Source organism: Elaeis guineensis, chromosome 1 (assembly GCF_000442705.2).
Source record: "Elaeis guineensis isolate ETL-2024a chromosome 1, EG11, whole genome shotgun sequence".
Taxonomy (NCBI): domain Eukaryota; kingdom Viridiplantae; phylum Streptophyta; class Magnoliopsida; order Arecales; family Arecaceae; genus Elaeis; species Elaeis guineensis.
In genome coordinates this window covers 145,916,321-146,060,499 of record NC_025993.2, presented here as the reverse complement: position 1 = coordinate 146,060,499, position 144,179 = coordinate 145,916,321, and the positions used below count along the sequence as shown (strand labels likewise).

At 38.9% G+C, this 144,179-nt stretch overlaps 7 protein-coding genes across 7 annotated transcripts; 2 read left to right on the top strand and 5 right to left on the bottom strand.

Moving 5' to 3' along the window:
• Window positions 1-12,954: 12,954 nt before the first annotated feature.
• Window positions 12,955-17,500, bottom strand: LOC105038941 (uncharacterized). Its single transcript, XM_010914873.3, has 4 exons — window positions 17,225-17,500; window positions 15,185-15,266; window positions 13,599-13,757; window positions 12,955-13,143 (listed from the first exon to the last, which is right to left on the bottom strand). Exons 1-4 carry the CDS (start codon window positions 17,480-17,482, stop codon window positions 13,076-13,078), a joined length of 567 nt encoding a protein of 188 aa, XP_010913175.2. The 5' UTR covers window positions 17,483-17,500; the 3' UTR covers window positions 12,955-13,075.
• Window positions 17,501-26,405: 8,905 nt separating this feature from the next.
• On the top strand, window positions 26,406-39,370 carry LOC105038942 (E3 ubiquitin-protein ligase UPL5). The gene is made up of 3 exons (XM_010914874.4): window positions 26,406-28,365; window positions 35,167-35,756; window positions 38,820-39,370. The coding sequence occupies exons 1-3, from the start codon at window positions 26,562-26,564 to the stop codon at window positions 39,081-39,083; spliced, it is 2,658 nt and encodes an 885-aa protein (XP_010913176.2). The 5' UTR covers window positions 26,406-26,561; the 3' UTR covers window positions 39,084-39,370.
• A 1,930-nt stretch (window positions 39,371-41,300) lies between these two features.
• LOC105038943 (glycerophosphodiester phosphodiesterase GDPDL3) lies at window positions 41,301-82,841 on the bottom strand. The gene is given in 11 exon segments (XM_010914875.4): window positions 41,301-41,848; window positions 42,543-42,932; window positions 42,935-43,025; window positions 60,893-61,035; window positions 63,979-64,266; window positions 64,372-64,410; window positions 69,896-70,381; window positions 70,384-70,396; window positions 70,511-70,620; window positions 81,364-81,660; window positions 82,577-82,841. Coding segments are annotated over 11 exon segments (2,274 nt in total). The 5' UTR covers window positions 82,698-82,841; the 3' UTR covers window positions 41,301-41,552.
• On the bottom strand, window positions 64,464-69,885 carry LOC140851446 (uncharacterized). Its single transcript, XM_073242982.1, has 2 exons — window positions 66,309-69,885; window positions 64,464-66,191 (listed from the first exon to the last, which is right to left on the bottom strand). Exons 1-2 carry the CDS (start codon window positions 66,436-66,438, stop codon window positions 65,998-66,000), a joined length of 324 nt encoding a protein of 107 aa, XP_073099083.1. The 5' UTR covers window positions 66,439-69,885; the 3' UTR covers window positions 64,464-65,997.
• Window positions 82,842-111,724: 28,883 nt separating the features above from the next.
• Window positions 111,725-112,958, bottom strand: LOC105038944 (uncharacterized). The gene is made up of 2 exons (XM_010914877.3): window positions 112,790-112,958; window positions 111,725-112,295 (listed from the first exon to the last, which is right to left on the bottom strand). Exons 1-2 carry the CDS (start codon window positions 112,802-112,804, stop codon window positions 111,879-111,881), a joined length of 432 nt encoding a protein of 143 aa, XP_010913179.1. The 5' UTR covers window positions 112,805-112,958; the 3' UTR covers window positions 111,725-111,878.
• A 3,773-nt stretch (window positions 112,959-116,731) lies between these two features.
• Window positions 116,732-118,504, top strand: LOC105039026 (uncharacterized). The gene is made up of 5 exons (XM_073250854.1): window positions 116,732-117,095; window positions 117,729-117,834; window positions 117,918-117,999; window positions 118,107-118,161; window positions 118,299-118,504. The coding sequence occupies exons 1-5, from the start codon at window positions 116,763-116,765 to the stop codon at window positions 118,461-118,463; spliced, it is 741 nt and encodes a 246-aa protein (XP_073106955.1). The 5' UTR covers window positions 116,732-116,762; the 3' UTR covers window positions 118,464-118,504.
• Window positions 118,505-121,895: 3,391 nt separating this feature from the next.
• LOC105038945 (uncharacterized) lies at window positions 121,896-128,277 on the bottom strand. Its single transcript, XM_010914880.4, has 6 exons — window positions 127,709-128,277; window positions 124,821-124,932; window positions 124,518-124,689; window positions 124,242-124,438; window positions 123,982-124,120; window positions 121,896-122,175 (listed from the first exon to the last, which is right to left on the bottom strand). The coding sequence occupies exons 1-5, from the start codon at window positions 128,182-128,184 to the stop codon at window positions 123,998-124,000; spliced, it is 1,080 nt and encodes a 359-aa protein (XP_010913182.1). The 5' UTR covers window positions 128,185-128,277; the 3' UTR covers window positions 121,896-122,175; window positions 123,982-123,997.
• Between the last annotated feature and the right edge of the window lie 15,902 nt (window positions 128,278-144,179).

Sequence of the window (144,179 nt, the reverse complement as noted above, 5' to 3'; positions counted from 1 at the left end):
CTTATTCAATTTATATTTAAAAATCAAAATTTTAAATTAAATATGATAATCAAAAAAAATTATTTTTCAATCAATTAATTTTATCTTTAAAAATATATTTAAATTCTATGCAAGCCAAAACTATTCATTTGCCACATAGAGGGTGCTCGTCGCTACAACATGTTGCTCACATAAATAATCTCTCCTTATGTGAAATAGTAACAAATATAAATATCCAATATATTTTTTTTTAAGATAATTATGGATACAAACAATGACTTAAAAATGATGGCAGCATTACTATATACATGTACAGTATATGATTGTAATAAGCAACGCCACTTTTGTGTTGATGTGGTTTCATGAGTCAAACTATGGGCCAGCCGATAAGCATATAATCATAGCATTTGACAAGTCCTTAGGTTTGCGGTTTATCCATGTATATAGTTTCACATGTGATCTTACTTATCCTGTTTCTTTTTTGGTACTTATTTAATCTTGTCTCATATTTTATCTATTTATTTATTTATTAAAATATATTTAAATTTATGAAAGAGTTTAAGTCAAACTACGGATTACAGTATAATCGATATATCAAGCTGTTCCAATTAAATTGGATGCAATAAAAAGCCAGAATTGTTCCACGGGGGGTGAACTGGGATTAATTGTGGGCACCCGCAAAGGAGGTATCAAGGGCGCAAGTGTGACGCACGGATGACGCAAGACCTGAAAACATGATGATGCCCCAAGAATGATGCGGAGCGTGATCACCCATGTCTGGTACGGAGAACCGTGGAGTGCCATAATTTTGCTACGATAAAAAAAAAATTAAAAAGGACAAAATTATAATTAACCCTGTCAAATTTGCCTGAATATTTATCAAAAAAATATTTGCCTGAATTGCAGAACGCTGAACACCTCTTTCGATTTTAGAATTTTTAATTATATTCCTCAAATTCGGAAGACCCCATGCGTATATGGCTGCGTATGGTTAGATCATTTTTTTTTAAAAAAAAAAATCCATAAGAGAATAACAAATAAAATAAAAAAATCGAAATACAAAGGACAGTAACAAATTTGGAGGATCCAGGATAGTTGAAACCCAAGGAGCTTTTCAAAAAAAAAAAAATCTAAATTTGCACTTCAAATACAATAGAATCCCACCTTCAATCTATATTAAACAAGTGCTAGGAAATTATATTACATGATCGTTACATGGTGACTCAAAGCAGCATTCCAAGTAAAACAATCTTATTTTTTAAGATTAAGGATAGCTCAATGCATCCATCCGGTCCGATTTCATCCTTATTAGTCTATTACAGTCCCATAGGCAATTCGGCCTAGATGGCGGCCACATGGTAGACTTGCCAAGGCCAAAGCCACCATCACCACTAAGCACAACCTCTTCGTTGCTTGGTCACCTAAGTCGGGTGGGAAACGGTGGGGTGATGTGAGTTGGTCTTGTTGGGTAAAACAAAATGATCCCGATTTCGTTTCCAACCCTCTCAGCTTTGGGTAGAAGTCGCCACGGATTCTCATTCCAGCATCAGTGTCTCTTACCAATAGAGACCGCATGGGTTCTACATTGAATGCTTTTATCAATGGTATTCATGGAGGAAACCCAATCCCATGCCTCGTTTAGTATCAAAGGTGCAAAATTTTTGTGAGGGTTATGGGGGAAACTCCAATGGGTTTCACGAAGGCAACTTTTGGACCAAAGGGCAAAAGTCTTCCACATGAATTCAAATATGACTGCTGGTAGGTGAGAATCAGAGGAATCCGGGTGGATTTTGTTAGGAAAGAATATTATCAGAACCGTAATTGGCATCATAGAGGATGTGTTTAAAAACCTTCCCTAGAACCCAAATCCTATTACTTAATGGTTAATTACAACACAGAAGGGTTTGGAAAGCCATTTTGGAATCCCGGTGGGATCTATAGCAAAAGCTAGACTTCAGCCAGTGCCTGATCGGACAAATTTGTCAAAATCCAAAATCTACATAGTGGGAAGAGCTAGAGAGGTGATTTCTCAAATAATACACAGAGGTTATGGAGAAAGAGTTGCAGATATCCGTTGGAGACCAAGAGGATCTTGTTTAGAAAGATCCGTAGATTTTTGTGTAGGGACCAATGCGGTATCAAGCAACGAGTCCAATTAATCTTCAGCAGAATTCTGCTTCTTTTCGTAGTAGAATTGGATATTCTCATCCAACGAGGGGTGCAGAAGCCAGTGATAAGTTATCTACTAGTGAGACTTCAAATATTAGTCAGAGTAGTGGTTGGAAGGGCACTATTGATGGGGTTGATCAATTCTGCAAAGAAGGGACGGTAAAAGCAGCCGTAGAATATGTGGCTGTGGACCTTCATAGATATTTACATTGGACGCAAGCATGTGGAGAGGGAAGGTATCTAAGAGAACCAAGACTTGTCCACCATCATGTGGCATGACCAATGATTAATGTTGAAGCTAGGGTTGATAACAAGATTTTAGATATGTATTCAAAGTGTTGTTTGATGGTTGATGCTCCGTGGTTGTTCGAGCCTCATCCGAACGAAACATCGCAAGATGACATGATTATTTGTCTTGCTAACAATGGTCTTAAGAGGATTCAATGGATCTTTTCACCAAGTTTAAGTAGAAGAGGTTGAGGTCAGAGAGGCAAATATTTGTGATTGTTTTTATTGCTTGTAATGTTCCCGGGGCAATCAATTCGTGCCCACGACATGGAAATGGAGGTGGCTATGTTCCAAAGACATGACTTGTGCTAATGACAACGACCTAGAATCCAAAGAGGAGGTTTTGCTTTATGACAATAAGAGATTAGCTATCACATGACCTTATGACTAGCCCTACAGCTCTTCCTTGGCCACTTCATAGATAGCATTACTGACGACAAGATCATCGATGGTAGCATTGTTGGCAGCTATGAGGGCAACGATGATATCAAGGATCGAGATTGGGGAAGACAAGATACGGGTGAAAGTACATGCATAATCGGAAAAAGATACTAATGAGAGGGAGAGTATTTTGATCATTTGCTGATGGTTGATGGTTGTTGAGGATGCCGTATAAGAGATGGACGGAAGAAAGAATCATATTCCATTCAGAGTGCAACTCACTTTAGGATCTAATGAAAGATTTCAAAATTTGGAGGTATTTAAGCAAAATCAAGGAGGTCAAATTTTAACTTTTTTTGGAAAAATTCATGCCTAATCTAAACAATATTGAGTGCTGCTATATATCCATTGTTGTTTTATATAAAAGAACTTCCACTAACATGATTGCATGCTATTAGCCGTGTGCAGAAAGTGGCAGTGTAGATTACTAATAGGAATGGCAATAGATCAGATCAGCTAATATATGTACTCATTTCATAATTAAAAACTCTATATCTATATCCATCATGTACCCGCATGAAGATGGATCGGATCGAATAAAATAGATGGCATGGGTCGGATCAAGCCGGATAAATAAGACGGATAAGATCGGATGAGATCAAGTTGGATAAAGAATGAATCATGCAAACATTCTAAAATAGTTATAATTTTGAAAAAAGAGATTTAGATTAAATTTATATCTGATCAGATTTGGAGTAGGATATACTATTATCCGTACCCAATCTGAATCTGCTTTGAATATTTTATCTACAATATATACTGACCTTAAGTTTTAATTAGGTCGGATAAATTCTATCTCATTCAGAACAAATCAGATATCTGGCTACAATTTCCGTCCCTAATTACTAATGAAAATGCTTTAGGTCTTAACTCTTGGGGAAATAAATTATATGTGAGCAACAACTTGGCTATATATATATAGAAAATCTAGTACTTTCTTTTTTTAAAAAAAAGAGAAAAAAAAAAACATAACAATATCTAGTAAAACTTGGGTAAGGGCACCAGTCTTACCAAGTAATGTATAACTTCGCTATCGATCATCCTATAGGCATTAGGTATTAGAGCAAAAGACCACTTATAAAGTTACGCATCTAGCGTGCTATCTTTTCTTAGAGCAATTCTGTGGCTGGTTCTGTAATCTTTTCATATGAATTGCTATGTCACACTAGCGTTGTTCTTTTTGATGAAGTATGATGTGTCCTGTATAGCTGATGTATTACATTCCCCCCGCTGGTTTTGTCGATCACGCCAGCTCAGATGAGAGATGACTTGTGTAAAGAGGACAACACACTGGCACCCCACTTAAAGGACTGCCCTCTCATGGTGTTGTGGAGACAGCACCTGGAGGGACCATGGTTGGACAAGGTTGGTCCATTAGCTTTAGATCAAAAGATGCTTGGCTTGTCAGGACCCGCGCTATACAAGCTAACGAATATATGACGCATTAGCTGCTGAAGTTGTTGGTGTTAAACAGCTTTGTACCAATCTTGCAATTGGTTTATTGAATTTCTATTTTTTTTTAATAATTTTTTTTAAAAAATTATGATAATATTATTTTAACTTTAATTCAACCTCACTTATATCCTCTATATTTTAAACAATGTCAAATTAATCGTTCTAATTATCGATATGTTACAATATGTTCCATCCATTTATCTTCATTAATAAAATTTTATCAACTAATAAAAATATTCTTATCTCCATCTCCTTCCTCGCTTTCTCTTTTTCCTCCTCTCTGATGGATCCCCTCATCCTCCGTTGCCAGCATCTCTCTTTCTCCTCCTCCCCTTCCTTCCCATCCATGTTTTCTCCTTCATGGGGCTTCTTCCACCTCTAGTTATTCTTCCGTCATCCACTTCCCCTCCTTATCTTCCTCTTCCTCCAAGCCATCCATAAACATACCCTTCCACCTCCATCCCTTTTTGCCTTTCTCCTTTTCTTGCTTCCCATTCTTTTCTTCTCTTTGTCCTCCTCCAACTAATTCTTTGTCGATGGCCCCTCTCCCCTCCTCCTCTTCCTCTTCATCGACTTCTTCTCCTCATCCTCTTCCTCCTTCAAACCCATCCATTTCTCCATCTTCTTCCCTTTCTCTTCATCCTCCTCCTCGTCCAAACCACCCATAAGCCATCTCTCTTTATGGCAGCCCCTTCCACCTCTGCCTCTTCTCACCGATAACCTATCTTTCTCCCTTCTCTTCCTCCCCACTCTCTTCTCCTTCTTGTTCTCCTTCTCTTCCTCTAAGTTATTCCTTGTCGGTGGCCCTTCTCCCCCCTCTCCTTCCTCATCCACTTCTCTTTCTCATCCTCTTCCTTCTCCAAGTCCTTCATGATCGAGGGGCATTTCTGTTCACTGAGAGAAAAGCTAACACTGTACAAGAAATTATTTCTATCAGGAAGGAGAATCAGTTGGTTGGCCTTACTTTATCCACCAGATTCGCCTATCATCTCCTGTTTTATAAGAGAGATATATTTATTATATCTTATCTCGTTGGGAAGCCAGATCAAATGCTTAGCTTTGACTTATCGGATAAGATATACCTGTTATCTTTTTTCTTATCTGTTCCGTACCAGCTGTCATATTATAGTCATTTAAATTTAAAAAGAGATGCAAAATTCCATATCAGATCAGGTCCGGCAAGGGGACCTCAGATCGACTGACAGAATGGCTGGTAAAGGTGCCTCTCTAGTGCTGGTAATTAGAATCGATAGCTGAAGTCCGGATCGACGATCAAAATCAAGAGACTGATAGTACTATTCAAGATTGTTCGACCGAAAGGTGAGACTGGCAAGATCCAAATTTGTTTGGATCTTTCACTTGCTTGTGTCTTCGGCCAGTACGAAACACTCCCAACAAGTGTCATGAACCATTAGCCTCATTTTTGTGCCATCTTTATATGCTTTCTCAGAAACTAAAATCCATTCTACTCCTTTTTCTCTCAGTGCTAAATGCTTTCATTTCCTTCTCTCACACATAATCACATGCAAATGCAGAGCCAAGGGAGCCACGATGTGGCTGCATTTGTTCAACTGATGTCACGATAAGAGGTGGAAGTGGTTTGGAACTTTAACAGGAATTGCACTGGGTGTTATCCACCCAAGCAATAGCTTGGCGGGAGCTGGCCATGACTCAAACTACAGGTAACTGCTTTGATGGATTACAGGCTAGTTTTTGGTGGGCCAACAAAGAGGAATGGGGCTATCAAATCTCTCCACCCTCAACTTTGAATAGTATGAAAGGCAAGGATCGCCGTCGATGCTCAAAACAAATGGAAAGTTGCAACTGGATGAAAGTTAGGATTACGACTCTGTTTCAGCTTCTATCTCATGAATCAAATGAAGGGTGATTGTTTTATTGTCTTGAAGTTACAACTGATGAAGAGATGCATGAATTATTTGCTTGCCAAGGATGTTATAATCATAGGATTAGCAGCAACTAGATAACTAGTGCATCACTATAAAGCATCACAAATTTTCACTATTATTATGTTTTTTTCAATAATCTTCAAATTTGTATACATTTATACTTAGAGTTTAACATCTCAAGTTAAGATTAGGAAAAGAGGATAAATGATCGTTCAAGTTTTCAAGTAGCATAATAGAATGTTGGCTATAGAAGGCTTGCCTCTACATAAGGGGAAAACATAATGCAGTGGACTACTAATTCATATTATTTACTATATTGATAGCAATTTCAGTCACAATTAGATCTTCTTATAAAACTAACACCAAACTTCTCCTCCATTGCTGTTGTCTATCTCTAGATTGTGTAGGACCAAAGATGGCCTATGGAAGTTTATAAGCTCTTTTGCCCTAGACTTCAGTAATCTTTTCCTTAGTCAATAGGACTCTGCAATCTTGTGTCCACAAGGCTCAAACCTTCATCCAAAACTGAGATCACATAGGGGTGTGACTTGATTATCTTGTTTCAGATAATAATTAGCCTTCTATGATGATGAGACACGCAACCATATGAGTTGGGTTACAAAAAGGAATGTAACGTAATTAAATAGGCCCACTTGACAAGACCTGGGTCTGGATGATAGGAGAACAAGAATCTTAGTTATTGGCTTGGATAAGATATATTAAAAAGAAGGATACAACTTGACCCAATTTTGGTTTCTAACCTTTGGCTGTTAAAAGTAGGAGGCCACCTTTGCAATCATTACCAAGCATCCTCATATGCGCTTGTAAACCCAAAGTAAAAGATAGACATTAAACAGATGTTAAAAGCTGAAATCTCCTGGACCTCCACCAGCTCTACGTGTCGAGGCGTTAGAGAGTAGTGGTGCAAAGTTGGGCTAGCATATTTCTCACTTCACAAAGTAACATAATGCAGGTCACTTGTATGCACATATGTCAAATAGTGAAGTCATTGAGATTTCTATTCCACCTTTACCTATTTTTGGTTAGATTTTTCCAATCTTAATTGCAAAAAAATAAAAACAAATTAAAACATTGTATGCATGCAAACACTTTTTTACATTGATATAGTTGCATTTCTATAAATAATCCTCATACAATTTGTGTTATTGAAATTAGCACGGTCCAAATACGATCATAGCATCTGCAGTCACATTTGCATAAAGGTTAAACATGAGATATTCGAGTCACCATGACAAAGCTTCGAATTTACAGGTCAAATCAATGCTTTCGGCTACTTTTGCTAGTCACATTAAGCTTGAATTGTTGATAAGTTTTGGCTCCATTGGTTTTCATTTTGTTTTCAGCAATCGCACTCGAAAGGTTTTTAGATTTATTTTTGATGGTGACTTCCCATTACATATATTTTTATAAATTATATATTTTTTGTCCTAAAAAAATATAGTTTACACCTCTACAAAACAAGGTGATTTTGAGATTGGCGAAAGGTATTATCTATGTTGCTTCTAAAAATCCACTTGTAGGACAAACAAGTCTGAAGTGGATTCTAATTCTTAGATATTCTAAACCATGTTCATGCTCGAACTGTTGGACATTCAACTCTCACTCTATGATCCAAAATTTACCTATTTGTCAATGCATTGAGATAGATTAGCTTGAAACATCTCCTCTGTTCCATTTCTGTAGAGTAGTCATATTAACCTCCCCTGTAATATTCCAATTTCCTTGGATATCTTCAAAGAGACTCTACCCATCCTTGAAGGTGGCAGAATTTTGCTCTAAAAATACTAGAAAACAACCAATCTTTCAAGCTTCATCACAATAGTCAAGTCTACGTAGCGCGTTTCTTCCAAAATGGAACAAAGAAAAAGGAAAACTTCCACTGAAACGTTGGAAGTGGGTCTCACTTGGTTAGTGCTTGACCAGATTATAATGCCACTTGAGAATTCTGTGAAAAAAGTCCAAGTGGCCATTCAGCGGTGTACTATGATTCAAGTGCTATACATCTTTAATGATATAGGTAATCACTGGTCAGTATTGGAGCTTCATTCCCTCAGCCACATCTACAGTAGATTCTCAAATATTGTCAAATTTGAATCAAGTATTTTAGTATTTTACCTAGGCTCTGTGGCCAGTTTTCTTTTTCTTTTTTTCTTGGATGGGAAGTGAGGCACTTTCTTTTAAATTTACTACAATAATCCATTTACAAGATATGATTACATAAGAAGGAGGAGGCCAGTTTTCTAATGTAATATTCATACTGTTGCGAGATGATGACCTGATCTGGAACTGCAGTTTGATATATAACACATAATTTTAGAATATATCATAATATAACACAATGGTGGGAGAAAGAGAATTAGCAAAAGATAAACTTATAGCAAATGCTTTTGAAATCTGGATTTAACTGGATGTTCCTTTGTTTTGTAGTCTTTCTGAAAAGCTGAAAATTGATGTGCAAAAAAAAAAAAAAAAAAAAAAAAGGAAACCCCCAAGGCAGTGTTCTTGGATGCTCGATTAAATCTAGTCATTGTAGTGGAATTGGTTCTGGAAGATAAAACTTCCACTCTTAAACACTTTCAAGGTTGCAACGAAGGAAAGGAAAGTAAGTGGCTTAAAAGGCAACGAAGGATGCCAAGAAAATGATTTAGGTGAAAGAATATGAGATTTTAATAGCAAGGGAGGCCATAAAACTCCCTTAGCATCAAAATGTCATATCCTTCAAGCAACTAAAAAGAATATGACATTTTGGTCCTTTTTTTTTTACCAATCATGCTGAAGGAATACTTCGAGCAGCCAATTTAGTCTTGTCTCATAAAATTTTCAAATAACATTATAAAAAAGAAAAGCAAAATCCAAGAGCCTGGTGATATTATCTTAACCTTGTAGGAGCCTGCCAACCACCCCTTCTCCACAAGGATGGATTTCTCCGAAAAGATACTGTTTGAACCTAATTTGAAAATTGCCATTCACAGCTGCTCGTTTCTCAAAAACACACATTCACTAGTGAAGCATCCACGAGGTAAACGACACAATCCTTTCCATCGTAGATATGGCAGTAAGGGTGAAGGCCCTTCTTCATAAGTTGTTGCACTTTAGATATTAATTGAGTTCGGAAACAATGTCCTTCTTGATATCTTGGCATCGCATTTGAAAGACGAAAGGAGAATTTCCAACCAGCTTTCTCATGCCAACAAAACAATCCTCAACCACCCTTGGCCATCAAAAATTTAATAATAAAATATTTCTTTTGGGAAAAATTGATAGCCAGTCCTCCCAATACCATATCACATGCAATTTTCTTTTGTTCTCTCTTTCTTTATCTCTCCTTGCCCAGCTCATAAGCCAGTGGCATACAAGTGGAAGCAGTTTTCAAATTTCAAGAACCTCTATTTATATATATATATATATATAAACCAATCACAAGCTAGCACATCAATGTAAAAAATGGGTGTGTAGAATATCCAGATATGCGCACGTGGCATTTTTCTTGTGATCAACAGAACTAGGCAAAATGAAATGCACTGCCTTCATGGACAAGTATGTCGCACATCAGAATCAAGTCTGGCATAAATCTATCCACATCTTTTTTCTGCCTTTGAAGTTGACAGTCGCTCACCATATCCATCTTATCCTGACAGCAATGAGTACTTCCATACATGGAATAATAAAACAAGGAGCTCACTGTTGGCCCTGCCAGCTCCAATCCAATCTAGTTCCGCCATTCCAAACTCCCAATGTCTAACGACCATGATCATCTTTCGAGTTCCCAAATCAACACCTAGGATGGCACAGGAACAAGGTTGTACCTTTTGCAAGAAAGAAGGGTTCACCTTCCTTTGTGGTGCATGACGAGCTTCAGAGTGCTTTGCGATATGCGTGGTGCATGATCCAATGGTGGATTAGTGCGAAAACTAAATCCTTTCGAAAGATACAACCCCCTTACCTGTGCTGCAAATAACAGTATCTTGTGCAGGTGAAATTATTGGTTGGAGTAAGGCACCAGCTCAATGGCCCAACTACGAAAGGACACGTTTGCAAAGTTTCGTTGGACCGGTCCACCGCTAAGCTGGTGGACCTGGTCCAACCAACAATTTCCCCTAGTCCTTAAACAGCCTACGCTTGCAACACAGACCTAAAAGTAGAAAAAGTTTCATGCCAGCGCCCGACCCCTCATCATCCCATCATATATCTATATATCCTCCCCAACATGCGAGAGAGAGAGAGAGAGCTAAAGAGCTTTCGGGCGGTGGAGGAGATGTGGCAGGTACTATCGGCCATGAGGCGAAGGCTGGGGTGGCGGAAGGAGAGAAGCGCGAGGGTAGCGGACGAAGGGACACTCGCGAGCGCAGGGGAGGCGGGGGCGCAGCCGGGGCCGGTATGGGGTTGCGGGCTGTCGGCGATGGTGGCGGTGGCGTCGTGCCTAGTGTGCCAGGCCGAGGAGGAGGAGGAGCCGGCCTGGACGTCCGACCGGCGACCAAGGGACGACGAGATGAACTACCTCATGCTCCGTGACAGCATGCGCTACCGCATCTATGTGTAGGATTTCTTGTTGACTTTGTTCTCCTTCTCAGAAAATGTCGTGTGCTTTGGTTCCAGAGGTGGTCTGTTTTTTATTTGGTTATTACATCGTGTGTGAAACTAAGAACTTGGGATATTTTTATGTATTTTTTATAAAAATAATTAGGTTTGATATATAGATGGTAAATTTTTGAAATAATCACGCTTGAAATCATCAAGAGCAGGACTACAGGAAGTTAGGCAAAGAATTAATCGAGGGTACCAACTGCCTGAGTTTTTTCTTGCCTTCGTTTTTTAAGTAGCTGAGCCCGTGGAGTCCTTTGTATCGATTAGGGGTACAACCAAGCAGAGAGCCAAATCGAGTACGATCATCAAATCGATTAGTTAGAGACTGGGCGTGACCCGATTCAAAATATTTGAATCCGAAATTCGATTCAAAATCGACCAAACCTCGTTTTAAGACCAATCTCAACTCATTAAAAAAAATTAATATTCAAAATTAACTCTACTCGATTCGAATATCAACCAAATTACAATCGAATTTGAGTTCAAACTCAAATTTGAGCCCTAGTCATAATTAAAAACATGATCAAAACAAAACTAACATAGCATTATATTTTAAATTGTTAAATTAATAATATATTATAAATAAATATAATACTATAAAAAAAATGCGACTAGCTAATGAGCTTTTAATTGAATATTTTGCCACTTGAACTCAGTAACAATTGAGTCGAAACAAGCTTGGACTCGAATCCATTTCGAACAACTCGTGAGACTCATTTGTATCTCTACTATTGATATACGATTGGATTTGAACCCTCGTCGCTCTGATTTTCAACAAGATTCCACTTTGGTTCCCAACAAAATCACAAGTTTAGACTTTAGACGAGCCGGTGAAATAGTTTGGAACTTAGTCATAGGCATCTGGACATAATTAATAAAAATAAATAAAACACCAAATTAACTAATTAATAACAAATAAATTAACTAGCCACAAAAAGGGTAAACTTTTATTTAACATTTTGATACTCTCTCTCTCTCCTCTCTCTCCATTCTATGTCATGTTCTGCCCATAACAGTGGAGGAGAGGCAAGGGAAAGGTAGGAATAACAAGTAGCTTTTCCATGTGGAGCTTGTATGGATCACATATTTCAAATCAGAGACTAGACCTGTCATGGTATTAAGTGATAGTGGTGGCGCACACCCGGATGGCTAATGAGGGCGTGGGGCCTTTGGTGGCCCCACATCTCATTCCCCGGCGCAAGTTTTTCATAAGGTGGTTGGTTAGGTGACGATTCAACTAATGACAATTGACAGAAGCCTCATTCATGATAGTTAAGATCAAGTGGCTTAAAGTTGATTGGCAGCTTAGTAAATACAGAGAATGGATTCCATAAATCTCAGAGAATGTGGATCGGCTTTCTTTCCCTCTGTCTAGAAAGCAAGCCGCCGAGCAACGACAAAGAACTATATTACGTTTCAGGACAGGAGAAATATTCTGTACTTGGAAACTTTTAGACCTCAATTATTAGCATAAAAGTACTAATTAATTATTAGATTTGGTCTTCAGATGAACACGATAGTTTAAAGAACTATAATTTCTTGGAATGGTGGTGAAGTTGGTCTGGTTTTCCTGTTTCTTCTTTTTCTTTTCACCACCCAAATTTTATTGCAGCAGATATTTAGAAGGACGCATATTTGTACAGGAGTGAATTACAACATTGGTTGTAATTGGAGATGGGTTTGCAGACCCATCATCATTCTTGCTGCCAACATTTGTGGAGCAATTTTAAATATTATCATTGGGATCTTAGCTTTCTTGACAGCTGGGAGGGAAAGACAATACCAGTACAGCTAACCTGACCAAAATTTACATGAGAGGGCTTATGGATCATGACAATGATTGCTGATAAGAGTGCTTTGACCAATTAAATATGAAATCTACGAAATTGTATGGCTGGATAAGGTAGAACCCCCATCATCATCGTGTCACCAAAATAGCACTATTAACAATCTATGCTAGTATCAAGCTTATATATTCTTTCGAAGAATAATTCCCCATACCATCTTATAAATTTATATTCAAGTCAAAGAAAAAGTGGCAAAGTGCTGCATCATGTTGTGAATAATCTGAATTATATCATAGAATGTAGAGGGATCAAGAAATAAGATATAATTACATGGTAGACAACGCATACCTTTTTTTTATTGAAGAAAGTAGAAATGTGCTCTGTTAGAGGAATTGATTTCAGCACAGCCACAATATGTATATTACAGTCCAGAATGATGGAATTTTAGCCATTGGACAGTGCTCTTAGACACTCTAGGGCACATGGTTCTCCGGTTAGGTGTTCAACCAATCCTTCGATATGGAAAGATAAAAGTTATGTTTACATATTGAGCACGTAAATCATTGCAGTGCTTAAACAGAATGCAATGCTGTGCATTAACTCAACCTCATGCAAGCGAACTATATATTTCAGGGTTTTGACACTCCGTATTGAAACACTCAACTGACTAACCATATGTAAGTTATAGCCATTCATTCATATACAGAAATATAATAACAATTATGACAACAAAAATTAAGGCATATTGGAGAATGATCTAAAGTCCAAATTTTAAATAACCTCAGTTTTTTTTGTTTTATATGCTTGTTGTCTCCGCAATGTATTAGGAAACAAATCTAGCACTGTAGAAAGCAAAACTCCACAAAATTCATTCATTACTTATGCATGATCGCATGAATATTGCTGAAAGCTTCCTTACTCTCTAACTTAAGCCAAAGAATTGCTATGATTCAAAGAGGGGTGTTACCATTGGTGTAATGGCGGCAGTCATGTTTACCAATAATCAGATCAGTTGACCAGACTTCATTGAATTTGTTGGTTGCATCTACACCATCATTTATAGAAAATCCAACAAACCAGCACCTACTTATAGGTATCCTTCTCAATGTCCTCTTGAGGATAACTCCTGGGAAAGAGGACAAAATGTGAAAGTCATATAAAATATAGCACTAGTCTTATGTATTAAACATCTTAATGTCATGACCCACTATTTTTGAGTTTCAATAAATAAATAAATGAAATGCAAGCCTTTTGCTCAATATTGTCAGCCTTTCAGATGATACTAATGATGATCAAGAGACATCAGGAATACTTGCAAACAGGACAAACAAATTATGGGCACTCAGAAAAAGCAGTTGATTCCAAAGTAGGAGCAACCATAATACACTAGCGGGCGATAATAACTAAGGCACTATTAGCTTTCTCTGGAGGCTTCTTCCTAGTGGGGAATATAGTATGGAAGCCACTAAAGACTTGTTTAATAAGAGGAGCTAGACCATCAATATGAAATCATCCTAGAAATCTTGGACTCTACCTAAGATGCAGATAGATGTTCATTGGTAGATCATTAGGGATCTTCTACTGACAAATGTCTTTATGCATGGACTTAGGTTAGGTTCAATATTCTGATAGACTGCTTAGTGTGGGATAGAAATTACAGAATGGCTGACAGTATGCAGGACGGCCTTACATGATTGACTTGGTCTATGTGATGCAGCCATTATTCTGGATACTGCTACCAGATGCAATTGAAACATGTGTATAATGGCCCGTAGGTTGCAGCCTACAGTTCAGGCATTTGGTCCACATTTAATCTCATTCAAACTTTACTTTGAGCCTGGTTTAGGCAAAAACCCTACATGTTCCACTCCTGGGATAAGTTCCAACTATCATTACATTAATATAGAAGTTCTCAGTAGCTTTCCTCAGTAAGAAAGATGTGTTGTAAGCAGCATAATTGAATTATGAATTTGGTAGCTTTATATACAAGGACAGCCATTCCCAAAAATTTAGGAAAAATATATGAAAATCGTAACTCAAAGAAGATGAGTAAATTGAAGGGGGCAATATTGGAGGCCTTTTCTTTCCCTTTCTTTTCTATGACCCCTCACAGTTTTGTCAATTTAGATAAAATGGTGAAAATGTATCAAGTAAACATTAGAATATGGCTGTAATTTGTTAGAAGTCGTGGATGTTAAGGAAAACACATAAAGGGACCTGAGCTAGATTCAGGTTATAATAGGTTCTCTCTCTCTCTCTCTCTAGGATGGAAGCCCAGATGAAAATCAAGGTGAGAGCAGGATCAAAACATGGCCTCTTGTATTCACACAAGAGACTTAACCAACTCGGCTAGTTGGCACCCTCATGATAATGGGAAATCAGCAGTACTGAAATAATTGAGGGCCAAAATATAGAAATCCCAACATGATTTTTGAGAGGAGAAATTCCAGTATGATAAAACCACAAATTGCCAATTCATTATAAGACAGCATGCATGGGACTGGATCTGTGCATGATAATAAGCCAAATTTGGTGCATCAAGTGAGAATTCACCTGGAATTTTCCACCCAGATAGTGCTGCAACTGCTGTAAAAATGTTTTCAGGATCTTGAGGTTGAAAATCAAAAACAAATGCCTGAGGACAAAAGTAGATAGGAGTATGTCTGTCAATAATCTGTAGTTCGCGTTGAAAGAATGGTCAGAACAAAATGCCTACACATTCATTTAAGGTCTTCACATAATTGGTGCCCGGATATTTGTAATATTTAAGATTCACAAAACAAAAATAAAAGGAAGAAAAACTAAACTGCAATCCTTGAAAAGAAATTAGGGCTAACATTCCTAGCATGGCAATTTTCAATGTATTCAGGCAACTGTGATATCACTTCTACATAAAAAACTAAAGTTTTTCCCTTGATATCAGCTAGTTTATTTCCATCTTTTACTCACCTCCACAAAGGTAATCCACATATTACGAAACATTAACATATCCCACGTTCTCAAGCAAAAACTCATTGAATTCTGCTTAAGCACATTATCCACAGATGGCCTCCAATATCACAAAGAAAGTTTTCCCATCTCCAACTGAGACTAAACTCCAACAGAAATAAATCTTGAGAATTGACAGAGTCTTAATTCTACTTGGATGTTTTTTTTAATAGTTTGTTAAGAACATAACATATTTTTCTAGATATCTTTCCATTCTGTACTTCGCAAGTGACGATTATGGAAGAATGAACTAATGAACTCCTTAACTCCTAAAACAGGCATCCTTCCAATGAATCAGTTAATAAATTACCAAAGAATATTAAAAGAGCCCCTTAGAGCTAATTCCCTAGATCAGGAAAATCCTTTAACTACACCTTACTCACCAAGGAATCCTAATGCGCATGCTTGTTTTCCTGATCTGATTATTTACTAAGCGCAGATTTTCCAACAAGTAGTATATGGTTCAACATTACTCCAATCCATTAACACTACACCATCCCCACAAAGAGCACGCCATGGAGTTCCATGTTGAATACAAGTAGTTTGTCTAGACAAGTAATGAAAATTGACTCATGGTTTATGCTATATACCAGGGAAAAAAAGGATCCTAGTCGCACCACGATACTTCTTTAACAAATTATCATTCTCTCTGAATGTCCTTATATGCTGTTAGTGTAATTATCTAGTTTTATCTGCTACAAAACAGTGCCTATTTACCCCTTAAATTCCCAATCACTAATCTCTCCAAGCAAAGACAAATGTGTTGAAAGTTTTAAATCATTAAAAAAATATCAATATTGAAATAGGTATTAATTCGATTTTCACAGTGGCATGAGTATGAAGCAGACCTTGACAACAGATAGGCAAGGACATATGTGGCACAAAATAAGGCAAAGAAACTAAATAACTCCTAAAAAAGGGGAGAAAAAGAATGACGATATCATGGAAAAGTGATGACATTGATCAGCAATGAAAACAAGGTTATGGATATAATCAAGGGCCAATAAGCTACATTTTTTCTTCTGATCAACAAGCTGCGCTTCTTGTTAACATGGCTCAAGCAGGCATATTGGAATCACAAACTAAGCTAGAGTTTGGTACTACATTGTTCTAAATTGGCTTAATTTAGAGGCAAAGTTATCATAAAGTTAGTCTAGATCAATTTTTATCTTTTTTGGTATTATAGCTCTCAGTCGACAACCTTCTTGATTCTTGAACCCTTAACCCTTTTACATCCCTTTCCTCCGATATCAATATTGCATCTCTTTCTCGAGTGGCAACGGCTCTACACACTCAAAGAAGAAAACTCCCAAAAGTGGCAAATGAAGTCACTCATTCTCATTTACACCATTTTACAAACAGTAATCGGACAGAGAACACCATGAAGCACCAGCAATGCCATATACAAAAAGATCAATCATTAAATTTAAAAGAATATAATAATAATCGCAGAACAACAGAAACAACCAAAAGAAAATCCATAGAAGAAGAGGAGACAAGAGGAGAAACAAAAAGATTGAATTTTGAAAGAAACCAGTGTCATCAAATGAACGGAAAAAACAACAACTGATCAAAGGAAACACGAAAGGAGGTGAAGAGAATGACCTGAGGGCGTGAAGGGTCGGGCTTGATGATGACCATGAAGTGCTGCAGGTCCCTGAGACCGAGAGAGTAAGCTGTGGACATGAGCATCTGGGCGGGGCCCTTGGCCGCCCTGAGTGGCACTGCGCTACGTACAGGGCGTCTCTTCTCTTGCCCTGTTGCAGAGAAGGAGAAGGATGAGGAGTGGTTTTCGGCGAAGCCAAGAGCGTAGCAGAAGCCATTAACGAAGCTTTCCGGTTTCCACCGAGATAGCGTGGCCATGCGCCGTTAATCAAGGCACGCGCTGTACACGTGAGATAAAAGCAGGCATAATTAGGCGTGAATTTTTTTGTTTGAGTTAATAAATCATGGCTCAATAGCCAACCAGAATTATAAATAGGGGTAGCATTGGGTCTGGTCGCAAGCATATATGTAAGCCGGATGCATGAAAGATTAAAAATCTACCGGTCCAAAGTAGGCATATTGATTAAATAGATAAAAAATTTAGATTTCAATTTGACTATTTTATTAAAAAAATAACCTAACCTATCCTCGCAAGCATATATGTAAGCCGGATGCATGAAAGATTAAAAATCTACCGGTCCAAAGTAGGCATATTGATTAAATAGATAAAAAATTTAGATTTCAATTTGACTATTTTATTAAAAAAAGTAACCTAATCTATCCCAACCCAACCCATAACATATTGAATCAAGATAGATTGGTTAAGCATTTGAGCCACATGGAGAAGTAGATTGCATCGTATGAGCCTAATAAAAAGGTAAAATAGTTGGTAAAATTATATCATAGCTCTCCAAAAATATATCTCAAAAAATACATGATTACATAAGGATAATATTTTTTAGATTTTTATACAATAATTTCTATTTTATTTTAAAATAATATTATTTTAAAAATATATTATATTATAATATTTTGTATTTATCTGTAAAAAAGAATGTTTTATATATCAAGGATGCATGGATATTATATTTTAATATTTTGCATTCATCTATAAAAAAAAATGTTTTATGTATCAAGGATGTATGGATCTGTCATGTGGTCCAAACAATAAATGGACTAATAAATAGATCTGTTATATGATCCAAGTAATGTATAGTAATATTTTAAATAATTTTTATAATTTAAAAATCTCTAATAAGATATTCAGATTTTTTATGTGTGGTTTCGTATAGTCTTTTCAACTGATTTTGGTCAAATTGCATCGAAAAACTTTACTGATAGCAATATTAGCATACTAATGATGATTTAGCATAGTAGTTAGAATTTTTTTAATTTAAAAAAAAAAATTCTTCTTCTGCGAGAAACTCTTTAGTACACCGTGCAGTAGCAGCCTACGAAGATCCCCAAACTCGATGCAGACTATTTTGGTTATCAATAATAAGGCTAGCTAGGAAAAGTCTAGAAGCATGATCCACCATATTGGGAAGTTATGTCGCAAGCCAAACTTTCAAAAGTCACAACTAGGACTGAGCAAATAATCGAAATCTGAAGAAATTAACCTATCTAATCCAACCCAACAAACATCGGTTACAGTCGGTTGAAAGATATAAATTGGGTGGAATTTGGATTTGGTTCCTACACTTTCAACCCATATGAAACCAAACCTAACTGATGTAGTATTTCACAAACTCACTTTTATTTTTGAGACGACGTCGTCTAGAATTCAATACTTCATTCTAAAAAATATCCCGTCATCTATTTGGATTCATAAAAATATTAATGTTGAATGTTGATGGAAGTACATCAATTTGAGACAATTCTAAAGTGAAAGCTTTCAAATATAGTTATTTTTAGATAAATAATTTTTTTATTTTTATTTTATTTTATACATGTTCAAAAATAAGTCTAAAATTAACTTATAAGATTTAAGCTTTTTTTTATTAAATTAATAAAAAAAGTAAATAAGCTTAAGGAGGCTAACATTCGACTTAAAATCAACATTGGATCAACAATGAAGTCTAAATCTACACAACCCATCCGAATCTGTGACAAACCATTCACTTCGGTTTCAAATAGTTTATATATGATAAACGGTTGGCAGTGGATTGAATTTTCTTCAATCCAATTAGATTCGATTGAATAAATTTTTTTTCTCAATCCGATCGAATCCGACCCATGCTCAGCCCTAGTCATAATTTTATTATACAACATCCAATTGAGATAATCTTTTGACTTTAAAATCTAATAATTTTTCAAGATCCATGATATGATGCCTCGTCCTATAGAGAGCGGTACCACTAGTGATCAGACTCAAATTCTATTATCAATGGCTTATAATGGACTTATCAAACAAAAAATTTTCTTTTTGAATAAAACTTTGGCTGGGCGCATCTCTCAATTTGAGAAAAATCAAGCAAAGAAATGGAAAGCAAAGTTGATATAGAAGTTAAGCTCTTAGGAAAGAGAATCCATGGTGTGATCAAGCTTAGTAGTTCATCATGTGAATCTCCCATAACTCTAGTGCCAAAGAAAGATCATGCTTGGAGGATATACATTGATTATTATGCCTTGAACATGACCACCATAAAAAATAAGTACCTGCTACCTTAAATTGATGATCTATTAGATCGGCTCAAACATGCACACTATCTGGCCAAGTTGGATTTGAAATCCGAATACCATCAAGTTTGGGTTCATGAGGAAGACACTAGAATGATGGCCATCAAGAAGAAGCAAAGTTTGTATGAGTGGCTAGTCATATCATTCGGTTTATGCAATGCCCCTATCATCTTAATGAGATTAATAAATGAGGTTTTGCAGCCCTTTGATGAATACTTCATGATTGTGTACCTCGATGATATTCTAATCTACAGCAATACTTGGAAAGAACATGTCATACATATCATGAAGGTTCTAAAGGTGCTATAGAAAAATTAGATGAAGCTAAACCTCAGGAAATATGAGAACGGAAAGCAATGATGGTGTACTTAAGCTTCATCATTGGAGGTGAGCTAAAAATTGATCCAAAAAAATGAGGGTCTTCAAAAATAGGCCTAGACCCAAGATCATGGTGCCTGAGTTAGGAGATTCATAGATGTATGCTAGTGTGTCAAAAAATTTATCAAGCACTTTTTAATAATTACAATATTTCTATCAGAAATTTGAATGAAAAGAAGCAAAAATATATTGTACCAAAAAAGAAGCATGAATATACCTTTAAGCTTCTAAAGAAGAAAACTTGTAAAGCACCTATTCTAGTATTTCTCTATCTGCAAAGACCCTTTAAAATCGAGGTTGATGCATCGAGGTATGCACTAAGGGTAATTCTCATGCAAAATGGGAAATCGGTAGCATATTACTTAGAAATGTTCCAAGGATCATAGCTGAATTATCCAATATATGACAAAGGTTGTATGCTTTACATCGGGCCATGATGCATTAGCTCATATTTGCTAGGCAAAAAAAAAATTATGCACACAGATCATAACTCACTTTAGTTTCTCCACACCCAATTTAAGTTGCAATAGGCTTGATACAAAAGTGGATGTCTAATCTACAACAATTCAACATGGTGATCTATTGCCCAAGGATGACTACCCAAGACGGAAGGTGAATTGGATATTTAAAATTTAAGCATTAATTATGCTGAATTTACTATAAGATGCTTAGTGGAATAAATGAAAATACAAGTAATGAATGAGAACAATGAAGAAAAGATCATACAATCATAAACACAATGCTTTCATAATGGTTTGGTGCTAAACTCGGCACCCACATCCACTTCCCAAGTAAATCACTTGAAAATTTAACTATAATCATCTCTTGATTACAATATGTTTATTTTTCTAAGCTCACAAACAAATCCAGCTAGTTTTTTCGGGATCACCAACTACAACCTTACACCGATAGTTTTTCGGACTCACTATCAATCCAATTGATTTTAATCTTGACTCACCAATCACAACCATACACTCATCCAGTTATAGGCTTGGACCAGCCTAAACCCCAAGTTTCTTTCTCCCAAAGAAATTTGTAAAAAAATAAAAATACAATAAATAAAATTCAGCATAAAAAAAATAAAAAAATAAAAATTCTTTTGAAGCATGATGAAGAGGAAAAAGGATTGTCCTTTGATGCTTGACTTTCTCTTCTTTGAATGCTGAGAGGATCCTCTAAAAGTTGTGGATGATCACTCTTGAATATCTTCTGAATTTGGTGCTTGATTTCTCTTTTTTTACTCTTTTTTTTGGATATTCAATGAAGCTCTTAATTTGAAATGATTTCTACTTTCAATCTATTTTTTTTTCTTTTATTCTCCACCTTTAAATAGACATGAGAATGATTAGAGAAGAGGTTCTAGCCATTGGAAATGACAAACTAGCCGTTGAAGGACGTTTGGGGCAAAAAGTTGAAGTTTCGAAAAACTAGCCATTGTAGTGACTTAGTCGACTAATTTTTTTCGAAATCGACTAAGTCTCTCATTGATTGACTCAAAATTTTTTAAGTTGGCTAAGTATCAGATAATTGAAAAATTGACTTTTTGTAACTTTTTATCTTCTGAGATTGGATCGACTAACTTTCTGACTGAGTCGACAAGACTTGTCTTGATCGACTAACTTGAATTCTAGATCGATTAACTCTCATGACTTTTAAATTCAACCTTTTTATCTATTTCTTTTATTGAGATTGGGTCGGTCTAATTTTTACTGGATCGACTCAGTTTGCGTGTCAAGCATGTCAAAGGTTCTTTAATAATTTTTTTTCATAAATTTAATTTTTAAGCTAGACTTGCTTTCAAAACTTAATTTATTTTTTATTAAAACTCCTACAATCATCCTTGAAACATATGATTAGTATCATCTATACTCAAAATTTTGAAATCATTAAAATCAATCCTAGGATCAATATGATCAAATATAAAAAAAGGGGCTATGAACAAATTAGTTGGTCTATTACCCCAGCCACTATCAATAGTAGTCTTTAGTATACTAATTGTAATGTAGATTTGACCACTCTATCATGAGGAATACAAGGATCTCTATACAATAGATCTAGATTTTTAAGAAGAGTTGGAGAAATTGATGAAAGTTGTGCTAACATAATTCACTTTGAAAGAGGGACTACTAAATAGTTGAACATATTTATGTATTCGTTAAGTTGCTAATAGAGTGCATTGGATTTGAGAGACTCGCACTTCAAAAATTGTAGGACACTTTGGAGTGGTGAAGACTCTATTGGACTTAAAAAATACATCTATTGGCCAAAGATGCAGCAAGACATGGCTCAACTTTATATCATACATGATATCATAACCCTCTAATAAAAAGTTGAAAATTTATATGCCACTACCAAGACCTAGCAAATCTAGGGAGAGCATTGCGATGGAGGGAGGTTCACCAAGGACAATACATGGCCATAACTATTTATTTGTGGTGATTGATCAATTCAATAAGATGGAAGGCCTAATCCCTTGCAAGAAAATAGTTACTAGAGAAGAAGTAGCTCAGTTGTTCTTTAAGTAGATATGGGAAAGTTTTGGGCTGTCTTCTTCCAATCAAATCAAGATCACTATTTTTTGAGTAATTTTTGGAGATCTTTATGGGGATTGATTGATACTACGTTGAAACATAGCTCTGCGTTCTACCTATAGGTAGATGGATAAGTTGAGGTCATGACTCATACCATAGTGCATCTCCTTTAGGGCTATAATTTCAAGCATTCGAAGACTTGGGATGAGAGCTTGTCATACCCCTAATTCACTTACAATTAAGCTATCCATGGTTCTACTCGAAAAAGACCATTTGAGGTTTGCTTGGATATTTATCTTAAAGTCCCTTCAATTTAGAGTTTACAGTTGGTTCAACACTAAAGAATATTAAGGAGGAGAGAGACCAAGCACAAACTCAAAGGTTTCTTGAGAATAACAGAAAAGTACATCAAAGGTTGAGGTACAGTTGTATAATCGCAACAGTGTTACAAGGATCAGCATGTTAAACATCGCATCAAGTGCAATTTTAGAGGGGGAGCTAGTATGGGTCCAGCTATGGAAAGAAAAGTTGAAAGATGAAGGGAGAAAACTAAAGGCAATTCGATATGGCCCCTTCAACATTCTAAAAAAATAGAAGAAAATGCCTTCCCTCTTGACTTACCACTATGTATGAAGATGCACTCAATAGTCAATACTGAGAATTTGAAGTTGTTTAAGCCTTCCATGTTACATGAAAGCCAAGGCCAAGAATCAAAGCAACCAATTGTGGATGATCTATGAGTGGAGTAAAAAAAACTATTGGAAGAGAATTACATTATCGAGAGAAAGGTCATAGAAATTAGATGTAGAAGAATCAAGTCTATTTGGATTGACCGATAGGAGCAGCTTCAAAGTAAAACCAGATGGCTCAACTATGACATGGGGAAGCATGCATTTCTCCATCTTAAGTTTTGATTTAGCAAGAGCCAAATCTTCTAAATAGGAGGAGGTTTGATCCAGAAGAATCTTCAAACTTGATATGGACCACTTTGACCAATATGAGTAAGACTGAACTGGATCTGGAAGCGATATTTATCGCATTGGAAAGTCGAGTTATAAGCCAAATCTTCAAGGTTATAGTTTGATCATACAACATCTGATTGAGATGATCTTTTTTTTTAAAAAAAATGGATAACTTTTCAAGATTTACGATGTGATGCCTCTCTCTATAGGGATAGTTTTCCTAGCGATAAGATCCAAATTCTATCATTTGGGACCTAAAATGGGCTGATCAAATTAAAATTTTTCTTTATGATATGATTTTAATCAGACGTATCTTCCAATTTGATAAGAATCGGGTAGAGTAATAAAAGGCAGAGTGATGTAAAAGTCGAGATCTAACTTTTAAAGTTTTTTAGCTTTTCGAGTTTATTTCTACTAATCAATCTATTTTAGAAAAAAGAGTCCTATTTTAGAATTAGAAAGATAAATCTAACCTAAATTGTATAAGGGTAGACCTTGCAATTATAAATAAAGAACTAGTCGAAGACCCACGCATTGCATGGGGCCGGATGTATGAAAATAAACTTTCTTCTAGATCTAATCAAATTGAAAAGAAAATAATATCTAAATAATAAAAAAATATTCATTGAAATTCTTAAGATCACTTTATATACTCAACTATCTATATAAATATGCTTTAATTATAAGAATATAATAATACTATATATTAATAAATAATTTAATATAAAGAGATATTCTTTTCAGGTGATACAACAAAACTCATTCGAGAAGCTACATTGGCAATACTCCAATACTCCTTCACAAAATATTGTTATATGTATATACTAGTCGAAGACCCATGCGTTGCACGGGATCGGATGTATAAAAATAAATTTTCTTCTAGATCTGATCAGATTAAAAAAAATTATATATAAATAATAAAATAATATTCATTCAAATTCAGGGTCACTTTATATTCTCAACTATCCATATAAATAGTTTTTAATTGTAAGAATATAATAATACCATACATTAATAACAGAATTTAATGTCAAGAGGTGTTCTTTTCAGGTGGCACAATAAAACTCATTTGAGAAGCTGAGTTGGCAATACTTCAATACTCCTTCACAGAGTATTATTTTATATATATATATGATGTGCACCTTGATTTTAGATCAATAAAAGAAAAGGAGACTTAAATCCCACTTTCGTAATTTTTTTTATTTTTTATTTTATTTTTGTTGAGAGATTTTGAGTTGAACGAGTTGAGAAATTTTTTTCTTTTCTCCAATTTGAGTATGTGAATAAGGTTACTAATAAGAATTATCAAAATCTTCGAATGATGATATGGCATGATCATTGAAACCTCTTAAACTCATGGCAAGATGCTAGTAAATCTTAATTTCTTTCTCTTTAAAAAAATTTTAAATTGTGCACAAGATAGTGAAATCATAGCCATCCTTCCAGATGATCTTTAGTGCCACTCTCTTCTCTATCCCTACAAATGACTTTGACTTTCTCAATGCCGATGACCTAAAAGGTGGACTTGTTGCCAGCAAAGATGGAATCCTCCTTCAACATATAGGAGAAGTAGAGTGGCAAACATTTTATTTTGGGGGCTAGCAGTGATAAGGATCACAATAGTGATGGGCATTGGATTTCTTAATCGGAGAATTTCGACAATCTCACTAGGAGCTTGGTGGAGAGGTCGAAGTCAATGAGCATTAGATGATTGTTTTTTTAATCAAAAATTCTCCGACTTTAGATCTCCATAGATGATCCCAAAATCATAAAAATAATCCAAAGAGAGCACTAAATCCACAATATGGAACTTGAAGAAGATCAAAGGAGCACTAGATTAATATTAAAAGTCAAAAAAAATTTCAGCATAAATTGAATAGATCTAGTAATTTTGGGAGATGGAGAATGGTGAAGCTCACCGGATGATATTGTTGGAGAACATCTACTCTATTTTGCACTAGCAAAGAGTGTTAAGATCATCTTGGAGCAACACTAGATGACAAAGCTGATGTTTTTGTTGGTGGAGATGATGCCATGGAAGGAGGAGAGTAAGGGTTGGTAAACAATGAGGAGATATTGTGCTTTGAACTAGACCCAATGAGTAGGTGTCGACAAAGATGATAGTCTTGTGTTATGTTCAATGGAGTGGGAGATTGCCTTAAAGGAGAAGGCCTTGGGGAAGGAGAGGGCACAATGAGGGGATGATGCCCTTAGTGCCTGGTCAAGGATAGTGATGGCCCTTAGGTCATCGAGCTTTAACAGTGATTTTAATAGTAGATTGACTTTTAGTAATTGTGATGAATATATGAAAGAAGCAAAAATTTTTTATTTTTGATTTTTTTAAAAAAAATTAGTTGTTATGCCATATCATCACTGGATGCTAACACTAATACTAACAAGATTTTTTTAGTGATAGAGTTCATCGGAATCAGCCAAAAGAAATATATTAAACCACTAATGAAAATCTAAGAGTCTAATTAGAGATTTTTTTAACTATAAAAATTATTTCAAAATATTATTTAAATTTGGAGGATAAAAAATATAATTTACTTTTAAAAGCATTTGATCCTCGTTGCATCTACTTATTTCTATAAAAATTTAATTTATTATTTTTGTATAATTTTTTGAAAAATTACTGAAGGATTTAATTGTAAAATTAATGAATCAGATAGGGACAGCCAGAGATAGGACAAGGTTAACATCAATTTACATACAAGCCCCTTCAAAACATTAATATGATTCGTTACGTCACGGTCACTCCTCTCTACCGGACGGCGTTCGCGTCGAGATTCAAAGCCCCTCTCTGCCCTCTTTTCCTCTCTCCCCCGTCCCCTCTTCTCCTCCGCCGCCGTCCGCCGGCCATGCCGACCTAGGGTTCCGCATCCAAGCTCCGCTGCCGCGCCTGCGATGTCCGTTCTCCCGACCGTCTCCCTGTCCGCCGTGATTGCCCGACTCCGCCAGCGCCTCGACCACCACCTCCTCCCCTCCAAGCGCAAGCTTGATGACTATGGCCTCGAATCCGACTCCAACTCCGACTCCGGCGATCCCTCGCGCCACCTCGTGAGCATGCTCACGCCCGATCCTTTCTCCCCCTCCTCCTCGGCCGCCCCCTTCCCCCCTCTCGCCGATGCCGCTTCTAGGGTTTTCCCATCATCCTCCTCCTCCCCCTCCCCCTCCTCCACCCTCCATTTCTTCGTCCGCACCATGTCCAAAACCCGAGTCATCCACGCCAGCCCCTTCGACACCGTCGACTCGGTCATCGACCAGATCCGGACGATCACCGGCATCACGACGTGGGAGCAGCGCCTGATCTACGCCGGCCGGCAGCTCCCCGGCGACTGCACGCTCGCCGAATGCTCGCTTGAGAACGACTGCTGCCTCCATCTCACGGGGCGGCTGCGGAGCACGCGGTTCCCCCGGACCTGGCAGGTGGTCAACGACCTCGTCTCCTCCGTCTCTGCTCTCATCGAGAGCGGCTGCTACGCTGACAGGTTACGTGCTATGAGAGAAAATTCAAATATTGATGAACTTGTCAAGGAGTTCCTCATCATCCTAGCCAAAACGGCTAGCGAGAGCGACGAAGTTACCTGGGGCCACCTCCGGGTCTTTCTCGTGGCCGGCGCCCCGATGGTGCTCATCAAGCTGTACCTTTCCGCAGTCCGTGAGGACCGCACTCTCGCAGAGAGGGCCATTCAGCTCTTCCTGAGGCCGAACTCTGAGCTTCTTCCAAAGTCCGTTCAGGTGCGGTGCGCCCCGATCATGCTGGAGTTCTGTAAATTGCTGGCCGGGACGGTGGGGAAGAAGGACCAGCTTTATTTATCGTGCCGCAGTGCATATGCCATGCTGTTGGAGGCGCTGGACTGGAGGCGTGTCAGCCAGTTGAAGTCGGTGGCGAGTGTGATAGTGGAGCTGTTCCCCTTTGTCAGTGAGATGGCTGGTACACTGATGGAAGGGCTGTCATCGGAGTCAATGATGGTTTCAACCGCTGATCTTAATGAGTTCGCTAAGTTCTCATGTGCCTTAAGAGGGGCAATTCAGGACTGGATGGGTGAGAATTGTCCAATTCCAGAACTGTTATATAATGGCACGCAGCCTCAGCGTGAGGATTGGATCGGGTCTTTACATGATATATATGCAGATCTCCTGAAGAAGGTCGATCAGTGTCTTAAGAAGGTGGAGGGCTTCCTGGAGAAGAAAGGGTCAGTGCAGAGCGAGATCCGTTGGGCCGGGTGGTCTCATATCCTTGCCATTCTAACGGAATTGAATTGTTTTTCTAACATCTATGAAGGCGCAGGGCAGTTGCTTCATTCTGTTCTGCTGGCTCGGCGGTGTCCTCTGAATGCTCTCATCAGACGTGCAAAGAGAAGTGAAAACCTTCGCTGGCTTCTGAAGCATAAGGATGTAACAGATTTTGAGGCGAGGCAGAATTTGGTACTGATGATGTTTCCTGATGGAAAGGATGACTATGATGAGCTGCACGAGATGCTTATAGACAGGTCACAACTGCTGGCCGAGTCTTTTGAGTACATAGGCCAGGCTGATGCAACTGCATTGCATGGTAGACTTTTCATGGAGTTTAAAAATGAGGTAGCCACAGGCCCTGGTGTTCTAAGGGAGTGGTTTTGTCTGGTATGCCAAGCAATCTTCAGTCCGCAAAATGTCCTGTTCTTGTCGTGTGCAAATGACCGCCGGAGAGTCTTTCCGAATCCTGGTATGTTTACATGCTTTTGAATTTTTGCTTTAGTAATGGAGCATTCTTTTCTGTTATTATAGTACTTACCACCTAGGAATTCACTATCCTGCTGAAATGATTATCCATTACAGTGAACAACTGTGCTACAGCTTCACCATTGATCATATATGTACTTTTCGCTTGCGATAATGAAGGACAACATCAAAGACTTCATCTCAATGTGTTAAATAAAAAAATGTATTAGAGGCCTTTTCCAGCCTCATACTGTTTTGACAGCGCTAGTGCCAGTTAGGGTATCCAATGAGAAGGGTATGGAGGAGGTGCTTATAGGACAATATGGTAACAAATACTTGTTTTCTAAAATATGGATATTGAAAAAAAAATGAAAAATTGATGGTTTTACATGTTGCTTAGATGGCTTTTAGAGATTTTGGTGGAAAAGAGGCTAAGAATGTTTCTTTGGTAGAAATGTAAGTATTTGATAGAAATGTAAGTATTTGTATGGTTGAAAATCACTATGTTATCAAGTATTAGGTCTTCTTTTGTGGATTGGTTAACAGGAAATTCATGATTAGGATCAAGTGGTGGAAAGAACTGAAGCATCATTATGATTAGAAAGGAAGGTCTGTATGTAGAAGATTGCATGTCCACGTTGTTACAATTGAATTTCCCATTTAATTGTCCATCAGTTTTGCAAGTGGCTGTTTTAGGTAATGATCAATTTTAAACTGGTTGGGGATGTTCTTGTAAAAGTGGGGCCAGCCAGTTTGGTATCCTCAAATTAAATGGCTTACAGTATTGAAATTGAGGCATCTATAAGATGCTTATTTTATGAGTTCTGTAAGATTACCCAAAGAGTTAGTGATGGAAAGTGGTGGTGGCAGAAGGAAGACATGTTCTTTATTGTTTTTACATGTGCTGTTGATGTGGACTGTTTAATGCACATTTTGCTAGTAGGTGCACTCATAATATATGTCAATGTCATAATTTATTTATCTGAAGATAATTCTTGTACGTTACAAGTTGGAGTAAAGTAATGATTGTATTCCAATAACTCTCCTTTTTCACTGAGGTTGCAAAGGAGTCATTATACCATGTTCTTCTGATGTGCAATACCTTTTTTTTGAGGGGAAGATATATGTAGTTGGGTGGTGATATTTTGGTGTGTTCTTTTATTGACCACTCCTTGGACCTTGGTCAATCTTGCATGCAGCATTACAACACATTGAGCTTTTCTAGTTTCCCTTGGAGGAATCACTAAGCACATCCTTATGATAGGGACATCAATAGCTTATCTTTTTAATATCATGACATGGTTGGCCTTTTTAATGCCCGCCTCTTATTTTAGCTTCATTTTGCTGATCACTTTTTTCAGATGAGATTCTGGGTACTCCCACTATCAATAACAATTATGCAAAGCTGTCTGCAAGAGATTTTATCCGAACCATCTATCATATATTGGGAGTAAAGATTACTATTGCATGCCAAGAGCCTGATAGATGTGTATAAGATTCTACATTGTGATTTGGAGACCTATACCATCCAAAACATTGAACAGTATGGTGGGATAACTACTGCTAAAAGAACAACGAATATCCTATAACTACCACCTAAGATATAATAGAATTTTACCAGGACAAGACAATACATTGAGATAAAAATTGTAGCCTTAATAGGGCGAAGAAATTGCAGCAACCCTGATAAGAACTTGCTTCTATAGTCACCTGAACTACTTTTAGTGTTCTTTGTTAGCATATTTTACAGCACTGGGTGTTCGAAACAAAATGTAGCATAAAATTGTGTCACAATCAGCAGATTTTAAGCCTAAATCAGTCAATAATTAAAAGGATATATATATTTTTTTACATAATTTTGACAAGTGATCATCTTAAGATAATAAACTAAACCAGACAAAATTTGATATCATACTTCATGAATATGCATCATGTATACTGAGAACTGTTGGTGGCATGAAGGTGATGATAGGGTCTGATGATGGAGGATTGCTACTGATTCAATAGGCTTTAAGTGGTTGAAGACACCAATCTTTTTGAAGTCTACAGAAAATTTTAGGGTTTCGAAACCATGCGGAGGGATTAACAAGGGAGGACATGTGTACTAAATGGAGGGTAATGGAAGAACAGGTACATGAGAGAGATGGGTAATGGAAGTCTGCATTCTGCTGTCACCCCTCCTTGTCAAGCCAGGTGAAGAAAGGCAAAGGAAAAGGGTCCTAGATACAGGAGGGAAGGGGACAGAGGGGGGAGAGATAGAGAGAGAGAATAAAGCAAGTGGGAGCCTAACCACCTATGTTTCTTTGTCCAATCAGCGACCAATGGGGGTGAGCAAAAGATGGAAATACTGTATATGAAATGAAATAGAGGAAAAAAGGAACACACTTTTTAAAGGATTTGGTGTTTAGGCATCATCTATACATCTCACATGAACCTAGATCATTTTGTGCCAATTATAAATAATGGATGTGCAACACCCTCCCTCCACCTTCCCCAAGAAAATAGGAAAAATAAACTAATATTTACCTTTCACCAAATGACACATATTCTCGAATGATTGGATATAGAAAGAAGTGTTTACTCACTGGCTGCTAGTATATTATTGGTAGCGGGCATCCTTTTCCTCTCCCTCTCTCTCTCTCTCTCTCTCCATTCCTCCCTCCCCCCTATTTGGGAAGGGGGCTGAAGATAGTCTCTGAGATTGAGGGCTTTCAAGCAAGGTTTGTTGTGCTAGTACCTGAGGCCAAACCGATCAACTGGCAGCATGGTTCAGTATAATGCCCTATGCTGTTCTATGCCATGCTCGCATTAGTACAACAAAGAGGGCGGAGGAGAGGAGAACAGGAGAGAGGAGAGAGGGGGGACGGGGAGGGAGAGAGATGATGAAGGCTGTCAAAGCATGGCTTGACATTGTAGAGAGGGCCAGGGAGAAGAAGAACGTGAGAGGAGAAAAGAGAGAGAGGGAGAGGGAGGGGACGGAGAGCCGCCAGAGGGTTGCGAAGGGTTGGAGGAGGGGCTCCCCCCTCCGAAGGGGTCCGTTGGGGCTCTTTTTTTATTTTGAAAATATTAAGTGAAGTTGGCAAGGGATTTGCCGACTTCACTAAAAATTTTACCCCTTGTTGACCTCACTTAAAATTTTCAAAATAAAAAAGGTGCCCCGACCCCTTGCCAACTTCACTTAATATTTTCAAAATAAAAGAGGAGCCCGACGGACCTATGTTTTGAATGAAATTGGGGTTCAGATCACAGAGCCCCTGCTTCGCCCCTCCATCGTCCTTTGGCGCCTCTAGTAGCCTTCATCTTTCTCCTTCCCTCCCCCCTCTCTCTCTTTGCCTCTCTTTCCTTCTCCCTCTCTCTCCTTCATCGGTTTCTCATTTTGAATGCTAGAACCACTCCACTCTGCCATAGGCACAGCTCAGTACAGCCCGAACCGGGCGGTTGGGGACGATTCTGCATTATTTGGACTTTTGAATGTTTGTTAAGGGTGGTAGCTGTTTTTTAGGATGGGAATTTAGGTGTGCCTAATGGAGTAGCTATACACTTAGGGAAACCCATAAATATTAATAGTGCATACTAGAAACATTGGTGGCTTTAGAGCTTAGGCTAAGCTGTGGACAATGTGACCAAAGGGACTTATTAGAGGATTGCAGTTTTTGGGAGGATAAAAACCTGCTTTCAAGAGGAGTAAGAGGTACTTGTGTTTGGGTACTGGACAATGAGACAAGGGTGCTTTTTATAACACTTCAATGTTCAATCTGCAAGTCAGTGGTTACAAAGATGATTATTTGTTAGCTTATCAGATCCTGGTGTGAGTGGGGGTTATGTAAATCAGATCCAGAAAGTATGGCCATGAGTGTAGAGCAGGAAATTAGTATTGTCATTGCAAATGATTAAGCATGTGTTTTGTGATTTTATGATGGCTTAAGTTTTGCCTCACCTTAAGTCACTGTAGCAACTACTTCTACCCCTTAGTGAGAGTATTCAACTTGTTCATGATGAGCAATTGATTGGTTGAAGTGGCTAGATGGCAATGATATTATCTGTTTCTTCCTTGGGATTAGGCAGGTCCCCATGCCACCACTCCTATATACCTCTTCCTCCTCTTGATCTTCTCTATTTTACATATCTTCCCCCCTTTTCATAATTGTTTCCTTTTTATATGCAATTTACTTCATGCTTGATGATGGGTGAGAAAGACCTGCAAAAAGTAAGCAACTGCTTCTTCTAGAGTGCTGAAAGTACGATGCTTAGGATGTTGACCTCTGTGCACCATCGGCTGTGGACTTTTCCCTAAAATTGCTTTGTTCGCTTGCTTAATGGAAGTAGTTGGAATTAGGATTTAGGTTCATTAATGCTGTCCTGGTCAGCTGTTCTGAAGATACCTGTTGTAGTCACTTGTGTAATGGTAGAGGTATGGATTTTTATAGTATTCATGGGTGCGTGGAGTTGAACTTATTAATTAACACTGGTGCTTTCTGAAACTTCTTGCCCGTGGCTATTAACAGTCACGTGTATGAAAAAACATGTCAAAGGTACTTGGTTTTCATACAAGATGCCTTCTTTGTTAAGAAAGGTTTGGAAAAAAAATGCGAATTTGCTGATGAGGTCATGATTTAGTTTGTGTCTACTAACATAGAATATGAAAATTTTTGGAGAATCAGGGGAAAAGGATGCAGAAAGATCCTTGATAGAAGTTCTTGGTGGCTTATATTATATAATAACAATAAACTAAATGGTCAGAGTATGATTTGTATTTCATCATGGGGAAAGAAAAGGGAGGAAGCAACCAAGGATATCCTACTGCTATGAAAAGTATCTCTTATCTGAATGGATTAGTCTTACTTTATTATATTATGTAGCACTCTTATATTGTTTTGTACCAACATCTATTGGCTTTTATCGTCTTCTGTTCATTTTTTTGATGATGACAAGACTAACTTTTCTGACAAAATTTTAGAGAAGAGTAGTTGTGATTTCAGCATGATACACTTTGCTTTGGAGGATCTTGTGAATTGTGATTGCCCTTGTTAAGTGCTCATGAAATTCTCTGATTGCTTCCTTTTTATGGGAAGGTGGGGGAGGGGTTAAAGTAATACATGCTTAAGTAGTTCAGAACTTGCTGAAGATCCAATGGCAAACCATGTGTTCAGGGATCTAAATAGAACACCTATATTGATGTTATGATTACTACTGTGTTTGTTACTGTGGAATTGTGTTGATTGATCTGCTTACCTATCTCAATTGCTTTTCAAGGGTGTTTTCTGAGCAAATCCATAGTTTTTCATCGTATCTTTGATGGGAATTCTGATCCCACTAGAACGAAGACCTGAGACAGTTTTGAAAATCTTTAAATTCCAAGTGCAAAAATCAATTGTTGCAAGCAGTGAATTTGGTTTTCGATGCAACACAGCAATTTAAAATATTTATTAATTGGAATAAAGACTGTTTTGGAAGGCTTAAGGTCAGCCATGTAGATTTTCTGAGTAGTTTCCTAGGCTGAACATAGAAGAGGGAAAAATTGGCAATTATTATGATATAAACTCTTTGATGTAAACTTTGTGTTTGAACTGCCAATACTCAAATCAACATGAATATGTCTAGTGAAGTATGGGTAAAAATCATCTGACAGAAATCTGAATATGTCTAGTGAAGTATGGGTAAAAATCATCTGACAGAAATCTGGAGTCCAGACCACATTCTTTCATTGTTATAGTAGTAATAGAACAAAAACTGTCTTATTGATGGTCTTTGGACCTAATTGTGTAGGCTGGCATAGAGAATAAAGTCAATAAACTATTACAAATTTTGAACATAAGGACTGAAATAACGTATGCATTGAATGAGAAGTGAAATGCTTTCCTCGAGGGTAAGAATATCCAGATGGTTTAATATGCTCTTTTTACATATGATCAAAGGGTTCCTATAATTTTTTGCAAGTTGGATGACAATAAGGTTTGCAATATGATTGTTACGCCTTTTGAGTTAACTATAACCTTTAGTTTCCTGTTTTGTTGGATTAATTGAATATCTGGATTGATTCCTTGTCATTATGCCTTTACTTCTTGGTGCTTAATAAAGTACCTCCTTTTGGATATTCACCTCCTTCATGAAGCTTATTTCTGAGTAACTCTCTCTCTTGTTTTTTTTACCTTCATGTGTTCTGATTGCAATTCAAGTTTTACCAAGGACCTTACTGCTCGTAGTGGTGGTCCTGCCATCTATCATCTGTGACATGAACAACGGCTTCATTCTCTGTTCAGATGGTCCCAATCAATTTAAACATTTTAAACTTGCCTTCTGTTACATTAAACAAATGTCTAGTACGAAGGTTTTGTATTAAATTCAGTGTGTTTAGCTTAGCTTGAATTTTGCAGCTTTAGCTGTTGATGAAGAGAGTGATGAGCTGGTTGTAGAATAAAGGTAGTTCTCTGTCCAATAGTTGGTTGTGTCTCATTATTGGGGAATATTTCACCAAGTTTAGCTCCAGCTTTTGAGAATATCTCAGTGATGAAGAGTAGACTTTTTAACCCTCTGGTGGCTCTCTCTCATAGATGTAATCAGACCTTTTGGAAGAAGGCCATTAGCATTATGAAGTAATTGCAAGTCCTTGTAGTGGACGTTATAACCCAGAGTAAAGTCTTTAGGGTTGTTATATTAGAATTAACTAATTATGAGTTATCTTTGATGTTTATTAGTACTTCAGATTAGTACTTCAGCAAGTATTATCCATTCATGCTACTCTATCTGTCTTTTCAGTGATTTGTGTGAATTATTATGTCATACATATATATTATGCATGTTGCAGCATCTGCTGTGGATCCTTTGCACCTGAAGTACTTTGGCTTCTGTGGACGAGTGATTGCACTAGCTTTAATGCATAGAGTGCAAGTAGGCGTTGTTTTTGATCGTGTGTTCTTCTTGCAACTAGCTGGGAAAGGTCTTACATTAGAAGATATTCAGAATGCAGATCCATGCTTATATATGAGCTGCAAAAAAATTTTGGAGATGGATGCTGAGCTTTTGGATTCAGATGTATTAGGGCTAACTTTTTTCAGAGAATATGAAGAATTAGGGACTCATAGGGTTGTTGAACTCTGTCCGGGAGGAAAGGAAATTGCTGTAAATAGCCAGAATAAAGAGGAATACATCAACCTTCTAATTGAGCATTGCTTTGTTACATCCATTTCTGAACAAATATCTCATTTTGCTCAGGGATTTAGCGATATACTTGCTAATTCAAACGAACAGAAGTTTATCTTTCAAAGTCTGGACCTCGAAGATTTTGATCGAATGCTAGGTGGAAGTGATAGTGTCATTAACGTGAGGGAATGGAAGGCGCATACTGAGTACAATGGCTACAAGGCAAGAGATCGTCAAATATGTTGGTTTTGGAAGGTATTGGTTTATTTAAAATTAATAAATTAACTTGTTACTTGGCTATATGTTCCCTCTTTTAAATCTATAAGTGGTTCAGCCATTTTTTTCAAATGGCTTTTTTTTTGAAAAATGAACTTTAACCTTCTTTTTTTTTCTAGCATAGTTGAATCCCCCCAAAGGCACAGTGTGTAAGGTTTTTCCAATTTAAACTTCTACAGATAAACACTTGATCTGACAATTTGTTTCCATTTTCAGTATAAAATATGCAATATATAGGCAAGTTTTCCAAGAATAAGTGATTATCCTATTATTATAAGCTTCCAATAGAGCCCTTTCAGCTGCCGGTGATTAATTTTTCTGTGCTTTTCTTGTTTCTTCTTGTGATGGTATTATATTGCCCTGCATGTGATAATGGAGATTTCTCCTAACACACTACATGTTTCTGTATAGCTCATTTTTGTAGGCACCTTTATATCATGTGTTCCTTGGTTTATTAATCTTGACTTAGATCAGAGCATGTCAAGCAGTTTCTTTGATGCTATAGGAGATAAACAGCAGCTCTCTTATTTTACCTTTGTTGCATGATTCTTGTTCATGGTCTATGCTTATGCTGTAATCTTAACATTGTGCATAAAACTAGTCGGTTATGTTGCATCACATGTGGATGAATGCTCAAACTGTGCATGTAAGAACTGGTTAAAATGCTCTGCTTGTAATGTGATCTAGGATTTGAAAGTCTTTGAGGAACAATTTCATCATTATTTAGGTGGTATATCTTTGATATTTCCCGGAGAGATTTAACAGAAATGTCAAATCAGCTAAGCAATTTGAAGCACTAGTTTAACATTTTAAAAAAAATTCTGCATCATTCAATTTCTAAATCATTTGACAGACGCAGAAGAGCCTTCCTCTGCCATGACTGAAAACAGGAATAAGAGAAAATGAGTCCCAACATAGTCATGCAAAGAAATAATTAGCGCTGAGTTCTGCAATTATAGGAATCTGAGCAGCAATCAACAATGTGAATGTGTGAGGATAGAAAAACAGAAGAACAATAGGTGTGGAGAAGAGGTGGAGGGCTGAAATGAGAGATAGAAGAAGAAATAGTATTTGGAATCTTCTTGTGAGGGAGTGCGAACACAATTTTCAATTCTTGGTTGTGGCCTTCATGATAGGGAAGCCTTAGTGCTAATGCGCTTGAAAGCAGAGGAGAGTGGAACCAGACAAGAAGTAGAGATAGAGAAAGGGGGGAGGACAAGAAAGAGGGATGGAAACATAGAGCTGTCCAGGGCCCCAGGCTTTTTACTATTTAGTATCATGCAAGTATCTGTATTCTTGCCATGGGGGTTTGCCTTATAAATGAAAGGAAAGGGGGGGCCAGCATGAAAAAGATGAGGTTTTAAGTCCCTTTTGCTTCTTATTTTAGCCTTTGGTGCCCTTAGATGGGCTTGAATGTTCATCAAGTTTTGCTTCCACACCTTAGCCTTTGGGTGCCCTTAGATGGGTTTGAATGTTCATCAAGTTTTGCTTCCACCCTTCCTTTAACCGTCTGACTTCTGTGAGTGTATATCATACATTACACCAATCTCGCAAACCATACTTAGGTATGTGAATGACTGCCACCCGACTCATCTTCTGAAGATTGTAGACTCTCTGAACATCATAGGCTTGTGCTCACACCACTGTTAAATGAACCAATATGATCTTGGTTCTTTTTATTAGAGAAGGGGGTTGGTGTGTGTTGGGGGTGGGGGGGGAGGGTGGGGGTTGGTCACAGGTCATACATCATAACATGGAGATGCCAATAAAACAATGGCACTGCAAAATGGAAAGTGGTTCAAATGTGTATCTAAATTCTACAAGCATGATATGAATCAATTATTATGTGGGATAGCTTGGAGTGCCTTCAGCCTGCACCGATTATCATGATGGGAGCTCTGGCTTTAAAAAGTTTTAGTAGCAATTTTTTTTGGGTTGCAAACTGGTCTGGTCTCTTAACCATTTAGGCAATGATTCCAAGTTTCGTATCTTATCAAGCTGGAGGTAACCTGAATTGAGTGAAGTTTTGTTAATCTAAATTTTGGGTTGGGTTGGATTGGGGCTCGTGTGGTTGTTTTTGATCTGCATACTTTTAAATAGCAAGGCCATGTCCTAAATCAGATACAATACTTCTTGATTGGTTGGATCCTTTTTTTCCTTTTTATTGTATTCATGCCTAACAGATCTATGAGATCAAATGAGATAACATTCTCAACATACGCCAGAACTGCATACTTCATTCTGGTTTGGATTGTATGATTTGCATGTCAGTTTTGGTTTGGTATGGATAAACCTAATCCATTTGCATCTCAACTTTGGTTGCTTTGTCTTTATTCTATTGATCCAATGTCCCTGAGGGTTCTTTGGCAGTTAATCTGAATCTCTATTATCTTTAGAGCATTCCATGTGCTGAATGACTTGGAAGCTCGTGTAAAAAGTTGTTTGGTACTTTGGCATGATTGTAGACGGCCTTGTGATGTTGTATGCTTAGAAATTTATTGAATTTCTTGTAGCATGCAGCCAAAGCTTGCCAAGCTTCATTATTTCTGTTGGCTTCTCAGTAACTCAAAAGTTTTTATTTGAGAAATACTACAAAATAAAGAAACACAAAAGCTGGAGTCCAATAAGCTGACTTTATATTAAATATATTTATGAACAGACAAACTATTCATTTATCAAGAGCCAAACAAACAATTTTACTGGTTTCTTATCCTAATCTTACCGTTATGCAATTTTTATGCTCTTTACAATATGGTATTTGTGATATAATTTATTCTGTCCAATATTTTGGGAAATTCTAATCTTGAATAGTATATTGCTTTGTTTTTGACAGCATGTTTTGAAGTAAAATTTCAGATAATGGATTTATGAAAATATCTATTGGATTAAATTAGGTGCTTTATTTCATGGTATTTCTCGGTAACAATTGTTATGCAGAATCACAATGAGTAATATTAATGAAGTGTTTAGAGAATTTTGAACAAGCACAGTGCCCACTGAAGTTACAGCTACTAATCATTGGATTTTTTTTTTTTTCCACAGATTGTTGAGGGTATGCCTGCTGAGCAGCAGAGGGTGCTTCTTTTCTTCTGGACATCTGTGAAATACTTGCCTGTTGATGGTTTTGGTGGTCTGGGTTCCAAACTGTACATATATAAGGCTTCTGAGTCTCAAGACCGCCTACCTGCGTCTCATACATGCTTCTACCGCCTGTGCCTCCCCGTTTACAACTCCATATCCATCATGCGTAGTCGGCTACATATGATCACTCAAGAGCATATTAGTTGCACATTTGGTATATGGTAGCTATCAATGGACAGAGAATGGCCATGTCTGTATAGTTGCAAGCATATCAATATCTATCCTAGGGTTGCAGAGCAGCCATATATAAGGTGTCCAGCTCAACTTGTTAATATGTGTAGTAAATAGAAGGGTTGGGTTCTCTTCAGGAGGTCTATCTAATGTGAAAATATAAAGGATTAAAATTTCATTTTTCCTTTCGGAACTCTCTTTAATAATCTCAATGTGCTGCAAATACCAACAGGGGGAAAAAAGAAGGTACTTTGGGTTTGCATTCTTTTCATGATCTATAATTTTGTTCAGATTTTCTGCTTGGTTGCAGTTGAGAATTTATGTTGCCATGGTCTTGATCTAGTCTTGTTATTTTAAAAAATAAATATCCATTACTGAAATGGAAGCACGGATGGTTGTGAGGAAGCATGACGCATAAAAAAAAAAGCGCGTAGAAGTGCATGATGATGCGTAATGATCATTTTTTTAAATTTTCATATGCAACCTTCGGCTTGAGTTAAGGTTGACAAACACAGAAGTCAAGCTATCAAGTAAAAGGCGATTATTACTGGTTAAATATGCTGCTGTGATGGTGGTTAATTATGGACTCAATTTCTGGGAGAAGTATTAACCTACCGACTTTCCTGCTGGCCTGAGTTCATGAATGCCAAATCAAGTTTTTCCCAGGAGATGGATCAATATATGAATATAAAAGGGGTTAAGCTTTGCCCAAGTATTCCTATCCCTCCAAGTGGGATTTGATTGAGGTCATTTAATATATCATTAACCAGTTCCGATAAATTGGCACGTTTAATGCTTATCAATCAATTCTTTTCAGTTATAAAGGGAAAGAAAAATGCATTCTCAAAGATCATTTGGTACAACCACAAAAGACCAGCTTGGTAAATTGGTACCTGGAGAGCTTATCAGTCAAAGTTTCTCTGCAGAAGGGAATGAAATGAAGTATCCGCAAACGGAACGGATTCTACACTTGTCCCATTTTACTTTTTAAAAAGCAACGCAGTACCATACTTGCCATGCCTGACAACAGTCTAACCTCCTTAAATTTCTTAAGATACGAGCTAGGGCGGGTGGGACAAAGTTAGGGCTAAAATTGGATCAGATGCTAATTGAATGATGGTACCTCCATATTTATGTCCACCTTTTTTCAATGAATATGAATAACGGTGCAGATATTAAACAAATACCAAAAATAATATCCATATTTTCTCTATATAGATACGCATACGAGTCGGATATTTAATCTATGCATAGTTGTTCTAGAGTATGGACACAAATGAAACATTAGTTATGTTTATATTTTTTAAGCAAAAGGATATAAGTTAACTATTATTTGGATATAAATTGAATATTTAGCAAAACTCAAAGATAAAAAACTAACATTAATTATACAGCCATAAAGGATGAAAATAAAAAATTTACGATGTAGAACGTGTATAAGACACAAATAAGTAAGGATCTAAAAAATAGTTAATGAACCATTCAAAGATTGACCTAATCAATGTTCAGATCACTAGGTTGACAGGATTTGTATAAATATTTGAAATAAAAAGTATAATATAAAATATCAATATTTTTTTGCCCCCAGTGCCATCATCACTTTTTAATTTTAGCATAATCATGAATATCTACTTTTAGAGAGCTTCTAAAAAAAATTATATAGAAATGCAGGAAGATAGAAGTTATTTACATTTTCAAATGTTTTGACAATAAAATTTTGCAAATATTATAAATAATAAAATATAATATATTTATTTTAACAATAAAATTATTATTTCCATATAAATAATGATTAAAATATAAAATATCATAATATACATCAAATGATCATTTAATAACTGAAATATATGAACAAATAGAATAAAATTTATCCATAAAATAGAAATACACGTCATAGCTCACTGGTCTAGCACCCATCTAAAAAAATATGGATCCAGTAAGATTTGCCCATAGAAATCCGAGTTCAGATAAATTTGATCCGAATTGGATAAGGAATGGGATGTGATCAGATTCTGGCCAACTCATTTTCACCTCTAGACAAAGCAACACCGCATCATCTTCGAGTATGTTTCAAGAAACCAACCTTCTTAAATTTCTCCCGACATTAGCCAGCCAGCCAAGTGGCACTTTTGTTCTTAACAACCATGCTGCTGTGCTAACCATTGTATGAAACCAGAACAATTTGATCACCAGTCAGGCGGTACCATCTAATTTTTGTGAAGAGCTAGTGCAAATGATCTATTTCCATTGTATGTGTGAAATGCTTACAGGATGACCAGATGCTTACCACACCATAGAAAATGATTAAGGATAGAATCCCATACAGAAAAAAAAAAAAAAAATGATGATGATAATACAAAAGGAATGATAATGAACAAAAATAAAGTGGATCAGCGGGTGGGCCATCGATAGTTGAAGATTCAGGTCAGTCAGTCCAAAGATAAGATCATGCATGCAGTTGACTCATATGAATAGAAAGGATGCACAGAGCATTGCTAGTGAGATGAAGAATGATGCAGTGCATCGTGGCCCATCAGATGGCTGCCGAGAAGGTGATGGTGTAGTTCCTCCGGTGGGAGGGGGTGTCTTTGATGCAACAGGAGGCAGAGGCGGCTCCACCACATCAGAGACATTGAGAACTGGCATAGGAGCTAAGGCCGGAGGCTGTGACGCTGCAGGGATGAGTTGCAGCAAAGCTCCAGGTTCAACGGGCTCCATAAAGACGGGCATCCGAGATCCCAAATTCCTACAAGAATTTCCTGCATGATCCAAAGCACCAGCTGGTTTCAGTTACAAATGAAGATAGACAACTAATTTCGGATTGAATCAAAAGCAATACTGTACACCTGCATTTGTCTTGACATGCATATAACTACAGCATGCTTTTGTTTCTAATGACCAGGTATACAGAAGCATTAGATGCAAGGTATGCCGCATAACGGCCCGTATAATCCTGTGCTGACCGTACCAGAAAGGTACCAACAAAGCACCAACGTATGGTATATAAGTTGAACCGCTCCATACTAGTCTGAACTAAGTGAAACTACCCCATACTGCCCCATGGCAGTATCATGGTTAGGAGTAAGAAAAAATGCTAGGAGACTATCCCGGTACAAAATGTGTACCATACCATACCATACAGAGTGAATAACATACTGATACAACTCTCGATACTGATTTTGCGGACCTCAATTACGAGGCATAACTCCATCTATCATAGGAGTTTGCATCATGGTATTTAGGATTGTCATACTTAAAAGCAAGAGCTAAGGATAACATCATGGGTCTGATTATGTGCTTTACATTCAAAGTAACATTGCTTCAACCGGTTAACTGCAGTGCTACTATTATTATTTTTGCATCTGCAATGATGACCATAGCCTCCATCACCTTAGTTCTTACAAGTATGGATAAGAATAAGAGCATCACGTGAAATTAGTCAAGGATACATACTTTTGTATGTTCTAGCTGTCCCTGGAAAATCAGTGATGATTCCATCCACCTCAGCTCCCTTGAAAAATGAATTAATCTGGACAGTTGCATCTGAGAAAAAGTCCCATGGTTGAGATACAAATTCATTCTGAAGAAGATATACATACACAGAAAGGTTATGTTTGTGCAACTTATTCACGATATCAGTTTGTGTGGCAATGAACAATTGAGTTTCGGGATAGATGGAATCTGTGTCAATGGCCACAGAATCAGCAAATTCTTTAATATCTTCAATCGAGGAATTGACAGCATCGCGAACCGTTTCATCTATCTTGTAAACAAGTTTGTACTTGGTCTGCTGCTTGAACTTCTTCAGAACAGAACTATTGGTTGACTGAATCATAACGCTGGTGTTATCTGGTTGTTATAACCGGCAGAACTTGTGGCATTGATGACAGCATCTGTTACACTAAATTGTAATTTCTCTGCCATGAATGCTGCATGCTGTAACCATATAAAGCAATTAACTATAACAGAAGCCTTGCGACTGGAGATGATGAAGACTGATTTTAACAACTGTCAGAAGAAGTCCTAAATATTTCTGACTAGGGTGATTCTGTGAATATAGAATATTAAGGCCTAACGAAGCAGGATTCATAAAGATGACAGTAAACAAACATATTGGAACAGCTGGTCAAGTATGGCAGACAATACTGTTCCTAAAAGATGCCTTTGAGATTCCAAATTTATAGAGTTTCTAAACTTCAAATGGAGCAACTAATTGCAGTTTTTCCTGTCTTTTACTTCATGAATACTATCCTATGTGACAGTTCTAGGGGAAAGATTTATTTCTTTTTCACAAAAAGTGTACTATAACAAGAGCACGATCATTGCTAATGTCTGTCAGATAATTAAGATACCTCTTTCATGTGATGTTCGATCCCTACTTGTAAAACCTCAACATGTTTCTTAAGATGTTTTTATGAACAGAATTACATGGAAGGATGGTTGTAAGCGCCTCTCATGTAGCTTTGCTTTTCCTACAGAACTAGGAACAATGCAACCCAAAACTAGTAAAGCTAGTAAAACTAACTTTAATCACATAAATTCATAAAAGGATGGAAGCTTGAACCACTGTGTGGCCCACCACATCATTTTTCAACTATTGATGGTCCACCTGTTCATCTTTAACCTCACACACTCTTCAACCACACTCTTAAAGATTTGTACCCGAAAAAACAGAAACCATACTTAAGACTATGAGCAATTCTTTGTCCGCTGGGTTCACACTCATATTTCTAGATGATTATTCATTTCCTATTGCTCCTAATATTCTCTTAAGCTGTCAATATGATATCCTCTCCATCTTCCAACATCGATTGCCATTACATACTTTCATCTGATTTTACTATTTTGTGTAAGATCACTTGGGAAGCTAATATGAACTGCTGTAAACTTGGTGGAATCTACAACATTGGTTGTATTCACTTCTTTACGGGACTGTCCTACATTTGATATATATCTGAAACTGGTGGATCAAAAACCTTCAACCAAAGTACTTGAAAGAAGTTTCACCAGCAACAATTGACTCCTGCTTTCACTACAAGGGTGATTTCTCCGAACTTTGGCTGGTAACTCAAAGAACTTTTTCACCTCCATTGTTTGCAGGTTTTGGTGATTGTACTTCACAAGTAGGGTCTAATAGGAAGGTGCCATCTTAACAAGTTGATATAATCTCTACCAAGACTCTTGAGAGAGTCCAACGGTCACAAGAGAGCTCCTCTAAAAAGTCTGAATTACCAAAAACTTAATGCCTTTTTGGTATTGCTTTTATTTTTTGTAAAAGAATGCTATATACAACATTGATCTCCATATGGAGTCACTAATTTGTAGAAAGACAAAAACACAAACAAAACCAATGCCAAACAGGAAGTTTTCAACATTAGGGGCCTATTTGGATAATCCTATTGGATCTTCAGGACTGGCAACAGCATTTCTAGGATTACATAATATAAGACCTGGCGCAGCCCATGTACTAGATCTTTCCCAGCCAATTCCTACAAGGAGAAAAAAAAAAAAAAAGACCTGAGGTCTTTTCTTCTCCTTATGGGATTCAGGCCGGCCCACTCCAAATATATTCATGGGAATTTTATGAATATAAGCCTAGATCAGCCTGTAGTCCTATGATCCTGCTGATTGTACTGGCCTAATCTACGAATGCTACAAGATTTTCAGCCCAATCTTAATAGGATAATCCCAACAGGCCCTCCCCAATGCATCAATCCTAGTGAATACCAATTCGCTTACCCATTTCTAATGAGCCTTTATATACATATATAGTATCCCAAAAAATATACAAATTTTGATACCTTTCATCAACCTCATGGAACCCTTCAAAGCACCTCTCTACAAATAAAATAGCTCCTTATATTCTTAGGTGTACAGGCAACAGTCAATCAAAGGCTTTTATCTTACATGCTACCATGTTTATGATAGAATTAATGATGAGATTGGTTACATGTCACAAAGTTACAATAATAAAGATTTTCAGCCCAATCTTAATAGGACAATCCCAACAGGCCCTACCCAGTGCATCAATCCTAGCGAGTACCAACTCCCTTTCCCATTTCTAATGAGCCTTTATATACATATATAGTATCCCAAAAAATATACAAATTTTGATACCTTTCATCAACCTCATGGAACCCTTCAAAGCACCTCTCTACAAATAAAATAGCTCCTTATATTCTTAAGTGTACAGGCAACAGTCAATCAAAGGTTTTTATCTTACATGCTACCATGTTTATGATAGAATTAATGATGAGATTGGTTACAGTGTCATAAAGTTACAATAATAACAAGTCCAATCCACTAAGCTAATGAAAGACCTTTATTTTATAAGTTGCCATGCTTTTAATACAATTAAAAATGCGATCAGTTATGCAGTTGTAACAGTAAAAAGTCTAGCTCCAATAAGCTTCTTCAATATTGTTGTATCCAATATCCTAGAATTTCATATAAATGAGTACATACCCCTTCACTAGAACAATTTTGGCATATATTAAATGCTTTTATGAAGTCATTTTCCAAGGTAAAAAGTTGTTATATTTGAAGAAATAGATAGATTCTTTTTCTTTTCTTGCATTTTTCTCAAATGAGTACATACCCCCTCAAGTAAAATGGCCTTGGCATATATTAGATGCTATTATGAAGTCATTTTCCAAGGTAAAAACTTGTTATGTTTGAAGAAACAGAAGGATCTTTTTTTTCTTTTCTTGCACTTTTCTCAAATGAAGTGATTATGGAGTTGCAGATCTTATTTCTCTCTCTTTTTCCCTTTCAGGTAAAGATGAGGAATAATCCTGTTTTTCATCAAACACCAGCTTATAAACAATATGAGCTTCTACAGCAACACCAAGCCTCAGATTATGTATCACTGCATTTAATTCTCCTGGGCTGCCAATTTAAAATAAAAAATAAATTAGTTTCTCTTTCTCCTATAAAGAGCACATCTTTCCTTAACTGGCCACTAAGAAAGCATAACATGATAACATATAATCAATAATGGGAACAACCGTTAAACCTTTCCTAAACTGATAATGTATAGGTCAAAATCATTGTTCTATGAGTTCTATAAGTAGAATCATACGTAGAAATAAACCTGTGTAGCTCATCAATGCATTTGAATAACAACAAATATTTAGACTGGATGACCGAAAGCCTACTTTAGAATCATTAGTCATCTATTCTTGCAAGTTTGCAAGAGTATATTATCACAAAAGAAGAAAGATGCAACATAAATCCCCAAACTTGAATCTGCCACGTTTCCCTAATTGAATGCACAATGATAAAACTATGAAAAGCAATGAAATGATGATTGCTCTAAAACTCGAAGTAACCTTATAAGTGCTGAATGTTGGTTGAGGCAATTGAATAGTTCAACTGTTAAACGGTTAAAAGTTTAACCATATACAAGGTTGTAGGATCCTTCACTTGCACTTGTATTGGTCATCCTAGTCAAATCAGATGAATACTGACCGATACTGATACTGGCATTTATTTGTACGAGGGTGTCCTAACCAGCACGGTTTGTGATTCATTTTTCAAGGGCGCAGCTGGGTAACCAACCGGGTAGGATAACCGCCACAGCAGGTCATCTATAGGGTGGCACTTCCATAATAGTCATTTTGATCATTCCCTCCAAAGGAAGGCTCCGAGGAGGTTTTTCTTTCGAATAGGTTTGCATCAAGGTATGTTTTTTCAAATAAATGTTTATGGCTTGGAATCCCCTCTTCCTTCATTCAGAGAGGGTGTGGTATGTCCGAGGTCGATTTCTCAAAGTATCGAAATGTTCCGAAGCTAGAAGTTGATGATTATCCTTTTTTTTTCAGTGAGAAGTCAATTCCGCTAAGCTTTAGCCAGGCTGGCTGTGAAAATTAGGTCGGCTTGCCTAGGACTCGATCTTGGTACCAGTCCATAACGATCAAAGTGGAATCGCGAGCCAAAGTTTTGAAGTCTTTGAGGACTCCCACTCGCTCGCATAGATCAACATAGACTTGAACTGGAACTATTACAGGCAGGGGTAGGACAACAACCGCAACTCGAACCTTCAAAGATGCTTTTGGGCATCTCATGAGGCCCTTGAACCCATAATGTGAGAAAGAGGTGGGGAGAGAGAGAGGAGAGGAGACAAAGAAGGGGAATGGGAGATGGTTTTTTCCCTCATCACCAAGGAGGTGTCACTAGCACCGCAGCAAGTGAGGGCACTCCACTTGGGTGAGGCCTTCTAGACTCCCCTTTTTTGGGCCAAAGTTGGCAAAAATCGGAAAAAAAAGAAAACCCATCACTTTTTTTATTTGAACTTTGGATTTGCTATAGGATAGATGGCTGCTTACAACATGGTAACTTTTATTTTTTAACCAATGGCTTATTTTTAGAAAATACATAGTGCTGTATTTAAAAATTAATAAAAAATAAATAAATGGAAATTTAGTTCTGAAAAATTTAGCATGCTTGCGTTTATACAAATGCTATAACTTCTATGAAATACCTTCTTGAAAATAGTTACAACCATGTAACTAATATTTTAATCAAGAAAATAATTAAAAATATCACAAGTTCCTTAAAATCTAAAAAATTATCAGCAGATATCCTAAGGTACAAATGTAATTCTTGAATTTTATTGTCATGTATTTCAGCATTTGATGGATTTTTCATGATTTTTAATTATTTTTTGTGAAAAATTAAATAGAAATTTTAAAAATATTAATTAAATGTAATAAACATGGAACATGCATTAATAAGATGAGTTTTAAAATTACCATCTTGTATTTTATTGATTAACATATACGTTTCTAATTTTCGAGCTATTGTTAAAAATTACTAAAAAATTATAAAAAATGATTAAATTGTTAAAAACAAAGAACATGTGTTTGATAATTATTGAGAACAATTCTAGACTAATTATCTAGAAGTTTTTCATCGAGGAGACTAGCATGATTTTTAAACTATTTTAAAAAAATTATTAATGATTCATGAATAATATTACAAAATTCCAGCAATCTGAGATACGCATCAAAAAAATATCCTTAACGATTCTTGTTTTGAGTGGATGATACATGGAGACCATGGATTTTTTGGTTGGCACATCAAAGGATGGCCTTAAAGAGACATTACTAGGTATGCAATTATTCTGCCATGGACAACAAGGAGTTGGAATCACCTAATTGAAGCAAGCATCAAGTAGGTTACTATAGTGATGTGAAGAAGTGTACCAAGAGTCCTGGTGAGGTGAGAAGAGTAAGCAGAGACCATATGTGAAGTCTAAAGTGAAGGAGGTGGCTAGACAAATAAGCTCAGTGAGACAAGATAGTGGAGATCGATGATCATCATGGCAGTGCCGACGAAGGCAATGGGAATAAGCAATCTGATCCAGATGATACAGAGGCTGCTAGATGCAAGAGGCCATCCGAACCTTTAAGCAAGCATTGTGGGAGTATGAGGCCACGAGGTATCATACATTATTTAGTCTTCACATTATAAGAGGGGTGGAGGGTCCGATGCATCCATGTGTAGAGGGGGCAATTTATGACCCCACCCATCAATCCAATCTGCAAATGGCCTGCTTTAAGCAGGCTCAGATTTGACATAAATAGATTTGGATCATAAATGGATCAATCTATCTAAACTTATTTATTAAATGGATTGGGTTCAAGTCTAGACCTTTGACCCTTTAATAATCGAGTCAGGTTATGACTTGACCCATTTAATCCATCTAAGATCTATTGGACCTATTTAAAACCTACTTAACCTACTTCTATCCTGTTAAACCCAACCAACTTAACCTATTTAACCCATTTAAATCTATTTAATCAATTAAAAATCCACTTAACCTGTTCAACCCATTTAAATCTATTTAATCCATTAAAAACCCACTTAACCTGTTTGACCCATTTAACTTGACTTGCCCTATATATTAAATAAGTTATGCAAGTCGGAACAGATTACCTATTTAATGAACAGGTTAGATTCAAATCTGAAATTTTGGCCTGTATAATAAACATGTCGGGTTTGAGTTGATGAAGTTTTGATCCAACCTACATCCAACCTGACCTAATTGCCACCCCTATCCATGCAAGGGCACATGACCAGGGACGACCTTGAGCTATGCAAGACCTAGATGACCAAAGGTGGTGATAGCAGATCAAATCCTTAGCATATTTCAGAAAAGAAAAGGAACAACCAGGTTGGATCCCACTAGTTATGACATTGATCTAGCAGCATATTCAGACCTACAGTTAAGTAGCCCCAAATAAATGACTACATCAAGAAGGATAAGAAGCAAGTGATAGGGCTGCCCTAGCTAAGTGGTTCCATTATAGTCAAATACGGTTTAGGCTACGATGAACAATTTCTTCTGAAACATGATTACTGAAGTGTAGAAGTAGGTTCCAGATATTGTGCCTTCCACTCCATATGGGATACAGAGGTTATATTTGAAGGCAAAAGTCAAGGGTCTAAAGAAGTGGATCGACGGATATAAATAGCATTATTAGTAATACACCATTGCATTGATATGTGATGGATGGTCCAAGTCGACTTAGAGGAGCATCAACTTCCTAGTCCACCGTGACAAGCTTACCGTCAAAACTCAACGGATGCATCTAATGGATCAATGATTCTAACTACATCCTGGGTTCAATGATGGTGATTGAGGATGTTGGGCTACAGTATATCATACAAGTGGTGACAAATAATGGTCCCCAAAACAAGCAAGCTGGTAAGGATCTCGTGGAGGACATGCAGCATATTTACCGGACAACATGTGCATTGTGCAGCCTATTGATGAAAGATAATAAGGACCTACAACAGATGAAGGCAGCTGTTCAGCAAAGGAAGGCTATCTCAAGGCATATATACGATCATGCATGGGTCCTTATACTGATGTGGCAACATCTAGGTTGGAGCTACTGAGGCTAGGCATAACTCAGTTTGCCATGGTCGCACAGATTTGAAGAGCCTCCTTGATAGATGGCCTAAGAACTATGTTAACATGCAATAAGTGGATCACAAGTATAGCAAGTCAGTCGAAGGCATGAGAATCAAGGGGATTGTTTTGAAGAATGCATTGTTTGGATTGATGCTTAGATATGGTAAATGCAGTGGAGGACTTCTATATGGTCCGTGAATGGTTGACCACAAGAAGTTTCCACAATGGGTTTACTTTACCCAAACATGCAGCAGTAGATTATTGATAAGGTGAGAGGAAGACATACTCACACCTTTGGATCATTAAGGTTATATGGGACCTACAGATAGGTAGGGAGTTGCACCTGATAGGTATGACAACCAAGTGGTACATTGGTGAAATATTAACCAAGTGCTACTTGAATCCATGGTAGTATGAAGAAGATATAGGCCTAAATAGGAGTTAATACAAGCAAGAAGTCGAAGCAAATCGTAAAGTTTTGTTGTCCCCAAGACTTATGTCACCCTAAACTATTTGGCCGCAAGGTAGTAGGTCCAGTGGGGAAACGATGCACCCAATCTGAGAAAGATTGCCATTTGAGTCCTCTTGCTGACCATCCCTTGCAGGTACAAACTAGAAGCCTTTTCACTAGCTGCTTTTCGCTTGACCTATATTGTCTCTTACTAGGAAGCAATTCCAAAGTCTACACTTACACCCACAGTTCGCTGAACCGGACAAAACAGCCCGATTTGGGGCATGCAAAACCATACTACTGGCAGATCGGGACGGTTCTACTGTTCAAAACAAGACACCAGCAAGGAGAAAAGGATGGAGAAGGAAAGAGGAAAAAATAGAGAGAAAGAGGGAGGAAAAGAGAGGAAAAGGCCGGGGAGGCTGTCGGAGGACTGCTGAGGCTGCCAAAAGGACTGGGAGGCTCCCGGATGATCGAAGGAGCAAGGAAGAGGGAGAACTAGAAAGAGGAAGAGAGAGAGAGGGAAGGAGAGAGAGAGGCCGATGGTGGTCGTCAGTGGCTGCCAAATGGCTGCAAAGGCCTCAAGAAGTCCTCTTTTGGATTGCAACAGGGATGATTCACCCGTATTTCGATCAAATTATATTCTTTGTGCCGACTCACAATGAAGCTGGCAAACCCCTCCTGTTTCGATCTGGAGGAGGGTGGAGCCACTCCTCCGGTCATCCGGGGGCCTCTGCGCCCCTTCGACAACCATCGCCAGCATCTCTACCATCTCCCTCTCCTTCTCTCCTCCCTCTTGTTGGGTGGTGGAGCCTAATCCGTCCAAATTGGATACAATCAAGACCCAAGAAGCCCAGAAAGAAGCCCAAAAGGAAGGAGCCCACATGAAAAAGAAAAAAAAAAGAAGGCCCGCAGAAGGGCTGGCCAACAGTAGGCCAGGCCTAGGCAAGCGTGGCCCAGCGCGAGCGCGCATGGGCCAGCGCATGCAGAGCTGCCCACTTCACGCGGTCCATGCACAAGGCGTGGACCGATAGGCGTTTCCCTCGGTTTCTCGAGGTCCATTGTGGACTGAAGAGCATTTTCCGCCGTTTCTCGCGGCTTACAGCTATTTTTGTGGACTGGCTGCACAATCCGACAGTCATCAGAGCTCTCGATCATGATCGGACGGTCCAGAGCTAATCAGGAGTGTTTGGGCACGTGGATGAGCAAGATCTGGTACGATCCAACAACCAGGACTTGATCTGCTGCTTGATCGGATGGTCAGGAGTTATTTAGAGTTGTAATCGGAGTCTTAACTCTGATCTGAAGCGGATTTTGGCCTTTAAAAGGCCTATGGGCATTGATTTTCTATGAAACGTGATACAGAGATAACAGAGAGTCCATGAGATTTTGAGGGATTTTCTTGAGATTTTTGAGAGCTGTTGTAAGGGATCTTCTTCAAAGAGAGAAGAGAGGTGTCTACAAAAGAAAGAGAAGAATGGTTTCTTCCAAGAGAGAAGAAGAGGAGACATGCGAGGCTAGAGAAAGGTTTTCTTCTAGGAGGCGCCACCTGCAGAGAGGGAGAGATTTTTTCTCTTATTTTTTTCTCTTGTTTTACTTCTGTAAATCTCCTGCTGTTACATAAAGGAAAAACATATATTCTGTGCAGCCATGGATGTAGGAACAAAAGACACCGAACCACGTAAAATCTCTCGTATTTTGTTTTGTGCTTGTGTATTTTTTCAGTTTTTCTTTTCTTTCTCTTGCAACTACTGTAATCCGCTGCGCCTTGCCCCCTAACAACTGGTATCAAAGCCCGATTTGAGGAAAAGAATGGGAGCGACGGCAGGAGATGAAGAAAAGATCAAGATCGACAAGTTCGATGGAAAAGACTTTGATTTCTAGAAGATGCAAATTGAGGATTATTTGTATTAGAAGAGGCTTCATCTACCTCTTGAAGGAAAGAAATCCGAAGACATGTCATAAGCAAATTGGGATTTACTAGACCGCTGGGCTCTGGGAAGCATCCATTTGACATTGGCCAGGAACATCGCGTTCAACATCTTGGAGGAAAAGACGACGATTGATTTGATGCAGGCTCTATCTAACATGTATGAGAAGCCTTCGGCCTCCAACAAGGTATACCTTATGCGTCATCTATTCAATTTGAAGATGCTTGAAGGTGCGTCTGTTAATGATCACATCAATGAATTCAATTTGATTACTAGTCAATTAAGTTCTCTTGATATTAGTTTTGAGGATGAAGATTGTGCTTTAATTTTACTGTCTTCTTTGTCTAAGAGTTGGGGTACTACTGTGACACGGTGAGTAGTTCTTATGACTCAAGCAAGCTAAAATTTGAAGAGATCCGGAACCTAATTCTCAGTGAAGATATCAGAAGAAAAGAATCCAAAGAGAACTCTGGTTCTGCCTTGGTTACTCAAGCAGAGGAAGGACTACACAACGCAACAAAGACCATAGGAGATCCAAATCTAAACAAAGGAGCCAATCAAGACCAAAAGATAATGGCTGTTGGCACTGCGATAAGAAAGGGCACACCAGAAAGAACTGCTGGACAAGAAAGGATAAAGGATAGAATGACGAATCCGTCAATGCAGCAACAGAGACAACTACTAGTGCTCTGATCCTCAGCATGGACAGTCTGATGGAGTCATGGATCCTAGACTCCGAAGCTTCGTTTCACTCCACCTCACAAAAGGAGTATATGCTGAATTACACTGCCGGAGATTTCGAAAAGATTTGTCTTACTGATGATAAGCCATTGAATGTTGTGGGGAAAGGTGATGTGCACATAAGGATGCCGAACCAGTTGGTATGGAAGCTTAAGAATGTAAGACATGTCCCAGATTTAAAGAGAAATCTGATTTCAGTTGGACAGTTGGATGCTGAGGGGTACATTACGACTTTTGTTAGTGGCTCTTGGAAGATCACCAAAGGTGTTATGATGGTAGCACGAGGAAGCAAGATGGATACCTTCTACATGACGAGTAATGTCAGGGATTCAGTGGCACTGGCACAGGCAGACTCAGAGTTATGGCATTGCAGACTGGATCACATGGGCGAGAAAGGAATGCAAGTATTGTTGAAGAAGGGCAAGCTGATAGGTGTAAAATCTCTTGATGTTGGTTTCTACGAGAATTGTATTCTTGAGAAGCAGAAGAAGGTCAGTTTCTCCAAAATTGGCGGAACACCAAAAGCAAGAAAGTTGGAGCTTGTACACATAGACGTATAGGATCCCTCTCCGGTTCCATCCCTTGGAGGCTCACAATACTATGTGACGTTCATCGATGATTCCACTAGAAAGGTATGGATTTATTTTCTGAAGAATAAATCTAACGTATTTTCTACTTTCAGGAATTGGAAGAGTCTGGTGGAGAACGAGTCTGGTGGAAAATCAAGTGCCTAAGATCAGATAAATGAGGCGAATATGACAGCACCGAGTTCAAGGAGTTCTGCACAGCAAGTGAAATCAAGATGAAGAAGACCATCTCGAGCATGCCACAACAGAACGGGGTAGCTAAGCGTATGAACAGAACCTTGAACGAGAGAGCCAGGAGCATGAGGATTCATGCTAGTTTGCCCAAGATATTCTGGACTGAGACAGTTAGCACTGCTGCCTACTTGTTAAACAGAGGTTACTCAATTCCTATTGATAACAAGCTACTAGAAGAAGAGTGGACAGGAAAGTCAGTAAATTTATCTCATCTGAACGTCTTCGACTATGTCTCTTATATGCTCGTCAATGCCGAAAGAAGAGACAAGCTCGATGCGAAATCATAGAAGTGCTTCTTCATTGGGTATGGTACTGATGAGTTCGACTACAAGTTCTGAAGCGAGCAAGACAGAAAATTTATCAGAAGCAAGGACATGATCTTCAATGAAAGAAGCCTCTACAAGAACAAGGATGTTCCTGACAGTGCAGGATAGTCAATTGAAGAGAAAGAATAGATCGAGTTGGAAGGTATTACAGAGGATGATATTGCCAAAGGAGCTAATGAAGATCCTGAACCAGAGCCAAAGACACCTTAGTTAAAGAGATCCACGAGAATCTCAAGACCACCAGAAAGGTACTCACCTTCTCTTCATTATTTATTGTTGATAGATGGCGGTGAACCCGAATGCTATGAATAAGCTGTAGAAAGTAAAGATTCGGTCAAGTGAGAGCTGGCAATGAAGGACGAGATGCAGTCCTTGAAGAAGAATCAGACTTGAGAGCTCAATATACTACCGGAAGGAAAGAAGGCTCTACACAACAAGTGGGTTTACAAGATCAAAGAAGAGCATGATGGTAGCAAGAGGCACAAAATTAGGTTAGTTGTTAAAGACTTACAACAGAAAGAAGGTATCAACTACACTGAAATTTTTTTTCTTATTGTCAAGCTCCCTACTATTAGAGTGATTCTAAGTATAGTAGCAACTGAAAATTTATACTTAGAATAGTTAGATGTTACTACTGCTTTCCTGCATGGTGAGATAGATGAGGACATATATATACAGTAGTCTGTTGGCTTTGTAGTTCCTGATAAAGAAGATCTTATATGTAAGTTGAGGAAAGCTTGTATGGTTTGAAACAGGCCCCTAGATTAGGGTACAAGAAATTTGATGGATTCATGACTAACAATGATTTTGCAAGGTGTCAGGAGGATCACTACTGTTATTACAGGATACTCGATGATAGTTTTATTATCTTTCTCTTGTATGTTGATGATATGCTGATGGTCGGACCGAACATGCGAGAGATTGGAAGATAAAAAAAGCTGTCAAGAGAGTTTGCAATGAAGAATATGAGCACAGCAAAGCAGATACTTGGATTGAGAATTGAAAGAGAGTGACAGGCATGCTGAAGCTGATTCAAGATAGCTACATCGAAAAGATGTCGGACAGGTTTAATATGACAGATGCAAAGCCTATGAAGACACCTTTGGCCAGTCATTTCAAGCTTTTAAAGGAACAATCACCCAAGAACGATGATGAGCTGAAGAGAATGACAAAAATTCCTTATGCTTCAGCGGTTGGCAACTTGATGTATACGATGTTTGCATGAGATCTGACATTGCACATCTAATGGGAGCTGTGAGCAGGTACATGATCAATCCAGATGAGCAATATTGGTAAGCTGTCAAGTGGATCCTGAGATACTTGAAAGGTACCAAAGATATCAGCTTATGCTACAGGAGGGGCAGTCAAACACTACAGGGATTCGTGGATGCAGACTTAGGTGGTGATGCAGACACCAGGAGGAGCACGACAGGATATGTTTTTACCATTGGCAAGACAACAATAAGCTGGGCGTCACAGCTGCAAAAGATCGTGGCTTTTTCTATCATGAGACAGGTATGTCGCAATCACAAAAGCTAGCAAAGAGATGATTTGACTGTAGAATTTACTGAAAGGACTGGATAGAGAGTAGAGTTGCGGTGTACTATTCAATGACAGTCAGAGTGCTATTTATCTTGCGAAGAATCCCATATTACATGCAAGAACAAAGCACATACAGCTGAGATATCACTTCATCAAAGTATTGCTTGAAGATGGAAGCTTGTCACTAAAAAAGATTCAAAGCTCAAAGAATTCAGCTGATATGCTAACCAAGATAGTCACTGCAGAGAAATTGGAGCCATGTATAGCCTCAATTGGCCTCCAAAGCTAGTTGAATGGAGGCGTCGCACAGAATACTAATTTATATTTTGGAAGTTTGTTTTTCCTATTTCAGGTGGATGCACATTTGGATGTCTTAGTCTCCAAATGGAGAGTTGTTGGGTGGTCGAGTCTAATCCACCCAAACTAGATACAATCAAGACCCAAGAAGCCTAGAAAGAAGCCCAAAAGCAAGGAGCCCACGTGAAAAAGAAAAAAAAAAGAGGAAGACCCGCAGAAGGGCTGGCGCTGGCCAGTAGCAGGCCCGACCCAGCGGCCAACCACGTAAAATCCTTTGTGTTTCATTTTGTGCTTGTGTATTTTTTTAGTTTTTCTTTCCTTTCTCCCGCGGCTACCATAATTTGCTGTGCATTGCCCCCTAACACCTCTCTTTCTTTTCCTCTCCCTTTCTCTCTCTCGCCTTCTCTTTTTGCTATGTCAATTCAAGCCCGATACAGAATGATATGAGAGCATACTGAGCCATACCGCTAGCCGATCGATCCAGCGTCTCATACTGGCACAACAAACCTTGCTTACACCCTTCAACCACCCTAAATCCATCTACTTCTACAATGGTATACCCTCTCATAGATGGGGAAAAGCCTCGTCCTCCTATTCCTTCAAGTCCAAACATTAACAACAAATTGGCCTTTCTCAACCTATGAATATTGTTGTTTTGTCAACATAATCCAACAAAGGTTGGTATGGGGCCCCTCTTTATTTTCCTATGACAAGAGAATGCCAAAAGATGTATTAGTTACGAGCTGAGGCTCTAAAAGCTTTTCAACTTGCGTTAATTAGGGAATAGCTTGGCTAATCAATTAAGCATTCTACAACATCCTTCTACCCAATTCATTTTCTTTACCACATGGGAAGATGAGAATAACGAAGGCCTTCCTACCATGCACAATTCAAAATATCATCATTGAGACAAGCGAATTGAAAACCGGCCAATCATCTACTAGCAAGCCAAGATGAAAGTGGCCTGCCTTGTGAGACCAGAGTGAGCATAGCGATCAGCTCCTAACTTTAGGGGCGCCATTGCCCTTGCTAGATCTACAGAGATATTACCAATCTTTCATCCCAAATACCCTCGCGCTGCCACCTGGTTCAACATTACTACCCAAAAGCATCATGCTTATGTTATTGTGACTGTTATCTCAGACCATGAAGGCCCCAGCTATGCTTTTCATTTCCATTCCCATTATCAATTGAAAGAATCTAATCCTCCATGAAAAGTCGAGAATTGCATGTATGTTGACCAATTCAAGGCAAAAAAGGGTTGCTTCCTTGGAAAAACCGGTCTTTCATTACACTGAAATAGTATGTCTTCGAAAGATAAGGCTTGAAATTGATCAGTCCACCACTAAGGATGTATGGCAGGTCAAAGATCAAAGATAAAATTGCCCAATTTGTCCTTGTACATACTATAAGATATAGGCTTTCTATGAATGCCCATAGGACCAATTGACATAATAGAAAGGGATTCAGACTTGCCTAGTTCATGTTCATCAAAGAGGGATCTCAATGCATGATATACAAAACCTCTTTGGATCAGTTTCCTGTCTTGGTCATCATCCCATGGCAAGCCGGATCTTACACTAGTCTTTCTCTCAGTTGTCAGCCCATTACCAACTTTAATCCACTAAATTGGATGTCTTAGAAAGGATTTATAATTCTTTTCACCTACCGACAATAAATAAAAATCCAGCTGGAATGTAAGGGCGTTTTGGAGTAACAAGACAAGTTTCCATCCAATTCCCCTCAAGCCAAGAAGGAATGCTCTGCTCGTGATCATGAGCATCAAAGAAGGAAAGCTAGTCGGTACCCAAATTGAATGGAACAGGTTTACATTTGCCCTAATCCATAGCAAGATGTGAAACCAGTTAACGAGCAAGCAACTACATGACTTAGTTTTCGCACACTATGGTATGAGATTGGGATAGAAGTATTTGAATTAGTACAAGGACAGAAAGACCTATTAGCAGATAACTTTGTTTGTGACAAGATCCTAAACTTGGATGGATGGCGGATCAGCAGACTTGAGAAATACGAGTGCTAGATTGACAAGGAGACCTTCCAAAGCATGATAGAACCATAAGTGAAAGAGATGGGGGGTGTGTGATGTAGATATATGGGCAGCGAAGCATATCTTACCCACCCGATAGGAGACTTGATAGGAACCTGAGGATTCTAATCAACAATTTGATGACCAGATGTTCAAGTCTGGCATGGTGCATGGCCTTCAGGGCTAGTTAGTGAACTAAGAAGAGCAAGTACAAGGGAGAAGTAGAAACTGATCAAGTTGAGGTAGCCAATGATAGGAGTCAAGGAAGATCATAATGAGACTTTGGAAGTATTGGATCCTAGCTTGTCTAGACTATCTTGTGATAACAAACAATGATGATAGTGTCATTTCAAGTGATAGCTCTGAAGGCCAAAGAAGGCAAGGTGGGAGTTGGGTGATGACAATGGTGACTATTCTTAGAAGCTTCATCCATTCACCAATGAGGCAGAGTTTACGCATGCCATGTCGGGTAGATCAAGGGGCCTGAACTCAAACTAGATTTGGGAGGGAGACATTGTCTTGTAGGAGAGGATTCAAGGGTGGTACAGCTGGGGCAGACAGAATCAGGGCTATGGGGATGGGTATGTAGAGATATTGGAAGCTCTATTGCGAGAAACAATGTTCAGAGATAGGAGGGCCATATGCACACCTAATATATTAGAAGCTGAGCTGATGAAAAAGATCAGATAAGTGACAAGAAGACTCGGGAGCTGTAACATAGACTCGGAGTTAATATTAGTGACACATCAACCAATGCATTAGAAAGCTATAGTGGATAGCAGTTATCATAATATGCCAAAGACGGATCTCCTAGTGCATCAGATAGTTATAGTGGACATTATGCTGCATCCAAGAATGACCTATTTGGTTTCTTCCACTCATATCCAGCGAGATCTGATTTTGCATATTATCCCTCCCAAGATCCACTATCTCAATACCAAGTACCATTTCAGCACCTTACTGGTTCGATAGGATACGGCCTATATGGTACAGTACATATAGTATACCAAAATAGCTCCCAAACTATTTTTCTCAATTTTTATCTCAGTACGCTTGATTCAAATCAGTACGCTTCGGTACAGATTGGTATGTACCTCAATACGACCCAATATGGGTTGGTACGCCTCAAAATGGATTGGTATGCCACGGTATGGACGGTACATGACTTATACTGACTTGAAGTGGGGTTCCTTACCGGTTTCCTCTCGGTACGAAATGATATGCCCCATACCGTATGGGGCAGTACGACAAACCATGGTCCCTCAATATGACTATAGCCAAGGATCTAAATACAACGTTGCTTCCTAATATCCTAAGCAGGGATGGGGCTTCGATGAGTACCAAATGTGTACATGTTTGCAACATCAGGACCCACAATCAGTTCATTATTCAACATCTTATGTCCAATAGGGATGGAGACAATATCCAAGCTAGTACAATGTTCCAATTATGAACTACCAGCAAAACTCAATGTATATAGGAGGCATCAACATTCTATATGGGATTAGACAATTAAAATGAGTTATTATGATTTTCCTTTTCCAATACTATATTACGTTTGCCATCCTTCACTCATAAATATTGAGTTGATTGATAATTGAGTATCCATACTGATATTGACACTCAATTATCACATAGACCTTTAAGAACATCCTTTAAATATTACAAGAATACAAAACAAGCTGTGTTATCATCTTCATGATGCATAAAAATCCAAAAAGTAATGAAAAATTTTTTTAAAAAATGATTTCTAGTCATCCTGGAATACTGCCAGTACAAAGCCCCATATCATTTGTTGGTATGAGACAACCCAGTATCATACTGACCCAGCCAAAACCCGGTAACAGGCACAATACCTGTTTTTAAAACCTTGATACATTTGCAATTTCTATTCAAATTCTTCACAGACCTTTGTCGAATTATTGTGATTTCTGTTTGGAGTTCTTGAAATATTTGGGCTTAGCTGCATTGTTCTCAAATGTCAAACTTGTGACTAAAACCTAATCTGAGGCACTTTAGTTATTAATCATGCACATTAAATTTACTATATCTATGCTGGTTGAGATAAAAACATTACAAAAGGCTCACCTATCACAGTATTTCCTTAACAGAACTCAACCACTCTTGAATTTCATTCCAGTTATCTTACTGAAATAAGCAAAAAAAGATTGCTATCAAGTAACAGATCCAGTGAGAATCAACAATGACAAAGTATCAAGCTGACTAGGCAAAGCACTTACTTTCATATTATCAATAAAAATAAGCATTTACTTTTGAAGCTTCAGTGTTTACCTTAAGCAATTAAGTTAAAAATAGAAAACTATAGCTTAAAAGTAGTGTTGTACGAACAAATTGCTATGTTGTCCAGTGCAGTAATAGACACTAACATGCAGCAGGTCAAAATGTAGCGGTCTCCAGTTTTATCTCATAGACTAAGAGATGTTTTAAGGTCCATTTACATTACTGACCTTTTCCCAACAGCTTGTTTTTGTTGTCTAGTGATTAGTTAACATGGATCATAGCCAAAGGTCATGGTTCAAATCCCATTCAGCTAATTTAACTAATTTATTTTCGAGTCTTCTCTTATATTGACTTGTTTCTAGTCGTTTTCTTGATTCTTGAATCATTCTTGACTCATTTATGCCTTCACATGGTCCGCTTCCCTAACAGCTTAAGTTTTTGGGGTCTAGTGGTTAGCAAAAAAGATGTACCATTAAAACTCTTACCTCTATGGTGATCAAGATTCCGGATAGATCCTTGTCTTTTGCAAAGGCTAAAAAATCATTTAATGTGGTGAAGTTCCCTTTATTCTTGTACCGTGGATTTCGCACCAAGTTATAACCTCCTAACTCAGGAGCTGATATGGTGGCTGCAACATGTAGAAAAAGAGACATATTTAATTTCAGTGTTTGAAAAAAGAAAAAGTGCTAATGCTCCTCTTTAATTTTGGCATGTGCAGAAAAGGACTCTCCTATTGGATTGTATGTATGATGGTGTTCAAACTAATGATAAGAAATCATATGAAAGATACAGGCATCAATGGTTATCAAAGACAAACGAAAGCTGCCGTGGATTTCGCACCAAGTTATAACCTCCTAACTCGGGAGCTGATATGGTGGCTGCAACATGTAGAAAAAGAGAGAAATATTTAATTTCAGTGTTTGAAAAAAGAAAAAGTGCTAATGCTCCTCTTTAATTTTGGCATGTGCAGAAAAGGACTCTCCTATTGGATTGTATGTATGATGGTGTTCGAACTAATGATAAGAAATCATATGAAAGATACAAGCATCAATGGTTGTCAAAGACAAACTAAAGCTGCAAGAACGTCCAGTGACAAATCAGAACTATAACATTTTAAAATATCACTAGTAGCTGAAAGACTTGAAAGGTTCATCCGATCATACATAGGTAGTCTATAGAAGTAGTATTCAACTCTTCACCAGAAGAAGAAAACAAAACATGAGAGCAACAACTTCAATGTGTTAGCTGAGTTTGCTAATTCTGTTTTCAGGGCAGCAGTTGCTTGAGACATGGTGGTCTGTGCTGGACCCTGTGACAATCCTCCATTCATAATGAGTTTTTAGGAAACTGCTTGCTCACACAATGGGCAGTCCAAAAATGTTTTAGCCATCATGGATCCTATTTGAGAACATTCTGGGGAATATGGTATTTGAAGTCCTAAGAAGATTAAACACAGTGACATTGATTTAATCTTTATTTGGAATGGGACAGTGGTGATCTCTCTCGGATCAGCTTCACCAGCGTTACTGTGCAATAATTTACGTGCTTTTGTGCTCTATTCATTTTGTTGACTTAGTTTCCAAATGCATGAATTTCTAAAACAATCAAGCTTTTGGCCACAGATTAATGTCATGAGCAATTGTTTGATAGACATTGGTTCTGATATCGTGGCAAATGTCAACTATAAATTTCCAGGTGCAAACTGATGGAGTATTACCTACACCACATAAGGTTCCGGATATTTTTGATTCAGCAGGGCTTACACAAGGTGTAGCGAAGAGGGAAAAGAAGCTGATGGCCATATCTCATGAAGATTTAGGTACATTATCATGGTGCCAGGAGGACCGTGCTTCCGTCTTGTAGAGAAGTACTATTCTCAAGGAGGAATTGGTGGCCCAGTGAAAAGTCAATAGCCATTACATGATAGAATCACTTGAGGCACTTCAAAGCATCAATGTAAGCTTGAATATGCAGATCAAAACATGATTCTAATGTCATTGCTTTCCCCACAGTATGTGGCAACCATGTGAACAGGTAATAGTATTGCTTGCTGGGAAAAATAAGGAAACCTGATGTTTGAGATTTGTAGAACAAACTTGAAAACGGTGACAGAGGTAATGGAATGTTTGGTTGTGGAGTTTACTTGGCAATGGAGGCAGATGGCTGAGTATCACCACGTTGACTATGAGGACTTGTCTCCATATAATTATGGGGTCAACACTTAGGAAGGTAGCTAACAGAATTTGCTTTCACCATCAAGCATTTATTTAGACTTGGGAGAATCTTGCAGATATGAGGAAAAAATTTAGTTCTTGCATAAATATACACGATATATTGGGACTTATAGCATTTGCATGGTTGGCTTGGGACAACTTACAGGTGGTGCATCAAGGAAGGCATGCAAAGAAAACGTGGAGAAGTTAAACAGAGTTCAGAGAAGAATGAAGATTACGAACTTGTCTGTTATTGATTTCAAGGAATCAACAACTCTATATAATGCTTGCATGTTATAAAACTTAGTGACAGCTGATACTTCATTAAACGTAAGGTACTGAGATAGATAGTCCTTACAAGTTTCTAAGATTTAGAAGTTTGATATACAGGTCTTTTTTAAGGCTTCGTAACACATGCCCAGACTGATGATACTTGGAATGTTATACTGTAGATTTGGAAAGTCCTGTCCAATTGCAGTCTGGTTCTAATCTAGAAATTGAAGGGCATCCTCACTTGCATTGCCCTCTTCTACAGTTGGCAACCCTACTAGGGGTGAAAAACATATAACGTGCAGGTTTTATTTCTCTTTCTTATTTAATTTTGTCTTTTGTCTCCTAGTTTTGCATGCGTGAGTGAACTGTTTCTGTAAAGATCTTATTTCATAATGTATTGTTTCCTGGCTTCCTCCATATTTTAATCATTTTAACAAAGCTCTCCACATCAACCAAGCAGAAGGTTACAAAAAACTTGCATTTTTATCTCTATAGTTGATAAACAGAAGTCTCCTAGCTTTGCCAATCATATTGAGCCTTGTGATTCCAGCAGTAATCTTAGTGTTCAAGGCTGTGGCTACTATTGGAGCTTGTGCTGTTAAAACTTAAAACTAGTCTTCTTTTTCTTTGTCTGTGCTGCAATGGCAATTCTCCTTCCCAAAGGAGAATGGCCATTTTCTATCATACTGACAAACCATAGAATCTACATGAGACCGTGATGCTAAACAATAAGCACGCTTCGCAACAATACTCGCAACAATTGTTAAGCTGAACAATGTATGAGCTATGGCCAGTGCTTATCATTGTGATTAATTATGAAGAACCTCCTCTTCACAGGTCAATCAACTACCTCTAGCAATACATGATAAAAATCTAGAAGATTTTTCCAAAAATCTGTCCAAGATAAAAATAACACTGGTCATCTACATCTAAAGCTCATCTTAAAATAGAAAAATCTGACAAATTGAGTTTTTTTATCACATATTCCTTTGTTTAAAGAAAAATCATGCAACTGATTTCTTTAATAATTCTGAACTTTAAAATCAAAGGTAGTTTGCAGAGAAATGGTACATATATCAACTTACGTAGCAAGTACTTTTGAATCTCATCCAATGTGAGATTAAAAGTATAAATTCCAGGAGTCCCCTTAATATCCGGGATAATAGAAGTACGGGAACTGAAAGGTGATCTTGTTACCGTAGTATCACTCAGAAGGTCAATCGAGCTCATGCATATGAGAATTCCATCTTTTGTTACTTGAACAGGGCAATCAATTACATCTGCACCATCTTTAACCGCTTTCTGATAAGCCAGATCAGTGCAGTCGGGGTAGTCTCCACTAGCTCCATTATGCGAGATAATGAGAGGCCTTACTGCAGCACGTAGGAATGAAAAGATTAAAAGTTGAGCTTTAATTGGTAACACAAGCGTCACGACAAATAAAGGCAAGTCAAAGAACAATATTAAAGGCCAAATACCATGATCCATGCTGCTCTTGTTTATATGAGAAAAGCAACCTGCAATAATATAGAGATACATGTCAATGTTTTCTTTCCATTCAAACAACATATAGAAATTATACTTCTGGTCTATCAGAATATAATTAGTAAAATGAAAAATTGATATAAACTGAATACAAATGAAGGTAAAATCTTGCAAGAAGTTCATAGCAGTCACCTGTTTGTTTCCTGATATGCATATCATACTAGGGCTAAGTTGCCAGAAAATAAGTTCAAGTCAAATTTTACAGAAGAAGAAAGTACTCAACCATGAATTGGCTACAAAGAGAATAAATGAATAATTTTTTCAAGCACCAGAACAATTCAATGATAATGATGTAAAAAGCTTTCACAAATTATGGTTTGGTGAGAAACCATGCTCACACAAGGTGTCTAAAAACAGTACTTTAAGGCCCATGTCTACTTGTGACATTACTTTTTGCCAAGCAGAGCCAATAGCTAGAAACATGAACATTCAAGTGCTGAGATTTAGTGACCAAATAAGTGTGCTTGGAATTCATAATGGAATAGGAAAACATTTCTTTTAATGATCTATCCTTGGGTGAAGACAATGATGTTCTTTGCTGACAACAATGATAAAGCAAATCTGCATATGTTCTCTTACATAATAAGTGGGGTTAAGTTCTTTAGTTCGTGCTATGTTACTAAACACAAGTATGCACACATACACATGTCTATTTTGATGGTAGAAATATAATCCCCTACAAGATCTCTGTCAATGGAAATGACCTCAGGGAAAGGACAAGAGATAAAATTATGAATGAAACAACGATATGCGCAGATGAACAGCTCCTGACTCCATGAACAATGCATCAGCAAATGGATGTGATGGTTTTGCAACAAAAAACATAGACTAATATTAAAGGACTTTATATTCTAGATAAAAGGAACTGCATGTGAAGAGAAATCTGGTGATATTTCCGAATTCCCCAGAGAAGAGAAGGGGTAATTTAAAAAAAAAAAAAAAATCCAGTTCAGATATTTTAATTATTCTCCTATGTTGCTCTCAATTGGCCAACCTACTTGATATCAAGGTGGACCGAATCATCCTAGTTTGCTCACTTCATCATAACATGGTCTGCACACATCCAGAGTTTCTGGTAATGCTGGAGTTATTTAGCTATTAACCAATATTAATTGTTGAAATGAGCTTTAGATCCCTCTAATTGAAAATGTAATCTTCCTGATTAGAGGGAAATATGGTTTCTCTAATTGGGAATGTAATCTTCCTAATTAGAGGAAAATAATGGTTGTATATAGTTGTAAAATTCGTAAATTGAGGTTCTAAAAATTAATAAAAGGGATCCTGTGGATCCTAGAGGAAATCAATTCCTCATTCCTTTGAAATCCCATCTTCCTCTCTTCTTTATCTCTCTTTTTCCGTCTCTGTTTTTCAACATGGTATCAGAGCCTTAACCCATATATCCCTCTGCAATCTCCACCGATTCTCTACAACCTCTTTTCCTTCTACCCAACGATCCTAGCCTCCACCGTCGCCAACCTCCTTGTGTCCACCTCATCTCCGGCACTGCCGAGATTTTCGGCACCGAGATCTTCAGTCCCGCATCGCCTACACTTTCACCATCAGCATCCACCCCGCCGCCTGCCTCTGTCGCCGACCTCCTCGCCGTTCGGCACCGTGACAACCGTGTAGCACACATCCTGTCTCCAGCAGCGCCGGTCCTTCACCCTCGACGGCCCACCTGTTACTCCCGCATCGTCGATGTCTTCATCATCGACATCCATCCCGTCGGCTATAGCCTCCTGCTGTCCGCGATCTGAAGAAGCAGATGAGAAGATGAACAGTGAAATCTTCTGTTGATTTTCTGTGAAAAAAAAAGAAAAAAAGGAAAGGAAGAAAAAAAAGGATTAAAAAAAAAAATTGGAGCAACTACCACATGTGCCTTCAATCCCAGGATGCTGAGGCTTGTTCTGGAGCAGCAATGGAGTATCTTCCTTGGGAGTTTTTGAATATGTCGAAGTGCCTTTCATGCGAGTAGGTATTCGACACTTTTTATTCGTCATTTGAGTTTATCTCAGATCGTTGGTGAGAAATTCTTCCCTCAAGATTGCATTTGTTTATTTGTGGAATACCATTTGAGTGTTCTTTGGTAATGGGTGATAAAACTTCTTTAACCATGGAGGATTTGAAAAAATTGATGATTAGGATGATGGAGTCTCGTATCTTGGATGGTGAGTCTTCAAAAATCACCCTGGAAGCTAATCCGATCAAATTGGATGGGCCGGGTACCTACTTAAGTTGGATGCGACATGTTCGTCTAATTTTGGATTCTCACAATCTTGAGGGATTCATAAATGATACTGAAAAAAGGCCAGAAAGAGATGGGATACCTGTCAGACAGTGGAATTCTAAGTTTTTATGGGGAGAAGCAGTGCTAACAGGAGCATATCTGATTAATCGAATGCCTCTTCGAACTCTGGACTATAAGACACCTCTTGAATGCCTGCAAGGAACAAATTCTTTCATAGTTCCCCCAAGGTATTTGGTTGTGTTTGTTTTGTTCGGGATCATCGACCTTCAGTTAGCAAGCTTGATGCTCGTGCCCTCAAGTGCATTTTTGTAGACTATTCTTTCACACAGAAAGGGTACAAATGTTGGTGTCCAACAAAGTGGAAGTTGCTTCTCAGCATGGATGTAACATTTTGGGAGTCTGAGCCATTCTATATATCTTCTGCATCCTCTTCCGTCACTTCTGGTGATGGCCGAGAGGGAGAGTTTTCTACTTAAGGGGGTCCTATTACTATGGATGTTAGCAGTTCTACTAATACAGACGGTGATTCTGAGCCTAGTTCTACTGGAGACACTCAGAGAGAACCTAGTTCTGAGCCTAATTCTGCTGGCTCCGACACTCAAGTGAAAGCATCTGAGTCTATATCACAGCTTGTTACTTCAGATTCACCTGTTTACCTTCCCTTTAAGAGCCTATTGCGCATTCTCCAGTCTCCAGATCTTCCTTTTCTATCCCAATGGCTTCATCTTCTACGTCCCCTTCCAAGATGAATGGTAATTCCCCTGTGTCTCCCATTCATTTTATATTAGATAATGATGATTTGAATATTCCTATTGCTTTACGTAAGCCTACTCGTCATGCTAGTATTCCCGCTCAACTTAAGGATGGAGTGAGGTATAAATATGACATCACTAACTTTGTATCCGATAAGTTTCTCTCTCCATCTTATCCGAGTTTCATAGCTTCTCTATCTTCTATCTCCATACCCAAGAATTGGAAGGTTGCTAAGGAAGACCCCAAGTGGAAAACCGCCATGCTTGAGGAGATGCGAGCACTAGAAAAAAATAATACATGGGAACTTGTATCTTTGCCAGTTAGAAATAAACTGTAGAATGTAAATAGGTTTTCACAGTTAAGCAGACACCTGAGGGTACTGTTGAACGTTACAAAACTCATTTGATAGCAAAAGGATATACACAGACTTATGGCATCGACTATGATGAAATTTTTGCACCCGTTGCAAATATGAACTCTATAAGGACCCTTGTATCGTGTGCTGCTAACTTTGGATGGGATCTGTTCCAGCCCGATATAAAGAATGCTTTTCTTCATGAAAAACTTCAGAAGGAGGTGTATATGGATATTCCACCAAGGTTTGCTACTGCTCAGATAGCGGACAAAGTATGTCGGTTACGGCGTTCTCTTTATGGTCTGAAGCAGTCACCTCGTGCTTGGTTCAATCGCTTCCGATAGACAATTATTCAGATGGGGTATAAATAGAGCAATGCTGATCACACACTCTTCTTTCGGCACAACAACGGTAAGATTGCTGTTTTGATTGTCTATGTTGACGATATTGTGGTCACAGGAGATGATTCTGAGGAGATAACTCGTTTGAAGGATCAGCTAGCACAGATATTTGAGGTGAAAGATCTTGGACATCTGCGATATTTTCTTGGGATAGAGGTTACCCGTTCTTCAAAAAGAATTTTTCTCTCCCAAAAAAAATATATTCTGGATCTTCTTACAGAGACCGATATGTTGGGATGTCGACCTATTACTACTCCTATTGAGCAAAATCATCGACTAGTAGCTGATGCCGATGTTCCTGTTGATCGAGAATGTTACCAATGATTGGTAGGGCGTTTGATTTATTTGTCTCATACACGACCGGATATTGCATTCGCCATTAGTGTGGTAAGTCAGTTTATGCATGACCCATATTCTGTTCATATGGATGCTGTGATACGGATACTTCGATATCTCAAAAGCTGTCCTGATCGTGGTTTGCTTTATTCTTGTCATGGCAACCTACGGGTAGGTGCTACACAGATGCTGACTGGGCTGGGTCACTTGATGACCGTCGCTCTACTTCAAGTTACCCTACTTTTGTTGGAGGTAACCTAGTTACTTGGTGAAACAAGAAATAGAATGTGGTTGCTCGATCTACTGCAGAGGCAGAGTATCGAGCTATGGCAAACGGTGTATGTGAGATTTTATGATTGTGGATCTTGTTATTGAAACTAGGTCTTTACCGGTTGTCGCCCCTTATGCTGTATTGTGATAACAAACAACAATCAATATTGCTAATAATCCAGTTCAGCATGATCGGACGAAACACATTGAGATCGATCGATATTTTATCAAGGAGAAGATTGATGCCAGAATCATTTGTATGCCCTATGTGCGATCTGTTAGTCAGCTGGCAGACATTTTGACTAAAGATCTTAGTTCACAGTCTTTTTCATTTATTTGTAATAAGATGGGTGTCTTTATGATATCTATAACCCATCTTGAGGGGAAGTGTTGAAATGAGCCGTAGATCCCTCTAATTGGGAATGTAATCTTCCTAATTAGAGGAAATATGGTTCCTCTAATTGGGAATGTAATCTTCCTAATTAGAATGAAATAATGGTTGTATATAGTTGTAAAATTCCTAAATTGAGGTTCTGAAAATTAATAAAAGAGATCCTGTAGATCCTAGAGGAAATCAATTCCTTATTCTTTCGAAATCCCATCTTCCTCTCTTCCTTATCTCTCTTTTTCCGCCTCTATTTTTCAACATTAATAGACCATCATTTGTAGGACAATCCTCATTATATATAACAAAAAAAGGAACAGCCAAATGAAGTTCTAGTATAATGGGACTGGCGAAGGATAATAGATAATTTATCAATAGAAGGTCCATTCTGCTAAGTATCAATTTCTATTATTGAGTTTGAACCCATTTATCTTGTGAAACTCAAATGAGATAAAACAATATAAAGACATCGTAACCCATTTATTGATAGAAGTGTCAAAAAGTAGGGCACTATATAAAACTCAAATGGGAGGCAATTCACAAGAGGTTGGAGAGATGACGATAAATAGCAACTGAGTTGATGATAACCCTCTTGCATATGACCCTTTTTATATGGTGGCATTTTTCTAGAGGGAAATAAAATCTTATGCAATTAAAATTTGACATGGTTAACAACAAAATTTTAATATTGAAAAGAAGAGAAAATTACCAATAGCCTCTGATGGAGTTATAGGGTAGTCTGTCAGCACACCATCAACAGAGAAGAACCCATTGTCAATGAAATAAAGATATTCAGATAAAGGATCATAACTGTAATTGTAGCTAATAATATTGTCATTTGCAAAGTCTGCTGCAAAGATTTCCAACCCTGCTTTATGGGCATCCATGACGATGGAAGTGTAGGATTGTAGATAATTATCAGATGTCACAAGCCAAATGTAATGTTTGGGGACAAGAATTCCAGAGGCAAATGTCTTGATAAATGTAAGATTTTTCAACAGCAAACCATATGTTTGATTTGTAGAAGGTTCAGGAATGTCTTGATTAAGAAAGCGAAAAACAAGCTTTGTTTTGCTTTTTCTAAATCTTGCTTCTATACTTCTGAGAAAATTCACCTCTGGTGACGAGATATAGTTGACAATAACACGCCTTGACACAGAAAGCACATAGCTTCTCATGTTTAAATTGTGGTCCTGTAGAAAATATCATGCTGCATGGCACAAGAAAAATTTGAAGATAGTTGGAAGTAACTGAGTAAAAAATTTTACATAGAGAAACAGTGCCAAAGAACGTAGGTGAAACCAATGTGGGTCCATAGTCATACCTGTATATTCAACCAAAGACCAGGTGGCCTAAATTGTGTTACATCATCAACAGCAAGGATAGGAAACATGTTATCAAATCCATCAGGCCGAGAATAAATTGCTTGCGTTACTGCTCAAGTTGTAAAGGACAGCGAGTATATTACTATACATGTAATACAATAGCAGAAAGCAATAATTCACAAAAAAATTAGGGTTCTAGTTTTGCTTTCATTGTATTTTAATAATCACATCAACCAAAATAAAATCTGAACAACATGAAAAGGAAATAGAGGCAGACAATTTTTTTCAATTTTCCATTGGATCAATAACATACAAAAAAACCATTGACATGCGCCAGCTACAAGAATCATTCTTTATTCGTGGGTCACAACCAAAGCTAAGTCCTTCAATGCTCTGATCAATAGTTAGTATAGTAGCCCACCATGGACTGCAGACTATTTTATTCACTCTTGAAAAAAAACTTAACAATTCAAACATTAGATGGCCTAACATTATTGCCAGTCTTCCTAAAAAAGAAATATTGGATGGCCTTGTTATTGTTTTTCCAACTTTTTGGTTTGCTAGGCTCTGATTTCTTAATGGCATGGTTTATATCTCAACATAAAGATGCTATACATAAGTAATTCAAGAGGGTGCCAATTGTCAGCGGGTTGAGTAGCACTAGAAACCTGGGTTGGATCTTGCCCCATCCTGATTTTCAGCTGAGCTTCCACCCACCCTAGTTCTCAGAAAATGTAATCACATGGAGTCTGCATATCATCAAGCATACTCCTAGATCATCATGTGGAATCAACTGTAGTAGGCCACCAATTATTGGTTGTATTAAGCATCATGATTTTTTCATTTGTAGGAAGTTGGATTGGGTGGACTGCACAGATTTTCAGAAATAAGAGTGTTAACCCATTGTGGTGTAAAATGCACATGGACAATCTCAAATGCTGTCCTCAAACTCAAACATGATCTTCTATAACTTGTCTATGTATATAAATTGCAGTCAATATAGAACATGCAGTACAAGATTGATATCATGCTCCATTAGGTGCAAGTCCTGTAATCATATATTAATTTCGCATCCTAACTAAAACTAGCTCTCATACTTAAACTTGCTCCTCAAGTTGTATCAGGATAAAATGATTCCGTATCATTTCTTATAACTTCCATCCAGGTCCGCCTTGGTTTCTTCATCTTTTTACATGACTGCTCATTTGACCTAAATTCAACAACAACCGTTTTACAAAGGATATCTCTTCTGTAAGTTGTAGATGTCCAAACTTCAAGTCAGTAAATGATATCCATCATGACAATCTCTATAGTTGCTTCTCCGAATCTTCTAGTGAAGTATTCCTTTCTATCCCTATCCCTTTAATCTTACCCTTGTAATGTGGCATCAAATAAGCATGGTGATGTGGTGTGACCAATTTCGACCACCTCACAACAGGTACATGGCAGCCACGACACCTGCTCGACATGATCAGAGCAAGTCAAATCCTGCTGAACAAATGGTCGAGCCATGACAACCACTTGGCTCGGCACCAAGCTAACCAGAGCCCTCTCACCTTAGACAATGGCCAGATATGCAAGTTACAACTAGCGCCCACACACCCAGGCAGTTACAACACGTGCTGCCACAGTTGTGGCACGATCCTAGGCTGTTATGGCATGACCTCAGGTGGTTACTACCAGGGCTCATGTGGTTACAATGGAATCTCCAACAGATACAGCATGACTCCAAGCTGCTAGAATGCAATATCTAGGGATTCTGTATCCCTCGACTATACATAAACCCAAAGACCATGAAATGTAACTGCTAAACCTCAGTTAGAACGACACTCCGTCTCTCTGATTTCTCCTTAATTCCCACGCAAACACCCTCTCTAACTTAAGCATTAGAGGGCCCAGCTGGAGTTTCTCCAAAGAGTTCTTTGACTCCCTTGATGTCAATGGAAGCAGCACATCAATGATCCAGAGATCGACAGCAACAGATTGGCACCATTTCTGAAAACCAAACGAAAAGCTATGCCATCCAACAGAAGGAACCAGTCTAATACATCCCCTATCAGATCTTAAGGTTCCTCGAGAGAGGTCACCCTGCAAGAATCCAATCTCCCTCAATTGCGATTGTTGACTCCATTGCCGCCACCATCTTCTAGAGCGCTAGTGAGCATAGAGCAATTCAACCGGATCCAACAATAGTGCAGACCCTAACTAATCAAGTTAGGAGTCTGATGCAGGGTAAAAGTCTAGGAATGTAGATCTAAAATTAGAACTTAATGCAATGCAAATCCTAAATACAAAATTGAAATCTGAATTCGACGCAAGTTAATTTTGACAACAATACTTTATAAAAACACGAACAACAGAAACCAGAGAAATAGAATTAAACAAGAAAAGAATTAGAAAGGCTGAAAATTTACCATGGCTCGCAAGGATTGTTGTCAATTCTGCTCAAATATGGAGTTCGTTTAAATTCCTACAAGGTTCAAGCTTTCATTTTTCCGTTAGATGTCGAATCCAAAGGTGGGAGGGTTCAATGTTTCCGGAGTTGGTGATGAGAATTGGAGAAGTCGACACGACAAAAGTTGTTGAGCTATGATCGGGATGGTGCGGTGGTAGATTGGTGTTGGGTTGGCGTTAGGATCAGCGGTGGATGCAACTCGATTGAGGGGAGAACGAAGTAAACAGAATAGTTAAAAGAAATTTGGGAATCACTCCCATACGGCCTCACACCGTTCGACGCAAAGTGCGAAGGCAAACATTTAAGAAAGAAATTTTTTTTCTTCTTATCCTTCATGAATACAATGCACCTTTATTTATAGACCATTTTGTTTAACAAATTTATGAAACTAACCGGATAACAACTAAACAAATTCAAAAATAACAACTTAAAACAAATCCCTAACAAAATATCTAAAATAATAACTTGAAACAAATCCCTAACAAAATATTCAAAATAACAACTTGAAATAAATCCCTAACAAAATATCCAAAATAACAACTTGAAACAAATTCCTAACAACTAATGGATCCGGTCACATTCATCAAATGTGGACGAACTCAACCAGGGGTAATGGGTGCGAGCCCATCATCAAGCCAAATGCTCGAATTTCGAAGGCGACGGCGCACATACGTTCAAAATATGCCCGATTTGCATGAACTCTTGCAGGCTTCGAAAAATTCGGCTCTGACAAATGGATCATAATATACTGCTTATAAAGCTTTGGACTGAGTTGTTGCAGCTCAGTCTGTGTTATCCAAGTTGCGTCTTCTTCAGGCCGATACAACCATTTCACCAGAAAACTTTATTCCCCACCATCTACCGTTGATCCAACCCGATCGTCTAGAATCGCCTCAATGTCATCTTTCTTCTTCTGCAAGGAAGTTCTAGGGACAAGAGGTGAAGGTGGCAAAGAAGAAACTGGGTTTTCTATGTCTGGGTAATACAGTGTTAGATCCTCAACATTAAAAATGAGGCTAATTCTCATATCGGATGGCAAATCTAAAAGATAAGCATTAGACCCGATCCTTTTAAGGACCTTAAATGGACCCATATTTTGTGCATGTAATTTTCGAACAGCTCGTTGTAGAGGCCATCCTGGTTTAATCCTCACCATCACCATTTCTCCCTTGCCAAATTCTTTTTCACGCCGGTGTTCATCTACAGCCCTTTTATAATTTTCATTGTTTAAAATTATCTTACGTCGAATTTCATGATGTAGATTGTGCATATGCTGTGTGAAAGATGATGCATGCTCACTAATTCTATGTTTTAGTAAAAGTTTTACTAAATTAATCGATTTTCTAGGATTATATCCTGTTACAATCTCAAATGGGCTCATCCCAATTGTTCGATTTACTGAACTATTATAAGCAAATTCTACTTGTGGCAGGATAATGTCCCAATTATTTATATGTTCATTGACAAGACATCTCAATAGATTCCCCAAACTCCTATTTACAACTTCAGTTTGTCCATCGGTTTGGAGGTGGTGTGAAGATGAGAAAAAGCAATTTTGTGCCCATGATTTTCCATAATTTTTTTCAAAAATAGCTAACGAATCGAACATCCCTATCGGTCACTATCGTTTTTGGTAAATCATAGAGCCTAACAATTTCAGATACAAAAATTTTGGCAACATATGTAGCATTGGAAGTTTTTGGACAGGGAATAAAATGAGCCATTTTGGAAAATCGATCAACAACAACAAGAATGGAGTCATGTTTCCTAAGAGTCTTTGGGAGATCCAAAATATAATCCATACTAAAGTCTTCCCATGGTACATGCAGCACAGGAAGAAGCATGTACAAACCGGTGTTCTTTCTAGTCCCTTTTGCCCATTGGCACATCCTACATCCGGTAACAATATGTGCTACGTCCTTTCTCAGATTCCTCAAAAAGAAACAATCCTCAACAATCCTACAAACCTTAAGACTCCACCTATACCTTCCCCCGAAGCATCGCATGAAACTTCAAAAACATTTTCAAAATCAGGCAATTTTAAAGCTGGTGCTTCTATCATCTTTTCTTTTGTCTTTAAAAGCCTTGGTCGCAGATTTTGTCCAATTGAATTCTCCTTTTTTAAAACAATTTGTTATTGGGGCCATTATGGTACTAAATCCTTTAATGAACCTACAATAAAATGTAGCTAGGCCATGGAAGCTCCTAGCTTCGTGAATATTCTTGGGTTCAGGCCATTCCTTAATGGTTCTCACTTTTTTTGGATCTGCCGAAATACCATATACGGACATAACGAATCCTGGAAAGATGAATCGGGGTTGCATAAAAATGCATTTCTTTAAATGGATGAAAAAAAAATTTTCTCAAAATTTTGAAAACTTCCCTAATGTGTTCAATGTGTTCCTCTTTGGCACGACTATAAATCAAAATATCGTCGAAATAGATCACCAAGAATTTTTCAATGAAGGGTCGAAAGATCTGGTTCATGACCCTTATGAAGGTGCTTGGGGCGTTCGTCAAGCCAAAAGGCATGACTAGCTATTCGTATAATCCCTCTTTTGTTTTGAAAGTAGTTTTCCACTCATCCCCGTGTCTAAGCCGAATTTGATAGTAACCACTACGAAGGTCAATTTTTGTGAAGATGGATGACCATACATCATGTCTAACATATCATCTAAGCTTGGAATGGGAAATCGATACTTAATTGTGATTTTATTAATTGCATGGCTGTCAATGCACGTACACCAACTACCATCCTTTTTGGGGATGAGAAGCGTTGGGACCACACAAGGACTCATGCTTTCTCTCACAAATCTTTTTCTAATCAAATCCTCAACCTGATGCTTTAACTCTGCATGTTCCTTCGGATTCATTCTATAATGTGGCAAATTAAGTAACGACGAACTAGGGATAAGGTCAATCGCATGTTGTATGTCTCTAAGAGGTGGGAGTTCATTAGATAATTCCTCAGATATCATGTCACCAAAATTCAGAGAGTAGATTCTTAACAGCTAAAGGTGGCTCAATTGAATTAAGGGAATAGATACCTCCCTAGCTACCAAGGTGTAAACAACATCAGTGTCAATTTCTATGCAATTTTTTTTTATTTAAAATATGCAAGGGTTTGGTACTTTCAACACATCCTGGCGGATTTCTGAAAATTTTTTATGAGCTCGAAATTGGGTCAGTTGGAGCTCGGGGTGCTGATTTTGATGAAATTGATTTGGCAGAATTCAAAACAACCTTTTTACCTTGATGTATGAAAACATCCATTGGAAGGATATCACACCAAATTTGATCAGAGTAAGCCGCAAAACTAAGAGGAACTAGACATCGCTACTTAACAGGCAGCATGGTCTTATCTACCCAGGCAACCTTATATGGATTAGGATGTGGTCCGGGTTTAAGACCTAGATGATTAATTGCTGATTCAGAAATAACATTAATGCAACTTCTGCCATTTGTAATGACTTTGCAACTTTTGTCGCCATATGTTGTGTAAGTGTGAAAAATGGATGACCGTCGCCCATCATTTTCTCTCCTAGGGTGAGCTAGGACACACCTCATGACTTGTAAAGGCATGCTTTCATCAAATTGATCAACCTGATCAAATGCCTCTTCGTCACTAGGGATGTCTACTGCCATGTGTTCAACTGCTTCTATGTCTTCAGCATCCTCAACATCTTGTTGAACCACAAGATTCCGTTCAGGACACTCGTAAGCATAATGTCCTACCCGATGGCATTTGTAGCACTTGCCCGGTATATTTTCTTGTTTAACAAAGGCTACCCCTTTCCCTTTAAGGTCTATGTTTGGTTTATTTTGCATGCTGCCCGAATTTTTTGTGTCCCTATCAGACCATTTCTTAGGATTCAACTCCCCAATTTGGAAAGTAGACCTTCTAGCATATGTTCGGAAAAATTTTCTGTACTCCAACACAAGTTGGAAAGCCTCTCAATGTTTTCAGCTCTATGTGGTGCAATTTTGCGCTGCAAGTCCTCTCGTAGCCTTTTACGAAATTGTGAAAGGATCATTTGCTCATCCTCTCATACATCACAACGAACACAGTTCGTCAAACTTGTTCATGTATTCTGTTACGAAAAATGAATCTTATTTTAAAGCTAGCAGTTGATCGAATATATTTTGTTTATAAGTTGGGGAAAAGTACTCTTCTCTTAGTTTTGCCTTCATTTCAACCCACAAGGTGATGGGCTCTTAACCAATTCACTCTAAATGCCATTCGACACCAATCGAAAAATGCATGGCAGCATCGATTAATTTCATTTTTCGCAAACCAAACTCGATGTTCATCCGACATTTCATACCAGTCAAAAAACTGATCCATGTCAACGAGCCAATTGGTAAAAATTTTAGGATCTAATTTTCTATCAAAAGTAGGTGCATCTATTTTAACCTTGTTCATGATGTCATCTCGAGGGCCTAAATTTTCTTGAAAGAGTGGGTTATTTCGTGGAGGAGTTCGCATAAGTTGTCTCCTAAAATTATTTTTAGTGTGACCTACGATCCCATTGGCAATTTCTTGCGCTACATTATTTAAGGCAAGTTTATTTTTGCATTCCTGAGTTGCTTCTAGAATGGAACCCTATCTTTGATGTCTTGTATGTCGGTAGATAGTTCATTCAATTTTAACAAAATTTTACTAAATAGATCTTCGAGATCTGCAGGAGTGTCATCTCTGAACTTTGTTCCTGCTCTAGTTGTCACAATTGAAACCAAGCTCTAATATCAAAGCTGATGCAGGGTAAAAGTCTAGGGATGATATATCTAAAATTAAAACTTAGTGCAATGCAAATCCTAAATGCAAAATTGAAATCTAAATTCGACGCAAGTTAATTTTGAAAATGAAATCTTATAAAAATACTAACAGCAGAAACTAGAGAAATAAAATTAAACAAGAAAAGAATTAGAAAGGCTGAAAATTTATCATGGCTCGCAAGGATTGTTGTCAATTCTGCTCAAATATGGAGTTCATTTAAATTTCTGTGATGTTCAAACCTTCGTTTTCTGTTAGATGTCGAATCCAAAGGTGGGAGGGTTCAATGTTTCTAGACTTGGTGATGAGAATCGAAGAAGTCGACACGGCAAAAGTTGTGGAGCTATGATCGGGATGGCACGGTGGTAGATCGGTGTTGGGTTGGTGTCAGGATCGGTGGTGGATGCAACTCGACTGAGGGAAGAATGAAGTGAACAGAATAGTGGAAAGGAATTTGGGAGTCACTCCCATATGGCCTCACACCATTCGACGCAAAGTGCAAAGGCAAACATTTAAGAGAAAAAAAAAATTTTTTCTTCATCTTTCGTGAATACCATGCATCCTTATTTATAGATCATTAGTTTAACAAATTTATGAAACTAACTGGATAACAACTAAACAAATTCCGAAATAACAACTTGAAACAAATCCCTAACAAAATATCCAAAATAATAACTTGAAACAAATCCCTAATAAAATATCCAAAATAATAACCTGAAACAAATTTCTAACACCTAATGGATCTGGTCACATTCATTGAATGTGGACAAACTCAACCAGGGGTCATGGGTGCAAGCCCGTCATCAAGCTAGATGCTCGAATTTCGAAGACAATGGTGCACGTAGGTTCAAAACATGTCCAATTCTGCATCAGAGGGGACCAGCCAACAAAGCAATCCCAAGACTGGTCAAATCAATGACCAGGACCTAGCTAGGGAAATGACTAGTCTCACCATCACCAGTCCTAGAGAACACCAAAGAAAGCTCCTACTCGAAGAACAAATCAAGGGAGCCCAAGAAAGGGGGTGACGGCCCCATGAAGAGTTGGGGACCGATTTGACCCGCCAGCTCGATGAAATGAATGAGCATCCGACCTGGGTCATGGAGGAGGTGAAGGAAAAGAGGGTCAACACTTCAAGCGAGCCTCTCCTTGACAACATGCCAGCTTTCACTGAGCAAATCGTGGCAGAACCTCCTCTTGAGATTCAAGATGCCCCAAATGGACCTATATGATGACATGACAGACCCCATCAACCACCTAGAGTCCTAGGAACTCATGCTGCTGCATGAAGCTTTTGATGCAAGCATGTGTCATGCCTTCACAGCCACCTTGAAGATGGCTATTCGAGCATGGAATTCCGGCCTTCAACCACACTCGACCAGCTTGTTTGATTGACAAAGTCAGAGGTTTTTCAAGCACTTATCAGTGGTCATAATCACCAGAAGACCTCTTCCAACTTGATAAATATCAAGCAGAGGAAGGATGAGAACCTCCGTGAGTTCATTAACTGCTCCAACTCTGAAGTACTAGAGGTTTGTGATCTTGATCCAGCCGTGGCTATAGCAGCCCCGATGAATCGCCTAAATAACTCTCCATTCTGCTTCTCCCTATCCAAAAGGTCCTCCAAGGACCTCACAGAGCTCCTCACACAAGCTGTGCATCAATGCCAATGATACAATGAATGCTTGGAGGGAGTCAGGCAATGATCAAGCAGAGAAGAAGAGGAAGGGTCAAGATGATGAGAAGGCCCACCACAAGAAGAAGAAGCCCATGGAGCAGAAGGAGACCCTGCGAAGATCCTCCATGAAAGTTAACTATTAAATGTCAATTAGAACGACATTGTGTATCTTTGATTCATCCTTGGTTCCCTCACAAATGCCCTCCCTCTCTCACTTAAGCATCGAAGAGTCCAGCCGGAACAAAGCTCCCCTTTATTGTATTGCAAATCGATAGAAGCCACACACATCAGTGATCCAGAAATCAACAGCAACATGTTGCATCCTCATTCAGCTCTATTCATGCCCAATGTAATATCAAGCTAGGTAAGATTGTCAATGCAAGTGAATGTTTTGGTGTAAAGTCCTTCAATCCCTAAAACTTTGGGCATAGGGACACTGCCAAAGTATTAAGATGTCATAAATTGACAGTGGCATGCCTCTGAAAGGATCAAGTAAGGAAAAGGCAATGGTACAAAATATCTGAAAAAAGTGCAAATTTTATTGTGTGGGTGAGTGTCCCATTTTTTTTTGCTGTTGTTTTTGTTTTGGTTTTGGGGGGGTGGGGGGGGGGGGGTGTGATGTGGGTGGCTGTATATTCTAGTTATTGAGTTATTCTAGCTTTGATTATGATAGATCTTGCGACAAAGAGTCCTTCCCACATAAAAGGATTAGTTCTTTCTGCAGCTGCTTCTCAGTAACATAACTCATGCCATGTATCCTCTTAAATTTTTATTGTTTGCATATTCTGCATCAATGATAGATTTGCTCCTACACCTGCCTTCTATAAATTTCTTTGAGATATAAATGATATTTGATAACTGGACAAAAACACCCTTTTTACATTTGTATTTAGAAGATCATTTTTCTATCTTTTCATTGTTTTGTACAATAGAGAAATTTGTTGACAATGATCTGGATGGCTTTGCTCTTCTCTGCACAGACTACCTCTAAAGCTGAATATCATGTGACTTTTCTTTTTTGTAAATGTGACTACTGTGACCATACTTCTCCCCAATTGTGCCATGTCAATCCGAGCCTGCAAGATATATGCATGATACAAGAGGAACATACCCCTGTATGCATATGTTCATCCATGCCAATTCCAGGTGGCAAGAACCAGCAATGCAGATTGAGACTTGCTAACACTGACCCAGAACAAGGTTGGGCATGTGACCAGCATGGAACGGCAAAGCACACACACCATGGAATAGCTACAATATATGGTAGTTCAATCATTTTTATGTTATAAAACTTCCATAACATTAGCATTCACCCTTTGACTCCCCATTAACTAAATCATCAATGGATAACATGCATGACCAGACCTACTTGTGAATGTAGATTATCATTGCATGTATAATAAGTATAGAAAGGCAAAGATTAACATGGGACAAAATAAACAATGAATCTGTACAGAATTAAATAGAGAATACTGATCGATATGTTGATAAGAAAAATTCCTATGTACCAAGAAAAGAAACAAATTTAACCCAGATAATTATTATAACATTTTAACAACAGAAAATGGCACAAGTCATCTGAAATACCTAATCCTCTTAATGTTTCTAACCAGTAAGATTGCAATCATGCCTATGAACAAGAAGTGTTGCACGATTCAAAAAGTTGTGCAAGGAAAAATTTTCATTTTTAGATGTTCATTTTTATCATTATCACTGCTATTCCATGGTCAACCCCATTTTAAACAATTAGGAGTACATATATGTGCTTTTGCCAAATGGCTTTCTCAACTACTGGAAGTTCAAATATGTGATTTTGTAAAATTGGTGAAGTGTCAATAAGGTTGAACAAAAACCAAGATAGAAAGATTCTAATTTGACACCTTTAAGTTAAAATGGATCATGACAGAGTGTAAGAAGCTAAAAATAACTCTGTTTCTTCACTTACATGCAACAGACTGTGTTAGCTCGCTCAATGTATAGTCCACAGAGAACCAGCCTGGTGTACGCACGCCATTAACATCATAAACCTTCTCTCGGCTAGGATAAACACTTGCAATGTTAGTGCAGTTGTTTAATTTTATATCCGGTACACAAATCCCAACTTTATCCATTGTTAATTGCACATCACACCAAAGAATTGTATCACTTGAGCTAATAGCAAGTGCAAACTGGAAGGCATATGCACTGGAGTCAGGAAAAAGCCCTGAAAAGCCTCCCTTAGCTATGATTGCAGGGGCATTACCTGCTACATAGAAAACTGTTTGTTAGTTTTCAAGAAAGCCCAAAGAAAAAAGAGAGAAAGAAAGAAAGAAAGAATAAAACAGTAGAAATTGAAATTTAAATGCTTTTTCCATCAAAATCAGATAGATATATAATTGACAAGATTATGAATTACATCATTATCAGGAAAAAGCCAATAACGTTAGATCTCCAAAAACAAACTCAAGGCTACAAGCCATTGTTTTCGAGGAAGAATCCTGATCTCCAGTCGGTTAAAAACTTCTGATTAGCCAATTTTGATGGATAGGAATGCAAAAAGTTCAAATTAAGGCTTCTATTAGTAGGACATGCCAAAAAATACTTGTATTCTCTCGTATCAACCTAATCTCTCCCTTCAATTCCCTCAAACAACCTCACAAAAGTTCTTCTAAAAGTAAAAAAATCCCAAAACTAAAACCCCCTAACTATCTTCACTACGAATGACTTTCCCCCTCAATTCTCTGGAACATCGCGGAGATGAAACTCGCCCCCACCCCACCAAAAAAAAAAATCATATTCAAATATATCCAAATAGAATCTCTTCATGGAATCCTATAAAAAGTAAGTCAGACATCCATATTTGGAAAACGCACAACAAATTTATAAGCTTCCGCAATTTTTTTCTCTTTAAGCCCATCGAAACAAAGTAGCCCGAAAAGATTCACATAAAAAAAATCCGTAAAATTTTCTCAGTTAAAAAAAAAAAAAAAAAAAAGAGAGAGAGAAAGAGAAAGAAAGCACCAAAATTCAAGCACAAAGAACAGGAAGGAGAAAAGAAAAAAAGAAAAGAACTTCCTTCAGCTCCACTCGCCGAAATTAATCCCACCAAAGAACCAAACCTCCAAAAAAATAAATAAATAAATAAAGGGCAGGGGGTTGAAGAAGGAGTTTGTGTGTACCGCTTAAGGTTTGCCAACGTGAGGAATTGGTCCCCTGGGCGGTGACCAGACCCAGGTGCTGTACTGCCAGGAAGAATGCCACTAGGAAGGAGACCTCCCAGCCTGAGCTCCTCCCCCTCATTGCCACCACCACGACACAGAGAGAGAGAGAGAGTAGCAAGTTGGGTTCTTTCCCTGCAACAGAGGCTCCAAGATCAGTACAATCGGAGGAGAGATACGATAGGGTTTTTCTTTTTCTAATCAGGTCCAGGGACGTTTGTATTTTTATACAAGACTTGGAAGTTTATTTCCAACGTTCTTCTTCAAGGACTGCTGTTTTTTTTATTATTATTATTTTCTTTTTCTTTTTCTTTTTTTTTTTTCTTTAAGAGAAAGGAAAGGAAAGGAGATGCTGACCGCTGACGATGAGGCATTAATTTTTGGATAGAATAGACTGGTTTTTATTTCGTCATCGGCGTCTGGCGGCTGGAGCCGAGCCGCGGGGGTGGGAAAGGCTTTTGAGAACTTTTGACCGTTGTCTCAAGGCTGAGGACGCGATCACCTCGAGCGCGGCGGGCCATCGTCCCGTCTAATTTGATGAGTGACTTGTGAAATGCTAGAGAGATGGTTTGTAACTAACCTTTTCGGTTTACCGTTGGTTTGGTGATTTTACCATGGTGACTTGATCGGTGAAAATTCATGGCAAAATGTAGTTTTGTTAATGCAGACCCCCACGTCAGTCATTCACTGTAATTATTTACACCTGTACAAAGGGGAGGTGTAGAAAGAGAAGCTGTACGCACGAGAACGTACTTTTAAATTCTTTATATATGACAATATAGTTTATCATCATTGCATTAAGCTTTTCCTTATCGATACTTCTTGTGGTGTCCATAAGAAAGTGCAGTTTATGAACAAAAGGTTCACTGCTTATGTTTATGAATAAGAGTCATTTTTCCTCTCGATGGAAAATTTTTCAAGAGAATTTGCACAAATTCACTGCTCACTAGGTTGCAGAGATTTCTGCATCCGGCAGCTGATGCATCACCCGTGCAGCCCCCTTTGTCCGTTTATACTGCCTTATGATACTATGGGACATCAAATGATGCATGGCCGTGTCATTATTGTTTTATCTTTATTCGTCATAAAAGTACCAGGGGATGGGAAAGGAGGACGCACGAGCTGCCACTGGATTTGGTGTTTACGTGAATAAGACGACAAAAGAAATGCATTTGGTCACGGGATTCACTTGCGCGTTGCCAGTTGCAAAACCCGAAGGCGTACGCAATCGACCAGTCCCGTCCCGTCCCGTCCCCCCGCATTTGAATATATATTAAATTGGTATGGGAGGATGCACGCCTCCTTTATTTGAACAGCCTCCTCAAGTTGGCCAGCCACCGGAAACTCGGAAGAGATGGGCGGCAAGGCCACTATCCGGTGGAGGAAGCACAAGTCGATGGACTCTCACTGTATCCTCGGTCAGCTTCCACGCGGAGTCTGAGCCTAGCCGCCATTTCCTCCAACGTGGCGACGATCCGAGCCGAGACAGCAAATAGCAGCCACGCGTCGGAAAGAATGGTGAAGAAGGCCGTGAGACGCCGGATGCTTAAGGTGTGGACCCAGTTGGAGGCCCATGGTGACAACCTGATCAGGTGGGGCCCTTGCTCACCAAAATCGGAATAATCGGACCGGATTCACTGGAATGCCACCATTTTCACTACAATTATCTTTGTTTTGATTTTTTTTTTTTTTTTTGGTAGTAACTTGGTTTTGATTTTTTTTCTTTTTTTTTATTTTTTTTTTTTTTTTGGCAAAGGGGTTTTGAGCGCATGATGGAAATTGGCTTCTGCTTTTCGTGAGACATGCAAGATATTTAAGTTCTACTTCCACATAAATAATCTTTTAAAATAGTATAAAAGTAGTAGTCCTACATCATATTGATGCTGATTGATTTTTTTTTTTTGGGTAGAACATTAGCTTGTATATACTGACATCCACCAGTGTCCAAAACAAACATTGGTTGAGCCTGGTCAACCTTTAGGCAATTTCCAAAGAATGAGTCCTCCATCAAAACAAAGCGTGACTCCCGTGCGAAGTCCTCGCCAAAAGTGACATCCATGTTTTGCCAAACCTATGTTCCATAATCACAATTTTTTTCAGAAAAAATCGCTTTGCCCATATCCTCTTAACAATAAGAAGATGAATATAAGACGAAATTATCGAGCAGGAACCGAATGGGATCCCAGCACCAGCCAGATGGCAGGTGGCGCCCCTGGGCTTCATGCAGAACGCAAGATGGTGGGCCCCATGTGGTGGGTCCCGCAGTCGCGTCGTCCACGTTGGCCACTCCGTGTGGGGCCCATCTCCCAGTGGAACCCGCGTGCCGCACCCATCCCTTCTTGGGTGCGGAGGGAAAGCTGGACCGCACCAGCAGCCGCGTCGAGTGTTGGATGCGAGCTCAAGATGGTGACGAAGGGAGAGGACTCCCAAGGAGAAGACCAGTTTTAGATTTTAATAGTAAGGGCTAAAGAAAAAAGAAATGTCGGAATTAAAAGGAAGCATATGAGACATTCTCATTCTCAATAATAAATTAACGATATATTGATATCTATTGGGTGGGTCACGAGAGGGCGTGGAACTTTCAATCATGAACTTGTTAAAATATTTAGTCAATTGGCTCCAAATATTGGACCAAGTACGCTACCGCGTCATAATGAATGATCGTTGGTAGGCGAATGCTGGAAACATTTAAGAGTTCGACAGTTTGTGACACCACATGTAGCCTTCTCCTAATGCCCCTTATTTGACCTAGAGTTTTTTTTTCACCCTATTTTTTTGAGGAAAAAAAAAATAGGAAAAAGATAGGCAACATCCTCAATATCTCATCGAGTCCCAGCGATTCAATAAACCCTGCAAGTCCGCATCAATACCACTTTTATTATATAGTCAGATTAGCAACCAAACTTCTAGACTGTAATCAAGTAAAGCTCCGAGCTTGCCCCCAATACTCATCCGTTTTTTCTTAAATATCTAAGTAATTATTGTGTATCCCAGTTTCTATTTTTTCTTGCTCCTTAAAAAAAAAATACTTGTTTATATTCCGTATTGTTGAGCCAAATTTGATCCACCTGATGATTCCGATCCTTAAAGATCTGACAGACACCTGACATTATGACATAGATGATTTGGAACATGCATTATTTGATATATTATTGCCATTGGATATTAGCCAATTACATAAAATCAATCCCTGGACAAGGCTTATATCATCGGTGTTCTGCCGATCTCATCTCATCTCATCTCATCTCATCTTCGTCTTGATTCTTTATGAGCTATGCTATAGTTCGAAAGCTCTAAAAAATCGTTGGCACGTTGAGCATTCTGAGTTAGCACTTGATTATAACGGTTTTTATTTCCTTACATAGATAGCTGGCCCCATAACCAATTGTCAATAATCCGCCAACAATCTACTACTCCGATTTATGATGATTGCTAACCGCCTAACAAACCTTCTTCTATAAAAAAAAAAGAAAAAAAAAAAAAAGAGAGAGATCTCTGAACATCATCTCTTTTCACTATTTTTTTTTATCTTTTTCTATTGTTCTTCTTTTTCGACTGTCATTAACTTAAATATCCAAGGATTCTCCATCGAAGAATCTTCTATCTTTTTTTTTTTTTGATATATGTAGTTTTTTTTTTTTAAGATGGTTAGGATTCTGACGGTCTAATCCAACTAGACGCAGAATCTGAGCTATAATATCCCATCGGAAAGGTACAGCAACGCCTACTGATGCTTTGCTACCTATCTCATATTTTTTTTTCATTTTTAATGACTTATAGCAATCAATAACTTTTTTAGAAAAATCACAAATCATGATTTTATTTATTTATTTAGTTAAGACCGAGATTCTGAGAGCGTGCAAGGAAGTCCAAACATTATCGCAGAAGAAAGAGGCATCAATTGCGACCTCCTTGTTTCGATTCACATGGAACAAAATCTGTAGATGGCAACTCGACAACTGGCACATATGGGAGATGTTGACCTCCATTGTGTATATGGGACCCATGATCATCTTCCATGGGACCATCATCCTTGGCAGGCATCGATGGCGAACGATGAAGAGTTAAAAACTATGATTTGAGATGGAGATTTGTGGGGTTGACTCGAAGTCACCGGGTTTAGCATTGGAAGTTCAAGCTTCTCTCGGGCTTGATTTATTTTGCAATCTTGACTGGGTCATAAATCTATCGCATCGCATTCAGAAAGAGATCGTATTCGGAAAGTGGCAAAACTTTTTGACCGGATCCAATGCGACCAATTAGAATAGGCCTAGGCCTAATTCTGTCTTCATCCTTACCCAAGGAGAAAAAAAAAGGAAAAATTCTGTCCACATGACCTGGTCAATCAATTTATGAGATTTACGTAAAAGATGAGATATGTGATTAGTTGAGACATTTAACTATGTGTGTGTATTGAGGATTATTGACTAAATAGCGATAGAAATTTGAATCGGCTTGAGATGGCACATTATTTCTTCTAAACTAAACACCAATACTCTCTTTAGCAACTCATGCATTCCAATCATCCATGTTTTTGTGCCATAATTTGCGGTCGAATCAGTTAGTTTGTTAGCCTCTGCTAATTGAGCTGGGAATCTTTGTAGTTTAGACATGAAATTGGGAAAAATTAAATTTGGGATCAAGGCCATTCATGCATATATAATGCAGCAATCATAATCTGATAAGCCCTTCATGATATACGAGATCGTGCATTTCATAATATTGTCATCAAATAACAACTATCATGTAATTTAACGAAAGAGTCCGGACTCAAGCCAGACTAGAGAGGATCTCAAGCCACAATAATTATTCTACCTGAAATGCTTGGATTCATGATGCTTATCTTCGCTTCTTTTGTCATCTTAGTCACCTTTTTCAGTGGACAGAGCCAGTAACTAATATGACAGGCAGTGGATGGAAGAACGCACTGCAACAGTTCAAGACATATCAGATATTAGGAATATCTAACATTATCATGATCCATAATCTCTGATAAAATTTGCAATCCCCATGCTCACCTTTTAGACATCCTATTTATTTTATAGATCCACTTATTAGAACATTCTCATGATTTGTATTGCAATTGTCGCTTCGAGTAGGACAAAAGACACAAAATGAATGGAAGAAGACACTACAGCAGTATGAAGGAGTTTCAGATATTATGTTACAAATAATATCTAACACTATCATGATCCATGATCTCTAATAAAGTTTGCAACCACATGCTAGCCTTTTACGAATCCTGTATTATTTTTTATGCCCTGTAATTTGAGCATCTTAACGATTTCCATTGTCAAGTAGACGAGTGCTTGCCTTTCCACATGCCCACTATGATACATGGAAGGTGAACAAACTTTTTGTTGTGATAAGTAATGGAGGTTCGGAGATCTTTATTACGGAAATTGACACAATTCGCATAGCTTCTCAGCTTCAGAATGTACATAGTTGTGATTAAAAAAAGAAAAAAAAGGTATAATGAGGACATATTTAGCAAAACGATTTTTTTAACTATCCAAAATGGAAACTACCAAGAAATTGTAAATTCTTTTGATCTATTGCTTGCTAAAACAAAAACCGGGTGATATAGTGATGGTATTCATTGTTTAACCATTAAGCTTCTTGTATTTCTATTTCATTTGTTCTTTTGAGCAGGACAAAAAAAGTGAGTGGTCCACACTTTTTCTTTCATTGCATAAAAGAAACAAAAAAAAAAAATGTTTTTTTTTTTTTTTTTGTAAACTCAGAAAAACAGTATTTTTATCAAATCTTTTATCGATGATGTGTTAGAACCCATGGTTTCTTCATCATCAAGAAGGGGGAGGGGGGGGAGGGGGGGGGGGGCGAAAAGAAAGACGTGCTACGACGCATGGTCGAGTATCTATGGAACCCGTCAACTATCCACAGCTGCTTATTGGTCAATGACCCAAACATGAGAATAACGGTGGAGCCAGCTTGAAAGATGAACTGGCATGAGACCCGTGCTACGCCATAGGCCTTAACAAATAGAAGGCAAAGTCAAAAATATTCTCAATTTTCGGTGCTTTCAGAACGTTTATCCAAACTGTATAGATACCAAAGAAAGTTATTGAAAACATGATTAAATTATAAAAATTTTATCAAAAAAAATAAAAATATATAATGGCAAAATATCTTGAATGTAAATTTTTCATTAGCGGCGTTGGTGACTCCCTATGGATAATAAAAATTATTTATGTTTCTTCTTTCAAAATAAAATTTTAGATAATATTTTGAAAATATCCATACTGAGAAATTTTAATTAAATTAATTTATATAATTATAATAAATTATTAAATTAGTATCATAATAGCACATTGCGTCTAATTTTATAAAAATAAAATTAAACAAATCATAAACAATAATTAAAAAAAATGCATGCACAACTAAATTCAATCAAACCCTATACATATGTATGCGTATATATGCACATATCTATGTATATATGTATATATGTATGTATGTATGTATATGTGTATAAATACATGCCTAACATAGAACCCAAACCATCATCTACTATCCTAATTATTTTTTTTAAATTTATTGACAATATACATATCCTTTAGACTATTATATATAAATATTCAACACAAAACCAAACAAAAAAAAGAAAAAAAAATAAAGAACATAACAATTCACTTATACCAAAATTACGACGACGTCTGCATAGAAATCAGTTTAAAATCGATCTTTCATATATTTTCTATACGGCCATTCATATATTTTTTTTTATATTCCATCGATTTTATGCATCCTAGATGCATATTTTTATTATGCGCCTCCCTTCTTACAAACCCTAAATCTAATTCCTTTAATCATTTACCCATCACCGCCGCTTCCCAACCCTATCTCCCGACCACTAGCCTTTGCTCTACTCACCCCATCAATGCCGCTCCCCTAATCCCCTCTCCTCTCCTACTCTCTCTCGAGCACCATCCTTTTCTTCGCTTATCCCACCACCACCCCTTCCCCAACTCTCTCTCCTCTCCCACTTTCTCCCTACCACTAGCTTTTTTCTAACCTACCCCACGATCAGGACTTCCACAACCCCCTCTCTTCTCTCTCTATCGGTGGAGCTAATGTTTTAAAGATGAGTATCGTCCAGCAAGCTACCTCAATGATTTGATTCCTCTTTTCTTGCCTCCTCCGGCATAGAGACGCAGATGGTCTGTTCCGAGACAAGAACCAGGTATTTTTCATCCTCTCAATTTTATTTTTTTCGACTTCCTCATTAATAATTACTCTTTTTGTCGCAACCCAAATTCGGAATGTAACATGACCATGCTATCGAGAAGTATCGCCCTCAATAGCACGAAACCTATTAATCATAATCAGCTAAAATCTATCATAAATAAAATATAATAAGAGATTCAATTTCATTATCTGTCAAGTAAATAAATCCATATTGGTTTAAAGCATCTAAATCTAAAATCAAATATCAACATATGTCTTACAATTTATAAAAATTCACTACAAGTCCATAATCATTCTATAAATTATGATTCAGCTACAAGATCTCCAAGCTCGCCAGCATAGACCTTTAAGCTTGGATCATCCTTCATTCCTAATCTTATTCATCTATAAAAAAAAAAAAAAGATATGAGTTACACCAACTCAGTAAGTAAATCTTACACATTCTTATTCGGATCAAATATAAGTTTAAATATTCATCAATAAACCATTCAAGAAAATGATTATCATTGGAACATAAAATCTTTATAATAACAGTATATCATAAATCAATCATACCTTTATATATGCATAAATCATGCAATTTACGTAGACATAGTTTTCAATGCATAGCATAAATAAATTCATAAATCATGTTAATTTTATAGATAAAGTCATAAATTACTTGTTATTTTATCACATCATAATTCTTAATAATTCTCTCAGACTAAATGCTAAGATTACTTTATACCGTAACGGGGTTATAATTAAATCATACCTATAATTCATTGATGAGGGCCGTATGTTGAGCTATTGTAATCCGCTAGCGAGAGCCATATGTAAGACTACTATAATCCACTGACGAGGGCCATATGCCAAGCTACTCTAACCCATCGGCAAGGATCGTGTGCCAAGCTACGATAATCCACTGATGAAGACCGTATACCTACTATTATAACACACTGGTAAGATCATACATAGTTATCTAAGAGTCTATAGTCATACTTCTTAAATTATATTTTTTTAAAATAAATATTCTCAAATTATACTTTATTGAATCGGCTTGAGTGCCTATAAGCAGGCATCCATGCACCTTCGCCTTGGCAGCTCGGGACAAGAACCCCATGCATGTTGGAGAGCTCACTCTTGCCGGCGCCAGCAACGATGCTGGAAGCGACCATATCCCATCAATCCCCATACCTCCTTCAGTGCATTAATAGCAATAGCTAAAAAGAAGAAGATGATGCAGGCGTTCATGTAGTTCATAGGGAGGGAAGGGAAGCCCTTAACTCCGAGCAATGCTATTTTCCCGATAGACCTGGGCATATGGTGCTGGGTACTCCGAGCCCCTGCTCACCGTAGGAGAGGCCGTGTAGAAGATCCAGAAGATCGACTAGTGGAGAGACAATGCACCCTATGACGGTACCCACGACCTGGCTATCAAACATAGACCTTGGCCAACGCTAGCGTGAGGTAGCTGATCTTGGCAAGCTTGGCGTAGCTGGATGCAAGGAAGTTGTCGGTGAGGCTAATGCCGTAGGAGTTATAGAAGGTGAGGATGGAGATGATGAGGTACACAATGATGATACCCATGCTATACATGTGGCGGATGGACGCATCAGTATTTTTGTCACGCATCAAATAGAGGCCTTGCCAATACAAACGTCTCTGTTTATATATATATATATATTATATTAGATTAGATATTAAATTTATATTAATATAAATATAATATTAATATATTATAATATAATATTAGATATCATAATAGTTTATTATATTAATATGATACTCATATATATTAATATGATATTAATATTTTAATATAATAAATTTATTAATATAAAAATAAATATAATATTAAATAAATATTATATTAATATAAATAAAAATATTATATTAGTATAAATATTAAAATATAATAAATATTATAATATTAATATTAATAATATATTATTATATTTATATAAATATTAAGATAATATTAATATTATATTATATTATTATTTAGTATTTCATTTTAATCATTCATTGATACTTTACAAAATCTTAGTCATGGATCTTAAAAGGATATATTTCGAAAGAAAAAGTACTATCAATTTTTATCCCATAAGAAGTGCCAAAATCCAACTCCCCCATGAATTTCTACTTTCTATGAAATATGAAAAGTATCTTTTTATAAATTTTTTTTTATTCTCTTTTTTTTTAAATTTCAATCAAATAAAAGACTTATTTTTTAGTTTTTAAGAAAAGCCTCTTCTCGCCTCTATTTATCGAAAATCAGACGGGTCCTAAAAGCACCATAGAGAAAGGAAAAGGGAGCGGAGAGTGAAGTCATGTTAGCGTCGGCATTCTGCGAGTGGCTGGCAGATCACTATCCATTAATGGTAGAGAAAAATTATTGGTTGAGCCGAACCCACGGTCTTATTTTTGAATCAGCTCAATAAATAATCGATAGATATAAAAATATTAGCGGAGATGAAAAATGTCATCGATTGTTTACTCTTTTTGTAGTGATTTTTTTTTGGATCCGACTTATCTCCTCTCCTCTTACCAGCACCACCCACTCTAACACCTACCGATCAGAAAGCATGGCATGGACCTCCGCATTGAGACTTTCCTCATCTGCTTCGATAGTCAATGCCTCTTTTTCCAACTCCTTCCTTCTTCTGGAATGTTAATTATTGGTTGAATCATATGATGCATCATGTTTTTTTGAAGCAGTTTAACCATAGTTCGACAAGTCTAAAGATCTACATAGAGAGAAAAAATTGGGCAAAAAAAAAAAGAAAATTGCCCGCCACTTATTCTTTCCGTCTTCACTTCCACTCTCGACCTGCTCTCTCCTGGCTCTTCTTTAGTTTTGTCTCCGGAGTTTTTGACAAGAAATCTAAGGAAAAGCCAATTGCTGCCGAACTTTTAAAAGTTCAAAAGACCAGAACTTTCGGCTCAAATAATGAGAAATCCAATTAAATAAGTCGAGAAAACCTATAACTAGATAAAAGATCACAAAACATCCGGTTTTTTCAAGGAAAAAAAAAAAAAAAGAAGAAAAGTTGGCGCGGATTTCCCTACGGTGTGTGCTAAAAGCGATCCAGACTATGAACCTGACCGCAAATTGGTTTGGTTTATATTATTTATTTTTAAAAATTAAATCTGATGTCAGTTTGAAAAAAGTTTGAGCCAAAAAATAAAAAAAATCTGTCGTTTTTTCTTTTTGAAATTTTAAAAATCAATTTAAACCAACATATTTCTAAAATTTTTATATTTTTATAAAATGAAATTTTTATGTTTGGATTTGGTCAACCCATTTAGCTCATACAATTGAATATCAATTCTATATAAAATAAAATTTTTATATTAAGACTTAATCTAAGCTATTGAATATTAACCTAATAAACCGAATCAGACTAAACTAAATTTTTTAAATTAATTTTGAGTAAGGCTGAAATTGGATCGGATGTGGATTGGATACTAGCATATTCATATCCATATTTGTTTTATATGACTAATACAAATACAGATATAAATATTATTCAGATACAAAAATTCATACACATATTTGTTTTAAAAAGATACGAATATAATTTAGATACTGAAAGTGTAGATATAAATGTATATATAATTTAGATAATTAAATTTTGTGATCATAGAATCAAAAATATTACTATATAGATGATAAATCAAGTTAATAACATATTTATATTATTATATATATTTTTTAAAAATCAATAAGTGCTATCTAAAATTATTTAGAGTTATATTGTTATAGCCCAAACCTCAGCCCACCGAAGCCATTCAAACGAAAAAAAAAAAGAAAAAGAAAAAGAAAAGAAGAAAAAGAAGAAAAAGAGAAAAAAAAAGAAAAGGAAAGAAAAAAAAGAAGAAAAAGAAGAAAAAGAAAAGAAAAGAAAAGAAAATAAAAGAAAATAATAATAATAATAATAATAATAATAATAATAATATATATATATATATATATATATGTATGAACAAATAAATAAATAAATAAATAAATAAATAAATAAAAATGAAATTGATGAGAGAGAGAGTTTTTCTCTCTTATCTCTCTTCTTTCAGTCTGAACCCTGACTTTCTCTCTCTGGATTTTGACTTTCTCTCTCTACTTTCTCTCTCTAGAATTTTCTCTCTCTAGGATATTTCTCTCTCTTGATGGATTCCTCTCTCTCTAAAGTTATTCCTCTAGGGTTAGCGTAGGGGAAGGCTTCATCTGATGATTCTGATCGAGTTTAGAGACAAGTCTGATTTTAAGCGAGATTTTAATTTTGGGATTTGTTAGATTTAATTTTGAATTAAATTAATGTAAAAATATAATTTTGGATAATAGGCACGGAAGAATCTTCTAGAAGTTAGTCGATCCGTTCATTTAGTGCTCCGTGAAAGGTAAGTAATGATTCATCTTATCAAGATATTCCATATTTATTCTGAAAATAAATAATTATTCTCTGAAATTATGCATGATTTATGAAATTATGTTTTGAAAGAAAAGTGTTTTTGAAATGTTATGGTATATCGATTTATGCACATATTTAGTGAAAAATTATGACATATTATGGTACAGTGTTTTGATATAGATCGGATTTATGCTCTCAGTCTAACTATGTTTCAGTGGGCCCCGCCAATGGGGATTATACGTTGGTACTTTGTGGACCCTGCCAGTGGGGGTTGTGCGCTGGTATTTGTGGACCCTGCCAGTGGGGGTTGTGCGCTGGTATTCTGTGGACCCCGTCAATGGGGGTTAAACGTTGGTCATAGTCAAGGCTGTTGAGTTACGAGTGTTTTGAATCGAATCGGATTTATGATTATATTATATGTGAAATTTGAAAATATTGGATTTGCATTAAATCAGCATGAAATATATTTTTATGTTATTTGCAGCATTGTTCTTGAAAATTAAATAATATCTGAATATCTGGTAGAGAGACTTGTTACTTACTGAGCTGTCTAGCTCATTACCTTTCTTTCTATTTTTCAGATTCAGATAATTAATTTCGAACGTGGGAAGAAATATTGGGACAGAGCTTTTAGAGGCGAGATTTAACATTGTCAACTTCATTGAACTTAGATCTATTGTTTTTATTTTTTTAGCAAAAATTTTATTGGATGTAAGACATTTGATTTAATTACTTGAATTAAAGTTGAATAATAATTATTTGAATTTATTCCGCTGCGATGCATTGATATCGTGATGAGATGCCTTGCATGCTTATGGAGAGAGTTCTTCATGAGTGTGCGGCGGTTGCCGCGACCCTCGATTCACAATCTCGGGTCGGGGGCGTGACATATATATAGATTCGAATATTCGGATATGGATCAGATAGTTATCTATCCATATTCATATCCATTTTTCTTTGATAGATATGGATATGGATATAGATATTAGTTGAATCTTCAAATTTCTATGAATATCTGAATTATTTCGGATGCGAAAATAGATCTGTATAGATAATATCTATTCCACTTTCACTATTTTAGGCGATTTTTGGTTTCAATTTTACAAAACCAATTTGATAGTTCCGTTTCGACTATATCTCTATAGTAATCCAACCTGATCACTGGATATCTTGTTTGCTTTAGATTCCTCCAAACCAAATCCTAATAGAGTTGAATCTGACGATCTCTACCTTAACATGAAGGGCATCATCTATCTTTGCTACCAACTGCTTTTTCTTGACTGATTTTCGCAAGATTATGATGAAGAATTTTAGAAAATCCATGAAATAAATATGGTTGTGGTATTAATGATTGGTGTTCGTGAGGATGTTCCTTATATTTGTTGATTAGAATTATATATATATATATATATATATATATATATATATATATATATATATATATATATATATATATATATATATATATATATAAGGGAGTTCCCACTAAAATCCTAAGTATCATTGGGAAAAAGCTTGAAGGCTTGGTCACGTTGGGCCTGGATCTATCTAATTCAGTTGTATCTTGGGTTGAGCCCAGCTCAGCCCGACCCTTGAATAGATCTAAATCAGATTATGAGTTATTTTAGACCATATTTTTTTTGAGATTAAGGGTTTTCTTTCTTTCTCTAATAGATATGGGTGGTAGGGATCATACATGGGCCAGCGATTGCATTGAAAATTTGAGATATTTTCATTTGTCACCAACTTTTTTTTTTTTGGGTAAGAAATGGCCCGAAGGCCAGATAATTTGACTATAGAAAGTGTACAAACATCCTTCTCAGGAATGGACCACTAAAAACCAGGAAAGGAGTGTTAATAGGTCACCATTGATTTCCCAAAAGCCCAAAAGATACAGACATTGTGAAACAGGCCAAGTGACAGGCCGCAGCTCCCAGCAGATACAGTGGATGAGCAAAGTTGTGCCTAAGACACTGAAGTCGGGTTTCCCCATATTTATGAAATCCCCGCAAGTAAGGAGCGGGATTTTGGTGATATACCGGGATAGAAGAGAAGAGATTATTATAGTGACTCCATCTCGCAATACTCCATGCTTCAGAATGGAGGTCTTGTATCCATATTCTAGCTTGCCGAAACCATTGAGGGCAATAAGATCTGGCAGCTAGAGATGAGGCGTAATAGGAAGGTAAGAAGAGCATGGCTTGCTGTGAATAGATGACATCCCATGCATAAAGAGTAAGGAGGGGCCGTATGTCATCCGCTGCTGGTACAGCGAAAGAGGATTGTACAATTCCCATGGCTCCAGAAGCAAATTAAGACCGCTAACATGTTGATAGAAACCACCATTAGATGATATTTTAACTAGAGAAAAAACGGAAAAGGGTATATTAGTGTATATTTGTCACCAACTTTTGATAACATATATTAGTGTATATAAAGCTCCCTACATTTCTTGTAATATTTATGTTGCGGCCAATCTCCTCGTCGCCTGATCGCCGGGAACGAGCGCCTACAAAAGAAAGTCCGCACCGACCGGAGACGGCTCCGACGGTCAAGTCAGAAAGGAGACTAGACAACAGTGAGAAGAAAGCAAAGAACTCAACGAGAGAGAGAGGGCAAGCCTGTTCGTTTTCAAGGGCCTCTAACACTGTAGCCTTCCCCGATATATATAGTGGAGCGTAGTATGGCGCCATCATTAATGGCGCAGACAATTGAGGAATTGTCAACTCACTGTAGACTGTCAGAGTCGCCGTGAAAGTGTCACGTCACCGCGGGGCTGTCAAATCACTAGGGTTGACAATGCCCTAGGCGGGATAATGCCCTTAGGCGGCAGTGCCGCATGCTGCTGTCAGGACTGACAGTCTCTGGCAGTAGTACGGCGATCGGAGGAGTCGACTGACCTTAGGTCGGTGGCCAGCTGAGCGGTGTCGGGTGGAGATTCGGACCCCTCCGACGGTCAGTCGGGCACGTCGCGAGAGTCGGCAATCGGACCCCCGGGTGCAGTCGGTCGGGAGAGCGAAAAAGGTCTGCCCGACCGACATATCCTCGGTCGGTAGAGAGCCATTGATCGGTTGGTAACGGCACCCGACGGTCGGTCGGTCGGTCGGTCGGTCGGTCGGATATGCCCGATTATAAGTCGGCATGAGCGGGGTCGGTCGGTATTCTCCAACAGTTGCCCCCCTCCACTCCTGAGTCGGACGGCGTGCTGGCCGATGTCTTCATTTGGGCAGTAACGCCGGGCGAAAAGGAGTGGATTCACTGTGTGCCAAGTTCCGATCGTACCGCGGGTCGATATGATATCAGGCGTCTCATGAATGCCGAGCGATTCGCTGGTGTCAGATGTCCAGTCTGTGTCAGATGTCCCGTCCCGTTGGCGTCAGACGTCCTGTCGGCGTCAGATGTCATGTCGGTGTCGGACGTCCTGCAGGTGTCGGACGTCCCACCGGTGTCAGACGTCCTGTCGGTGTCAGACGTCTTGTCCCATTGGGAAGGGGAACCATCGTTCCCGCCGTCCCTTCGGGGATACGAAACGTCGCGGCCTTTAGCCACGTGGCGTGCAGCCATTGGGACGGGTTCGTTGGAGCGGATGGAGGTGACGTGGCTCGATCTGAAGATAGGTGCGTCGAACCGTCGGGCTGACGGACGGTCCGGATGACGCCACGTGGCAAGATCTGGGGAGTCCTCGTTGGTCGTGTCTTCATCTCGACCGTCGGGGGTACTATATATACAGGGTCGCCCTTATTCAGTTTTTTACCCCCCTCATTTCGCTGTCGAGACTCTGCCCGCGTAATTCCTTATCCCAGGTACTCTCCTTCTTCTTAGTAGTTCCTTCTCCTTCTTCTGAGGGCCATCATCATCTTCACCATCTCCTTCTTCTTTATTCCCTATCATTCGTTTGAGTCCATGGCTAGAACGTCTCCACGAGGTGGTCGGTCGGGAGAGCCGACTGACGACACTCGATCGACCCCGGAGGTGGTCTCTTCACTTTCGGGGCCGAACGTCGATCGGCTCCGGGAGCAATACCGCATCCCGGGGCAGTTTCGGCTGTTCGCCCCTGGTACTGATGGTCGGGTTAACAGCCCGCCTGAGGGCCAGGTGGCCTTCTACTTGGAGGACCTCCGGGCCGGCCTTCGTTTTCCAGTTCCGGAGTTTGTCCGAAATATTCTTGACTATTACGGGCTGTGCCCGGCACAACTCGCGCCGAACTCAGTTCGGCTGATAGTCAGCTTTGCGCTGCTGTGTCAGCTTTTGCCGACCGATCCTCGGATCTCCCTCTTCCGAGCTTTTTTCGTCCTCCGACCTCATCCTAAAGCCCGAGGGTGGTGGTACTTCAATCCTCGGAAGGGGCTTTCCTTCATCACTGGTCTTCCGTCGTCCATTCACGGATGGAAGAACCAGTTCTTCTTTGCATCGTCTTCCACTCCTTCGGGGTTCCCTGTCCGTTGGGGGAATCTCCGAACCGAACCGAATGAGAACAGTCGGGTGGAAGCCGAAGATCGGGAAGACTTCCACCGGCTAAAAGATATCTCGGTGCCGAAGTAGAGGGAGCTCGTCACCGAGCAGGCCCTGTACGACGCCGGCCTCAGTCCGGTCCCTCGCTTAGGTCGGTTTTTCATTTTTCTTTTCCTTTTTCTCCTTTTTATTTTTTCTTTACGGTACTGACCGTCTGTTGTTGTTCGCAGATATGCCGTCGAGATCACGACTGACGGCAGCCGACGTACGTCAGTACGCCGTCCGAAAGAGGCCGGACCATCGCAGCCTCCCAAGAGGCCCCATGCAGCCCCGCCGAGCGAACCGACTGGGTGGGGGGCAGAGCCCGTCATCGCACTATCGGCGCTGACAGTGCTTGTCGAAGTCCCGTCCGAGGGACCGTCGGGCGAAGGTGCCGCTTCGCCCGAAAGAAGGGCGGCTGAGTCGGTAGATGGCGCACCGGCCGTCCAGCAGGCAGAGGAGGATCGGGAGGAGGCTCACGAACCCGAGCGACCAGCGCCCACTGCTGCTGCACCGTCGATCGAGACTCGGTCGGGCTCAAGCCTGCTGTCGATCTCCGACGTCAGGGCCTGGGCGTCCGGCTGAGGGAAGGCCCCCATGGTGTCAGGCGACGAAGAACGGTCGGCCGATGGAGGATCGACCGACTTCCCGCTCCCCGAAGGTGCGTCGGGCCTGGCCAACCACGACTTGGCCAGGAGACTGTGCCAGGCGCTCCTTCTTCCTACCGACATCGATGCGATGAAGAATCAGTGTGTCTCCGACATGCTGTCTTTATTTTATCCGATGATGATCCGGGTGAGTTTCTCTTTTCTTTGCCTTCAATGCAGTTCCCGTAAGTTTGATCCCTTAACGGTTGGTTTTGTTTTGTGCAGCTGGTCTTCAATATATCCGAGCTAGAGGCCGGATACCGGAAGTTTGGCGACATGCGCGTGGCTTGGAGAGACAAGGTCGCGGCCCTTGAAGCCGACAAGGTCATCCTGATCGACCAGCTGCAACAGTCGGTCGAACGGGAGGGCCGACTTGAGGGGGAGGTCTCCCGACTTACGGAGGTCTCCCGACTCAAGGGAGCCTTGGCAACGTCGGAGTCGGAGCTGCAGTCGGCCAGGGACGACGCGAAGAAGAAGTCCTGGACCGTCCGTTGGCTCCGGCATGAGCAAGACAGCTTCGCCAAGGAGCTGGAGGCCGACCGCGAGCAGCTCCGAGTAAGCCTCGAAAATCTTGCCAAGGCCGAAGAAGGTTTGTCCATCGCCCAGGCCGACGTAGACATCGCGAAGGCCGAAGCAGAGTCGGCGAAGGAGGCCTTGGGTCGAGCCGTCGAAGATTTTTGTGACTCGAAAGAGTACCGAGAAGAGCTTCTGGAGAGCGGCTTCCTTTCGTATCGGGTCGGGTACGAGGATGCTCGAGAAGTCGTTCGAGGCCTGTACCCAGAGCTTGATCTCAGCAGCATAGTTCTGCCAGAGTCGGAGGCCCCAGCTGCGGAGGAGACGGCCGAACCAGTATCGGAAGGCCTTTCCACCAGGGCGGAAGCCGAAGAAGACGCAGAGCAAGCTACCGAAGATCAGGCGGCCCCGACTGCCGAAGCCAGAGCGGATTCGCCGACCGTCCCCCGTCGCTATCCAGTGGAGGAGGCCGACTCCGATGATTAGTCAGTTTTTTTGTTTTTCTTTTTTGCTTTTGCTCCGGCTTGTATTCGGGCTTCGGCCCAACTTTGTAAAGCCTATTTTGGCCTTCAATGAAATCAAAGTTTTGGACTTAACTTTTTTCCTCTGCTTGTCTTTCTCTTTTCATGTGTCGTGGAATGCATTCGAACACGTAAGTTGCTAACCCATATAGATCAGTTAGGATGTTCGGCAATTCGTGCTGCCACGAAGGTAGAACAAGTCCCGACTTTGGATCGGCCTTTCGATGGTCGAGGGCCTAAGTCGGGCGTCCTTCGCCCGGCTGTGAGTCGAAAGCCGACCGACCGCCGGATAAGACTCGGCAGTCGGGTCTCTTTCAACGCATTCAGTCAAATATCGTCCGACGTGTTTAGTCGGAGAAACGATGATAAGTCAGATCCCGATACCCTTGTGTTGGGTATTGCGCCGCGTGATATACGGTGGTAAGCCGAATATCCACCGGCCGACCGTGGCTCGGTCGGTGAGTCATGAATGTGACTGTGGTCGCATCGTGTGATAGACGGTGGCAAGCCGAATATCCTTCGACCGGCCGTAGCTCGGTCGGTAAGTCACGACGGCAGTCGCGTGGGCATTCGCCTTTCTTTAGTCGGGGCTCGATTGGTAAGTTAGCCGATCGTTTGGCTCGAAACTCTAATCGTAGGAGTGTCAACTCCCGTTGTTGTGGACAGTCCGGCCCTTGTGAGCATCCGACGCATCGTCGGCGATCGGGCCGTCGGTTCCACGTGGTCATTAAGTCCGAGTCGGGACGTCGGGACTCGGCCATCCTGGCGAGCGCCGATCGTCAGTCGAAGAGTGAAAACTTCGAAACTTGGAACTGGATTTGCATTCCAAATGAACAGGTACAAAGTTTATTGGTGATACAACTTCAGGTTGTCGGCATTCCAGGTCCGGGGGATCGGTTTCCCTTCCAGAGTTTCCAGTCGGTAAGCCCTGGGCCCGTAGGTGTCCACCACCGTATAGGGCCCTTCCCAATTCGGAGCCAGCTTCCCTTGGTCCAGGGGCTTCGAGACTTCTGTCTTTCTCAGGACTAAGTCTCCAGGCCTGAAAAGCTTTGGTCTGACCTTGGCGTTGTAATATCGGGCTACCTTCTGTCGGTATGAAGCCATGCGAAGTTGAGCCTTGTTCTGTAGTTCGGGGAGGAGGTCTAGGTCGGCTCTCCGGCAATCAGAGTTGTCCGGCTCTTGATACCGCTCGACCCTGGTAGATGGCAGCCCAATCTCGAGTGGTATCATCGCCTCCGTCCCATAGGCCAAACTGAAAGGCGACTCCTCGGTCGGAACGCGGGGGGTCGTTCGGTAAGCCCACAGAACGGAGCCCAGCTCGTCGACCCAAAGGCCTTTGGCTTCATTTAGTCGGGTTTTGAGCCCGTGTAGTATGGTCCGGTTGGTCACCTCGACTTCGTCGTTGGACTGTGGGTGCCCGACTGAAGTCAGTAGGTGCGTGATGTGAAACCTTGCGCAGAAGTCTCTGAAGTCCTGGTTGTCGAATTGTCGCCCATTGTCAGTGATAATGGTATGCGGCAATCCGAACCTGAAGATGATGGATTTTTGGACGAAGTCCTCCATCTTCCGTTCGGTAATCTGCGCCAGGGGCTCGGCCTCCACCCACTTGGTGAAGTAGTCGATGGCGACGACTATGAACTTTCTTTGACCCGATGTTGGAGGGAAAGGACCGAGAATGTCGACCCCCCATTGAGCGAAGGGCCAAGGAGCAACAATAGGAGTGATTTGGCTGGCCGGTCGGTGTTGTACGTTGGCGTACTTCTGGTATGGTTCGCACTTTCGGACCAACTCAGCCGCATCCTTCCTCATGGTGGGCCAGTAGTAACCCTACCGCAGGACTTTGTAGGCTAGAAATTTGCCCCCCAAGTGACTCCCGCAGATTTCTTCGTGCACTTCTCGAAGAGCATAATCTGCGTCGGTCGGTCTCAAGCACCTGAGCAAGAGAAGGGAGAACGACCTTTTGTAGAGTCGGCCATCCATGATCACATATTGGGAGGCCGACCATCGGAGCCGCCTGGCCTCCGTGGGATCTTCAGGGCTGATCCTGTCGGTCAGGAACCGAACAATCGGATCCATCCAGCTTGGTTCAGCTGTCAGTTGTAGCACCTCTTCGACCTGGTCGACACTCGGCTGCTCGAGGTTCTCCACGAACGTCCGGCCCAAAGAGTCGAAAGCCGAGGTCGCCAGTCTGGAGAGTGCGTCGGCTCGGGCATTCTCTGACCTAGGGATGTGAGAAATTTCAAAATACCCAAGGCGCGTTACGAGATCCTTCACTTTCTAGAGATATTTGGCCATGGCTGGATCTCGCACCTCGAATTCACCTTTGACCTGCCCCACGATCAGTTGAGAATCGGAGAATGCCCGAAGGCTGTCGATCCCAAGTTCCCTTGCCATCCTCAAGCCGGCGAGGAGCGCTTCATACTCGGCTTGGTTATTGGAGGCTTTGAAGTCGAATCGGAGGGCATACTCGGTGACTACCCCATCCGAGTTGGTGAGCAGGAACCCAGCCCTGCTCCTTTGAGCGTTTGAAGCTCCGTCGATATGTAGTACCCAGGTGGAGACCGGGTCTGGCTCGGAGACCGCATCTCATCCCGGGTCCACACCTTCCGACCCTTGGTCGGCCGTCGGGCATTCGACGATGAAGTCGGCCAAGACCTGGGCCTTTAAGGCAGGTCGCGGTCGGTACTGTATGTCGAACTCGTCGAGCTTCATCGCCCACTTCGCCAGTCGTCCCGATGTATCCGGTCGGCGCAATATCGCCCTCAGGGGCTGGTGGGTGAGAACCACAATGGCATACACCTGGAAGTATGGGCGGAGTCACTGTGCGAAGACGGTCAGGGCGAAAATCATCTTTTCCATTTTCGAATATCGAGCTTCAGCGCCACGGAGCACTTTGCTGGTATAGTAGATAGGCTGATGGGTTCGGCTCTCATTTTCTCGGATGAGGACCGAACTGACCGCCTCAGGGGAGGTGGCCAAATAGAGATACAAGGTCTCCCCGACCTCCGGCTTCACAAGCAGCGACGGGGAAGCCAAATACCTCTTCAGATCCTCGAAGGCCTGTTGGCACTCATCCGACCAAGAGAAGCCCTTCGCCTGCCTCAGAGTTTTGAAGAACGGGAGGCACCTTTTAGCTGATCGTGAGATGAACCGGCTGAGAGCGATGATTTTTTCGTTCAGCTGCTGGACTTTCTTCTTGGTGTTCGGATGGCGCATGTCGATGATTGCCTTTATTTTCTCAGGGTTAGCCTCGATTCCTCACTGAGAAACGAAGAATCCGAGAAACTTTTTTGAGGTCACCCCAAAAGCGCACTTAGTCGGATTCAGCTTCATTCGATGTTGTCGTAGAGCGCGGAAGGTTTCTTCGAGATCCCGGACATGATCTGGAATCTGCGCACTTTTCACTAGCATGTCGTCCACGTATACTTCCATGTTGCGCCCGATCTGATCTTTAAAGACCTTATTGACAAGTCGTTGGTAGGTGGCGTCGGCATTCTTCAGCCCGAAGGGCATTACTCGATAGCAGTAGAGGTCCTTGGGGGTCACGAAGGCGGTGTGCTCCTCGTCTTCGGGCGACATCCGGATCTGGTTGTACCCGGCAAAGATGTTCATGAAGCTGAGCAGTCGAAATCCGGACGTCGCATCCACCAGCTGGTCGATCTTTGGAAGTGGAAAGCTATCTTTTGGACAGGCCCGATTCAGGTCGGTGTAGTCAATACAAATCCTCCACTTCTCGTTGGCTTTCTTGACCATGACAACATTGGCGAGCCAATCGGGATATACGGCTTCTCTGATGAAGCCCGTCTCGAGCAGCTTGTCTACTTCTTCGACGATGGCCTTCTGTCTTTCGGGAGCAAAAGACCTTTTCTTCTGCCTCACCGGTCTCATCGTCAGGTCGATGTTGAGTCAGTGGGTTATTGTCTCCGGGGGGATGCCCGACATATCTGCTGCCGACCAAGCAAATATGTCGGCGTTGGCCTTCAGCAGCTCCGTCAACCGTTGCCGTTCTGGGTCGGGTAGTTGAGATCCGACCCGTACCTTTCGGTCGGGGTCTTTCGCTATCGGCACGAGCTGCTCAGCCGGCGAGCCCCGTTCTTCCTCCTCCCGTTGGTCTAGTTTGTCGATCGTCAGGGAGCCCTTCAACTCGTCACTTTGAGCGGAGATCCGAAAGCATCGGCGAGCGAGCTGTTGGTCTCCGCGCATTTCCCCGACCCCGTTCCTGATCGAAAACTGAACCAAGAGATGGTACGTTGAGACAATCGCCTTGAGGGCGTTTAGTCCGGATCTTCCAAGTATGGCATTGTAGGCCGAAGGTACTTGGACGATCGCAAAAGTCAAATGAACCGTGCTTTATCGTGGTTCGGTGCCGACCGTCACGGGCAGGGTAATTTCACCTTCCGTCGCGACGGCATCCCCGGCAAAGCCTATCAAGGGCGTAGGGACCCTCTTAAGTCGGTTTGTTGATAGTCGCATCCAGGAGAAGGTCGAGTAAAACAAAATGTTCGTCGAACTTCCATTATCTACAAAAATTCTTTTTACATCATAGTTTGCTATTGTTGCCGAGACAACAACAGCATCGTCGTGGGGAGTTTGGATGCCCCGAACGTCTTCCTCCGTAAAAGTAATTGCATCGTCTGGGTGCAGCCTCTTCGTCGGCTCCCCTCCAGTAGACGTCCCCGGGCCGAGTCATTTGGAAATCATATTGATGACCCCGACCGTCGACTGATTAGTGGTCGTTTCCTCAGTCGGCTGGGGTCGTCGGTCGGCCATTGGTCGAGTCGGCGGGTTTTTCCAGAATTTATCGAGATACCCTCGACGGATGAGAGCTTCGATCTCATCCTTAAGCTGGATGCATTGCTCGGTATTGTGGCCGTGGCCCTGGTGGAATCGACAGTACTTCCGTCGGTCGAGACCTTTTGCCTTCAAAGGCGGAGGCCGTCGCAGGTATTCTTCCCCCTCGATCTCCATCAAAATCTACGCACGGGGAGCAGAGATAGGAGTGTAGGAGTCATACCTGGGGCGTGTCGGCCTTGGAGTCTGCCGTTGGGGCGACTTCTGGTTTCATCGCGGAGGTGAGACCCGACCATCGGTCGAGGGCCTGCTAGGTTCGGCGGGGTCCCGACCCTTCCTTCGCTTTTCCTTCAGACCTTTGAACTCGATCGAGCGTCGGTCGGAGGCTCCTTCGTCCGCGCGCATGTACTTGTACGCGCACTCCAATAATTCGGCATACGTCTGGGGGAGGGTCTTGTCCAGGGAGTAAGTGAACCGGGATGCCCTTAGCCCCCGTTTCATGGCCGAGATAGTCATGTCTTCGTTGAGGTCCCGGACCTCAAGCGTGGCCGTATTGAATCGCGCCATGAAGTATCGGAGCGTCTCATTTTCTCCCTGTTTGAGGGAGAAAAGGCTGTCCGACGTTCGCAGCGGCTTCCGGCTGGTGCTGAAATGAGCCACGAAAGAGTGCTCGAGCTGTCCGAAGGAGTGGATACTTCCCGATCGAAGATCGGAGTACCAGACCCTGGCAGCTTTACGGAGCGTGGTGGGGAAGCCGATGCAAAAGAGAGCGTCGGTTGCCCCCTGAATCGTCATGAGAGCTTTGTAGCTCTCCAGGTGGTCGATTGGGTCGGTGGAGCCGTCGTAGGGCTCCACGTGCAGCATCTTGAACCAACTGGGGATCGGTTCGTCGAGAATGAGTCGGGAGAGAGGTTGGGCGGTCTGGAAGTCGACATCGTTTGAAGACTTTTGTCCGTCCACCTGTAACTGTGCAAGTCGACGGTCGATTTCCTCGAACCTGCGTTCGTAGTCGTCCGTCCGTCGGTGCTGGGAGATCTCAGGAGTGGAGTCTCCGGAAGACTCCGAGAGGGAGGCGGACGGCGTTCGCGATCGCTTCTCTTTCCTCGCTCGTTCCAGCTGGGAGGGAGAAAGCTGTTGGGACCGATGGGCATCGCGCCGCGGTCGCCCCTCCTCCTCTCTGTGGGAGCGCTGTGGCGGGCGCTCCCGCGGAGGCGACGGAGATCGACGCGGGCGTCGGCGGATGCTCCTGGAGGGCATCGGACGTGCCGCCGGTTGCCCGATCGGTGATGGCGGCAGCCGTACCGGCTGTTGCTGGAGGCTTTTGACCGTGTCTGTCAGTACGGTCATCTGCCGTACGATCACCGCAATCTGCGCCTCCGTGGTCACTGCGGGGTGCGGAGAGCTGGGTTCTACCGTGGAGGGTGGGGGAGAGGCCTCTTCCCGACGGGAAGAGCGCCTCGCCGATCCGATGACTCTCGATCGTTGAGCTCTTGTCTTTGTCAAGAATGTCTAGCCCCCCTTCCTGGCGCGCCAATCTGTTGCGGCCAATCCCCTCGTCGCCTGATCGCCGGGAACGAGCGCCTGCAAAAGAAAGTCCGCACCGACCGGAGGTGGCTCCGACGGAAACCCTCCGACGGTCAAGTCAGAGAGGAGACTAGGCAACAGTGAGAAGAAAGCAAAGAACTCAACGAGAGAGAGAGGGTAAGCCTGTCCGTTTTCAAGGGCCTCTAGCACTGTAGCCTTCCTCGATATATATAGTGGAGCGTAGTATGGCGCCGTCATTAATGACGCAGACAATTGAGGAATTGTCAACTCACTGTAGACTGTCAGAGTCACCGTGAAAGTGTCACATCGCCGCGGGGCTGTCAAATCACTAGGGTTGACAATGCCCTAGGCGGGATAATGTCCTTAGGCGGCAGTGCCGCATGCTGCTGTCAGGACTGACAGTCTCTGACAATAGTACGGTGATCGGAGGAGTCGACCGACCTTAGGTTGGTGGCCAGCTGAGCGGTGTCGGGTGGAGATTCGGACCCCTCCGACGGTCAGTCGGGCATGTCGCGGGAGTCGGCCATTGGACCCCCGGGTGCAGTCGGTCGGGAGAGCGAAAAAGGTCTGTCCGACCGATATATCTTCGGTCGGTAGAGAGCCGTTGATCGGTCGGTAACAGCACCCGGCGATCGGTCGGTCGGTTGGTCGGTCGGTCGATCGGTCGGTCGGGTATGCCGATTATAAGTCGGCATGAGCGGGGTCGGTCGGTATTCCCCAACAATTTGTATGCTTTTTTAGTTGGGGGGTAGAAATTTGTATGGTTGTTTCAGTAGACAACATTGTGGAACAATGAAGGAGAAGAATGATAGAACTTGAATTCCAATATGTAAATATCTAAGCATACTCATGTGAGAACTTGGTTTATTCAAGAAAAACACTACAATTAGTTGAACATTCTTATTTTGTTATTGTTTTGGGCTGCAATGAGGCTTGAGTTGGGGCACGTTGGACAAAGCGCTGGCTGGGCCAAGCTTGGTTGAAATAACATCTAATTTAGATGTGTTCAGGTTAAGCCTGATTTTAATAATTAATTTCTCTACACATCTAATTTAGATGTTGCTGCTGTCATTTCTCAGTGTTGCGGAAATCCCAATCCACTCTTGCCTTAGCAATAATATCGTCTCTAGTTTATGCCAAAAGAACCATAGCTAGCAAAACTAAAGTATATGCCAACTAGCTAAGTGAAATGTTTGGTTGTTGAGATCAGTAGAGTCTAGCTTGATTCCAATTTCATGCTCACCTAATGTCTGTCGGGCCAACTCTTATCATGGATCGTTGAAAAAGATTAAAAATAAAACAAGTAAAAAGCCCAATTAAACATGTGGTTATGTAGGGTCGTGATGGTCGACCTTTGGTTGATGGTTGGGATAAAATCATATTAGCTAGCTTTTGAATCCCGGTGATTGGAGTGTTAACTTTTTCAATAATCAATAGGTCCTAATCCCATTCGCACAATCTCTTGAATTAGGAATCAAGTGATAAACAATATACATTTCATATACCCTAGTACAATAAAATATAATAATATATATATATATATATATATACATAGAAAGCACATCAATTGAGAGGTATGACTTAATATAAGTAGTGAAAGGACATAATAACAATCTTTGAATCCACATCAATGATTCAAATGAAAATTACGCACATATTTTAAAAACATAAATAAAAAAGAAGAAGAAATAGATGAACCTGGGATTCATCCATTACGGACTCTATCTACGAGAGAGGAAGAGATATACCATTATATCCAGCAATACAACTCTTGCTTACCAAAAAAAAGATTGCAAGGTTTCATAGGTAGAGACATTCAGGCAGAAAATTTTTTCCAAACTTTGCAAAGTTTCATGAGAGGTGTCCTAGGGAAAAACTGGGAGACAAGCGCCCGAGTAAGGAGAAACCCGTGTTTCCTACCATTCCTTCCCTTTTTTTTTTTTCTTTTGTACTCTTTCTTTTTTGAGTAATTAGGAGGAAGTGAAACAGTTCCCTCAATTTATTCAAAGAAACAAAAGATTATAAGAAGAAAAAGATCAGATAAAGAACGAGCTTTACAGAAATAGAGTGAACAATAGAGAAAGGCATAAGAACTCAATAGAACGGAGCATCAATGTTAGTCAATGAGCAATTAAGAGGCCTCTTACTCTATGGAGGAAGGAGCTAATGGTGAGAGTTTGGTTTGAATTTTCCGATTGCCCTCTAATGCTTTATTCGGTCCCAAGTGCTCCCACATCTTGAACAAATACAGAATTTTCTATAAAATAGAGAATATAGGGGAAAAGATTCTGTTATTTCTTTCATACCAAAATGGCAGAAGATTGCTAGTAGCAACTGATCTCAGGCTCCTCCCAATTCAGGTTGAATTCTTTTCTTCCACCAAACAATTCAGAAGGTGTGCATGTTTGTTGGCCAACCTCTCAAGTTGAGTTAAATTTTGATTGTGATCCATATGCTTTGGATAAAAGGACATCTAAGAAACAGGCGAGAGATGGTCTCAAGATTACAACCGTATAGAGGGCAATTCCTTCTCACTGCCCAACTTTTTTTTATGAGCATCTCACTCATATACAGCTGACTCTTTAAAGCAAGCCACATAAAAGACCTTGAATTTTTTCTAGTATGGCTATTTTCCAAACAATCTTGTAGAATGAGCAAAGCAATCGATCATGGTTGATGAATTTGTAGAAAGAATCGGCCATAAAAGAACCATTATGAGTGAGCTTCCAGTATGAAGAATCAACAATCCTCGAGGTAGACAGCTCGAAGCAACATATCTGAATTCTGGAAATGAGTACAAAAGATCAAGGGACTATTCCAAACTATGGTGAAATTTCGAGTTGGAAATGGTTTGCAAATTTTGTTCTGGGAAGATACATAGCTGCTTAACCAGCCAATGAGAGATAGATTCCCCTGGTTATATATCTGATCTCCAAGAAAAGAGATCTCAGTTGCAGGGGCTTACAGCCAATACTCGAATAATGAAAATTAGATTATTCCTACACTACTAATCGACGTCCGTCTAGATCATCAGAGGTTAAGTCCTGAATTGGCAGTAGTTGAACTCTCCACCTCTTCTGACATTTTAGAGTGGAGATGGTTTTCTCAGAAAAAATTCTCAATAAAGCGATTTTACCAGTTTCTTCTAGACGGTGGAATAGGGCCACTTATTAGCACTACAGTCTGAAAAATTCAAATACGAAGAAGGTGAAATATTTCTTATTCCTAAGTTATCAGATAAAATACTTACTAAATCCAATCTTGCCAAATGAAGTTGGCAGGGCATGACAAACTGTCCCTTTATGTGATTTAACATTGGAGACAAGTGACCATTTATTTCTGCAATGTATTTTTTCAAGGAAGATATGGTCGATAATACTGGACAATCTCCATCTCAAGGTATTTTCACAATCACAAACAATGTCATGGAGTGTCTGGAGATCAGAAGAACGCATGCACTCGCTCAACAAAGGTTTAGATATTCTGTGGCAGCTGGTTTTTGATGTATTTGAAAAGAACGAAATAAAAAAATGTTTTGAATTCCATGCTTATCTGTCGAGTGTAGTGGTTCAGCAAATTGGTAGGCTCTTCATCTTCTGGATAGAAAAACTAGAGGATAAAGACTCAGCGCAAATTTAACAAATCAGAAGTTCAATCAAAAACATATCGAAAAAATCTTCCCCAGTCCGGAATGCTATCGAGGATAGTCAGCTCAGGTTTGAATGGTATTCCCTATCTAGGATTTTGTCAACATATTTTTTGGGTTGGAATAGCTTTTGCTAAACTCTGTAAAAGTTAACCCCCCAATTCAAGATATTGGGGGGAACAACTACAGAAGCTCCCACCTGAACATTTTATATTGACTACCGTAATAACTATTGTAATTTTTTTTTTATCTTAATAAAATATGCTATGAGTTAGATCTTTCCTAACTTTTCACATCAAAGAAAAAAAAAAAATCCTCGATGGCCTAATATGCAAGATAATTAAGATACATCAAGTTGTGGAGTAGTTGTGCCATTTGTGATTGTGAAAGGGGGCTGCACAACATAATCCATTCCAGAGACCTCCAATTCCATTGTGATGCAATACACACATTAGTTTTGTACATGTCTTCCCAAAATCTGATGTTCCTTCATTTCCAAGTTCGGAGGATGTGCAATTCCAAAAGACATCTAAATCTTTACTATAGCATCCTACTAGATGGGAGAAAGCTTGACAATATATTTTTTTAAACCCTTATGGCAAAAATCTTGTTTTGGGATAGTAAAGTATTTGATTTCATTTGTCCAAGTAGCCAGTGTATCATACAAGAATTTTGTCTTGCCCATTTTGCCAATAGAGCCAAGTTCATATTTATCATATTTTTGATTTAAAGATCTTCTTCCTCTTTAGATTTGTAAATGTTAACAATCGGAATCGTAAATATTTTTTTTCCTTTCCATAAAAAAGCTCTTCTCATCTGACCAATCCTATGAATCAGTTACTTCAAAAGCTTGAAGGCGGACATAGAGAGCAGGACAAGTTTGGAGAAAGCTTTCTATAATGGAGTGGAAGACTAGGATACATGTATAATGTTCACATATATATATATATTATGTATGGATGCATGTATATATGTATATGTATACATATTGTCATACAAAATGATTCATGAAATGTTTTTTTATCGTGGGTGTGGCAAAGTTTGGGAGTGCTAGCTGGTAGAGTTGGAAATGTAAGTCCTCCGTACAAGAGATCACGTGGACTTCATATGGTCCGTTTGGCCAGGCATTTACGCCTTCACCTATACGGTAGTTCTCTAAAAAAACATGAAAAATAACAATAATAAACATGCAAGGCGAATAGTAGAGGACATTGGATCCACTCTGGACCCCATATATCTTGGATACCAGTACGAGGAACCTCCATGCGAGCTGAAGTAGCTCCAACCATATATATTTCACCGGCTACGTACGTAAAGGAGCGTAAGAATTAAGAAAGGTCCCAACACAGAGCAAGTTTTAAATTGGGCCTCCATGGCCCTATCTTCATTATTCATACTCCTCACACCACAAGCCCGCCCCTTACATCTAGCTAAACAGATTCTAAAGAACAGTAACTTCCAAATTTATAGCCATTCATCAACACGGATACATAGCAGTCGGTAGAACATCTACTCCTCACTCTTCTCATCGCCTGCAGCTTCCTTGTTCTCTTCCTCCACAACTGGCTTCTCCTCCAATTCTTCCTTCTTCTCCTCCTCGGCAGGAGCCACAGGTGCCTCCTCGGCGGCCTTGGTCTCCACGGGCTCCTCCGTGGGAACCTCAGCTGTCACCTCTTGGGCAGGTTCTTCAGTCTTCTCTTCTGCTGCTTCCTCCACCACTGGCTCGGCCTCCGCGACCACCTCCTGATCAGCCTTCTCCTCCACAGGAGCCTGAACTTCTTCGGTTGCAGCATCGGTCGCTGCCTCCTCCTCCGGCTCCTCGACTGCTGCCGGGGGTGTGACAACTTCCTCCTTGGGTGCTTCCTTGGTCTCGGTTGGTTGCTTCTCTACGTTCTCATCAGGCAATGCAGTAGTTGCTGTTTGGACCTGCAGAATATATACCATCACTAGGTTTGAACATGAGCAGATTATAAATAACTGATTTCTTTCTTCGATCTGGCTAAAAGTACCATTGGTTTAGAAAATTTGATCGATGCTTAAAATACACGAACCTTTTCTTTTGAAGATCAAAAACATAGGAAGAGCTCATATACGATCCGGTATAATTATAACTTTTAAGGATCATGTTATAGAATATTAATCAATGCTTAACATGCATGAATTAACTCATATAAAAGCATCTGCCATGGACTTTCGAGCATGCGACCATACGAAGACAAATTATACATATCAAAAACTTTTGATAAAACTTGACATGAATGAATCCTTGTTAACGAATCCAAAATTTTCCATCCGAACTTTTGCAGCATGACATGTAGTAGTAGTATTTTTTTCATCTAAAAAAAGCTGGACCAACGTTATTAATATAATTATTGCAGACCATTAGAAAGAAAAGAATGGAGAACGCTGGAGCTAGCTACCTCAACAGTGGCCATGGGGATCGAGCGGAATTGATGCTAACTAGTATCGAGAGAGAAAAGAAGAGAGAAAAGGTGGGGGTGTGAAGGAAGGGTTGTGGGATGGGGGCTATTTATAGAGGTTTGGAGGGCTTAGCTGGGGAGAAATTAAAGAAGAGAGGAATGGTTGGCATGTATGTATGTATTGATTGATGAAGAATCTTGAAATTGGGTCACATCTCATGACACTGGAATCAAGAGACATGGGCCGTGTGCTACCAAGGAATGCAAAAAGAGAGTCCAGGAGGGGAAGGATCATGTTGTTTATTATTATAGGCTGGAGGCATTAAGGAAAGGCCAAATAGGTGGAGGCCACCATCACAGTTCATCCACCTCTTCCATCTGCCCACAAGTAATTACCCCTTGTGGTTGGAGGTATATTGTGCTTTGTGCGGTAGGGTTTAAAGGCGACCTATCGATTGCCCATGCACGTTCTAGGGTCCTTGGGCTGCCAACTTTTTCTTCAGCTGGGCCACTTTTTGATTTGTGTCCTTGTTTTGGTGAAAATATCCAAAAATAATTCTTAAGGAAGTGTACGTCTGTTTGATTGGCTAACATATCCGTTTTAAGAGTGTCGAATTTTGTTCAGCAATATGTGCAAGAATCCATAAATTATGTAGAAATGAGTTGTCATTTGGCTACAGTTCTTTTTGTTTGAACAAAGATCATATGCTTGCATGTGAGGATAACACCAAACTAGCATCGAAAGAATGATGAATTTGTAAGAAGATAGGTATCCAATTTGCGTACTTCTAGTAAAATGTTTCAAATAAAACGGTCATTATAGCACAAATTGACATGTTGAAGTTTGAGACTACTCATGTATATGGTGCAATTATGAGGCATACATTTTGTTCATTCAGAAAAAGGTTATTAAAATATGGATTAAAATGTTGCTATACTTAAAAAGCCAATCATATAAGATAAGTTGGATGGAGACTGAATGCAATGCTATATCATCATCATCAACATGACATCTTCAACTGCTAGACATAACGATTGAATTGAATGATAACCGGAGATGGATCCAATTGCCAGATTCAAAGAGGCTTTCGCTAATTGTTCCCACTTTTGTTGTTCGTCTCCCTTGCAATGAGAATATTGTTGGATTTTTCAAGCACAAACTCCAAATGTATGGATCTTAGGAATATTGAGCTCATATTCCTACAAGTTTAGGTGGACGTACAATTCTAAAACTTAAAACATTGCATTCGATTATCGGATATCATGGTGTATATCTTTCACGTGAAAAGATTTACCTTTCTTTACACATTGCACAAATCTCAAAGAGCTCTAAACTTTACCATCCATCCATCTGCACAGATCCAAAGCAACCGATGGACATTCCAATGATGGATTCATGCAAAAGAAGATGAACCGTTCTTTCGCACGAGAGATCACAACTCCAATCCTTTCATTATCTACATGATGGGAAATCAAAATACAGCAGCCGGCAACATGATACATGTCAAATATTTGAACAACATTAGGTTGTTGTTTTCCATGATAAGATGGCAGGATGAGCCTTCCCCGGCATGCACATAATAGATTGTCTTCAGAAAGTCTTGAATCCTAGCTGCTAGATCCATCTGCGAATACCATACCCTAATTGACTGAGAGAGAGAGGGGAAATCACGCAAGGTTTGGTGGCGCTCGCCGTCCGTGTCCTTTTCCTTCTTTTTTGGACCCACCCGATCATGGAGTCGCACCAAACGACCAACATTGGCAGGGGAGCCAGACTTTGATTCGACCTCACGGAGGGCGGTGGGTGTTGTGGGCCCCCACACCCTTCTCTCCACATCATTACCGTCCAAGACTCGGGAGTGGATGCTGACCTGGCGATGGGTCTCCCGTTCTACCACGCGACGGGGACGATGGCATTGGGCGGTGCGACTGGGGCCCACGAACAGTCCTCCAATTGCTTGGCTTCATCCCTATGGCTTGCGATCACCTGCCGACTCATCATGGCGGCCTTTGAATCATGACGTGTCCGCACGTGGTCGAGCAATGGTCCACGTCAGCACAAGGTACTGAGTTGGTCTCCAGAGCATGGAGGCTGTTTTCCAATGGAGATCGGTGTACCTTTGCAAGCTCTCATGAGTCATTGATTAAATCTGATGACAACCAGTGCCAGGGGGAATTGATGCAGAGAGGACGAGCTCTGATACACCAATAAAATTAATTTATTATAATCTGAAATAATTGATACCATTGCTCAATGCTTTGAATCAAGGTGGAGTAACTTGATCGACAAAGATGCTGGGAGAAAGCTCAGCGATCAGCAATAATTCAAAGATACTATATCATTTTTGGGAGCTGTAAAAAATATTCGACCATCAAATATTTTGTGATAAAAAAATTTTTAATGTTTAAATTAGCAAAAATTTTAAAAATATTAAAAAAAATTTAGCAAAAAAGTAACGCCTCTAAATCCAAAAACTTTTCAAAAGATCCTCTATCATTTTCTTTTATAGAGGGGAGGAATAAACGTTATCTTGAATATCGGTAATCATTACGGAATGGTGCATCATGTTTTGTTGTAACCATCGAAGGTTTTATCGAAACCGTCTGAATTTAAGGGACATGGGGCCGACCCATATTCTCCTGATAACGGCTGAACATTCAAAATTTTTCTAAAATTGTTGGCTGAGCCCGATCAGCTGATCGGAGGTAGCATGTTATAGTCATCGATAGACAGCTAAGGTCGATGTCTATAAGCAGAGTGCAGTGTGGCTGTTTATTTCTTTCTAGCTCCCAAGGATCCAAGTTGGGGCCACAGCATCGAGAGGTCTCTCGGAGAAGGAGCAGGACATGCAGATGGGAGTCCACTACAATGGGGCATCTTTTTATAAGGGCAAATACAACCCTGCAAAGTAAATTGTATCGCTGGAAAAGAAGAAAGAGAGCATCAGGATCGGTGTTCGCTATATTTTTTAGCCTTAAATGGTGAGAGCTATTAGTCATATAACCGAGCAGGTTGGTTAGGCTAATGGTCAATTTTAGATTCAAATCAACCATCAAATGATACGATCTGAATCCTACCCAACCTGATAATGAATCCAACCATTTGAACGAGAACCAAACCAACATTCAAAACCTTTCAACCCAAATATGGTTTGGATTGAGTTGGGTTATATTTGGTTTGGTTGGATCCGGTCAAATCAAGCATGGTTCAAGTCAAGTGGGATTTGGTTAGGTTTTCTATTTTACAAACATGGATTACAATCAAGTTGTGTCAGGTTGGAAGCTGTATTCTAGAAATTATGATCAAGTTTGAATTGGGTGGATTTATGTCATTGATATAATTCCAGTACAACAAGAAATTGTGTGGACATTTTCCAACCCAAGCGTAGGCCAAGTTAAGAACATTTGGTGGAAACCAACCCAAATAGCAAGCTTGATCTTTTACCTCCCTTGCAAGTTACGAGCCCCTCGCCAACCAGATGAGTAGAAGACCCAGAGTAACAATCGCCAACATGCCAAGCCAACATAGAAACGTTCCAACTCAATCCTAAACTTAAACCCATGGAGGAGGTATTCCCCAATAGAAATAACCTCAAACCATGCACCAATCAGAAATAAACTGGGAACCCAATGTAGGTAGACCAAACCTAACAATAAAACCTCGGCCACCTCTGTTAGGGCTCAAAACATTCTCACAAAATCAGACCCAGCCTATTTGTTGCATGCAAAGGCCAAGGAGTATCCACACCGAGCCTTGACACAAGGATGTTAACCATCAAGATGGACAAGGAACCTCACCTTGCCAAGGATGCATGGGAAGCATTGCTTTCATTTCATACTATCCTTTTCTTTGCTTCAAAATCTAACAACATTAGTTCTATTCTCTTGCCATCTATTAACTCCCTCCCGCATCCAACCAAATCCTGTGTGGAGCAGGTCTTCTTCCTGACCCATACCCAAACACTTCCAAATCATGTCAATACTCTCCACAACAGTGCAGCTCCAAAGAAGCAAAATTCTAAGTAATACTCACATAAATCATCATCTTGCACATCCTAAATCCTGGAATTCTAATCCATTGAAGAGGAGCATCTCCATAAAGAAGCCAGATCATTGGCCGGTGCCGCATGGAACCAAGACCTCATCAGGTCAAGGAGGCCAAGATTTTGGCAGACCAGAAAGGGTTCATAGATTACACTCTGCTATTAAGAATCGAAGCATTAAAGAATGTTTGGGTTTGGCTGGTGAAGAATGCCGAGACTACTATAATTTTCTTCAGACCGTTGATCCTTTTGAGTTGAGTAAGGTAAGAACCAATCTCGCCCGGCAAAATTCTCTATGTGAGCTAAGCTATTTTCAAAATAATAAAATTTGATGTTTTATTTTTATTTTTTTCTTTTACAACCAGCCTACTTTTCTAGTTGCTGTTTGGCTGGCACCCTTTCAAAAGAGTTAAAAATTCGAATAAATTAATTTACAATTTTAAAATTCAAAATGCCGTATATATTTTTGTGCAAAAAAGTGTCCGCTTGTCATATTTGAGAGAAGTGTTCATTGTAGTGCATCTGATGAAAAAATGCATACTTCTGGAGAAAACAAATACTCTCACCTCTCTTCAGAAAAGAAAGTACCTATCCCAAGAGATACGGACTTCTCTATAAATAGTTAATTATATCCTCATATCAGAATACACAACAACACACTATAACACAACCCCATCAGATCAACTTCATCCTATAGATATTGGTGAATGCACGTTGATTTGACCCGTTAGTGCTAACTGTGTTCAAATATTGTGTTTCATTATATTCTAAAGATTTATCGCATATTCTCCTTACATAATTAAGAAAAGTGATAGTGCTATATATCTTCTCTTCAAACTTTCCATTTTATTCTTCTTTTGTACCGGTATTAATAACAGGAGCATCGTTTGTTGTAGAAAGCGCTTGGAATATTCCATGCTTTCTTAGTGGCAAACCGGGTACAGTTTGTGATCAAGCCGACCAGGGATGAGGGAGTGGATCTTGGCATGAAATGGCGTCTAGGTCTGTTTAAGCTTTATATCTCGTGCCATTAGATTTTGCATTATACTGTAATTCTAATGTAGGAGAAATTTTTTGTCTTACAGAATGGAAAGAGACTCATCTGCCATTAGGACTTGATCGCAGCCTCCACATGTCGCATATATATGAAGGAACGGTGACCATAAGGTGAGGAAAGGTTAAATTAAGATCTTTTTGATTATTATGACAAAATACGACCACGATTATATACAGCTAAGTTTCTCCTAATGCTTACTGCATGAAAAAAAAAATAGCAGGAAAGCAAAGAATATTATAGAGCCATTGCTACACATGGGAGACCTTGGACCGGTAAACATCAAGAGTCTAGTTTCTGCTATGATCAGTAAAGATTACAGAAACATGATAAAATCTAAAAAAATGTGGAGAAAAACCCCTATAACTCATGGCAACTGATGGTGCTTTTTTTTTTTTCTTTTTGGTTGCAGAAGCTGGAAAAAATCTTTTTGCCTATGATGGATAGGATTGCACCCTCAGGCATTCTTGAAGGGAAGAGAAGGGTTGCCTCTATATACTGCTTGCTTAGTTTTGTATTCCTAGTTATATTTCTTGTCTCATTGAAGAACGCATGTGTTTCACATGAAGAAAAATAATGTATACATTTACTCATGACTCCTCTTGGATGCACGTTGACATAAACAAGATTATTAGAGGGTAGGATGGCCATTGGCCAGTCGTGTCCAACGACATATGGGTAGGGTCGGATGCAATATATATCAAACATCTATCAACCTGAAATCTGATTTATTTATTAAATGGGTCAAAAATCTTCATCCATACCTACCATTTTATTAAACAAGTAATCTAACCCAATCTACTAAGAATTGAAATAAGTTAAACAGATTAAATGATTATGGATTGCCATCCTTATTAGAGGGGTTACTTCAAATTCAAAGACAGCTCAATGGTCTTTGACAAAAAATAGATGAAAACCATGCATACTTGTAAGAATGACATCAATCACTCATAATAATAATAATTTTTTTTAGAAAACAATGACAATATCATATTTAAATCAAACTTTCCCAAACCATCTTTATAATAGTCTCAAACCTAAAACAAGAAATCATTTTTTTTTTTAAAAAGAATAAAGGTCCCATACATAGGTGTGCGATGCTTTCTCTCTCTTTCTTTGGCTATTAGCAATAAAAACTAAAATTGCATGGTGTAACTACTGCTATGAAAGTAGTGTCTGGTTAGGTGGAGAAGAGGCCGGTGATCCTCTAGTATGAAAGATGTTGGAGTTAGAGTTGTTTGCGGAAATGGATGTTTCGCAAGTGGAGAGGCTGTGAATGCCAGAGAATGAAAAGAGAAAAAGAGAAGAGAAGAAGAAGAAAAGAGAGAGAGAGAGGAGAGAAAGGAGGGACAAGGAGAAAGGGAAAAAAAAAGAGGATTGCAGCCCAGCTTGGCCACACTACTTTGTGTAATTAAGTTCTCTTATTTTCTTCACACTTCTCAGAGTTTCTCTTGTATAATTCTCTCGAAAACTATGTCTACTATTAATAAATAAATAAATAAATAAAAACAGTTCCAGAAAGTAGTGTGGATTTTCTAATCCTTTCAAACCACAGAATGGAATAAATGATCTACAGCATTTTGTGTAAAGCTAAATCACTTGCATGTCTTGTACTATCTCAAGGTTGACAAAACAATATTAAAGCAAAAGTCATTTTCATGCCCATTCTTAATAAACAATGTAAAGGATACAAGTGTGTATGACTCGGAATTATAAACCAGCCATTCTATTTGGAGTGGACGTCGAACAAAAGTTACACGGGAAGTCAAAAACCACTGTAAGTTTCCAACAAGACAAATCTGTAATGTTCGTGGAACCAAAATATGGCTCCCTTTAGCGCTAACAGAGGGATGCAGTGATTGCGCCTCATATATACGTGCACACACGTGTGTGGGTGTACAAGCTTGCTATTAAAATTTATGGAAAAATAATTCCCAAGGAAAACAAATATTTATATGATTTGAGAAAGAATCCAAGAAACTGATTCTATACAACTACAAAAGAGCATTTGCAGCTAAACATATTTGAAACAATAATATTGAAAGAGAGAACCATGCAAGAGCATTAGAAGAACGCAATAGTTACAACTGAAGAAAAGCAAGAAAGGTGGTAGTGATAAAAGAACCAGGACATCTAACCATCCACAGCAACAAAAATAATTATCTCAACTCGCACATTATTTTGTGAAAAACACATCATCTAAATGATTTGAGAAAAACATCCAAGAACCCGATCTTATAAAAAATTGGAAAAAAATATTTTTTGAAAGAAAAACAAATCATTTAAATTTGAGGAGAAAACCAGAAACTCGATTACGAAAGAGCATTTGAAGCTAAATATGAAGCAAAAGTAATGGAACAGAGAATGCCGCAATAGTATTAGTACAAGGTAATTGTTTCGATTTAAAGAAAAGTAAAACTTCTGTGGTAATGATTAAAAGAAAAACAAGAACTTATCATCCAAAACAAACACAATTATTTCAGCTAGCATACTTGAGAAATAGATATTCATAAAAAAAAGAATTTAATGTGACATTAGAAAAATTCAAGAACAGAACTTCTGAAAACTGTAACATCTAATGATTTGTGGAAAAAACCCAAGTTCTGAAAATTTGGAGGAATTTTTTTTTCATGAATAACACAATGTAAATGATTTGAGAAAAAATTTGAGAATATAATTTTATATGAATGGGAAAGATCATTTGAACTTAAATATGTTTGGAATAAAAGAAATGGAAAAGAGAACCTTGCAAAAGTAATGCTAGAAAGTAATTGTTTCAATTTAAAGAAAAGTAAAAAGAACAATGGTAATGATAAAAAAATAAACTAGAACTTATAAAACCAAACAACAAAAGTAATTACCTTTTTTATAAAAACACAGAATTTGAAATAGGAGATTGGAATGTGCAAATAACAACCAAAATTCTTATAAGATTGGAAGAGAAGGATTCCTTCAGAAAATCAAAAGTTAATCACCCAAAATAATATATGTGCTAAGGGAAAAGCTACATTTTTCAGGAGAAACACATTTAAAGAGTTGACCATTGTAAAATTTTAACATAAAGTGAAAATGAAGCAACAAACATATATATTAGTTAAAAGAAGAATACCTGTAGCAAAAGATGGCAAGAACTATCAAAATGTTTTTTTTTAAAATAAAACAAAAAGTCCAAACAATTTCTCGTTTGTAATAGAAATTAAAACAAACTCAGGTGCATACGATGAAATTTCCAGATAAGCAAGAAGGTACAACTACAAAAATGCAACAGCATTTTAATATTTTCAACTGAAAAAAAAAGGGGACAAAACTTCACAAGAATCGCAGAAAAAAGTAACTACTCTAATCCAAGAAGAATAAAAAGCTATGCTACAACAAAAAGAACAATCAAACAGGATGAAGCGACAAAATCTTTACAGTTCATTTGCTGCCTTAATTGCCGATATTTAAATCAGCGAGGCAGTATATCAGAAATTATTTTACATGATGAACAACACGCAGTTGCATATGTCAAATGCAACCTCCAATGATTATTATTTACAGAAGAAAAATACTTGGAATCATAACTAGTGTGCAGTATGCAGTATTCTAGCACTCATAAATGCAACCTTGATGGACAAATTAAATAAACCAGAGGAGCAGGACACACATACACATGTATTTATACACCTACATACATCTTATGACGATAACGGGATAGAATAGTCAGCTGTATAGCTACTTTATTTGCCATCTGTTAACAAGTAAATCTTCCCAAATAACTCTCCCAAAATAAGCCTCATGAATGTCACCTCCATGCAACGACACCACTATATCATGTATTGCTATTTGTGGAGCTCAGCCACACAGTGAGGACTGCCTTGCTTGTAGAGGCAAAGAAACATTATGAGCAGCAAGAGAGGATGATCAGACTTGTGCTACCTACATCACTCTCATATAAAAAGCATGATGCTCAGGTGTTCTTGATAATACAGCAGAGTGCAACTAGAACATTTGCAAACAGAGTTGATCATTCCCAAAGTAGGTAATCATTTTTCCATTTCTTTTTCCTTCAGATAACAACAGAAGTAAGAGACTGATAATATTCAACAAGACTAGAATGGGACACTATGAGATCAACCATCATCATTTTCTTGCCACTACTGAAAAAGTAAACTACATCTTGCCCATAAACAAACAATTTGTTAAACATAATAAAATACAACCAATCAAAACACATTAAACAAAATGATCTTTTTTCATCAGTATCTGTTACATTGTTAGATCGCCTAGATGCCACTGAACTTGCTCATCTGCACATAAAAGATGGAAGAACGCCTGTTATTTCTTTTATTTTCCGATATGCCAACCATAGCAGTTGAAATTATCTACGAAGAATCTAACACATGTATCATATCAACAAGGTAAAACTCAACTATACAACACAAACAAGAATGAAGCTAGTCAGCCACGAAAGTTAAAAACTTTAAAGCATTAATTTTAGTAAGAACAGACTTCGGCAATTGCACTTTCTATCATAAGCATATTAAATGATGAAAAAACATAAGAATTAATCATTTCAATGAAGGTAACATATATGAAATAGAGCTCCAAGGAATGCAATCGCATTGGGGAGTTGTTCTCACAAATTAACTGATTTGAACAATTATATAAAGATTGATTCTGAAAAAGATGAACACCAAACTTGCTGATTTTTCAAGACCAATAAAGGTGTTAAAAAAGGGGAAAAGAAGAAGACAAAAGGAATAAACTACAGAGATAAACATGCAGAACTTGATTGCTTATTCTTGGTGGCTGATATTATGGTTCTTGGGTCTAACTTTAGCCTCCAAATTAATGAATTAGAAGCAAAATTGGTGCAATATCAAGGATAGTGAACCAAGTGGCAGCTCTACACCCCCACTTCATCAAGAAAAATAAGAATGCTGGCACTTCGTAATGCAATCAATATATCAAAGTTTCCACAATCCACACAAAGTTCAAGAAAACCAAGTCCTGGATATTATAGCCTATCATTCACATCAATGCTATGATAGGCAAATACTTACTAACATCATCTATATTGGAGATCACAATGTGCTCGTTGTTCAAACATGATATTTCCATAGTTTATATGCATATAAACTGTTTAGTTTACATGATGCAAAGTATCATTTGATATGATTCTCTCTCAATCCGTGACAGTGCAAAGAAACTTCTCATAGTTGATTTTTCAGAACATGTTCTATGAAAGCACATTATGGCCAAAAATAATCTAGGCTTTGTGAAAACTTATAAAATCTGACTCAGCTGCATAGCCTATCATGTTTCTAAACATAATCTGATGTAATCTGAAGTTCAGATGATGGTTTAAATTAAACATTTGTTTGAATATTTATGTTAAATTTACTTTTCTCTTTTTTATTTATTATATGCATTGTTTTAGGTTTTTAGTATCTTATGTCTGCTGCTCTTCTGAAAAAATAACTGAAAGGATGCATTTTCCATCGATGCTAAAATTGTGCTCACAATTCTGCAGATCTAGTTCTAGATTGCTTTGTACATTGAGGAAAATAAGATTAAATCGATTAGATTAAGGGTCTAAACTTGATTCTTGTTTCTTGAGGTTTAAATCACTTAAACAGCAAAAGGAGAGAAGTCAACCAATGATTTAGATATTATGGTGAAACTTTATGAAAAAACAATTTGTTATCCCTCTCATTGTATTTTATCTTCTCATTACTTTCCCTCTTACTCCAGTTCCTTTTTCTCTTTCACTTTAGAAACTGATCCAAACTCGCTATTAAAACCATCAGAAGCATTGATTTCATGACAGTTTCTCAGAAATTCAAGAATTCTAAGCACAATAATCTAATCCAATACACATTTTCAGAAATTGCTGAATTATATTTCCATCAACAGAAAGTCCCCCACTGCAACGGCTTTTCACCTATTTGAAACAAGTAAATTGATCTCCTTGATGTTCTGAAAGCATTTCAGGTACCCAGAATCCAGCGTCAAACATAAACAAGTGCATGGTGCCAAGACAGAAAGCATTTAGCAAATCAAAATTTGGAGAAAATATGTGCATATCAGGAATGGAGTAAGGACTATGTAACCAGTAAACAGCATGTGTTAGGATCGCTTGAACAAATGGCGCGACAACATCTCTGATAATCCCAAGGCAGAAAGGCTTTCGCATTCAAAAAGTTGTTGAAGTTTGGAGTCACATAAAATTATCATTGTGTTCATAGGGTCCTGATAAAAATTACATTAAACAAACAAACAATTGAAATTAAACCAAGAGTTATTGAAACCTGCTGGAGATCAAAAAAAAAAAAAAAAGGCAAAGAAAAATTTCTCAAAAGAAAAGACTAACCTCCAGCTGGTTATTTTTTATGTAATCCCAAACACGCCTCAAAGCCTCCGATTGAAGCATCTCCCTTTCACCAGTTCCAAAAAAATTAGCCAGTGCATCAGATATAACAACCGAATATTGATCAGCATCAGGTTCTGTTGCAGAAACCACTTCTGTAGCGGTAGTCTTTAACTTTTTAGAGTCTCGACCAGGATCTCCTGCAAAAGTTGAAACAGATCTGAGTATTAATCACCTGTGACATATTTGTACAACACAAACAAAAAGAAAAAGCCTTACTTGTAGATTCAAGTGGTATTATATGCTTAGCTAACAACTTATTCATCTTGAACATGTCAGTACAATCAGTCTCAAAAACCAAACGGAGTTCATCATTGCATATGATCTTCCTCTTGTTATTAGGATCTTGGAGATTATTCTTACGAATATATGCCCACAGCTGCTTCACAATCTGAAACAAGATACACGTGCACCTTTGATATCCTTAAACAAGTCCAAATATTGAGTATGGGTTTTCAAAAAATGAGCTTTGAAAAAGATGAACTTCTCGAAAGAAAATGTTCAGTCAGGAGAAAGAGGAACCTGAGTCCTTGCCATAGTCGGCTCACCAACGATGGCCTGCAGTTGAGGTGAAACACCGCAAACTTTGCTTAAACCCCCTGGTCCACCTCTTCGTTTAACTCCAGCAGGAGCACTGAAACATAAATCACAAATGGTTAACACATCAACATCAGACAACCAAGCAATGCCATTGATGTCTTCACAAAAGCCCTGTAGTTTAAGTGCATATTGGGTAAAAGGTATGCCTTTTTGTTGTTAGTAAATGAGTGGCCTTCGCCCATCTAACACCTTTTGCCTTTTTGGGTACGAACAAGAGATTGAGACTGATAAAATGACAGGAAGACAATGTAGTCAAATAAAATTACAAATGAAAGACTTCCACCCAGGGGGGAGGGAAAGGCGAATGCAAGATGAAAACAAGCTCTTCTTTCAAGGTTCCTCAAACCAACACTTCCAATCCAAACAAAAGAATGTATCCACAAAAACAAAATACTTTCACTACCAAGCTTGAAATTGTTAAAACCCTTTAGATTTACAAAATACTTCGACCTACCTGGTGGAAAAAGTATCTTCCTTAAAAGCATCACATCAGTGGCAGAAAAATCAGTTTGCATGCTCTACATGGAAGTTAAAACTGATGAAGAAATCTTGGACATTAAATTCAATACACAGAGGTAACTAGCATGTAACATCCAGTCACCTATACAAAAATGATATTTAAAAGAAAAATAGAAGTCCGAACAGTCAGAGGCTGAACCCACCACCCTACTGATTTTGCAGCCATGGCTGTAACCACGCAGCCCAAAATTGCTTCTAAATAGTTTTAGAGAGCTTATCAACTTTGTAGTTGGTCAAATGTATTAACATGCCCCTCTACCATTCACATCCTAATAAGAAACTTTAACGATACTTCACCCTCAAGACAGGTCTTTCACCCTGATTCACACCATCAGTAGGGAGTCTCTGGAGGCCAGTAACCCAATCAACATATTGCTTCACCACATCTATTGGGTGACACCAGATTGGAGTGACGGCAAGGAAAAACTCTTGTTTTCAAAAGATCACCATAAGATATTGATCCAATTCTTTCTCTTTAAATCTTCATTTTAAGCATCTACACACACACACACACACAAAAAGGAAAAAAAAAAGAAAAAAAGTGGAGGCGTAAATAATTATAATCATGACCCTCATCTTTACTTATAGAGAATTTACATTAGACGCTTTAATTTTGGACCACTAAAGTTTTCCTTGTTAGAGACATGACACGCAAACTGAATAACCATTGCGGATCAGTAGGTTGTGCAATGATAAGTATGATATTTGCTATAAGGGGAAGACATAAAGGCTTTAGATGGCATAAATCTTCGCAAATAGAAGAAAAAGGACAAGGACATTTTTATGCATGTTTTTGGAATTTCCTTTGTTCAGCAAGAAAAGAACTTATACATTTTTTGTCAATTGGTGATCTCAACAAGACTAGTTAATTTGTTTTAGTCAACTTTGAAATTCCTTTTAGAATTTCTATCAGTCTAAAAGATTTGCCCAACCATTTTCTTGGTTTACCATCCTAAAGCTTCTACCCTGAATTTTTTGGGCCGTCCATGCTGTTCTCCAATCCCTCAACACAATATCATCCCACATTTGAAGCCCTCTAATTTCTATTGCATGTATTATACCAGTCATGCGGTTTAATATTACCTAATTCTCTTGCAATGAAACTCATAAGGTTCTCTGAATGTATGAAGTTTAATTTTGTTCATGCTAATTTTAGCACACTTCTCCAAATCACTTTCCAACAACTCAAATTACAATATGTCCCCATTTTGTCATATAACATCTACATGGACACACCAATCGATATCCTATTCAGTTTGTTGACTTAAGATATTTACCTTTAAGTTGCAATTGCATAAATAACTTCAAGAGTACAAACCACTTCGTCCACCTTGCTTCAAATCAATTTTATGGTTAGAAGTGGATCAACATGTTCCTTTTGTTCAATCATCAGCGATACCAAGTCTAAATTTTTAGAATCTTGTTCGTGTCTTCATCAAACTCCCACTGCATTTTATTCCCCACCTAACACAGTAGGGTAACTCAAAGCCTCTGCAACTCTGCTACGAAGCACCAACTTCCAATGGCTATAATAGTCATCTCAAAATTAGTATTGTATGCGATCTTCCATCTCATTTTAGCAATTGATGTCATCAAAACATGTCTTACATTTTATCGCTTTAATTTTCAAATAACCCTCTCTCACGCATCTTTCATTTATTCACAAACCACCCTCTCAGCCATCCGGTTTCTTCTCACACTTCAAATTCTAAAAGGAGTATAAAGCGTCACCTAATCAAAGTGTTCATACGACAAGAAGGAACTCCCAAATCGAACTCTCCATTTTCCATATATTCCACAACTCCAAGGGTGCCAAATTTTGAGATGCAGTAAAATTCCTTTTTCTTCAACCAAACATGTGCATAAGCACTGGTCCACAAATAATGAAGAAGAATCATTTAATTATTCACCGTAAACCCAGGTTTAAAGTCTATAGTTTAATCCAACAAATATTATTTTAGATACAGAAATCCAAAATTTTACAACCACCAAATCTATACATTTTAACCATCTCCAGGTTGCGGAACTCCAAATGCAAAATGGTACCTCTTTTCAAAACACAAAGCATCAATCTTCCAAAATTCCAACTTCCCCGCCCAAACCTCGCATACCCACAACTCCAGTAAAAACCTATTTCCGTCTCATCAACCGCATATAACATACATTGTTTTTATTCAAAAAAAAAAAAAAAAGGACGCAACTTTACTTTAGGCACTAAAAAGCACGCAGCTTTCACACCAACCAAAACCCTAATTTCAAAATTGGGCAAGAAAGAAGCAAAAAGGAGTCACCTTTCTTTCTGGGAAGGCGCGGCATGCTCCGGGGCTGCCGGCACTGGCAGCAGCGGAGGCTGGTGCTGCTGCTGTTGTTGCAGCTGCTGATGCTGCTGCTGCCGGAGCTGCTGCTGGGCCGCCGCCGAGGCTGGGAGGGGCGCCGGGGGGTAGCGGAAGGAGAGCTCTGGGTGGTGGAGGAGCTGGGTGAAGGGGGAGGAGGAGGCCGGGGGCAGGGGCTGGAATTGGGGGCGGGGGTGGTGGAGGGGTTGGGCCTGGGGGTGGAATTGGTGGGGGGTTTGGAGAGCAAAACGGTCTTTGGGGGGGCCGAGGAGGAGGTCGATCTGGTCGCGGATGAAGCCGGCCTTGTGGGAGAGGTCGAGGCCGAGTTTGGCCTCCAACTCCCGGACGACGCCGTTAACGGAGGCGATGGCGTAGGGGCCCGACTGCCGGAGGAGAGACTCCACGCAGCTCGCTATCTCCTGGTCCGACACCATCGCCACCAACTAGCATCTAACGGAGATTTAACGGCGAAAAAAAAAAAGAGAGAGAAGGCAAAAAAAAAAAAAAAAAAAAAAATCAAATCCTTCGCCCTTCCCCTGCTCCCTCCGTCTGTCTCTCTCTCTCTCTCTCTCTCTCTTTCCCCAGTGTCTCTGTCCCTATCTCTGTCTCTCTCTCTTCTCTCTCTTAAATAAAATGGATTGACGGAAATGCCCTCGACGTCTATGGGCAATTACGAGGGGACGTACCTGCAATTCCGTCCCACAGGCCACCAGGATTCGGCTACTCTGCCGTGCGATTACCTCAGCGTCTCAACCGAGAAGCTTATGGAATTTATATTTCACTAGAGAATAAAAACCGGTCCTACTTTGACCATCCTGCTGTTGTATGCCTCAAAAAAAAAAAAAAAAAAGATAGGGAAGAAATAAAACAACTTTTTTTTGATAAAAAAAATAAAACAACTTTAATGTCATAGAAAGAAAGATATCAATTTAGATTAGTAAAACCTTACTTCAAAATAAAATTTAAAAAAATAAATTATGCATCATATCCTTAATATATCTAAATGATTGTATATAGTTCAACATTATGGAAGCAAATTAGATGTGGCCAAATTTTGATTAATGTAAAATCATTCCGCATCTAGTTGTTCAGTTATAATCATCCTTATTGACAGTTTTGAACTATCAAAATAAGTTGTTAAACATATCTAAAAACCATCCTATTATCTATTCTATTAATTTAAGAATTAAATAAAATTCTAAATTTAAACTTTTTGTTAATAATTAATAAATAAATAGATATGTGTAGACTAAAAGTGGTAGATTTATCATAACAAACAAATCATATTTTTTTAAAATAAAAAAAAAGTTGATTAGGAAGTCCTAAATAATTATTTATAATGAAATGTCATCGATATTGTACTTTCATAAATTTAATTTGAAAAATTTAGATATTTTATTGAATAAAAGCTGGTTTAATTAATAAGTAATGTTAAGAATACTTAGAAAAGAATTCATAAATGATCCCAATCATTAAAAATAATTAATAAGATCCATACATAGAGTAATGTAATTTATGCTGGTCTATGTCAGGACTCAAGAGTTCTATTGTTTGTTTGGGCTATATTAGCTGATTATCTTTTAGCTAACCCTTTTTTTTCCATATGTGATAAAATGAGGCTTGAAGGCAAGTACAACAATCATGGGAGACCTTCTTCTATAATATCTTGATTAGATATGAGAAGGCCTTTATAAATTAGACCACAATGCTTTCTAGGAAAGAAAAAAAAAGGAAATCTATTAAAGCCCACATATTTAATCACCGGGTGGTGAGCAAACTGTACAGGTTTTAGCACGAGGTGGGTGCCTGGTAGTTTTGACGTAAAAGGATGTCCCTTTCTGTCCGATTTGTCGTTTCTGATCTTGCTTTGCCTTTCTTGATAAGGAGGTCCCATGCTCCGTCCCCTAAGCTACTCCGCCGACGTGGAAGACTTGCGAAGCCTTCTTACGTAACTCCAGTTTGAGGTCTCCGTTAACATCCTGGACCTGCGAGTTCTCTGCATGCGCATTGGCCCTTCATGTCATGTTTCCCGTACAACTCGACCTAAAATGGTGATGATGACGGTGGATGTAATGGGCACGAAACGTGGTTATGACCCTTCTACGCGGTCTCTTGGATTAACAAGAACCGCACCCATTTTTCTCCCTCATGCCTTTTGTTTCTTTTATATTTCTGATGCCTTTTCTTGTCATTAGATGCATGGTACATCGATCCCTCTTTGGAATTCTAACTACAATTTGGAACAGAGAGCATGCTCAGAATAAATACCACAGAGCAGAGATAGAGTAAATTGGACGCTTGGGTGCAGCTAGGATCGTATCTATCGCTGGTCAAGGGCTCGTGATTCGATACATAAAATATAATTTTACCTTTCTAAAAAATCTCACATGAGAAAGATACGTAGGGCTAGTATTTTTTTTTTTTTTCTACGTGATAACCTAATCCTCAGTCAAATAAAAAATTTGTATATAGACGAGATATCAGTTTTCTTATTTTTTACTACAGATTAGTGTATGGATAGAAAAAATTTCATAGTTGTAAGGATGATTATTTACCTGACATATTATTGTTGTGATCAAAAATTCATGACTTGGTATATGACATATTGTCCATTTTAACTTACTGATTTCATGATTTTGTTCTTAGAAAATATCTCATTTGAAAAGAATGATTTCTTCTTGTATAAACCAAAATCTCTCTTAGCTCACAAGATTAACGATGCCTTCTATTCTACACTACAATAATATCAATAGATGATATTTTGTAAAAAAAGTTCATAGTCACATAAATCCTATTATGATTATCGGTCAAGAGATCATTAAATTTTGATTCAAAAATTCTTCTATCCAATTCGAATCACCGGACTAGCTCCCCACATTGCAGGTTAGAATAGAAACTTGGAAGTGATACATGTGCCGTATAGGCGTTCATATGTAAAATCATTCTGTTAGTTCTTAAACTCGTCTCGGCGGTGGCGGCGCAGCAACCAGTTCTAAGTTAACAAGATGACCCGCAATACTTTTATTCCAAGGGAGTCCCACGTAAAAATCCTCATGTCAATTTTGAAGTAGAATCAGCACATCAGCTGCCGAGACTAGTTGAAGGGTTGACACAAGGGGTTTTACATAGGACAGCCTAGAAAACCTCGATATCACTAAATTTTTGCATGACCAGGTGCTGGTGCTCATTAGTTCATCTCTTCATCAGGTGCACGAGGGAAGCCTTCATCTCCACCCTTCTACTTTTGTTTGTTTTGGATCATAAATTTCTCTAATTTTGGTGTTGTTGTTGAAAGAATGTTTTTGAGTTGGAACTCATTCAACTGAGCATCGTGTACCTGATGAAGCAATTCACGAGTTAGAAACACTTCTTTTTCCAGGCCTTGGAGTTCAAATACCATGACTGACTTTTGTTATTGCTTGTAAGGATTTCAACACCAGACACAGTCAACACCAGACACAGGCAAAATTTGAAGTATGTGGTCATAAGTCCTTTTACCAAGGCCTGAAGACCTGAAACTCTTGACAAAAATGTTAGTAGAGTGGTAGTAGAAACTCGACAAGGTGAAGCCTATAACAAGGTTAAAATGTTAAAAACCAAAGTTGGATTATCTACAGGATGGAAAAAATATTTCTCAAGCCATCAATAATACATCCCCAAATGCAAACCCTCACCAAAATAGTTGTTTACCATCATAATGGAAATGGTGGCCATTATCTGCCTAATTCGGATGGAATAGAATTATTATAGCTACTATAATGTTCGTTAGCACTAATAATAGAAACAAAGTAAAATAAGTTATTTCATCATACCTCGTTTCCCCATATAGATATTTGCTTTTTGAACAAAAATAAAATTTTTAGTTCAATATTTCAAGAGGAGTGGCATGAAATTCTCAAATAACGGTCTCTCATTTTCTGTTGCATGATGACAATTATAGTGGAGCAGCGGCCAAAATGATAACCACTGTAAAAATGCCTTCTGAAAGTAGAACAGTTTATCTCCAACACCACTAGAACAGCTACTGCAATGTCACAGTGGCCGTAATTAACAAACCATGTTCTCATGTAAAGACAAAATGGAGTTCGGTTGCAGTGCTTGAACTATTCATTTCTCACAGCCCTCTGCTGGCCTCGGAGTTCTTCTGGTTTCAGATATCTAGACTTTATTATTAAGATAGTGAGGACCAAAAGTAAATAAAAGATCTCAAGATAAGCCTGCCGCATCCATTGCCGATTTGCATCACGTAACAGAAGGCATTGCTCTCCCTGATGTAAATCAAGAATCTAATATGCTCGGCGAGACCTGTTAATATTTTGTGGCTCATGTTCATATCCGACCATTTTCTGAATCACAGAAAAGGAAAAACCAAACAAACGAATACCCATTTATGCCCAAGATTATGCTGAAGAAGCTCACCGGATAAAGCCATGGGATCCTTGCTGTGAACAATAAATTATCAGACCTTCCAGCTTGTCAAAAAGCACATTCACATGAAAATCATAATTTGCAATATAGCGCTTTCTACTTGATAAATCAACTTCTAAACAAGAGAGACATCCCATGTTGCAGTTGATTGCAGAATGCAACAGGTTCATAGGTATCATAACCTGTCAGCCATGGTCTAAAGACATGCGTATAAAGTAAACACCTGCTCAAAATGCTGCAAACCTGTCCCACTAATTCCGGTCTTGATGTAGCCCAGAAGTGCCATATTGTCCGGTATGGGAGTCCAGACTAGAACTAAGGGATTTACAATTTTATCTCGTCCATAGGTTAAATCGGTCCACCGAAAACTGGCCTCATATACGTGTCATCAAATCTCCTCCAGTAGGCATGTATGGTGTGGACAGGCCTTTCAAGCAGCAGTGATAACCTGTCCTTGGCTTGGAGAATAGCAGTGGAAGCAGAACCTTCAAGCGAGAGCAAGGGGAGGGTGACATCATCATTTGTGGAGTCATTGTCTGGCCGGTTATTTTCTCGTGCACGATGAGGTAGCAGGATGCCTATGAGCGGTTTTGTCAGACAACCAAACACCTGAAAGGCATGCAGCACTTTAACTATATGATCTACGACAAAAACAAATAAAAAGGATGCCGATAAAACCCAAATTAATCAACTGCAGGAAGCAAAATCAAAGAGGTTTATGTTGTCTATGCAAGAAACGCTGCTATCCAACTTCAAAGAGTAGTCATTTGTAAACACTGGTTTGTTGCAGGAGGCTGATGCTACCTTCATAAGTTCATCAACAGTCAGAAAGTCTCTAGCAATCACTAAACTTTCAGTTCAGTTCCCTAAACAAACAATGGTTTCTTTCATCTTCTCGGTCCACTCCATGGCATGAATTTGAGCAGCTAACAATGACCCTTCAACTCATCATTCAGGAAGACTTGCATGGCTATTTGGTTTTACTTAATCTATGCCTTCAGGCCTCACTTCAATCAAAGAAAAAGAAAAGATACTTGGGGCCAGCTTGTCTGATAAAGCCAGGGATGGTGCAAGAAAAAACAGGATTTAAAACAACCGGCATGAACGTGAGTTCACGTGACAAGCTCTTGATACAAAAACTGGCAAATGAATGTCCTAGTTGGCCCTAATGTAGGAAAGTGGCTTCATTATGTTTAAGGGTGAAAGAAAATGACGGGAGAACTTACATGACAGTCAGGATGGAAACCATGGGGGGGGGGGGGGGGGAAGGGGTTTAAGCTGACAAAGGTACCATCCCCTGAAAGAATATAATACAAGGGAGATTTGGTGCTGTTGCTCCTAGATTGATTTTGATGATTACAAAGCAGATTGAAGGGATACAAATAATTGTAAAATGAAAAAATCCTTACGCTCTTCAAGGGCAAAATCATAATTTCATTAAAATCCTGATTTGATAGTACCATTTGGTAGAACAAATGATTTGAAATCTATTGGTGAAAATTTCATTGTGTTTGGACTTATATTTTTGAAGTTATGAAGGTTTGAAGTGCATGAGTCGACTCATGAGTCAACTCATGGCACTGTGAGCTGATTGGCACGCAAAAATTCTCCTTGGCACGCTAGTTTTCTGGCTTGGCACGACCTGTGAGTCGACTCATGAGTCGACCCACAAGGCATGAGTCGACTCATGAGTCGACCCCTGCTAATTTGAGCCAAGAATTTCCAGAAACGCATTCTCTGATTTTTGCAACAGAGGTCGACTCATGAGTCGACCCCTGAAGCATGAGTCGACTCATGAGTCGATCCCTGCGACGGGAAATATCAGCAACGGCTATTTTTTTGCCCGTTTTAATTGCCATTTATGCTTCCTAAAAATCCTCTAACGGCTCTTTATCTACCTAAATTGTTTTCTCTTGCTTCTAATGCTACAAAATGCTTTAAATGGTGAAAGAAATTGCAGATTAAATAGCGGATCAAACGTGAAATCAAAAGAAGAGAAGATAGAAGAAAGGATCCGAAATTTGCAAGAAAAAGTCTGAGATCAACGAAAAATCCAAAAAGAAAAAGAGAGAGGATCCACAATATACCAGAGAGATTGTGAAAGAGAAAAGCAAGATCTTTCAAGGAGAGAATTCTTCACGCCTATTGTTTCAACCTTGATCTAGAGATCGTTCAAAGCTTTCAAGAGATCTTCAATCAACAATCAATCTCTTCTCAAGCATTCAAGCGTTCATCCACTTTGAGAAAATCCGAAAAAGGGGTTCTTCATTTGAGTAAAGCTTTTATTGTTATATTCGCTCATTTAAAGGAGCTGTTATTGTATTAATTTGTGCTCTAAATTTTCTAACTCTTTGTGAGTTTTTGTTCTTGTTTTTGGAGGATTTTCAAAACAAGGAAAGGTTGATCCGAACCTGAAATCGGAGTGTTTTGGGTTTACTTGTACCCGGAAACAAGTGATCTAGCTTGGGATAGCTAGTGTCGGAGTTTCCGACGTTTTGTATTCGGGTTGAATACAAAGGATAGTGGATTGAAATTCCCAAGTAGGATCTTGGAGAGTGGATGTAGGTGCAAGGTTAGCACCGAACCACTATAAATCCTTGTGTTTGTGGTGTGCTTTATCTCTTCACTTTATTTCTTTATTATATTCTTGCATTCCTGCCTTAGGGAATTAATATTGAATTAAAGTCTTTGTTTTGTTCTTCATAAGTAATCTGTTGGGCTTAAAATTTTTAGAAACCCAATTCACCCCCCCTCTTGGGTTGCATAGCTGGCAACAAGTGGTATCAGAGCCGGTGCTCTAGCCCTTCTTTGATCTAACAATCAAAGAGCCAAAGATCTATGGCAACCCATGTTGGAACTTCTCTAGCCGAGGGGCAATCAACAAACCGACCTCCACTTTTCAATGGGTCTAATTACACCTATTGGAAAGCTCGGATGAAGATTTTCATACAAGCACTCGACTATGATATGTGGAGTATCATAGTGAATGGTCCTCACACACCCACCAAGATTATAGATGGTGAGGAGTCAACCAAACCCGAGAAAGAATGGGATGAGGTTGACAAGAAATTGGCACAATTAAATGCCAAAGCCATGAATGTTCTTTATTGTGCACTAGATGCAAGTGAATTTAATCGCATTTCTACTTGTGCATCTGCTAAAGAAATATGGAATAGGTTAGAAGTCACCCATGAGGGAACAAATCAAGTAAAAGAGTCTAAAATAAACATGCTTGTACATAAATATGAATTGTTCAAAATAGAGCATGATGAGTCCATAACTGCTATGTTTACTCGTTTTACTGATATAATCAATGGTTTAAAGAGTCTTGGCAAATCTTATACTAACAGTGAACTTGTAAGGAAGATTCTCAGGTCACTGCCAAGAACTTGGGAAGCCAAGGTGACTGCCATCCAAGAAGCAAAGGACTTGAACACTCTACCTCTAGAAGAGCTTCTTGGATCCTTGATGACTCATGAACTTAGCATGAAGCAACATCAAGAGGATGAAGTCAAAAAGAAAAGAACCATTGCCCTCAAATCCACAACTTCGCCTGATTATGAAACGGATGACTCTGAAGATGAAGATCAGGATGAAGAGATGGCTCTCATCACCCGAAAATTTAAGAAGTTTCTAAGAAAAAGGAAACAGGGGATGAGAAAGAAATTCACAAAAGGGGATCAAAGCAAAGAAAAGGAGAAAGATCAACCCCCTATATGCTACGAGTGCAAGAAGCCAGGACATTTCAGATCCGAATGTCCACAATTGAAGAAAGGTCCAAAGAAGTTCAGAAAGAAGGCAATGATGGCGACCTGGAGTGCGAGTGATGACTCAAGCTCCGACGAGGAAACCTCAACAGAACAAGCCAACCTGTGCCTGATGGCACATGAAAATGAGGTAACTTCTGAATCCACTAGTGAATTTACTTTTGAAGAATTGCATGAAGCATTCTATGATTCAATTGATGAATTAAAGAAACTAGGGAAGAAAAACAAAGAGCTGAAATTGGAAAATCAGTCCTTAGTGAAACAAGCTGAAAATCTTTCAATTGAAAAATTCACCTTGATTCAAGAAAATCAAAACTTAAAGGATGAAATGAACAAGCTGAAATCTATAGTAGATAAGTTCACCTTAAGTTCAAACAAACTAAATATGATCCTTGAAAATCAGAAAGCTATATATGATAAGGCTGGACTTGGTTATAAACCCCTGAAGAAACAAAAATTTCTGAAGGATATTTATGTAAATTATTCAAGTAACAAGTCTACAAATATTACTTGTTTTAAATGTGGAAGAATAGGACATAAATCATACACATGTCTTATTAACAAATATGCAAACACAAAGAAAATATGGGTTCCAAAAGAACCATTCTGACTAACCTGAAAGGACCCAAGAAAGCTTGGGTACCTAAGACAGAAACGTGACCTTTGCTTGCAGGTGTGTCTAGCATCCCAAGAAGGAAACAGGAAATGGTATCTTGACAGCGGATGCTCGAGACACATGACTGGTGATGAATCACAATTCATCACTCTTGATGCTAAGGATGGAGGGATGGTCACCTTTGGAGATAATGGCAAAGGAAAGATCATCGGGATAGGTAACATTGGTATCACTCCCTCCAAATACATTGAGAATGTTTTATTAGTTAAAGGTTTAAAGCATAACTTACTTAGCATTAGTCAATTCTGTGATAAAGGATATAAAGTAAGTTTTGAATCATCTGTTTGCATTGTGATGAGTCCTATTAACGATGGCATTAAATTTATAGGACATAGGCATGGCAATGTTTATATGGTAGACTTGAATGATTTAACTAAATTAGACATGCAATGCCTAGTTTCCTTAAGTGCTAAAATAAATGAGACTAGTTGGCTGTGGCATCGTAGACTTGCACACATTAGCATGCATTCTCTCTCAAAATTAATTAAAAAGGATTTAGTTCTCGGTTTGCCAAAACTGAATTTTGAAAAGGATAGAATTTGTGATGCATGCCAATTAGGTAAACAAACTAGAGTATCATTTAAATCCAAAAACACTGTTTCAACTTCTAGACCTTTAGAGCTCTTACATATGGATTTATTTGGACCAACAGAACCACTAGTCTAGGAGGAAAACGATATGGTTTGTAATAATAGATGATTACTCTCGTTTTACTTGGGTTTTCTTTTTAGCTCACAAAAATGAAACTTTTCATATTTTCACTAAATTTCATCGAAAAGTCACTAATGAAAAAGGGTTTTCAATTCAAAATATTAGAAGTGATCATGGAACTGAATTTGAAAATCATGACTTTGAAAATTTTTGTGATGAAAATGGAATTGGCCATAACTTCTCTGCTCCTAGGACACCCCAACAGAATGGGGTAGTAGAAAGGAAAAACAGAACCTTAGAAGAAATGGCCCGTACCATGCTTTGTGAAAGCAACCTTCCAAGATATTTTTGGGCAGAAGCTATTAACACAGCATGTTACATTTTAAATCGTGCTTTAATTAGATAATTTTTAAAGAAAACCCCCTATGAACTTTGGAAAGGAAGAAAACCAAATATTGCATATTTTCATGTTTTTGGTTGCCGATGTTTTGTATTAAATAATGGCAAAGAAAAACTTGGTAAATTTGATGCAAAATCAGATGAAGCAATCTTTCTAGGTTACTCCTCCACTAGTAAAACATTTAGAGTGTTCAACAAAAGAACTTTAGTAGTTGAGGAGTCCATACATGTTGTCTTTGATGAATCTAACGATCTTCCTTCAAGGAAGAATGAGGGTGTTGATGATGCAGATCCACTAATAGAAGGTATAAAGGAGATCACTCTGAAAGATTCAGTAACTCCAGAAGACAAGGATCAAGAAGACGAACAAAATGAGAAAGGTGAAGAAATTCAAGAACAACCTCAAGGTACAAATGACCTACCCAAGGAATGGAGGTATGTTCACAACCACCCTAAGAAGTTAATAATTGGTGATCCTATGCATGGGGTAAAAACCCGTTCTTCACTTAGAGATGTACTTAATCATTGTGCATTTGTATCTCAACTTGAACCTAAAACTTTTGAAGAAGCTGAAAATGATCATAACTGGATTAATGCTATGCAAGAAGAACTTAATCAATTTAAAAGAAATAATGTTTGGACCTTAGTAACAAGACCTAAAGATTATTCAATAATAGGCACAAAATGGGTCTTTAGAAACAAATTAGATGAGCATGGAAATGTAATTAGAAATAAAGCAAGACTGGTTGCTAAGGGATATAATCAAGAAGAAGGAATTGATTTTGATGAAACCTTTGCACCTGTTGCTAGATTAGAAGCCATTAGACTTCTACTTGCTTATGCTTGCTTTATGAAATTCAAACTATTTCAAATAGATGTTAAAAGTGCATTTTTAAATGGATATATCTCTGAAGAAGTATATGTAGAACAACCCCCTGGATTTGAAAATCATGCTTTTCCCAATCATGTCTTTAGATTAAATAAAGCTTTATATGGTCTAAAACAAGCACCTAGAGCATGGTATGAAAGGCTAAGCAAATTTCTACTAAATAATGGTTTCTCAAGAGGCAATGTAATACAATCCTATTCATTAAAAGAAACCAAAATGATATGCTAATTATACAAATTTATGTTGATGACATAATTTTTGGGTCTACTAATGAATCCCTTTGTCAAGACTTTGCTAAGCTTATGCAGGGAGAGTTCGAGATGAGCATGATGGGAGAACTCACCTTCTTCCTCGGACTCCAAATCAAACAATCAAAAGAGGAAATCTCCATCACCCAAAGCAAGTACACCAAGGAACTACTCAAAAGATTTGGAATGGAGAACTGCAAACCAATTGGCACACCAATGAGTCCCTAAGTAAGCTTGACAAGGATGATGAAGGTAAAAGCGTAGACTTAAAATACTACAGAGGTATAATTGGCTCATTATTGTATTTAACTGCAAGTAGGCCTGATATCATGTTTAGTGTTTGCTTATGTGCAAGATATCAATCTAATCCTAAGGAATCTCATTTGAATGCTGTTAAAAGAATCCTTAGATACTTAAATGGTACACAAACTATAGGGTTATGGTACTCTAAGGACTCACAAATTAATTTGTTAGGATATTCTGATGCTGATTTTGCTGAATGTAAATTAGATAGAAAAAGCACAAGTGAAACTTGCCAATTTTTTGGAGTAAACCTAATCTCATGGTTTAGCAAGAAACAAAATTCGGTGGCACTGTCTACGGCTGAGGCCGAATACATTGCAGCCGGAAGTTGTTGTGCTCAAATTTTGTGGATTAAGCAACAACTCGAAGATTTTGGAATCAAACTTAATGAAACACCAATAAGATGTGATAATACAAGTGCCATAATCTATCTAAAAATCCAATTCAACACTCAAGATCTAAACATATTGAAATAAGACATCATTTTATAAGAGAACATGTTCAAAACAAAAATGTAATTCTTGAATATGTTTGCACTGAAAATCAATTAGCCGATATCTTTATAAAGGCCCTTAGTGAGGATAGATTCTGTGAAATTAGGAGAAATCTAAGAATTCTAAATCCATTTGTCTGAAATTTCTCAATTTCCAAAGAATAGATGTCAAAAACTCTTAGAGCTCAATTTTCAACATCTATCCTGGTCTCAAAAGCTCAGATTTATCACTCTAAAAATTTATCATTGAGCAAAATTCCTTCTCCCAAAATTTTGAATTTTTTCTGGAATTTATTTATATTTTTTCTGAATTTCTGAACTTCATGAGTCGACCCCCATGAGTCGACTCAATGGCAAACTTGTAAATCCCACCAACTTTCAACGGGTTCATTATTTTTATAAGGGTTACTGCTTGTGAGACGACTCATCTTCCCATCGTTCTTCTTCCAAAAGCCGTCTTCTCCAATTCTTCTTGCTCCAAATCCAAGGATCAATTCTGAGGTAATTCTCCCTCCTCCTCTCCACCAAAAATCGCCTCCTTCAAAAGGATTTTCTGTGCTTTCTCGCTTTGCTTGGCGTGGTTTGAACGTGCCCTAGCACTTCACCAAACTTCCAAAATCCACTTCTTTTCTCCACTAAAATTCCTCTTTACTCTCTTGTGATCTCTCCTCCACTCAATTCAAGTCTTCTTGTCTGCTACTTTATTGGATATGGCTCCAAAGATGAAACTTCCCCAAAGAAGAAAATCAATCCGTGAGCCTGAGGAAATTGTCCGAAAGAAAAGGCATGCTCAGTCTTCCAGTGTTCCCGATCCAGTTTCAGTACCTGCTCAAGGTCTCTCTCAATCCTCCATAAGCCCCAGTGTAAATCCTCTTTCTGATAGAAAAGTAGAAATCGGGAAAAATATAGATTTTCGGTTCTTTGAGAAAGAAGGCTTTACTTTTGCAAGTAAGATCAAAAATCAAGGATGGAAACTTTATTGCTCTCTTAAGGAAGTCACCTATGTTGATCTAGTTAGAGAGTTCTACCAGAACCTACATTATGGAAACGGGTCAGTGACTTCAACTGTAAAGGGGATTGACATATGCTTGGATTCTAGGATATTGGGAGAAATACTTCAGTTGCCTAGTGAAGGATATTTATATATGGAACTCCCAATTAAAGAAGAAGGGATCAGAATTATCTTAGGAGAAGCTTTTTCAGGAAATTTAAACAAATTGGAAGCAAAGCTATTATCCATTGAGATGAGGGTCTTGCATCAGATTGTGACAAAACTCTTCTTTCCTAGGAGTGGTAGGCATGATCTACTATCTGGCAGAGATGTTTGTGTCATGTTTCATATCATCACTCAGACCCCCCTAAACCTCCCTGCACTTATGATAGAGGCCATGAGAGAAACTTTGAACAGATCCAAGGCACACTTGCCTTATGGTATGGCCCTTACTAGAGTATTTAGGAGGTTTGGAGTTAGTTGTGAGGGGGAGGCTGCTACCAAGCTCTCACATGTGGACACTTTCAACCAACACAGCCTACACCGAATGGGAATTACAAAGACTGTTGGTGGTTGGATCAAGGGCTCTGAAGAAAGAACTGAGGAGAGAGTTGAGGAAAGAGCTGAAGACAGAACTGAAGGCAGAGTAGAAGAAGAAGGTCCATCTTCTCCTATACATGACTTCAGGGAAGCTTCACCAGATACCCAGTTCATTCCTGATACTGAGGCTGGCCCTTCTGAGTTTACTAGGATGCCCACACCAGTGTATCAGCCAGAGAGCAGAGCACCTCATTCAGAGTTCAGACTGGCTGACGATCAGATCGAGCATATTTCACAGCGTGTGGCTTCTTTGCTGTCTAGCTAGTGGAGTAGTACTTCTTTTGCACCTGGAGCTACCTCTTCTGATCAGACCATTACTCCCCACATCTCCACTGTGTTTCAGATGATTTCAGATCAGTTCGTCAGGATACAGCAGCTTGAGGACACAGTCTGGAGACTGACTGGCAGAGTTCTTGACTTGCAGGGGCAAGTCCTTGCATTGGCCCATCCCCAGCCACAGGAGTCTACTATTGAGGTCACAGACCTCACTGCAGAGGCTGGCAGGCTCAGAGGAGCACTAGAAGGTGGATATGAATTACTGAGGAAAGAGATCCGAGGATCGAGTGAGCATGCTACGACCCAGTTCACTGCTCTACTTCAATCTGTTTCTAGAGCACTGAACGTACTTGATTCTATCAGACTCACCCTTTCTGTTCAATCCCTAGCATCTCAGCGTTCTCAGCCACCCAGTTCATCTCGCTCTCCTGCTCGTGGCAAAGGCAGACGGGGTAGAGGACGCACTTCTGATCCATCATCTCCTCACCCTATATCTGATGACTCCGATCATTGACTTATCTTGATCTTTACTAGGTCCTAGGAGTTGGTATCTTGTTCTAGGATCTATACCTTGGGGCCATGTATTGACAATTAGCTGGTTGAATTTTATTGAAACAATTATGATATTAATGGAATCATCTTTTACCTATATTTCTACCTCTTTGTAATGATCATATTTTGATTATATATTTTCTTCTTGTTGAAATATTGTCTTCTCCTTGTTGTTGTTTGCTGTTGATAATTGCTATATTAAGGGGGAGCAAACATCTGTAAAAAAAAAAAACTCTAAAGAGGAAGAAAATAAAGAATATTTCAGAAAAAGAAAAGGAAGAGTTAACTATGTTTGATGATGTCAAAAAGGGGGAGAAATTAAACAAAAACAAAAATTGAAATTAGACAAAAAGCAAAATCCTAAATTATGAGAAAAAAGGGAGAGAAATTAAACAAAAACAAAGATTGGAAGATTAAAATAAATATTGGAGAAATTAAATAAATATTGGAGAAATTAAACAAAAATAAGGATTGAAAGATTAAACAAAACTTTGAGAAATTTGGTATTGAAATTTGGTATCAGACAGAACTTAAACAAAAAGTCATCCATCAAAAGCAAAATCATAAGTACAATGCAAATAAGTATTTTTTTTTATATGCTCTGATATATTTCAAAATTCAAACTTGCTCTGATACATCTTTTGAAATTTTATTCACCTTGATACATCTTAAGAAATTTGTTTTACTCTGATACACCCTAAAATTTCTTTTAACTTGCTCTGATACATGATACAATTTAATCTGATACAGTGTGAAAGTTTCTCTGATATATTATGACATTTGCTCTGATACAGTGTGAAATTTTCTCTGACATTTGCTCTGATACAGTGTGAAATTTTCTCTGACATTTGCTCTAATACAGTGTGAAATTTTCTCAGATATATTATAAAATTTTCTTGCTCTGATACATTGTAAAATCTTTTCTGATAACATTGTAAAAAATAATAAAAAAAAAAATTATTTTTCTTGCTCTGATACATTGCAAAATTTATTCTCTTGCTCTGATATATCTTGAACTCAAAATGATCAAATACCCTTTTCAAATCTTTAAGAAAATGGACAAACTATTTTTGCATTTATATTACATGCCAAAAGAATCATACTCTTTTCAAGCATATATACCTATAATGGATTCTTTTGAAATTAATACATTAACATAAATATTTTTGTTCAAATATTTTGTCATCATCAAAAAGGAGGAGATTGTTGCTCCTAGATTGATTTTGATGATTACAAAGCAGATTGAAGGGATACAAATAATTGTAAAATGAAAAAGTCCTTATGCTCTTCAAGGGTAAAATCATAATTTCACTAAAATCCTGATTTGATAGTACCATTTGGTAGAACAAATGATTTGAAATCTATTGATGAAAATTTTATTGTGTTTGGACTTATATTTTTGAAGTTATGAAGGTTTGAAGTGCATGAGTCGACTCATGAGTCAACTCATGGCACTGTGAGCTGATTGGCACGCAAAAATTCTCCTTGGCATGCTAGTTTTCTGGCTTGGCACGACCTGTGAGTCGACTCATGAGTCGACCCACAAGGCATGAGTCGACTCATGAGTCGACCCCTGCTAATTTGAGCCAAGAATTTCCAGAAATGCATTCTCTGGTTTTTGCAACAGAGGTCGACTCATGAGTCGACCCCTGAAGCATGAGTCGACTCATGAGTCGACCCCTGCGACGGGAAATGTCAGCAACGGCTATTTTTTTGTCCGTTTTAATTGCCATTTATGCTTCCTAAAAATCCTCTAACGGCTCTTTATCTACCTAAATTATTTTCTCTTGCTTCTAATGCTACAAAATGCTTTAAATGGTGAAAGAAATTGCAGATTAAATAGCGGATCAAACGTGAAATCAAAAGGAGAGAAGAATAGAAGAAAGGATCCGAAATTTGCAAGAAAAAGCCTGAGATCAACGAAAAATCCAAAAAGAAAAAGAGAGAGGATCCACAATATACCAGAGAGATTGTGAAAGAGAAAAGCAAGATCTTTCAAGGAGAGAATTCTTCACGCCTATTGTTTCAACCTTGATCTAGAGATCGTTCAAAGCTTTCAAGAGATCTTCAATCAACAATCAACCTCTTCTCAAGCATTCAAGCATTCATCCACTTTGAGAAAATCCGAAAAAGGGGTTCTTCATTTGAGTAAAGCT

What these genes read in the sequence shown, in the direction of transcription:
- LOC105038941 (XM_010914873.3), bottom strand. Translation starts at nt 17,482, where the DNA reads ATGGCCACGCTATCTCGGTGGAAACCGGAAAGCTTCGTTAATGGCTTC. An exon ending in CCGACCCTTCACGCCCTCAG is followed by an intron (nt 15,267 to 17,224) that starts GTCATTCTCTTC and finishes TTTTGTCCTCAG; the next exon opens with GCATTTGTTTTTGATTTTCA. An exon ending in CTGCCGCCATTACACCAATG is followed by an intron (nt 13,144 to 13,598) that starts GTAACACCCCTC and finishes TCCATATCGAAG; the next exon opens with GATTGGTTGAACACCTAACC.
- LOC140851446 (XM_073242982.1), bottom strand. Translation starts at nt 66,438, where the DNA reads ATGACGAATAAAAAGTGTCGAATACCTACTCGCATGAAAGGCACTTCG. An exon ending in TGGGATTGAAGGCACATGTG is followed by an intron (nt 66,192 to 66,308) that starts GTAGTTGCTCCA and finishes CTGCTTCTTCAG; the next exon opens with ATCGCGGACAGCAGGAGGCT.
- LOC105039026 (XM_073250854.1), top strand. Translation starts at nt 116,763, where the DNA reads ATGTCAATACTCTCCACAACAGTGCAGCTCCAAAGAAGCAAAATTCTA. An exon ending in ATCCTTTTGAGTTGAGTAAG is followed by an intron (nt 117,096 to 117,728) that starts GTAAGAACCAAT and finishes CGTTTGTTGTAG; the next exon opens with AAAGCGCTTGGAATATTCCA. An exon ending in GAAGGAACGGTGACCATAAG is followed by an intron (nt 118,000 to 118,106) that starts GTGAGGAAAGGT and finishes AAAAAAAAATAG; the next exon opens with CAGGAAAGCAAAGAATATTA.
- LOC105038942 (XM_010914874.4), top strand. Translation starts at nt 26,562, where the DNA reads ATGTCCGTTCTCCCGACCGTCTCCCTGTCCGCCGTGATTGCCCGACTC. An exon ending in GAGAGTCTTTCCGAATCCTG is followed by an intron (nt 28,366 to 35,166) that starts GTATGTTTACAT and finishes TGCATGTTGCAG; the next exon opens with CATCTGCTGTGGATCCTTTG. An exon ending in AAATATGTTGGTTTTGGAAG is followed by an intron (nt 35,757 to 38,819) that starts GTATTGGTTTAT and finishes TTTTTTCCACAG; the next exon opens with ATTGTTGAGGGTATGCCTGC.
- LOC105038945 (XM_010914880.4), bottom strand. Translation starts at nt 128,184, where the DNA reads ATGGTGTCGGACCAGGAGATAGCGAGCTGCGTGGAGTCTCTCCTCCGG. An exon ending in GCGCCTTCCCAGAAAGAAAG is followed by an intron (nt 124,933 to 127,708) that starts GTGACTCCTTTT and finishes TTTATGTTTCAG; the next exon opens with TGCTCCTGCTGGAGTTAAAC. An exon ending in TAAAAAATAACCAGCTGGAG is followed by an intron (nt 124,121 to 124,241) that starts GTTAGTCTTTTC and finishes AATTTTTATCAG; the next exon opens with GACCCTATGAACACAATGAT.